Source organism: Equus przewalskii, chromosome 7 (assembly GCF_037783145.1).
Source record: "Equus przewalskii isolate Varuska chromosome 7, EquPr2, whole genome shotgun sequence".
NCBI classification, from domain to species: domain Eukaryota; kingdom Metazoa; phylum Chordata; class Mammalia; order Perissodactyla; family Equidae; genus Equus; species Equus przewalskii.
Window position 1 is genome coordinate 57,887,922 of NC_091837.1, and position 130,041 is coordinate 58,017,962.

General features: G+C 37.6%; 2 protein-coding genes and 1 pseudogene across 6 annotated transcripts; 2 read left to right on the forward strand and 1 right to left on the reverse strand.

Moving 5' to 3' along the window:
• The first annotated feature begins 6,618 nt into the window (after positions 1-6,618).
• C7H18orf21 (chromosome 7 C18orf21 homolog) lies at positions 6,619-15,091 on the forward strand. 3 transcript variants are annotated; one of them, XM_008529383.2, is made up of 5 exons: positions 6,619-7,100; positions 7,184-7,206; positions 9,478-9,677; positions 12,003-12,202; positions 14,148-15,091. In XM_008529383.2, the coding sequence occupies exons 1-5, from the start codon at positions 7,024-7,026 to the stop codon at positions 14,299-14,301; spliced, it is 654 nt and encodes a 217-aa protein (XP_008527605.1). In that variant the 5' UTR covers positions 6,619-7,023; the 3' UTR covers positions 14,302-15,091. The 3 variants fall into 3 exon arrangements, with proteins under 3 accessions (XP_008527605.1, XP_008527606.1, XP_008527607.1); XM_008529384.2 differs by having other exon boundaries at positions 6,885-7,100; positions 9,522-9,677; XM_008529385.2 differs by lacking the exon at positions 12,003-12,202 and having other exon boundaries at positions 6,886-7,100.
• An 11,474-nt stretch (positions 15,092-26,565) lies between these two features.
• RPRD1A (regulation of nuclear pre-mRNA domain containing 1A) lies at positions 26,566-113,339 on the reverse strand. Of its 3 annotated transcripts, XM_070627567.1 has the most exons (8): positions 112,998-113,333; positions 77,505-77,634; positions 74,018-74,124; positions 73,830-73,927; positions 70,766-70,892; positions 70,481-70,656; positions 44,335-44,463; positions 26,566-29,988 (listed from the first exon to the last, which is right to left on the reverse strand). In XM_070627567.1, the coding sequence occupies exons 1-8, from the start codon at positions 113,146-113,148 to the stop codon at positions 29,839-29,841; spliced, it is 1,068 nt and encodes a 355-aa protein (XP_070483668.1). In that variant the 5' UTR covers positions 113,149-113,333; the 3' UTR covers positions 26,566-29,838. The 3 variants fall into 3 exon arrangements, with proteins under 3 accessions (XP_070483668.1, XP_070483670.1, XP_070483669.1); XM_070627569.1 differs by lacking the exon at positions 44,335-44,463 and having other exon boundaries at positions 112,998-113,339; XM_070627568.1 differs by lacking the exons at positions 26,566-29,988; positions 44,335-44,463 and adding an exon at positions 63,572-68,924 and having other exon boundaries at positions 112,998-113,325.
• A 2,116-nt stretch (positions 113,340-115,455) lies between these two features.
• LOC139084965 (U6 spliceosomal RNA) lies at positions 115,456-115,555 on the forward strand (annotated as a pseudogene).
• The last annotated feature ends 14,486 nt before the right edge of the window (positions 115,556-130,041 follow it).

Sequence of the window (130,041 nt, forward strand, 5' to 3'; positions counted from 1 at the left end):
GAAAATAGCCACACTCATTCTATGTATTGTCTATGGCTATCTGTGGCTGCTTTCACAGAACTGAGTAGACGCATCAGAGACCATTTGGCTTGCAAAGCTTAAAATAATTATTATAGGCCCTTCATGGGGAAAGTTTGCTAATTTTCTACTCATCTCAACAGTGTTTGCGATTGCTTGTTGGAGCATTTATATAATAGCTGCTTTAAAGTCTTTGTCAGATAATTCCAACATCTGCACCAATCTTGTTGGTGTTTGTTGATTGTTTTTCCCGTGTGAGTTGAGATTCCCTTGGTTTTTCATATGCCAAGTAATTTTGGATTGTCTCTTGGAAATTTTTAATACTACGTAATGAAACTCTAGGTCTTGTTTAAATCCTTTGGAGAATGTACATATTTTTGTTTTAGGCAATAGACTCGCTAGGTTCAGACTAAAAGTTCACCTGCCTTCCGTGAGTTACGGTTCAAACGTTAGTTCAGTTTTCAAAGCCCTTGCAGTGCCATTTGGATAGATCCTGAATATGTACCACTTGGTGGTCATCTGGGACCTGATCGATGACCACTGACCAGATCAGTCCATTAGTTCAGTTCTCAAAAAAAATTGGTATACTGATCAGATCCGTGAGCCCACAGCTCTGTGGTGAGCCCAGAAGTTCATATATGACTTTATGGGATTTTCCCATAATGTTAAGAAAGAGTTCCTTTCTCTCCACAATTTCCCCAGTACATTCTAGTTCCCCAAATTCCACTTTTTGGTTCTATGGCCAGAAAGCTGGGGCCAGAAAGCTACTCCACTGTTGTGTACTTCTGTGACTGCTCCCATCTTTGGCCAAGTGGTGGAAAACAGAAAGAGAGGGAACAAAAGCAATAGAGATCAGTCAATTGGAGAGGAATGTTTCCTTTTCTCAGAGTTTTGGCTCCTGCTGGCTTAGCAGCTCCCACCATGGGATGGTTTGGGAGCTGGGGCTCAAGAAAATGAAGAGAAGAAAAAAAATGTGTGGAGAATTCCACAGTCTCTCTCTGGTGTCAGGTATCTCCTGCTACTCAGCCAGATAAAGGGCTTCCCCTGGAACTCTACATGCATCCTAGTGCCCACTTCTGAGCTTCAGGCTGCACTGCATTCAGGCTAGCAGATATCAAAGGAAGAAAGATGATAAACTCACCTCTAGGTTCATTGATACGTCGTCTTCTTCTTCATCCAACCTGCTACTATTTACTTTTTATTCTTTCTATGGGTGCTCTACGCATCCTGCCCAGGTTTCATAGTTGCATTCAGTGAGAGAGACAGGATCGAGTGTGTGTCCTCCACCCTCACCCAGAACAAGAACCCCAATGCCAACGATTAAAGAGGGGACATCACTACAGATCTTACAGACATGAAAACGTTAATAAGAGGATATTATACACAAGTTTATGCCAATAAGTTTGACAATTTAGATTTAATAGATAAGTTGCTTAAAAATACAACTTACCAAAACTAACACAACAAGAAATGGAATATCTGAATAGCTTTATATTTATTAAAGAAATTGAATTTGTTATCAAAAACCCTCAGAGAAAACCCCAGCCCAAGACAGTTTCACTAGTGAATTCTATCAAACATTTAAGGAAGAAATAATACCAATCTCACAAAAACTTTCAGAACACAAAGGATAAACACACACTTTTCAACTTGTTTTATGAGACCAGCATAACACTGACACCAAAGACCTCACAAGACATAAATACAAAAATCATTCACACAATATACGTAAATCAAATCCAACAATATACAAATACATCATGAAAAGTGGGGTTTATCCCAGGAACAAAAAGTTGGTTTAACACTCAAAGATTAACCAATGCAACCCACCACACTTAGGAAATAAAGAAAAAAACATATGGATATCTCAAGTGATGCAAAAGAAGCATTTGACAAAATTCAACCCCATTTATGATTTAAAAAAATGTTTTTAACTCTCAGCAAACTAGGAACAAAAGAGAACTCGCTTAATTTGATTGCAGGTATCTATGAAAAACCTACAGCTAATTAATTCTTGATGAAACACTCAACACTTTTTCCCTAAGGTTGGAAAGAAGGCAAGGTTCTTTGCTCTTACTGCTTCTATTGTACTAGAAGTCTTGTCCAGATCAATAAGGCGGGGGGGAAAAGGGTGTATAGATTGAAAAGGAAAAATATACCTCTATTTGCAAATGGCATGATCATTTGTATAGAAAATCCTAAAGAATCAACAACAACAAAACTTCCAGATCTAATACATGAGTTTAACTAGGTCACTCAGGTAAATTAAGATGTGAGTCTAATTGAGTCAATATACAAAAATCAATAGAATGTTTATATACTAGCAGCAAATGTTGGGAAAGTGGAACTTAAAAAATAATCTCATTTACAATATCATCAAAAGCAGAAAATAGTTTGGAATAAATTTAATAAAATACACGTAAGCCCCATACACTGAAAACAACACAACATTGTGAAGATAAATTAAAGAAGATTTAAATAAATGGAGATATATACTACATTCATGGATTTAAAGACTCGAGTTTAAGATGTCGATTCTCCCCCAAACTATCCCTAGGTACAATTCATTGTCGACAGGTTTCTTTTGGAAACTGGCAGGACAATTCTAAAATGCATATGGAAATGCAAAGAATCTAGGATATCCAAAGCAATCTTGGAAAAGTAGAACAAAGCTGGAGAGCTTATACTACCTGACTTCAAAGTTTATTCCAAAATTACAGCAATTAAGACAGCATGGTATACACATAATAAAAAGTTTTTTAAAAATAAAAAGAATAAATATAACAAACTCACTGCCAACGATTGTCAACTCATGGCCAGTCTAGTTTTATTTTCAACTCCTTCAACTTCCTTTCTGTCCAGTACGATTTTGCAGCAAATCCTTATTAAGGCCCTGCTCTGTGGCAGGCCCTGGGGTCCACATACAGGGCAGCAAACACCAAGGCCAGCTGCCGTGGCTTCACATTCCGGAGGGGAACAGGTAAACAGTGGATGAATAATAATTTCGGAGAGTGAGGTTAGTAGGACAACAATAAAAACCAGTTCTGGCCCAGAGTGACTTGGTGGACGGGGGCGAGAGGCGGGTAAGGGTATGTGTTGGGGGGTGGCTCTTTACTGGGGTAGTCAAGGAAGGCCTCTCTGAGGGGGTAATATTTAAGCCAAGATTGGAATAATGAGGAAAAGCAGCCATGGGAAGGATCCTCATTCAAAGCAGGAAAAAGCAAAGGCCCTGGGGTAGGTCTGAGCAGGGCACATTGAGCAACAGAGACAAGGCCAGCATGGCAGGAGTGGTGTGAGGGTGGGCAAGTGAGACTAGGTGAGATGTGAAGTGGGGCAGTGGCCAGCCACACAGGGCCCTGGAGAACACAGCCAGGCATTTGTGTTCCAAATGCAGTGAGGATCCTGGAGAGGACTCTGAGTAGGGACACTCTACGTCCCCAAAAATGATTTACATTTTAAAAAGGCCACTTTATCTGCCCTGTGAAGAATGGACTAGGAAAGAGGAAGCAGGAAAAGAATATAGAAGGCTGTGGTAGGAGTGCAGGCAAAAAAAGAGGGTGACCAAGGCATGACAAGAAGTAGGCAGAGTCATGATTTCCTTCTGGTGGGGAGCCGGTAGGGTAGACCGGCTACAAGGGGTGGAAAGAGGAAGTGGCAATGGCATTTGGTGGGGCTGAGACAGAAGAAGACTGAGCGGCAGGGCAGGTTGGTGGGGGAAATCAAGAGTGCTGTTGGGCCCCACTGCATCTGAGGAGACAAGTTGCCATGCAAGTAGAGTTGCTGAGGAGGCATCTGGATATAGGAGCATGGTGCTCAGAGAGGGGAGAAGAGGAGCAGCTGATGGAAGGTGTGCTGGGAGGCAGCCGGAGTGCGTGTGCATACATGTATAGTGCATTTCTCCTTTTTCCTGCTTTATTGGTTAGTGAAACTTATAGAAAATCTAGAAACCGATGCAACTATGTTTTAAAAAAAAACCTTATATATGAGAAACTGAGATTTCACCTATGCTACAGAGTTGTGAAGATTACATGAATTAATACAAGTAAGATGCTTAGAAAAGTGCCTCGCATATTCGGTGTTCATTGCAAATATTTTTTCTTTTACTTCAATTCCAATGGAAAAAGAGCAGTTTACCTAGTAAGGAATCTTTGCATAACTTGCTATCCATCTGGAAAACATGTCAGTTAGATGCTCTACCTTATACATTTTATATTGATTAAAGATGTGCATGGAAGAAATCAAACTAGAAAAGAATGAGAAAAACATTTGGATGAATAGTTAGTTGCCTAGCTTCAGCATAAACAAGGCCTTTTTAAGCTACACAGAAAGTGCAGACGCAATAATGAAAAGCATTTGACCACATACAAAAAAGAAAATGCAAACCATCAAAAAACATGTGAAAAGAGGCTTTGTCTCACTAGTATTTAGGTGAACCATTGGCCTTTGTCTTTTTGCCCATCAAATTTGACCCAGCTTTCTCAGACTTTGATGCTGGGAGTGTGAATTGCTGCAACATTTTTTGGATGATCTGGCAAATAAAAAATGTGCATATCATTTTGCTCATTAATTTCTCTTTTAGGAATTCAGACAAAAGAAATTAAAAGCACCAGCATATACAAGATTTTTGCTGCCACATCCTTTGAACAAGCAAAGTGCTGAAAAAAATTTGAACGTTCATCACTAGGAAAATCGTTAAATAAATTATGGTTCGTTACACTTTGTACTACTGTCAGCTATTAAAAAGCATGTTTGAGAACTATTTCTATTGACCTGGGAAGATGTCTGTGGCCTGTTGCTAAGGAAAAGGGCAAGGTATGTAGTAAGGGACTAACATTCTATTTTTGGTTTTGGTTTTTTGTGTATGTTTTGTTTTTTTGTTGCGTGTGTGTGTGGTTGTTGTGATTGGGAGTGTTTATACGTTCATACATGTACTTATGTGTATAAGGACATAAAAGGAGAAGAAACGCAACTGCTAAGTTGATCACATCAGAAAAGTAGGATGGAAAGGTGGGAAAATCAGGCGCAATAACTTTTCTTTTGAAAAATTAAAATATGTTAATATAGATTAAATACATACTTTCTCTTTACAAACTTTTGTAGTGTTTGACTCCTTTCTGAAATTAAAAATGAAAGATAAATAAGGGTCTAGTATCCAGAACATACTAAAAAAAAACCTTCCTACAACTCAACAACAGAAGGCAAACAACCCAATTTAAAAGTGGGCAAAGGACTTGAACAGACATTTCTCCAAATTAGATATCCAAATTGCCAGCAAACATGAAAAGATGCTCAACGTAATTAGTCACTAGGGAAATGCAAATCAAAACCACAATGACATGCCAGTTCACACTTGCTAGGATGGTTAGAATTAAAAAAACAAAAAACGGAAAATAAATGTTGATAAGGATGCTGAGAAATTGGAACCCTCGTTAAACACAGAATTACTATATGACCCCAATTTCACTTGTAGTTGTATATCCAAAAGAACAGAGAACAGGTACTCAAATATACATTCCTGTTCGTAGCAGCACTGCTCACAAAAGCCAAAAGATGGAAACAACTCAAGTGTCCATCAGTGGATGAACAGATAAATAATAGATGGTATACACATACAAAGTAATATTATTCACCCATAAAAAGGAATGAAGTTGAAGCTGGGTACCTGAGGGGCACTGTAAATATTCAATAAGAACATGACTACCCTTCCACCTCGGTTCCAACACAGACACAGATGAAAAAAAGTTAATCTTGTTAATGTGCTGTTTTCTTGTTTAACCTGAAGGATGATTCAAGGGTAACAAGGATTTTATGAGTTTGTTTTGCAGAAGAAAAAGAATGCTTTCAAGAAGTTATGATCATCAGCTAACCAGCCCCTAGCTATCATGGATGCCCAAAAGTCTGGTTGTCAAAATGCTTATCTGGAGCAAAAGAAACACAGATTTCTGCTTTGTTCCCTCAAAACTCCTCCTCCCAAGCTCCTTAGCTCTATCAAACCCCCTGCTTTCTTTTCTTGTGGAGGCAGACTTGAGAGAACCTATCTTCCCATCTTCTGGTTTTAGCCAACTGGAGTAAACCTTTCTCCATCTCCAAGCACTGGTTTCTCAGTGATTGGCTTATTGCACACGGGGCACAGGAATTTGAGATTAAGAGGTTTGGTATCACAGTTCTGATGCATGCTACAAGGTGGATGAACCTCAAAAATACATTAAGTGGAAGAAGCCAGACACAGAAGGCCCCATGTATGATCCCATTTATATGAAATGTCCAGAATAGATAAATCCATAAAGACAGAAAGGAAACTAGCGATTACCAGGGGCTGGGTGGAACGGGAGAATGGGGAGCAACCGCTAAACGGGTATGGGGTTTCCTTTAGGGTGAGAGAAATGTTTTGGAATTAGGTTAACAGCAGTGTTTCACGTAACACTGTAAATGTACTAACCGCCACTTAATCATGTTAAAATTGTTATCTTTATGTTGTGTGAATTTCACTTCAATTTAAAACGGAAACAAACACAATAAAGACCAGCTCGCTCGTGCAGGCGCCGAGAGCAGGCGGACTGAAGTCTCTCCTCCCAAGCGCCCAGCGGCCTCGTGCGGAGCGCGCATCCGCCTGCCGCGCGGCCCGAGTCAATACCCGGCTCAAGAAGCCAGAGGGGACGTGGGCTCGGGACTGACAACAGGGGTGTCAGAGAGGAGGCTATCAGGAGAGAAAGACAGACACGCCGGTGGGACAGTCAGCTCCTGATAGTGCCACCCCTGCCGGGTCAAGCAGCCTCAGCCAGGATCCGGGCCGGGGCCGAGGCCAAGCCCGATCCGCGCCGGGACAAGGCGACGGGGCGGGGTTTGGAGGCGGAGCGGCCGCAAAGGATCCCGGAACCCGTCAGCCGCAGGCGCCGGTTTCCGGAGGGAGCTTGGAAACGCACGTCAAAGCCGGCAAGCTAGGAAGCCGGCTTCCGGAGTCAGCTTTTGTCGCCGCATCCTGGTGGCGTGGGGGCGGCGGTGGCCATGAGGCAGAAGCACTACCTTGAGGCCGCGGCGCGGCAACTCCGAGATAGCTGCCCGGGCCAGGCCCGCTATCTCCTGTAAGACAGGGCCAGGCGGGCACGCGGGCGGCGGGCGGCGAGGTGGTTTCCTGGTTCCTCACGGGTCCCTTTCTCTTTTGCAGCTGGGCCTACAGTTCGTCGCACGGTAGGGAGAACAGCCGCCCGCGCGTCCGGCGCGGGTCCGCCGCGTCGCCCCGCTTCCGCACGGCTCTCACACTGGTCCAAAAGAGAAACCCGATCCACCCACTGCCCTGCTAGAACCCCCCGACGCTTCCCAGTTTCTGAAAAACCCAAATTCCTTGCTGTGCCTTACCTTGCCTAACCTACGAGCGGCATTTGACCCCCCCGATCAGTCTTCTCTAAATAGTTTACTTACTTGGTTTCCAGGTCATCACATAGGTCACTCCTACCTCTTTAGCCAGGGCCGCTCGACCTGCGTTGCTGATTCCTCCTAATTTCCCCGATTTCTGTATAAATGTTGGAGTGTCCCAGGACTCGGTCCTTGGACCTCTCTTCTAGCTACACCCACTTCCTTGGTGACAAGTTTTCATCCGATCTGTTGGCTTTTATATTCCGTATACTGGGGACTTCCAAGTTTATGTCCTCAGTCCAGACCTCTCCCCCGAATTCTACACTCAAATCCAGATAACGTTCCTGACAACTTCTTTTGAATGTCCGTTAGGGCAAAATCCGTGCTTCACCCCCACAACACGGTCCTCCTCCATTTTGTCCCATTTCAGGAAATGGTAACTCCATCCTCACAGTTATTCAGCCCCAAAACCTGAGGCCATTCTTGACCCTAACAGGCTTCCTCCCTAAGCCAATATGCCAGCAAATCCTGTGGCTTTAAAATATATCCAAAATCTAACTACTTCTCATCACATTCTTCTTACTACCCTGGTCCAAGCCATCAGTCTCTGCCCTGAGTTACTGCCAGCAGCTCCCAGTGCATTTCTACAGGCGGCTCAATCTAGCAGCCAAAGTGAGCCTAATAGGAACCTAAGCCACATCACGTCATCTCTGCTGCAAACTCACAAATGACTTCCCATCTCAGAGGACAAGTGAAAATCTTTTAAAAGGACTACAAGGCCCTGCATCGTAGGCCCACATGACCTCTCTGACCTGCTTTCCCTTTTGTTCTCTTAACTCCGACCACTGCTAGGCCTCCTTGCTGTTTCAGGGCCTTTGCAGCTGCTCGTCCTTAAGCCTGGAACTCTCACTTCACATATCTGCGTGGATTCCTCCCTTGCTTCTGTCTGGTCTCTGCAAATGTCACTCCACAAAGCCTTCCCTGGCTACCTTATTTAAGATGACAGCAGCTCCATCACCATTCCCTATTCCCCTTTCCTATTTTTTTCTTCCTAGCACTTAACATTTGGTGCTGTTACTTCCTAGCTCTCTCCATGGATTGTCCTTTGTTCCCTGCTGTATCTCCAGCACCCGAAACAGTGCCTGGCACTTAGCAGTCACTCAGTAAATATGAATGAACTTTCCGTTTGGCAGCTCTTTGTGGTGCTGTTGCATCCCTAGCACTTAGCACAGTGCTCACCAGTAAATATTCATTGAATAATGCACGGTGTGCCCACCTTCATTTTCAGCTGCGTTACCTTCACACCCTACCTTTCCCTGAATAGTTATACTTTCGTTTTCACTGTGCTTCAACCTGAAAGCTCTTTATCAGGAATGGCTGCCATCTCCAAATACAGATAGAATTTATAGTCATCTGTGATGACCTTTGTCAAGCCTTCTCTTTGAAGTGTTTCTGGCTGGTCCATGCAGTTTAATAATTTCCAGAACATTTTAATCCTATTCTGTTATAGTTCTTACCAGTCTGACCTTCATTTGCATAGAGCTCCCCTAGAATATGAGTTCTTTAAAGATAGCAACTCTCTCACTTCCACATTTGTGTCTTCATAGCCTAGCATGGTAGATAGTCCGTGAGTGCTTTCTTGATTGTATAAAGGGTCTGGGGCAAGTCTGTTGTCCTGTTACCTTGTATTGAGAGAGCTATCTGCAGACAAAGCCTAACCCACAAACCACAAGATTGTGCTGTTTACAAAAGAAACAAAATCACACTATAATTTATTTTGTGATAAACGTGTTTGTAAAATTGGTTAGACATACAGCCTTTTTAATCTAGTGGCGAGTAATGAGTAGCAGACTGAGGCCTCACAGAGTGGCTAAAAGGAGTGAATCCAGCAGCCAAAGTGAGCCTAATAAGAATTAGAATAACTAGAATTACAGTGTTTTGCAAAATAAATTGCCAGTTCATCTTTTTGTAAATTCTCATATTTTGAGTTTCCTTGAGAATGTAATCTCATATTAAATTATATACTTTTTCACATTTATAATAGTGGTAGTTTGAGTTAAAATATTCTGATTTGCTGAATCATGAGTTTCATTTGTATAATTTTAGATGATAAAAGTGCTTTTGAAGGAACATGTCCATACTGTTTCCAGTTGCTGGTTCTGGATAACTTTCGAGTGCGCCTCAAACCCAAGCCCAAAATGACACCCAGAATACAGAAACTTCTTAATCGAGAAGCAAGAAATTATACACTCAGTTTTAAAGAAGCAAAAATTGTGAAAAAGTACAAAGACTCCAAAAGTGTATTGGTAAGATTTCAATTCTAGTTTGTATAAATAAATTAGAATTTTCTTTCACTTAAAATGAGATTAAGAATTAGCCTGAATATAACTCAGAGATTTGTAGTAGTATATTTAGATTGTCCAAGTATATAGATAAATTTTTTCTAGTGATTACTGTTACATCAAAAGTACAGCTTAGGGGCCAGCTCAGTGGCACAGCGGTTAAGTGTGCACGTTCCACTTTGGTGGCCTGGGGTTCATCTGTTCAGATCCCGGGTGCGGACATGGCCCTCCTTGTCAAACCATGCTGTGGTAGGTGTCCCACATATAAAGTAGAGGAAGAGGGGCACAGATGTTAGCTCAGGGCCAGTCTTCCTCAGCAAAAAGAGGAGGATTGGTGGCAGACGTTAGCTCAGGGCTAATCTTCCTCAAAAAAAAAGTACAGCTTATTTTTTATTTTTCTTTTCTTTTTTTTCTTTGTCTCCCAATTCCCCCCAGTACATAGTTGTATATTTTAGTTGTGGGTCCTTCTAGTTGTGGCATGTGGGATGCTGCCTCAACATGGCTTGATAAGCAGTGCCATGTCAACACCCAGGATCTGAACCGGCGAAACCCTGGGCCGCCAAAGCAGAGTGTGCGAACTTAACCACTTGGCCACGGAGCCGGCTCCTTATTTTTTATTTTTCACAATTACCTAAAACCAAACATCATGAGCTCTCAGTTGTTCCCAGATCTCATTGTTGAGCACAGTTATTTTCACAAATTTCAGGATTTCCTGAGCTGACCAATGTGACTGCACCTGAACTGCAGTTACCACTAAATTATTTTTTCAGTTAATGGTCCTCTTCTTCAAAGAGCAGTACCTTATGTACTAAGTACCAGTGTCACTTCTTCAGTCATCCCCATCCCCCCCTTTTCAGAATATGTATTTAAGTTTATGCCCAACAAAAGCAAGTGCATCTTATGTTCATTCATTAAACATTTACTGAGGGTCTACTTTATGCCACACAACATTAATACAGGTGATATAAAATGGAATAAAACAACCACAATCAAATTACTTGTGGCTGGGGCTGGCCCAGTGGCGCAGCAGTTCAGTGCGCACATTCCACTTTGGTGGCCCAGGGTTTGTTGGTTTGGATCCTGGGTGCAGACATGGCACTGCTTGGCAAGCCATGCTGTGGTAGGCGTCTCACGTATAAAGTAGAGGAAGATGGGCATGGATGTTAGCTCAGGGCCAGTCTTCCTCAGCAAAAAGAGGAGGATTGGCAGCAGTTAGCTCAGGGCTGATCTTCCTCAAAAAACCCAAAACAACAAAAAAACAAATTACTTATGACTAACTATATGGAGACCAGTATCAGATACATTTTGTCTGCATGTTCTATGTTAACATTTGTCAACTATTCAAGTGCCTCCTTACTACCAGGCACCATGCTGGGCACTGGACATTAAGACAGCTTATGTCTGGCCCAAGACTACAATCAATATTAACTTGAATTGAAACTGCCATATTTAGATAGGTAAATATTTACCAGTATTGGACAGTAAGTGTATTTTGCTTTGTCATAAAATTGACTGTTTAATCTATATCCGGCCTCTTCAAAAAGTATGAAGCAACTTACATAGAGCTTTGATATATGCAGATCTTTCATGTGAACTTTCATCTGCTCATGACCATCACAGTACTTCTCAGCTAAGCTAGTTTTTATTAACTTTGTTGAGGCCTGGACTGAATCCTGTGCTTTGTGTCAGATAGGTAGAGGAAAGGCGTTTAACTATAAAATGGACCATTTCTTGAAAAAAAAAGTCAACCTGTGGAGCTAATGAAGTGAAGAGGTGGAAGAATATGAGAGTTCATTTGATTGGTATTGTAAATTACGTTGGATCTATAGTTCTAGAATCACTAAAGGTTTGAAGGAGTCACTTAAATTTTCAGTGATAGTTTGCCATGTTTTATTGGGAAAAGGCTTGGAGTTCATCTGCAAAAAATGTTAAAGGTCTACTGCTATTAGAAAGACATCCTTCCAGATGTTAAAGGACGTCATTCCCAGTTTCCTTCATTGCCCCCAAACATGGTTGTACGCTGAGAAAGTAGAGATTTTGTTACCTTATAAAAGTATTTTAAATTAAATACACGTGTTTAGCCATTAACTTTTTATTGAAGATTTTCTCATTTTAAATTTGTGTCTTGTCTCATTGCTGCTGCTATATTACAAGCTCGCCGAGGGCGGTCTCAGTTACTCACTCTGTAGTACCTGGTGTAGTCCCCTTACGTATAAAAATTTAATGAACATATAGTTTATTGGATTAAATTGTAAGAGAAATCAGGCCCAATATTTCTTTTTATGGTAGTTGATTACTTGTAAAACATGCAACAGAACCGTTAAACATCACGGTAAAAGCAGAAGCGTTCTATCAGCTTTGAAGAGCAATTCTACCACTCCTACAAGTAAACTCAGCCTGAAGACACCAGAGAGAAAGACTCTGAGTTCTACAAACCTGATTCGTGATATGTCTGGTTCCAAAGACAAGAGCCCAGCTTTGATTTTCAGGTATCTTAATTCATTAAACTATTTGAATTGCCACTGTCAACTCTTGAGTATTTCTTCCAATTTCCTCTGTGTAACATACATTCCCTAAATTTGCCATGCAATTCAGGCTTTGGCCCGCATTTTCCTCCATACCCTTTTCTCCTCTAATGTCATATACTCCCCTATCTTCCATTGTTATCTCTGCATATGAGTTCTAGGTATATTCCTCTACTTCCAACCTCTCCCTGGACCTGTTCCCAGCTGCCTTAAATATATCCACTTGACCCCCATACATGACCCCACAGCTAACTACTCAAACCTGCCCATCCTCCCAAGTTCCTTATTCTGTGAATGAACAGGTCCTTTCTAGACATTCTGACCTGAAATGGTGAGTATAATTGACAACTCCTGCTCCCTTGTTCTTGTCCAGTTGGTCACCAGTTTCTAGCCTACTTCCATGGTGCTTGCATCTGTTCCCAGCTTTTTCTCCCTCCTGCTGCCAGCCGTTGAGGCCTTTATTCACCTTTTGTCCAGCCTACTACAGTAATTTCCTGAGTCTTCCTGCTGCTTGTTTCAGACCTTTCTAGTCTGATATTCTCCTAAAGCACAGCTCTGATTAGAAGCCTTTAGTGCCTCACTCTGTAGCATATGGGTCAAATGCTGCAGCATGGCTTTCTAGCCCTCACTGTCCGGCCCCAGTCTGTCTTGCTTTGCCTTAATTCATCCTGTGTGTCAGCAAAACCGAGCCACTCAGTTCACTTTCCTCCTCTCAACCTCTGTTCTTGCTATTTCCGCTATCAGAAATTCCTGCGGAAATCTAACTGAATGGGGATTTGTCAAATGATACTAAGTTAACTGTATGACTGGGCACATGTTTTATTTTTAGTAATCCCCCTCAATACTTTATTCATTATGATAGTCCATAGATTTAATTCCATAGAAACTATAAGGAATTTTTCAACATTGTGTTACAAAAGAGAAACTGAGTCTGGTAGTTTCTTGAACGTAGATAACAAAATTCAGCAAGGACTGGATTATTTTTTCTTACTGAATTGAGTTTTATATTGGGTTTGACGTTTATAGAATTGGGTAAGAATTAAAATTTCAGTTCCAGTTTTCTCTGTATCCTTGATTCAATTATTTTGATGTTTGGTATGCTAGGAATTCATCATAGAAGTTTCCACTCTATTGGATAAATGTAGATAAAAGAAAATTCGGCATATTTCAAATAATTCACTTGCATTTAGACCAGACTGCTTTTTAGATATATGCAGGAATGAGATATTTCACATTTATACAGATGGGGAGTCAGAAGAGGAATCAGACTGACAAACTCCAAATAAGGATTTGGGGGGGTGGAACACAATTGGAGAGAATGAAATAGAATGAGGCATAAATACACACGTACCAGATGGGAATCATGTATTCAGTGGATATTTTTACTGGGCCTCCTCTGTGCCTGGTGCTGTTAAAAAGCACTGGAATATAGAATTAGTAGTATAAAGTGTCTCCCCTCTAGCGCTTATATTCTAGGGAGGCAGATACAGTGGACTGGTATCTACACGTGTAGGTTGCGATCCTTCACTTTTGAGAAAGGAAGTGATCTTGAGCTGTGAGGAAGAACGTGTTTTTAAGTCCTTGCTTAGAATTGTCAGGAATCTTGATGTCAGACTTAAAGGGAACTCAGACCTGAAGATGCTTTACCTTTAGCCTTCTCTTTCAAGTGTGATAGAAGCCTCCAGAACCACCCAGTATACCTCCTAAATGTTGCCTATAGCCTATTTAGTGTGGAGATTTTTAACAAAATGGGAATGACTGTGCTGGATACAGCCACTGCTCGTGTGTGGCCATAGTACAGAAGAGTAGAAAATGACGCCAGTAGTAGTTACCTAGGCTAAGCGGGAAGGACACTTTTTAAACCGTCAGTCGTCAGTGTACCTGAGTGTGGTTTTATGTTTCTTTTCAGAACACCTACATCTGGACAGTCAACACCTACTTGCTCCGCGAAGAATGTGAGCAAAACAAAGAAACACTTCTCTCAACTGAAAATGTTGCTTAGTCAGAGTGAATCCCAGAAGAATCCAAAGGTGGACTTCAGAAGTTTCTTATCTTCTCTGTAAAAGGTGGACTAAGGAAATAAGAAATGTTTAATGCAGTTTCTAAAACTAAAGTTACTCAGAAAAACAGCTTTTTAAAAACTTCTATTCTTTAAATACATGGAAACTGGGGTCCAGGAGCACACTGTTCTTGGCATCCTTCAGTGTTTGTGGGGAAGACACCGCAGAGTGAAGCACTGAGACCTGCGTGCCCACAGGGCAGCTACAAGGGTCAGAATATAGGAAAGGTCCTCGTAAGTAGTACAGATATATATGCATGTTGAGTGGTTATATTATTATTTTCTCCTCTCTTAATTAGCATTTTCCTTATGTCGTTTTATTTCATAAGAAACTGGAGACATTTCTGGGAAAGTCTCCTCAGTCCTTTCTAGGCGTCTATAGCCTTATTGCTAATTCAGAAAAAGGGTCAAGTGTGCGTGTCCTAGTTTTCCCACAATCGTCTGCATAACTGTCTATTAGTAAAATTGGAACATTATTCCTATTTTGCATGCAAAAGTAAATACATGGACCATTCTTGATTGTAGATGATTTAATCAGATACCAAAATTTTCATTTTTACAGCTTTCTAGTCTTCCTATAGTAATATTTCACTGTTAAGTGGCATTTAATTTTCTCTGGTGAAGACTTATTTCTAGGTCTAAAATTTACATCAGAACATAACACAGTAACAGTTTAGCTATCTTAACTCTTTTCTGGAACGTAGATATACTTTTTTTAAATGATAGGCTAGGATTTTATTCAACTTGTTTTTTAAAAACACTTTAAATAAATGATTAGATACTTTAAACTATAACCTGTTTCCAAGCGTCTCTGCTCCTTTAAAGTTTAGAACTTAGATTTTTTTTCATTAGGGCTTGGCAGACTGAAAGGCCAAGGTTATTAACAAGAGTTGGTCTTGTAGTTGTGTGAAGTGCAATTATACTAACGAGTGCCAGCCTCAGAGAGGGATGGCGAGGGTCATCATTCGGAACTTCTTCAGACAGTTAGCCATAGGCTGCGGGAACTGAGCCTTCCCTTTGTGTCCACAGCATCTAGCACAGTACTTTGGTCATGAAAAATACTCTCCCTTTCTGGCTAACTTCTCCCTGGAGCATCTTGAACTCTTCTTGCTCTTCTATTCGCTTACCCCTCTCCCTGATCACCCAGTCATAGAGAGCTCTTTATAGTTCTCAGAACGTACCATTTTCCTGCCAGCTTTGGGCCTTTGCACGTGGTTTTGGAGACTGCCCTCCACTTCAACCCCACGGCATTATGAGGGGCCACTCTTTTACCACAGTGCTGGTGATCCTATAGTTTCCTGTTTCTGCCTGTGAGCTCTTTGCAGGCCTGGGTGATCTCATTTCCTGTGCCCCCAGCACCTAGTTTCTTGCCCAGCACATAGCACAAGCTCTGCAAATAATCCTAAGCTACTACATTTAAATTTGAATTTCTTAGCCCACTTGTTCCACACTAAGTTTAGAACTAAGGTCCTTTCCAGCCACATGACTGAGAAGTGGATAAGAAGTAGTAAAAGTAGGAATTCCTAGGTGGGGAGTTGTTCACCTTATCTCAGTTGCAAATGAAGGACATGGATTCTTGACTTTCTTTTCTGTGAGAGAAGGGTCTTTGGGCATCTCTAGAGAGAATATTAAAATTATCGTGTGGACATAAAACTCTCAGTAGAAAACATAGGACTTTATTACCTTGGAGTAAGCAATGGTTTCTTAGATATAACACCAAAAGCACAAGCAACAAAAGAAAAAATAGATAAATTAGACTTCATCACAGTTAAAAACATATGTGCTTCAAATGAGGACACCGTCAAGAAAGTGAAAAGATAACCCACTGAATGGGAGAAAATATATGCAAATTGTGAATCTGTTAAGGGACCTATATCCATAATTATAAAGAATTCTTAAAATTCAATTCTAAAAAGACAAAACATGGACTAAGAATCTGAGCATACAGTTCTCCAAAGAAAATAAACAAATGGCCAACAAGCACATGAAAAGATGCTCAATATCTAACAGTCTTTAGGGAAATACAAATCAAAACAATGAGATACCACTTCATACCCACTAGCTTGGCTAAAATTACAAGGATAACAAGTGTCGGCAAGACTGTGGTAAAATTGGAACTTTCACACATTGCTCCTGGGATTGTAAAATCCGGCAACCACTTTGTAAGAGTTTGGCAGGTCCTCAAAAAGTTAAACATAGAGTCACCATAAAAATGGAAACAACCCAAATGTCCATCAACTGTTAAATGGATACATAAAACATGATATACCCATAGAGTGGAATATCATTCAGCCATAAAAGTGAATTACTGATACATGCTAGAACATGGGTGAACCTTGAAAACAGGTTAATTAAAAGACGCCAGATACAAAAGGCCACATATCTTATGATTCAGTTTATATGGAATAATAAATAATGGGAAGAATGAGGAGTAACTGCTAAGGAATATAGGGTTTTTTAGAGTGATGAAAATGTTCTGGAATTAGTAGCAGTGGTTCCACGACTCTTGAATATACTGAAAACCACTGAATTCTACACTTTTTTAAAAGGGTGAATTTCATGGGATGTGACTTGTCTCAGTAAAGCTCTTCTTAAAAAAATGAAAATAAACATTACCTAAAAAAACTAAAGTGTTGATACTTAGGTCTGAATGAAAATTATAGTCTTGTAAAGAGGCAGCAAATGTGCAGTGCAGGTCTCCTCTCACACGTGGGCCTGGTGAGGTCTGTGCTGTGTTCCTCCCAGGCTGAGCTCTGTGAGGGCTGTAAGCCCAGACGTAACTCAGCCAGAAAGCGTTCAGTATGCTTCTGTCTGTCCTGGGACTAAACTTACCAGTAAATATAAGTAGGAATTTTTCTGAATAAAAATCAATTTGCATATAATACTAGTTATTTGAAAAGAAAACCCCAATTTTTCTTTTAAAAAATATTATTACGGAGACAATTTTTCACAGACTACTAGTTTTAATTAAGTACAGTTTTTGTTTCCTATTTTGATGTTCAAATTGTTCCATCTTGGCCAATGAGAGCCCCTTTGAAGCTGGCTTCTTTATTCTTTCAACCGCATCAGAACTTTGAAAGCATCCTTGCTTTTTCGCAAAGAAAACTCCAGGACCATCTTCATTCTCTCAGCCCTAAGACATGGAAGAAGCCACTCTCCAAGAAACCCTGCTACTTTTGAACAGAAATTAGTAGTGACACAGAAGCAGAATGTTGGGGATACTTTTACTGGGGATAGTAATGGTATTGCTACACTAGGCCACTCCAGACGCAGAGCTGGAAAAGATAATTTCTTAAAAGTTCTGAGTTCTCATATTTAAAATTTAACTCAACATTACCAAATGCCTACTTGAACGTTTTAACCCTTCAATCAAATAATAGTATCTTTTATAATTTGATAAACCATAAAATTATTCTTTTAATTAAAATTCTTAATTCTGACTAAGAATTACTTGTTTTGGTGGCAGTACAGCCTACTGGGTAAGATTGTGGTCTTTGTGGTCCTGCCCTGCAGAACCTGGCTGTGCCATTTATTAACTGTGTAATCTTTGGCAAATTCTTAATTTCTCAGAGTCTGTTTCCTTATATGTAAAATGAGGATAATAGTACTTACCTGATAAAGATGCTGTGAGGACTCAATGAAATGGTACATGAAAAACACCTAGAAGAGTGAATGGCATATTGAAAGTCCTCAAGCAATTTGTGCTATTATCATAATTAATCAAAAATATGAATATCAACATCAACAATAAAACCACGAGATGAATAACAAGATCTAGCATTACCCTCTGTGGTGGTTGTCCTTTGAATGCATCTCACTAATGATGTAGGCAAATTGTTTTGAAGGTATTGATAAAAATTTTTCGTTGTGATTATATTGACAAAGACTCTTGACCAAGCTTTAGACAGGCTTCTCTGAGCCCTTTTTTCTACCAGGCCTTGTCCTTGGGCCCTGTCTTGGGCCTGCCTAGCCCAATTTTAGCAAGAATCCTGCTAGGGCGGTTTAGTGAGAATTCCCCGACCCTTGATATCTGATCACCCTGGCCTGTCTTCAGCAAGAATCCTGTTAAGTCAGTTTAGCAAGAATCCCCCTGCACTTGATGTCTCCTCTTAGTAATTTTCCATCCACTGACCCCCTTCACTCTGCTCCTTGGCTACAATTCCCCAGCTGTCTTTGACATATTTGGAGTTGAGCCCCGTCTCTCTCCCCTATTGGGATAGTCTTTATACCTATTGCAAAAGTCCTGAATAAAGTTTTCCTTACCCTTTTAACAAGTGTTAGAATAATTTTTTTCTTTAACAATATGAACGCTTGTCTGATATATCTTCAGTTTAGTTATTTAAGTTCATGTTCAGTTCAAGGCGGTATGGAGTTCTAGTAAGTGATAGACTCACTTTGGTGACTGTTTTCTTGAGGTGGTATGTAGGTACTGGAGGTTAAGGGAAGACTGATGTATGAATTCACTTTATGAAATGCAGAAAATCCAAGTGTTTGAGTCTCCAAAGTTACAGAAGGGGTCCTTCCAGCCTCACTTGGGTCTTCCTATATTGGCTCAATCCACAGTTGTAAGTCCAAGATTTATATACACAAGTTTCTCTGGCATAATTCCAAATCATCTTTTACTTTTCTCAAGGACAGAAACTGTAGCAACACTTTTAGAATCAACATATTCTTTTAAAAATTGAGCATCACCCAAGAACATTCTTCACAGAAATTGAACAAACAATCCTAAAATTCATATGGGGCAACAAAAGACCGCGAATTGCTAAAGCAATCCTGAGCAAGAAAAACAAAGCCGGCGGAATCACAATCCCCGATTTCAAAACATACTACAAAGCTACAGTGATCAAAACAGCATGGTACTGGTACAAAAACAGGTCCACAGATCAATGGAACAGAATTGAAAGCCCAGAGATAAAACCACACATCTATGGACAGCTAATCTTCGACAAAGGAGCAGAGGGCCTACAATGGAGAAAAGAAAGTCTCTTCAACAAATGGTGCTGGGAAAACTGGACAGCCACATGCAAAAGATTGAAAATTGACCATTCTTTTTCTCCACACACCAAAATAAACTCAAAATGGATCAAAGACCTAAAGATTAGGCCTGAGACAATAAGTCTTTTGGAAGAGAATATAGGCAGTACACTCTTTGACATCAGTTTCAAAAGAATCTTTTCAGACACTGTAACTCCTCAGTTGAGGGAAACAATAGAAAGAATAAACAAATGGGACTTCATCAGACTAAAGAGCTTCTTCAAGGCAAGGGAAAACAGGATTGAAACAAAAAAACAGCTCACTAATTGGGAAAAAATATTTACAAGCCACTTATCCGACAAAGGGTTAATCTCCATAATATACAAAGAACTCACACTGCTTAACAACAAAAAAACAAACAACCCGATCAAAAAATGGGCAGAGGACATGAACAGACATTTCTCAAAAGAAGATATGAATATGGCCAATAGACACATGAAAAGATGTTCATCATCGCTAATCATCAGGGAAATGCAAATCAAAACTACACTAAGATATCACCTTACCCCCGTTAGATTGGCAAAAACATCCAAAACCAAGAACGACAAATGTTGGAGGGGTTGTGGAGAAAGAGGAACCCTCATACACTGTTGGTGGGAATGCAAACTGGTACAGCCACTATGGAAAACAGTATGGAGATTTCTCAAAAAGTTAAAAATAGAAATACCCTATGACCCAGCCATCCCATTACTGGGTATCTATCCTAAGAACCTGATATCAGATATCTCAAGAGTCCGTTGCACCCCTATGTTCATTGCAGCATTATTTACAATAGCCAAGACGTGGAACCAGCCTACATGCCCAGAAACTAATGATTGGATAAAGAAGATGTGGTATATATACACAATGGAATATTACTCAGCCATAAAAAAAGACGAAATTGGCCCATTCACAACAATGTGGATGGACCTCGAGGGTATTATGTTAAGCGAAATAAGTCAGTCAGAGAAAGACGAACTCTATATGACTCCACTCATAGGTGGAAATTAGTATATTGAGAAGGAGATCTGATTGGTGGTTACCAGGGAAAAGGGGGGGTGGGGGGAGGGTACGGAGGGGGAAGTGGTGTACCCACAACATGACTAACAAAAATGTACAACTGAAATCTCACAAGGTTGTAATCTATCATAACATTAATAAAAAAAAAAAAAAAAAAAAAAAAAAAAAAAAAAAAAATTGAGCATCACAAAATGTTGGTTGTAAGTCTTGGGTACAATGATCAATTGGCATTAAGGTTTATAGTCAAAAGAGACTGTCCCTGAGCTAACATCTGTGTCAATCTTCCTCTATTTTGTATGTAGGATGCCATCTCAGCATGGCTTGATGAGTGGTGCCTAGGTCCGCACTCAGGATCCAAACCTACGAACCCTGGGCCGCCAAAGCAGAATGCGCAAACCACTATGCAACCAGGCTGGCCCCACCTACTTGCTTTTTAAAGAACATTTTCTCTTACTAACTTTAATATGCAATCACACATATGCATCAAATATAATTTACAATATTTAAAATGTCTTTGAGTCCTTGACTTTTAAAAATATAAAATATCCAGACATATCATTAGATCACATTCATTTCAGATTAGTTATTTCATCATTTCATTCTGAACTTTTAGGAAAAGATCACATAAAGCTCATGTAAAGGTTGGGTAGTGGTGTTAAGTACCCATGTTTTGGGTTTCTGTTTCAATGTTTTGGAATTACGTTTACAGTGTACACATCTATCTCCTTGTTAGTATTAGCTAACTATAGTACCAGCTATTTTTTTCCATATACCCTCAGGGAAACACCAGGTAGGATACCTGATATTTAAATATAATTGTATATGATTAATAAAAAGAGACAAATGGAAGTTTTTTGGTTTAAAATTTCCTTTAACTTTTTAATTTTGTGGCCAAAAGCAGGCCGCTTTTTTTTTTTTTTGAGGAAGATTAGCCCTGAACTAACATCTGCCGCTAATCCTCCTCTTTTTGTTGAGGAAGACTGGCCTTGAGCTAACATCCGTGCCCATCTTCCTCTACTTTATGTGTGGGATGCCTGCTACAGCATGGCTTGCCAAGAGGTGCCATGTCCGCACCCGGGATCCGAACCAGCACACCCAGGGCCACCGAAACAGAATGTGCGCACCCAACCGCTGCACCACCGGGCCAGCCCCAGGCCTATTTATTTACTAGTGACAATTTTATCTTTTTTTAAGGCAGTTTTATGTTGAACTCTCAAGTCAATATGAGTAATGCTTCTGAATTTTAAATATCTACTCAAACTTCTGCTGTTGTCTTGATCAAACCCCTGACTTTCTGACAACTGGAACATAAAGGAACAGTAGAGTGGCTGGCTGGCTCCAAACTTCTGTTTAAAAATATAACTGGGACTTTTGGATTTGGGGAGAGCACCCTCCACCAAGATTTCAGTAAGTGCTGTGTTTCCTATCGATTCAGTAAGAATTTCACTCTTCCCCTGAGCTGCAAGCATACGTCTAAGATGTACCATCTTGTCTAGGATGAAAGTCCTCATTAGAAAGAATGATTCACCCACAATATCACTGGCATGCCAATTCTATTCTAAAGAATTTCTAAACTTTTTAATCGTAGTAATATATGTGTATCAAATATGCTAGTATTCTCACTAGGCACTTTCTTGAAAACTACAGTACCTAAATTCACAGGAGAGAAAAACACTTGGACCAGTCACCCTCAGTTTTACATGGGGGAATTTGATAACCTCAGTGAACATGTGAGCCTTCAGGCTCACGTAGGAGGAGTTATTAACTTCAATAAAAGCAGGAAGATATATTCCAACTAGTCAGTACGTAGGTTAAGCTATGAATAGCACCCTCACTCAAGTCTTTTCTTAAAGATCCAGGTCTGAGAGAGACAGCCAAAGCTGGATGAGGGATGTTCCTCCAAGGAGAATTCGGATATTTTACTTCCGCTAGGACCTAGTTCTGGCTGTTGACTCAGACGCTTTACACAGCCAGAAATGGCATTCCTCAGATTGTGTGGTTAGACAAACTAGACAGTGCATTTACCCAACAGTAAATAGTTTTAGCAGCAAGAACAAGTGGCATGGTCCTTGGTCTACAATTAAGACAATCCGTCCCACTCTCCCTCTTCAAAGGCAGTCAATCCCAGTCATGGCAACAATATAGTGAAAAAATCAGACTGCTCATCATGTTTCATTTTTATCTGCTAGCGTCTTTATTTTACTGGTCCATACTCTAACAGTTGTTGCAACTGATTTCAGATATGGAGTCAGGTTTTATGAAACGAAACATGTTCTAGACATCACAGCATTTCCTACATGAACCGAATAAAAAACTACATCACCTTTTTAGCGACAGACAAGAAGAAGAAAAAAATATATGTATAAGTGGCTTGGGGTAGGGGAGAAGGGCAGGCAACAATTCTAAAGACAGCTTGTGGTGTTTGGCTCGAGCAGGACATGCTTGAAATCAGGCAACCACATTGTTCTTTAAAACCTCATCTTTTTTTCCAAGAGACCTACTGTAAACTTAGCCATGTTATTCAACATAAGTAAGATTTAATGCCTTCAGATTTCCATTGAGCAAAAAGTAAGTTTATATATACTATCTCATTTATCAGTATTGTTGAGACACAGGTAAAGAATACATCTTAAAATCTTTTTCATTGTTTATTCAACCCATGGTCAGTGGATCAGCCTTCAGAGCTGAGTTCAAATATCATTCATCTTTTCTATAAAGCTCTAATCAGCTATTCCCCACAGACATCAACCATTCTTTCCTCAATGTTCTATAACATTTTTTCACATGGCTAGTGTAGAACGTATGACATTGTAATATAGTATCTGTCTTCCACGTTAGATTCTGACTTCTATAAGGGCAGAGCTGTATCTTACTCATGTTTGAATTCTCTTGGCTTCTGGTATAGTAGCACCTGCCACATATTAAAGGCTCAACACATTCATTCAGAAACCTTAGAAACTACATGTGCTATATTAAATGGAAAAGAGGCATTTAGTTAGATATTATGTATCACTATTCATTGGGCTTCTGACAACTTAGGTTTATAAAATCTTGAAAAACTGAGGAAGAGTTTTGGCCTGGGTATTCTTGGGAAACTGCGAACTTTGAGAACATTCTCTGCCTACTGGTTACTTAAGTTCAGTTGGCATGATTCTTAAAACTGTAAAGAACTCATCAAACTTTCCACTGAGACAGATGCATGGAATTCAGATGTGAAATGAGTAATCCTAAAATTCATTTCACATTCCACTTTAGTTAGTGATCCATTTATCAAAAAGGCAGTAAAATATAGTTTCCATTTTTTTTTGTCATCCAACAAATTGGAACAGGAATTAAAATGGCTAGACCTGGTGGTATAATTATACCAAGGGCTAATGAGTCTTTTAAGTAAGGCAGATGATGGTCAGACCCCAGATTGCATTCCTGTTTCTCCTCTCTATCATCCTCGGAAGAATTACAAGAGGTGTGCTAGACAGAGAAATGAACTAAGAAAATATGGAGAAATTTGCCAGGGTGAAGAGAGTGGGGTTCATGAGTTGAAATAAGGCAGATGAAAAGCATTTCTTGGCTTGTCAGGAAAGTACATTTTTTTTTTTTTTTTTTTACAATTGCTTTTGTTGGACCAAGTCCTTTTACTCACTCTAAAGGTTTCCCATACGTGAGAAGAAATCTATCTGAGGTAAAGTTTTGGATGCCTAGGACAGGGGTGTGTAAGACAAACCTGCAACTTGAGTGTGCGTGACAATTACCTAGAGAGCTTGGTAAAAAGATATACTGCTGGTCCCCAACCTCAGATTTTCTGATTCAGTAGGTCTAGAGCCCAAGAATTTGCACTTCTAACAAGTTCTTAGCTGAGGCTAATACTGCTGGCCTATGGAACCACTGGCTTAGAAGAAATATGAAAGTAAGCTTTGGTAATTCTCGAAATTGTCAGTGTATTCCATTCCTACTAGATTGTAAACTCTTTGAGAGCAGACATGCAGTTGAATAATCTGTGTATCTCAAAAGATTTAACAACATGCCTTAAACAGTAGGTATTCATTAAATGTTGTCTAGAATATCCTGGTCAATAGTTCATCCTAACTCTATTTTGTTGATGTGAATACAAATAATTGCTTTGAAGAAAAAATGGAAATCAAAGCAAGAACTTGCACAAATATTTGTACACCCACGTTCATAGCAGTAACATTCACAGTAGCCAAAAGCTGGAAGCAATCCACGTCTATTGACAGATAAATGGATAAACAAAATGTGGTACAGCCATCCAAAGGAAAACTATTCAGCCTTAAAAAAGAGAGGAAATTGACACATGCTACAACATGGATGGACCTGGAAAACATTATGTTAAGTGAAATAAGCCAGTCACAAAAGGACACATATTTTATAATTCCACTTAGATGAGGTACCTAGAGAAGTCAAATTCAGAGAGACAGAGTAGAATGGTGGTTTTGAGGGGCTGGAGGAATAGGGAGCTATTGTTTAATGGGTAGAGTTTCAATTGGGGAAGATAAAGTTCTAAAGATGGATGGTGGTGATAGCTGCACAACAATGTTATCAGTGTCCTTAATGCCAGAGTACACTTCAAAATGGTGAATTTTACGTTATTATTTTACCTCTATAAAAGAAAAAGCTGAGTGTTAATATCTTATCGCAAGCCCCCATCCTTCAGTAGTGCTTTTAGCTAAGATGTTGGTTTTTAATTTATTTTTTTAAGGAAGATCAGCCCTGAACTAACATCTGCTGCCAATCCTCCTCTTTTCACTGAGGAAGACTGGCCCTAAGCTAACATGTGTGCCCATCTTCCTCTACTTTATATGTGGCACGCCTACCACAGCATGGCTTGCCAAGCGGTGCCATGTCCACACCTGGCATCCGAACCGGCGAACCCCTGGCCGCCTAAGCGGAACGTATGCACTTAACAGCTGCACCACCGGGCCAGCCTCAAGATGTTGCTTTTTAACTTGAATACTTGCATAATGTTATCATTTCACTGTAACTTGACATGTTACGCAAAATGTGGATTTGGTGATAGTGGAGCTGCTACAGATCGTATCAGTGTAACAGGCAGCATCATGTAGTGGTTAAAAAGCACAGGCTTGGAGCCAAACTTGGAGCTGGGTCTGAATCCTACTTTCACCATTTTTGTTCAGGGTAACACAGAATTTACACTGCCCCATATGTAAAACTGGAATAATCAGAGTATTGCAAAGGATAAGTGAAGTGCTTAGAACAGTTCCTGATGCACAGTAAGTACCATATATGTGCAAGCTACCATTATTTTATATTATAATTTGCATTGTAGGCCTTTGTTTCTCAAAGCGCAGTCCATGAATTACCTGCATCAGAATCACCTGGGTAGTTTGTTTAAAATGTCGATTTCTAGATCTATCCCAAATCTTCTGAAACGATCTCTGGATATAGGTTCCACTGTATACAACCTACTACTGCAAGGGGGGTAAAGTGGAATGGGAATGGGAAGCACCTGAATTCAGACAAAGTGACCAGAGGCCATCCAGGAATGGAGAACCAGGGGCACTGGCCAGAGGATACATCTCCCAAACTTTCTAGATGATAAATCACAGAATTTTCTGATTCAAAACGTGCCCTTTCTGCAAACGTCCCAAGTGAGTTTTATCAAAGAAGTTTGACAAACACTGCCCTAGAGATTCCCACAGATTTCTAGTATTCTCCAATTCTGCTTTAAATTCAAGGTGTGGCAAAAGGGCCTGTGCTCCAGGAAGGAGTTCAAGGTACCAAGTGAATCTGTTCACTCAGAAGCACTTAAGAACTACTGAACCGTAGGCCACAAAAGATGTGGTCTTGTTCTCTACCCATAAAGAACTTGCTATATAATGAACTGTAAAACTGATACTTTATCATCTTATTACCTGGAATTTTAAATTGTGAAGCAAGTCACAGACTTCAAAGTTGGTCTACAGCAGTCCCTAAACCCAGTGGCATCAGCATCACATTGCTGGAAATGTAAACTATCAGGTCTTAGCCCAGAAGCTCTGGGGTTGCGGCTCAGCAATTTGTAATTTAATAAGCCGTCCAGGTGACTGATGTTCTCTCAAGTTTGGAAACCACTGGCCAAATAAATGGAATCTCTTTCGGCACTTTCTCCAACATAACGTTGCTCAATACTTCCAGTACTTTGCTTCCCTCCCAGTCCATTAATCTCTCCCCTCCCCACCGCATAGCCAATTAATCAGTCATGAAAATAATCTACACATTTCAAAAAGAACATAAAACTTTATTAAGAACATCTCATATTGTCATCAGATACAGCCAAAGAAAGAGGGGTAAAGAAACAGGGAAACTTCATCTTCCCATGTGCTATTGCCACCTCAGAACAGACTTCGTGTGTGCATGGCTGGAATTACAGATGGCAACAAATGCTCTGTATAAATAAATTCTCTAAGTAACACAATGCTCCCTTTGTACACAGAGAACCGGGTTTACTCTTTAAAAAGCTTTGATATAGTGCAACAACTACGAAACAAGACTACATCTGTAGGAGCTGTTTCTTAATAGAATACAAAGCAGTTCAGTAGCTTTATGTTATTTCATATAAATTTTTAGAATGGAAAATTCAGAAAGGACCTTCTAACTTTCCCAATTAATTTGAACTTTTGAGTTTTTAGATTTCTCAGAACAAGTTCAAAAACTACAGTATAACAGATGATTTGCTCATCTACAGTGACAATGACAAACTAGTTTTGTTCTTTTAATTCTGCAAATCAAGGTGGCCAGGTCATCCCAGCTTTCACTGATTCTGAAGGAGTTCTTATAGAAAGACGCTGATTCAGAGAGCACGTGAGAAGGGGTACCAAAATAGCTGCATCTGGACTAGTTCTCCTAGAGGGGAGGTGGCCTATCGAGCACAGCCCATCTTCTCAGACTCCCAGGTTCCCCCATGTGGTTCTTTTATTTACTGTAGTGGCAGAAGGAATAGAGGGAACACCAGAGAATCTGTTCAAATTGCCCTGTCAGACAGCTCTCTGCACTGTTTGTGGAGAAACGAGTGATGACATCCATTCAAACTACAGTACCCCTGCTACAAGTGTGGTGACACGCTTTTCTCTGGAGGGGCCAGGCCAAATCTAACCCCATTCTTGAGAAAATGTAGTCTACCTTTTAGAAAGGAAGACTTTACTGCTAAGGCTTACCATGTTAACTATCATAAGGCTGAAAACATAACTTCTAAACCAGACCATAGCATTTGTGTTTACAGTTAGTGAATTAACCAACAAGTGAAGGTTTGTGGAGGATTGGTCAAAAGGTGGCATGGGGGGTAGGATTCAGGTTGAGTACTATCACTTATCACAAATCGCATCAAGCTCTTTTAAAAAAATAATGCACTTTTATCATAAATATTTAGAGCAGATACTGTCATTAAAATCAATATCTAAGTCAGAAGTCTGTCTTAAATGGTGAAAATATTTCAACAAACTTCTAGTAGATTTCAAATCTTCCCAGGAGTACACAGTTATAAATTAGTTTTAAATGGAAAAAAATATATTTTGAATGGATAAATCACCACTTTAACAGATCATAAATAAGGTCAAGATGTTGAAAATAAATATACAAATTTTTGCTTTCACTTTAACAACAAAAACTAATATGGTATACTTTTATAACAGGTATAACCAAGTTTTTATAATTGTGCATTTGTTACCCACCCCCCCCACCCCCCCACCACCATGCTGAATCTTTTCCTTACATATCCTACACCTAGGGACAGAGGTACACAAGACAGACACCCCATGTGTGACTCTGGCTGCTGTACACCATATCCTTAATTAGAGTGACGTTACAAATGCTGGTTAGGATCTACTATTAGTAATTTGTCAACCACTTTACAAGTTAATTACATTCATGATTAAGTGGATTAGGTCCCCACGTGAGCTTTCTGTGGTAGTGTTCACAGGGAACCTAACTGCTATTGTTTCTGTGAGAAAATGTGCCCGAGTCCCAGAAGTTGACTAAAAAATTTTGGCATATAAACCATATACGGATGGGGACTACTTATATGCGTGTCTGTTTTGGAGAAAGGTCAAATTGTTAAAAGAACTGTTTCCAGAACTAGTGACTATTAAAAATAAATATTTGCCTTCTCCTTCACATATAAATTCGTTTTAACTATAATCTCTACTACTGAGAAAGACTGAAGCCATTCAGACTAGTGAGACATAATTGGCTTGTGGAATTTAAAAGGTGTTTTATTGACTATCTAATTTGAATCTGCTTACAATGAAAAGAAAAATGTCTAATATGTAAAGTAATGAATGGAAAAAATGTTTATCCTAAGTCATTATTGAGTACAAATCCACAGCTTAACAATGTGATTGAAAAAGAAAGCAGGAGAGCATGCAACTGCTCTAACACACAGGGTTAGAAATAAAAGGCAAAAGTACATTTGTTTTGGTAATTCTAAATATACAAATATAGTATTTACCAGATCTACCCTGTAGTGTAGCATTGCTTAATTTCCAAATATACAGTCATTCAAAAACCTTAAGGAAACATTAGAAATGTTCCACACTACTTTACTGAACATTAATGAATATTGTGTTCTTGAGATATTAGAGCTAAAAATACTATTGTTTTAAAGTTAAATGGCTAAAGGAATAATAAAAGTATCATTTTATGTTTCTTTTAATCCCATAGATGGCTTTATGTTAAAGGGAACAATTATGTTAAAAGGAGACTGATTTGACAAATGGAAATCAGTTCCAGAATCAGAACTGTCCTCTTGGTAGGATGTCAAAATTTATACTATCTCCAAAAGCATTTTCATATTAATCTACTCAAATAATTCTAAAGTTAATCAAGGGGGCCCCTATTTAACACTCCTTTTATTCTACACTGGCAGTTGGAATGGAACCCATATAGTGCTACTGCGAAAAAAGTTGTCTAGGCTATGATCTGACCCTTAAAATGACATTTATGTTTAGTGTTAAATTACTCACCTCTAGGGAATAAGGAATCAAAGACATTGAGAGGCACAAAACTGATATTTTGGTTGGGGAGAAGGGTGAAGATTAAGTTGAAACATTTAGTCCCTTCTACAATCAAGTCCTAACTATACCATAATAAAGTCTCAAACACCTCCTGATTAGTTCTTACCCTTTAGGAATTACATACTATATGGTGATTAGATACTGAAGAAAATAAAGAAAAACATTTGAAAATACATGAAGAAATAGAAACATGGAATTTCTCACAAGGCCCTGGATCAAAAAAATTTACAAAAAGATCTTTTGAAAATAATCACTATATGTGAGCTTATTAATACAGAGAGATCATCACTTTGTTTAAACTAAGTCAATGTTAACTTACCAATAAAATAGTAAACAAACCAACAATTTAAACAATTTTATAAATTACTTGTTTCCTTTGTTAGTGTCACTCTCAACAATATACAAAAATAACGCTACAGGACTATCCACCTAACGTGTCTCCATCTCTTGCAAAGTCCTGGGCCCCAGAAAGAGACTGGTCATCAATCTTCACTGTAGATGTCCCCCGCAAAGGGCAGGTGCATGTGGCTGCCAGTGACATTGGGCAATCGAGATAAGTCTGGCAGGCTCTGGATCCGGGACCTGAGTTCTTTGCGCACCAGGGAAACTCTGGCTAACTTGCGCTTGTATTCCTGTAACATCAAACCACTTTCATTAGCATTCTGGGAGTGCAGAGAAGAGTGATCTAGCTAATGCTCTGCAGAAAATCTAGTACTATACTCAGTTATTGCTGAATAAAAAAGATGATCACAATGTGAGCTTTAGGATCAAAAGAGAGACTTTGGAAATAGACAACTAGGTAAATTCTATTGTTATGACAAGCCACAATCTTAAGCTGTTGTTTCACACCTGTAAAAAGAAGACTAGTGTATTAATACACTTAACCTCAGCATAGAAGATTTTCAGGTGTCCTTGAGCTTGGATAAGAAAAATTACACATTTATTTTCACAAACCTAAACTGAAATTTAGCATTTATCCTATTGTAAATGTTGGCAACAAACCACAGGAGTATTATCAAGACCTGGGCGTTTGTCTCTAATAGAAACCAGTTGCTTTAATATTACATTATAGTTTTTTACAGCTATCTTGAAATATTGTTTACATTTATCGCTACTTTGAAATTATGGTAGTTATTAGACCAACCACTAAATGTTATTTAAAGTGTCAATAAAGAATAATACTTTACTGCACAAATTTTATTATTTTATTTTATTATTTCAATAACTGTACTTTAATATAACTTGTTTCCTTTGTAATGCTATGTATTTTATTTCCTACATTTAAAATATTTAAAATATTTAACTTGAGAAGGGGTGCAAGGCTTCAGCAGACCACCGAAGGATTCCAATGGCACAAAAAGATTAGGACACCTGCCACAGCAGCCCGAGAAGTCAGAGACCAGTCAGGATCAAGTTTGGCTTAGAGGGAAACAGCCCATTCTCTCTAGTGGAAACATCTTCTTTTAACTGGTTTCCAGACTTCCACACGGGAAGAGAAGATCCTTCCATACTCAACTACCAAATTGAGGTGCGATGTAAAGGGGGGGAACCTAGAAAATGGGTGTTCTTCCTTCTAGAAAGAATAGAACATTTTCCCTCCCTCTGCCCAAGGCTGATCTCACAAAGAAAGCAGAGCCGGTGAGTGAAGCTTTCATTTTGAATAGAAGGCCTGTCCACAAACAGCCCTTTTTTAGTGTTTCTCAACTCTGACTACACATTAGAATCACCTAGGAAATTTTTGAAAAAACTCAGATTTTTCAAGAGAACTCCAGCCCCACTACATATCAATTAAATGTGAAGCTCTGGAAGTGGGTCCAGAGCTTGTGAATTCTGTAAAAGCTGCCAAAAGCATGTTAATACACAGCCAGAATTGTGAGTCACTTCTCTCCAGTTTTTCTGCCTAAAGTGAAATCAACCAGTGAGATTTCTTTGTATTACTGAGTCTCTTCTTTTAAGGAATAACTACACCTGGGGCAAGGGATTTGTCAGAATTACTATATCCCAACACCTGGGGCAAGGGATTTGTCAGAATTACTATATCCCAATTACTAAGGGAATGGGGGAGAAGAGGATTCTGAAGCGCGGAGAACTGGGAACACCGGCAAGGAAAGCAGGCAAAGCTGAAAGCTGAGGAAGCTCAAGGGAGGCTCTGGTCACATGAGAGACATTCATTCTTGCCATGTCTATATGTCCCTGCATTTCTAATCTATCAGGAAGATCAAGGTGGAGTAAAATAGAGTTTAACAGGGATCTATAATCTCAAGGTGTGATTTTTCCTTTTCCCTTTTCCCCTTCACCAGTGACACAGAATGGAACATCAGGTAGGTTTCAGCAGAGTAGCTCAGAGTGGTATATAAAGGAGAAGCACCAGGGTATTTCACATGCTAGATGCATACTTCTCGGTGGGATCTCGTTAGACGTCTCCACATTTAGCATGTTTCTTCGTCAGAACACTGGTATGGAGGCAAACACGGATCTCCATCTGTCCCACTGTTCTTCGCTGAATAATTCTTGAATAAGTAATACCTAAAGCACTCTGGGGTCAGCCTGCTATGTTTAGATGCTGTTCAAAAATGCTCAGAAGTAACTGCTCTCTGTTCCTCTTGAGGTCAGCGGTTTTGAGAAATGTCATATGCGCATGTAGTGGTCATTACTGCCCACCCTATTTTCTAGAATCCAGATAAGCTGTTCTTCAATTATTAAGATTTATCTTAATACTTTGATTCAAATGATATGTGGCAATTAAAAGCCTTCAGCCAAATGGTATACACTGCAAACAAAAAATTGGTAAACAAAGAAAAAAGCTGCCATTTACTGAATGCCCATCACATGCCAGGCGTTAAAACATGAACTCATTTAATCCTCTCATTAACCCTATGAGAAGAGTGATTATCTTTCAAAAGCATGTGAAATCATACTTTCCCAAAGTAGGAACAAAAGTAGTCATCAAAAGCTTTCTGTGACTGTCACAGGCAGACTTTCATCCTAAAGACAGAGGATTTGAGTAGCTGTGGTAAACTGACTGATGTTAGCCTGAAGAAATGGATGAAACCTGATTAACTACCCAATTGTATGATCCAGGCATTGTGCTACAAGTTTTAAATTGCCTCACTGGTGGTCTACATAGGTTGATTTCTTACAGCAACAGTGCTTATAAGATTCTGATGTACAATGATAGTACTTTTCTTCCATCAGAATCATCACAGTACCATGAATGTACTGTCCTTTTTCACAGCACTTTTAAAAAAGCGTTTACCTATTTACAATCCTCTCTGCCCCACAAGACCGTGAGTGTTGTGGCGGCAGTGCCCTGTATGTGGTAAGTATATATTTACTAAGCACTGGAGATAGTGATAACAAAACAGATGAGGTCTCCCGCCTTTCACAAAGCTAACATTTCAGGGGGAAGGAGGCATAAACATATAAATATTATGTCAGGTATAAATACAATGAAGAAAATAAAGTTGGGCAACAGGAGAATAAAATGGAGCAATGTGTGAGGGCCACTTTACAAGTAAACAAGAAAAGACAGGATGAAGAGTTCAAAACTTTTAAGTTTCAGAACCACTGACCTAAAGGAAACTGACTTCCAGCATGACAGCATGAGGAGCTGACTGACCCACTCCCCAGTGAAACTGGTGAAAATTTTTTTAGAAACCACAACAATCACTTAAAACCTCCAGAAATTACACTAAGGGCAAAGAACATATGAAGAAACATCTATTCAAACAAGAAAATCTAAGAAAATTCAGTAAGAAAGACAAGAGGCTCTGGTATGTAAACAAAGATGCTCCTTCCCTGCCCACACCCAGCTCAGCAAGGCTCCACTCCAGACTGCTGCAGACAAGGTCACAGGGATCACTCTCCCTGCAGCTCCCAGTCAGAGGGCTTTATTCCTGGAAAGGGCAGGACATCAGCATTTCTCATCCTACCCCCAGCTACCTGTTGCTAAGGCTAACTCTCAAGAGAATGTGTAGTTGAGAGTCTCACTTATGAAACAAAGGCTCCACCTTGCATATGACAAGCTGAGAGTAGTGGGGCACTGGTAACCCTTGCACCAACTGAGGAGGTGGTTGGTGCTCTCCACCAGAAGAGGCAAGCTGAGAGGAACATAAGTGGCTGCACTCCTCGCCTTCACCAAGAGCTCAGCCCCTATGGCAGGGGTATCACTCAAAGAAATGCTTGCTATTGTCGCCACCCCCAGTTCCGGAGCCCTGACTCAAAGATTTTGATGAGGGAAGAAGCAGGCAGTAAAACAGATAGATCCTAATCTCTTCACAAAGGAGCTATTTACAAAACAGAGCAAGGAGAAGTTCAAGCCTAAGGGTGCTGTCAAGAAAAGTGGAAGCTATGGTGAAAGGCAATTAGGAGGAGATTCATGATAGAAGCTAAACCATAGGCCACTAGTTTGCAGGAGAGAAACAGGGAATAAGAAAGCCGGGAGGAGCCGTCCTTGCGTCAGAACAAATATCTAACACTGACCTCAGAAACAAAATCAGTATCTTGGAGAAATATCTGCACTTCCATGTTCCCTGAGCAGAACTCCCAACAGCCAAGATGTGGAAACAACCTAAGTCTCTGTAGACAGACGAATGGATAAAGAAGATGTAGTATATAATCACACAATGGAATGTTATTCAGCCATGAGAAAGAAGGAAATCGTGCTATTTGCAACAACATGGACAAACCCAGAGGACATTATGCTAAGTAAAATTAGCCAGACAAAGAAAGACAAATACTATATAATCTCACTTATATGTGGAATCTAAAAGAAAAGGTGAACCCAGAGAAATAGAGTAGAATGGTGATTACCAGGGGTTGGGGTGACGGGGGAGAGATGGTGAGATGCTGGTCAAAGGGTACAACCTGTAAGTTATGAGATGAGAAAATTCTGCAGATCTATGTACAGCATGGTGACTAAAGTTAATAATACTGTGTTGTGTACTTGAAATCTGCTAAGAGAGTAGACCTTAAGTGTTCTCACCACACACACACACAAGTTAACTATGTAAGGTGATGGATATGTTAATTAACCTGATTGTGGTAATCATTTCACAAAGTACAAATATGTCAAATCACCATGTTGTACATTTTCAATTTATACAATTTTATCTGTCAATTTTACCTGACTGAAACTGGAGGAGAAAAGAAAAGAAATAGCTCTCTTTTTTCTACTAGTAAACCAAAAAAATTACCCTAAGCATGAGAGAGAAAACACAAACATGGACCCAGTGGAACATATGTATGAGAGAAAGTAGAGGTGTGGCAGCCTAATCTGATAAGCCAATCAATAGGAAAAGCCACTACAGGTTTTATAAAACCCTTTCACAATCTTCTCATTCTTTTCTAACTAAACCAGCATTTTGGAAACAGCTTTCGAAATACTTATTTTTGTTTTAACTTAAACAACTTAAAGAGAAAGACCTGAATTTTAAAATTGAAATAAAAAACTGCCCAACAGCCAAACTATTAAAAAATTAAGCCTCCCCTCTTAACAATAAATACTAAACTGACATATACTGCTTTTACTGCAAGTGTATAATATTCTGGCTATTCTGTGGGTTTAAAAGGCTTTTGATGCAAATCAAAACCACAATGAGATACTACTTCATGCCTGCCAAGATGGCTTTAATCAAAAAGACAATAGAGAGGCCCCATGGCCGAGTGGTTAAGTTTGCACACTCCCTTCAGCAGTGCAGGGTTTTGCCGGTTCAGATCCTGGGCGGGATCAGGACATCACTCATCAAGTCATGCTGAGGCAGTGTCCCATGTGCCACAACTAGAAGGACCCACAACTAAAGAAAATATACAACTATGTACCAGGCGGCTTTGGGGAGAAAAAGGAAAAGATAAAATCTTAAAAAAAAAAAAAGCCAATAATTAAAAGAAAAAAAAAAGACAATAGAGCCACAGAGTAACATCAGCATCAGGGCAGAGTGGGCTCCTCCCTGACTCTCCCTGCTAAGATATAATGAAAAAGATATTCATAAACCAACAGAGGACATTCACACAACACAAAAGACGTGTAAGAGATGCACACAGCCAGATGTCTAAAGGTGGAGGTGCTGGACCACCAGGGGAAGAAGTAGAAAGAGGTAAGGCGATTTCCTTTCCCTCCCCCAAGGTGACCCAGGGTGCAGGACCTTGCAAGGCTTTGAGAAAAGATGGGGGAGGGGCAACTCTGCAGAAACACCTTCGCTGTCCAAGTTCCCTCAGAGCCCATGGGAAAGCCCCACATAGAGGTGGCTAAGCTATTGTGGGGGTGTCTCCATCAAGCCAGCATCCCAGGAGAGCAGATAGCAAGAGCAGAGTGAGAAAGTCCCTGGGATTGCACAGGCAAAAGCAAGTGCCATCCACCTCACCAGCTCAGCCTACTGGCCAGAGCACCCAAGCATATGATAGGAAAGCAGCAGCTGTGAGCGAGAGAGCCAAAAATCACAGATGGGCCCTGTCAGGATAGATTCTAAGGAAAGGCAGAGACATCTGGGATCACAGAATACACAGATCCTGACCTCCTCCCCAGTGGCGGCAGGTGGACTCTGTGACCAGATACTATCACTACGTGAAGGCATAAATCCACACCATCAAACAGTATGAAGAAATACAGTAATACTCCAGACCAGAAGGAAGATGACAGGCACGGAGAAATCAACCCTGAAAACACAGAAATTTCCAATCTAAGTGACAGAGAATTCAAAATAGCTATCATAAAAACATCAACAAGTTAGACGAAAACACAGATAGTTCAATGAAATCTGAAACAAAATTAACGAACAGAGGGAATTCTTAACAAAAGACATTGAAACTATAAGGAAATACCAATCAGAAATGGAGATGAAAAACACAAAGGATGCGATAAAGAAAAATCTGGACTCCCTGAATAACAGAGCTTATATTATGGAGGACAGATTTAGCAGTCTGGAGGACAGAAATATAGAAATGCTTCAGATGGAAGAGGAGAGAGAACTAAGACTAAAAAGAAATGAAGAAACTCTCCAAGAAATATCTGACTAAATTAAGAAATGCCACATAAGGATCATAGGTATTCCAGAGGGAGAAGAGGGGGAGAATGGAGCAGAAAGCTTGTTAAAATAAATAATAGCTGAGAACTTCCCAAACCTGGGGAAGAAGCTGGAAATACAAATGGAAAAAGCTAACAGAACTCCTAATTATATCAATGTAAAAAGACCTTCTCCAAGACATACAGTAGTAAAACTGGCAAAAGTCAATGACAAAGAAAAAATATTAAGGGCAGTAAGGCAGAAGAAAATAACTTACAAAGGAACCCCTATCAGGCTTTCAGTGGGTTTCTCCGCAGAAACCTTACAGGCTAGGAGAGAATGGAATGATATATTCAAAATTCTGAAAATAGACTATCTCATTTATGAGATTTTTTTATGCAAAGCTCATAGTAACCACTAAACAAACAATCAGAACAGACACACAAATGATAAATAAAGAGAAACCTGAGAAAACCATCACAGAGAACTACCAAACTGGACTGGAAGTCCAAAATACATGGGACAAGAAACAAGGGAAATACAGAACAAATGGATAATGAGAGATAAAATGACAGCATTAAGCCCTCATATATGAATAATCACTCTAAATACAATGGACTGAATTTTCCAGTTAAAAAACACAGAGTGGTGGGATGGACTTAAAAACAAGACCCAACAATATGCTGTCTCCAGGAAACAAATCTTGGCTCTAAAGACAAACACAGGCTCAGAGTGAAGGGATGGAAGACAATACTCCAAGCTAAGGGCAAACAAAAGAAAGCAGGTGCTGCCATACTTATATCAGACAAAGCAGATTTCAAGATAAGAAACACAACGAGAATCAAAGGGAGGCAGTATAAAATGATAAAAGGAACATTTCACCAAAAGGACATAACACTTATGAATGTATATGCACCTAACACAGGAGCACCAAACTATATAAAGCAAATACTAATGGACCTAACGAGATTATTTAGATTTTTTTCAATCAAATATACCATTCTCTTTTATTTGATACTGAATTCAAAAGTCTCAACTGATAGGGGGCTGGCCCCGTGGCCGAGTGGTTAAGTTTGTGTGCTCCACTGCAGGCGGCCCAGGGTTTCACTGGTTCAAATCCTGGGTGTGGACATGACACCGCTCATCAAACCCCGCTGAGGCGGCGTCCCACATGCTACAACCAGAAGGACCCACAACGAAGAATATACAACTATGTACCGGGGGGCTTTGGGGAGAAAACGGAAAAAAATAAAATCTTAAAAAAAAAAAAGTCTCAACTGATATACTTCATACTTCATGTTCAGCAAACATTTCTTGAGCATCTACTACAGAATGTACCAGTCACTGTGCTGGGAACACAAAGATGAAACATTATCTTTACCTGCAAGAGCATACAATTTAATGGTCAAGCAAACAAATAAATAATAATGATAAAATATGATGTGTTCCATCAGAAGCAAAAACTACTTTCTATGATCTACAAGAACTGGAGGGTGGAGGTCTCTGCCACACTGAGCAGTTTAGGGAAGTGTTAATTCAGAAGGGAGGGGAGGTAAGGAGAACACAACAGGCCAAAGGAACAGTAAGACAACAGGGCAGAGAGGACAAAGGGCATGATATGTGCCCAAAAATTCACTATTACCACAGTGCATGGTGCAAAATGAAGAAATTAATTGCCTTACCAAATATGGTTACTTTTAAGTTGTGAGAGGATTAGTCTGGATATAGTATAGAAGAGGATGAATCTGAGGAATAAACCCAGCTTGAGTTAACTACAACTGTCAAGGAAAGAAAGGACTAGACCCTGAACCAAGCCAGTAGTAGTAGTACAGCACTTCACAAGCTACACTGTATATAAAGTAGCAATGCACTTTACAAACTACCCTGTATGTATGTAACAGCTTAATTCAAAAGACAAAACAATGTCTAGTAAGAAAAATCAGCAAGACCTGAATGTAGTTCTGATGTGAAGAATGATGAGGGTTCAGGCTTGACGAAGGAAGGGATGGAAGTGCTATTATCTGAGATAGCAAAAACGGGTAGAAACTCGTTTGCAGAAGATAAACAGTTCAGTTTCAACATGTTAAATGTGAGTTATCCTAGGGACTTCTAGTAGGAGGCACTTGGAAATGTGGTTCTAGCATTCTGGGCTAGAAATAAAGATTTGGGCTTTATCATCAGAAAACAAAGTCTATCTAAAACCATGAGATGCGTATAAGCTGACCAGGCTTATATGAGTGCATACATGGCAGTGTTTCTCAAGCATTTTAAACTATTTTGCCTCATTCTCTTTCCACTCTATCTCCAGCACATCCACCACTGGCAATGATTTTGTCAAACTTTGCTTTTTGTGATTTGTTTCAGAAAAAATATGTATGTTGGATGTAATTTTCTGAATTACCCATCATAACACACCACATCCCATGATCCTAATGTGCACCTAGAGGATGCTACGGCCCCTCCCTCCCCTGGTTGGGAACCATATAGGAAAGAAGAGAAGTAAGCTGATGGCAGAATGCAGAAATATTCCCAGTGTTAATTAAGAAGGAATGCAAAAAGTGGTAAAAGTGAATCAGGAAAGAGTAGTAAGCATATATTTGGAAAGTTTTGAACTTTTTCTCTTAGGAAAATACTAGCTTTCCCAACACATGCTTTGGGTGCTGTGACTATAATCCAACTCTTTGAGAACACCACCATTTACATCCATTGTCTGAAGAACTCAGTAATTATCTTTAACCAACTCAGAATATCTGTTCTTTAAGTTCTTATAAGAGAATTCAATAACAAATTAGTTTTATATTGATAATTGAAAAAGGTTCACTTAAAGCATTTTATATTTCAAAGTTTAATGGATTCCCATTCCTCAAGTGAGGCTGCACACAGTGACTTACTTCCAGAGTAGAGTATGAAAAGGGGAAAAAAACACTAACTTCTCAATGGAGAAGGCTGACAAACACTACCTTAGCCAGGTGATCAAGGGCACATCAACACTGGTAAGTCATGCTGATAATACGAACCCTGGATAACATGTCATGAAAATGGCACTTTACCTCTGTGGTCTTCCTCCCCAAAATACGTAACTCCAGTGTAATTGTGAGAAAAACATCAGACAAATCTCAATTGCTACATGCTACAAAATCCCTGAGCAATAGTCCTCCAAACTATCAAGGTCATCCAACACAAGGAAAGTCTAAAAAAGTGTCACAGCCAAGAAAAGTCTAAGGAGACATGACAAATAAATGTAACGTGATATCCTAGATGGGATCTTGGAATAGAAAACAGACATTAGGTAAAAACTAAAAAAATTTAAGTGAAGTATGGAATTTAGTTAATAATGTATTAAAATTGGTTCACTAATTGTGACAAACGTACCATAGTAATGTAAGATATTAACAATACAGGAAATTGAATGTGGGGTATATGAGAACTCTCGGTACTATCTTCATGGTTTTCCTGTAAACCTAAAATAAAAAGTTTATTAAAAAAAAGTCTAACGGACAAATTTATCCTCCCAAATTATCCAAACCACTTTGCATACATTATTATCTTAATCTTCACAAAAATCCTGCAACACAAGTATCACTATCCTTGTCTTATACATGAAAAAACTGAGATCTAGAAAACTAAGCATAAACTGCTCAAGATTCATAAATGCCAGATTTTAAGACCATTCATCAAAATTAATGAATAACAGGATGTCAGCAACATGGTGGCGTGAGATCACCTGGTACTCTCTCCCGCCAAAGTACAACCAAAAAGAGCAACTGCTTTCCAACCAAAAAGACAATCCTAATAACAGAAATCATCAGAGACCCACAGCAGCCAAATGACGGAAGGCGGAGAGGCTGCAGCCAGCCTCGGAGGAGCTGGAACGGGGTAGGAGAGAACTTCACTCCCTCCCCTAGAGACTGGGATCGCTGCCACGGGTGAGGGAGGAGTCGGGGAGGAGCCGCATCGGGGATTGTCCAGGACTCCCACCGCTGGAGCAGCGCAAACCCTCTAACAGGGGAAAACTTTCGTGTGGGGGAGCCCTAGCAAGCCAGGGCCCTGGGAGACCAGAAAGAGAGAGCTGATCCAATACAGGTCGGCATGAGTGAAAGTGCCCCTCCTCCCCCAACCCACACTGTGCGCCGCCATCTTGGCTGAAGGCGCAGGGCTCAGAAAACAAGCCTCTCACCCCATCTAGAGGCAACAGGGTGTAATTGCAGCCGAATAGCATCATGCGCAAAAACCACTCTACCATCCAGCAACTTATAAAAGCTCCCAGTCCAAAAGGAAAACAATAAAAATACAGTAGGTCCTGAGGGCTTAATATCCATAATATATAAAGAACTCACACAACTCAACAACAAAAAATTAAACAACCCAATCAAAAAATGGGCAGGAGACATGAACAGACATTTCTCCAAAGAAGATATACTGATGGCCAATAGGCACATGAAAAGATGCTTCATCATAGCTGATCATCAGGGAAATGCAAATCAAAACTACACTAAGATATCACCTTACACCCATTAGAATGACAAAAATAACTAAAACAAATAGTAACAAATGTTGGAGAGGTTGTGGAGAAAAAGGAACCCTCATACACTGCTGGTAGGAATGCAAACTGGTGCAGCCACTATGGAAAACAGTATGGAGATTCCTCAAAAAATTAAAAATAGAACTACCATATGATACAGCTATTCCATTACTGGGTATCTATCCAGAGAGCTTGAAGTCAGCAATTCCAAAAGCCCTATGCACTCCAATGTTTATTGCAGCATTATTTACAATTGCCAAGATGTGGAAGCAACCTAAGTGCCCACCAACAGATGACTGGATAAAGAAGATGTGGTATATATATATACACACACAATGGAATACTACTCAGCCGTAAAAAAGAACAAAATCGTCCCATTTGCAAGAACATGGATGGACCTTGAGGGAATTATGTTAAGTGAAATAAGCCAGATAGAAAAGGACAACCTCTGTATGACTCCACTCATATGAGGAATTTAAACATGTGGACAAAGAGAACAGGTTAGCGGCTACCAGGGGAAAGGGGGGCTAGGGGGTGGGCACAAAGGGTGAAGGGTTGCACCTACAACACGATTGATAGACAATAATACACAACTGAAATTTCACAAGATTGTAACCTACCATTAACTCAATAAAAAATTTAAAAGAAAAATTAATGACTTATAAACTAATAGATCTTAGTTATTCTTGGTTGAATGATACAACATTCACCATTCAAAAAGATGATACAATCAAAAACTATTCGACATGTTTTGTAGAATATCATTTGTATTAAGTTATCCACATTCCCAGGCAGACATAAGAATATTGCAGAACTTTCTGCAATTTAAGATTCCAAATAATATATGGCCATTAAAACAATATATGAAAATTACTTTAAAAAATAATATGGGGAATCCTGTGGTATTAAGCCTAATCTGAACACAAAATTTTCTTGAATCCAAAAATGATACAAATTCCTTTTGTTCAAACTATTCCTCTGTTACTTGTCCAGAATCCTCATCCAATTTCTGTCCATCCTTCAAGCGCCAGCTTAAATCTCAAGCCCTCCCTTGAACCTCCCGATTACTTCTCGCACACCTGAACTTTCACTACTACTTGTTGACCAATCAACAATGTACTGCTTTGACATACTATTGACTATCCACATACTACACATATAGAATACACTTTAAAAAAAGGTTGATAATCAAAATGCCAAAAAATAATGGAAAAAAATTCTAATCATGCAAATGGTTGAAGTCCTTTCACACACATATATACACATATATATTTCTTAAGAAAACTAAGTTCATAATCAAGAAGACAGATCTTTTTTTCATATAATGGTTTAGTCACATCCTTTTAAAAATTATTTTTGGCAAGAGGAGGATGTAAATAAAATGAAGAAGTTACCTGAGGGCCTTTCCTACTATGCAACAAATAAAATATTTAAACTTAACCAAAGAACCAACTTTGCATCTTTTTCCTCTACATATTCTGCTCTCCTTTCCATCTTACCCACCTTTGTTTGGCCAACAGCTATTTAAAAATTTTTGAATGAAACACAACTTAAGTCCATAACTATTAAGTATATCCTTCAATTAGTGTGTGTCTGCGTATCCATGTGTGTAATCAACAGCTAGATCAAAATATAGGCTTTTTCAGAACCCCAGGCCTCCTCATCCCACCTCTCCCAACTTTTAATCACTATTTTCCAAACTTCATTTAGCTAACTGCCATCCTTCATAATGTCTTTATCACGAGTCACATATTTACTTAATATTTTTATTTAAATGAACTCATTTTATAATAGAGCTTCCTCCTAAGAAAGAACATCCGTACAATCACAGCTTTGTTGTGCTACTTTCTGTGCTGGCTTTGGATTTGATTCGCATACTACAGTAAACATAACTATGAGAATAAAGGTTCTTAGGCAGCACCATGGCATGGGTGCCACTTTGGGAACCAATGCTTTATCTCATTTCTCAACTCTGTTTACATGAGTCAATTTACTTCTCCCTTACTATTCCCCTCATTCAACCAGACCCATTATTTCTGTCCTTAATTTACTGATTATCCTTTACGTGCCAGTGTCATCCACCACTACCCTAAAGCCTGAAACCCTCAAGTCTGACTAGTTTTTTTTCAGTCTCAGCTTTACACCAAAGCTCACTTCCACTGGTCGTATCCAAGCCTCTCCTCTCTTCAAAATTTTACCCACATGTTATAGTCCAGGTGAACCTTCCCTTCGTCTAGAAACCCTTTCAGAGTTCCTGCCTGCCATCCTCATTCCTGGCCACGAGCTGAAATCATCTCTGTACTGTTTTATTTACACACACACACGAATCTGTCTCCATCCCAATGGCAGGAACCTTCTTTATACTGCCACATTTTCTTTATACTTCTTTATACTTCAACATTAACGAATTAGGAAGAGTGATGACTTGTGCGCACTGAAAGTAAGTTAGAGCTAGCCTGAAATCTGAACCACTGTTAGAAAAGCTTTTCTTCACAGTTAGTAATGAGTATACATCAAGTGTCCAAATCTCCATTCTACAAGACCTACTTCAAGACCACACTCCACCACAGAAACTTTCCCTACTCTAGCCTCACACTAACTTCATATGATCTGCTATTATTCGAGCTACTTATGAACTTAAATATTACTATACTGTTTTCTAGTCTTCATATCCATAATTAGGAGGAAACACACTTTGTATCTATCTTACTTACAGTGTCCAGCAGAGCACTGGGTATGACTAGGCCCCCAGTCAATACTCCTGGGCATGAAGTCAGAAGATCTGGATACAAGCATTGCCTCTTCAATATACTACCTATGTGATCTTAGGCAAAGACTCCCTGAGATTATCCAAGCCTCAGCTGCTTCCTTTATAAAATAGAGGTATCTATTTTACATGGCTGTGAGCATTAAATAAGTTAACGTGGGTGTTTTCAAATTATGAAGTGCTAAATAATCGCAGTTATCATTCTGGGATGGCACCAGAACCAGCTTGCAGTAAGACCAGCTAAGAGAATCAATTCCCTGAAATTTGGAGTTATTCATTTTAGGGCTGACCCAGATACAGTTGCTTTAAATATAGTCATGCACGCATGATGATGTTCACTCAACAATGGACCACATACACAATAGTGGTCCCATAAGATAAGAATGGAGCTGAAAAATGCCTATCGCCTAGTGATGTGGTAGCCATCATAAAGTCACAGAGCAATGATTATTCATGTTTGCGGTGATGGTGGTGTAAATAAACCTACATGCTGCCATTCATATTAAAGTAAAGCACATACAATTATGTACAGTATATATTTGATAATGATAATAAATGACTGTTACTGGTTTATGTATTTACTATACTATACTTTTAATCGTTTAGATTGTACTCTACTTATAAAAAGTTTACTGTAAAACAGTAGTACTGTAAAACACAGTAGCAGCCTTATACATCTCATGTTTACCGCGTCTCTTGATTGCATCATTTTCTCTTGTGCTTGATTTAATTTCATGCTGTTTTGTTCATCACGGCCCCTAAGCGTACAAAATCCACTGCTAATGTTGCCAGTAAGAGGCCACGTTGAGTGATTGACCTGGAAATGAAATTAAATGTGATTAAGGACTACAAAGGTGGAAAATCAGTGATGGTTATTGCTCGCCAGTCAGGCATGTCCCACTCCCCATAGTTACGATCTTGAAGAACAAAGTGACGGAAGCTGTTAAAGGATCTGCTTCATTGAAGGCAACAAGACTAACAAACATTCCAGAAGAGCCTATATCAGACATGGTGAAACTTCTAATGTCTCAGATTGAAGACCAGGTAGAGAAGTGTATCCCTCTCAGCACTCTAACGATCACAGCCAAAGCAAGAAGTTTGTCTGTAACGCTGAAAGAAAAGGACCCAACTATGATGTTGAATCTACTGCTAGCTCTGGGTGGTTTAAATGATTCAAGAACCGTCATTCGTTACATAATATGAAAGTGAGTGGTGAGTCTGTGAGTGCTGATGTGAAGGCAGCTGAAGAATTTTTGAAAACTAGATAAGCTGATTGTGGAGGAAAATTACTTGCCAGAGGAAATATTCAATATAGGTGGAAGCTCCCTATTCTGGAAACAGACGCCTGAAAGGACTTTCATCCATAAAGAGGCCAAGTCAATGTCAGCTTTCAAGGCTTTTAAGGACAGGATAACAGTCTTGCTTGGAGGCAATGTTGCAGGCTACAAATTGAAACCCTTTGTGATCTGGCACAGTAAGAACCGCAGGGTCTTCCAGTACATTAATAAGTACACACTACCAGTGTACTACAGGAGCAGTAAAAAGTCATGGATGACTCAGCTCCTCTTCCAAGATGCCCTCCTGAATTACTATGCCAGTGAAATGGAGAAGTACTATTTCCAGAATAACATACCTTTCAAGATTGTGCTTATTCTTGATAATGCTCCTGGACATCCTCCTTTTACTGGTGATTTTCATCCCAATATCAAAGTGGCGTTTCTTCCTCCAAACTCTATTTCTTTGATCAAATCCATGGATCAAAGAGTTATAGCAGCTTCTAAGGCCTACTACCTGAGAACCTTTGCCCAAGCTTTTGCTGCAACTGAGGAAGACGCTGATACAATTCTGGAAGGATTACAACATCTATCACTGCATCAAGAACCTTGCTTGGGCTTGAGGTGATGTCGCCAAGGGACATATGAACGGCACCTGGAAGAAGGCACTCAAGCGGCTCATCCATGGCCTTAAAGGACTTACCAAGGATGAAGAGGGTGCAAAAATCAACAAGGCTGTGGCGGAAACGGCAAACAACTTTAACCTGGGCACAGATGAGGATGATATTGAGGAGCTCCTAGAAGTTCCTGAATAAATGACTAACGACGAGCTGTTGGAACTGGAACAGGAATGCATAGCTCAAGAGGCAAGAGAAAAGGAAACAGCCGAAAAAGAAGAATCTCCAAGAAAAGTCAGTGCAGAGTTTAGCAGCAGCTTTTCCAGACCTCAACAAGTTTGAAAACATGGACCCCAACACTGAAAGGTTTTCCCTAATAGAGAGGAATGTTCACAGTGCATTATTTTCTTACAAGGAAATTTATGATGAACAAAAAAGAAACCAACCAAGCAAACCACCATGGACATATTTCTGAAAAGAGTGACACCTCCTCAAGAAGAGCCTCAGGCAGGTCCTTCAGGAGTCATTCCAGAAGGCGGCGTTGTTATCACAGGAGATGACAGCTCCATGTATGCTACTGCCCTTGAAGACCTTCCAGTGGGACAAGATGTGGAAGTGGAAGACAGTGACATTAATGATCCCGAACTGTGTAGGCCTAGAATAATGTGTCTGTTTGTGTCTTAGTTTTCAACAAAGAAGTTTAAAAAGTAAAAAAGAACCAATTTTAAATAGAAAAAATCTTACAGAATAAGGATATAAAGAAATAAAACATTTTTGTACAGCTGTACAGCGTTTCTGCTTGAAGCTGTCTTATTACAAAAGAATAAAAAAAATCAAAGTTTATAACGTAAAAATGTTACAGTAAGCTAAGGTTAATTTATTATGGAAGAAAAACATTTTTAAAAATAAACTTAGTGTAGCCTAAGTGTACAGTGTTTATAAAGCCTACAGTAGTGGAGAGTAACATCCTGGACCCTCGCATTCACTCACCACTCACTCACTGACTCACCCAGAACAACTCCACTCCTGCAAGCTCCATTCATGCTATGCGCCATATACAGGTGTACCCTTTTTTATCTTTTATGCCATGTTTTTACTGTACCTTTTCTATGTTTAATTATGTTTACATACACAAATACCATTGTGTTACAACTGCCTACAGTATTCAGTACAAGAATACACTGTACAGGTTTGTAGCCCTGTACATAGCCCAGTGTGTAGTAGGTTATACCATCTAGGCTTGTGTAAGTACACTCTATGATGTTCATACCACACTGTGATGTTCACACAATGACGAAATCGCTTAACGACACATTTCTCAGACCGTATCCCGTCATTAAGCAATGCATGACTGTAAAAGCCTTAACTATTTCTGAATTTAAGTATTTATATGGCTGTCTTTTTCCTGCAGATGCTGCTAATAATTATGCTCCCCTCGCTCATACATGACTGTGCCCTTAAAAAAAAAAAACACTTGGAGAAGTCCAACTGCATCCACACGTGGATCTTTAGTGGCCATTAAATGCTGTGGTCAACAACTGCAAGCATCATGCCTACCATGTTACAGCCCCTTGCTCCCTACCCACTTGCTGAGAGACAGCTGCTATAGCAGAAAGAGGAAAGCAACAAGTCAGGAAGCCCAATCCTGATTCTAATGAGCAAGCCGTGTGGCTTGTGCATGAAGCAAGTTTAAGCACAGTCCAGATTTCAAAATGCTCTGAAAACAAGGCTTATCAAAGTCATTCTCTCGCACTTTTCACTTACGAAATCCATCTTTAGGGTGTATTTCCAGCATAATATGATTGGGCTGGACAACACCCAGTTAAAAAAGACACTAGGATTTTTTTCCAGCAAAAAAAGCAGGGACATCCTAGCATGATGATTAAAGACTTTCCACTCAATAGTATTTCTTTTTTTTAAAGACTGGCACCTGAGGTAACATCTGTTGCCAATCTTTTTTATACACACCCACACACACACACACACACACCCACACCCACACACACATATTCTTCTCCCCAAAGTGCCCCCAGTACATAGTTGTACATTCTAGTTGTAGGCCTTTCTGGCTGTGCTATATGGGACACTGCCTCAGCATGGCTTGATGAGCGGTGCCATGTCTGCATCCAGGATCTGAACCAGCAAAACCCTGGGCCGCTTAAGCAGAGCGCGCGAACTTAACCACTTGGCCACAGGGCTGGCCCCTCAATAGTATTTCTCAAAGATGGAGGTAGAGGTGCACTATTTCCATGTGACATCTTACCTCCACAGTATTCCAGAAGGTATCTATGCAAATATCGAAGCACCTTAATTTCTTTCTCAATATATGCATCCTTAGCTGAAATCTGATTCAGTTCTGGCCACTTAAAATTTATCTATTTTATCATTCTTAACAATTTTCACTGTAATTAAATATTCGAGAATTAAATATTCTTGGATCACAAAAAACTAATGTGGAAGGTAAAGCTGGTTATATTCATTCAAAATCCTATCAAGACCATCTTCAGAACAGATTATAGAACACTTTAGGCTGATGGTAACTTTCACACTTCTGGTTCCTTTTATTTGTTCTCCTGAAGATTCCTAAATGGTTTCATTCTTTGATGTCTATTTCATTATATCTTTTGCCTCTCTTAAGATGTTAACATACAAGTCTTTCTTAGATGACTTTCTTCAATAATTTTTTTCAGGATCCACCATAATTTACTCCAGTTTGCTTACCCTGGAAATGGGACTCTTTGCTAGATTAGATAGGAAAAGTTAATTGAAGTACTGATCAAGATTTTAAAAACTACAATTTTTTTTAAACAAGGCCAAGAAATTCCCTGATGTCAGGGACTTTCTGAGATCGTAGAGATTAGCCAAGTCTATCGCCATCTCCAGGAGAAAAAGTGCAAAGCAAGTAAAGATTTCAGTGCTCTGCCCTAACTTGTCTTCCAGAAAACAAATACCCAAACTTAGCTTGGGTTTGATATTTTTTTAAAATACGAAATCCAACTATCGAATTCTTTGTTTTTTCTCCCCAAAGCCCCAGTACATAGTTGTATATCCTAGTTGTTAAGTCCTTCTAGTTCTTCCATGTAGGATGCCACCACAGCCGGGCTTGATTTGTAGGTATGTAGGTCTGTAGGTCCACGCCCAGGACCAAGCCAGTGAACCCTGGCCACTGAAGCGGAATGCATGAATTTAACCGCTACACCACCAGGCCAGCCCATTTCTTGTTTCTTTTCATATTATCCTATACCTCTTAAATGGAGCCATTTTCTTTGACTGTCTACAGGAAAGTTTTACCTTTTAGTGGGAAATACTTTAGTGTAAACGAATGTCATCTAACACATCTTACACCTTTTAGTTCCTCTGATGGCTTACTATCATTCCCTTGAGTAGATATCCTAAAAGCGGATTTTGCTTTAAAAATATCCTTGAAATAACTAATTTCTCACCTGTGAAAAGTTGCAATTCTACTACTGCAAAGGTTCACTAACCTTTCAGGTTGTTAATAAACAAGTGGAAAAAAGAACATTTTCTCAGGGACTAAGTTTTCTGCAAGGAACTCAATGCCTACCTGGCTATCAACTGAGTTTTGAAAAGTCAATAAGGCTCAATTGTAATGAGGGTAGATACTGTTATAAATAAGCTTCATACATTTCTAGATTTTACGTAGCATACTATGACCCTAAAGAAAATTTCGACGCGCTTACTAAATGCCAACCATTCTTCTAAGTGGTTCACTATATAAAGATAAGAATCTTTATAGGTAGAGACTACCATTATCAATGCATTACAGATAATGAAGCTAAAGCACAATTAACCACCAATTAAGAAACTTCCCCCACTCAACAGATGGGGGCAAAAAGGGCTTCAAACCTAGACAGTCTGGCTTCAGAGTCCTCATGCTTAACCATTATGCTATCCTGCCTCTCATGTCTTGGAATTATTATTGGGATGGGTATTCTGAAGAAGTATGTTATCCAATTGAAAGTTACCTTACATCAAATACAGGATCACCACAGTGTCAGGACTAACAGTCACGTTCCTAAAACTCAAACTCCAATAAGTTAAGGAAACAAACTGTGACTTGTATTAGGTGGTCTAATTCTGCCATTAAAACGTCTTTGAAACAAACAGTAGTGGAGAGGAGTTGTTCTCTCATGAATAACAGAATATTGACCTCACTAGATTAAGTTTTTAAACAAAGAGGGACCAATAATAGTAATAGTAGCAACATCATAGAGATGACACAAGGGTAAAAACAAGGCAAGGAACTAGCCAAATCAGGAATGATGATCAATATTCCAGGAAAGCTGAACCTACTAATAATTACCAGCTTTGACCTTGGGGAGAGTGAGTAAGCCAGGAACTGATAGGCAGCATGTAACTCAGGCTATTTCTCTATTTATTAAGCAACTTCAAAATCAAGCAAGGAGAAGGAATTTAAGGAAATCAGCTATAACAATCAAGTTAACTTTTCCACTTGTACTGATATTTAAACGAAGTAGACAATTAATTATGCTATTTTTAAATTACTTCCATTTTCTGTGTGACCTTTTAGCCTCACTCCCTTAGCACGTGTTATCCACTTACTGAAGAATCACACTACCTTGGGGTCATAAAGGTCAGCTAAACTGGTGTTTCCCAAATTGGGTGTTCAGTGGAACACTGCTACACAAGGTTTTAATAGGCAGGCCATAACTAAGATTCTGGGCTGTCTGGGAGCAGAAAAAAAGGTTTCTTTGCTACATACCTGCTCTAATCCTCAATATGCCCATGTCCAGAGTGAAGCTCCAAGAATGGAATCTGGTTTTGTAACCTTCCTCAAAATCACTCAAACAAATTTTTGCTGAATACGTACTACCATCTCCCAGAGAATACATTGTACAGAATACAACTAAGCAAACATCAGACCTAGCATTTCTCTTGTCCTTGTCATTCAAGCTTTTCTTGACCACCTCCAACAAAAGTAAACTCATTATTTTATTTATCCTTGACTTTTGAAGAACAGCTTCACTGGATATAGAATTCTAGGTTGGAGGTGTTTTTCTTTCAAAACTTTTCACCCCACTCCTCCTTGCTCATGTGGTTCTGCTGAGAAGTCATTGTAATTCTTATTCTGTAGGTAAGATTTTTTTCCCTCTGGCTTCTTTCAAGGTTTTCTCTTTGTCTTTAGTTTTCTGCAGTCTGAATATGATATGCCTAAGTGTAAACTGTAGATTTTTTGGTATCCTGACTTGAGTTTGTTCTGTTTCCTGGATCAGTGGTTTGATGTCTGTCATTAATTTTGGAAATTCTTGGCCATTATTACTTTAAAATATTTCTTCTGCTTCATTCATTTTCCTTTTGGTATTCCAAGCACATGTGTGTTACATCTTTCAAAATTGTCCTACAATTCTTTAATGTTCTGTGGGTTTTGTTATTCTTTCTTTTTGCATTTCAGTTTGGGAAGTTTCTACTGACCAATGATCAAGCTCACTGATATTTTCCTCAGCCAAGTCCAGTCTATTGAGGTGACCTCCAAAGGTACTATTCATTTATCAGGTTTTTTTTTTTTTCTTTTTTTTGTAGCATTTGCTTTTGATTCTTAAGCATTTCCATCTCTCTACTTGAATCTGTTCTTGCAATGGTGTCTATTTTCCATCAGAGTTAACTCATGAATCATTTATTTTAAATTCCTGGTCTGATAATTCCAAAATTTGGGCCATACACGAATCTGTTTCCGGCCTTTTGGCATGCCTTGTAATTTTTATGAAAGCTGAACATGATTATTAGGTAATAGGAATGGAGATAAATAGGTCTTCGGTGTGAGGTTTTACATTCATCTGGCCAGGAGTTGGGCTGTGTTTAAGGTTTGTCAAAGATGTAGATGGCAGAGGCTGCAACTCATTACTAAACAGTCCTGTCACATTAGGCAGTTCGGACAGAATGGTCTTGCTTGTCATCTGTAATACATCCACTGGTCCCAGTTCTGCCCTCTTAACTAAACCCAATTCCTCTCTTCTGATAGCTTTCAAAGTATCTGAGGACAGGTAGCACATAAATTATGCCTGTCTCCAAGTCTGATCTCTGATATAACCATTTCCTTCAACTGTTCTACCGGGTATTTTTGTTTCCATTTCTTTTGCCAAACTGGCCCCTGCCTCTGGATACATCATAGTAAATTAATTCCTTTTGCTAATGTGGAATCCAGAAATCCAGTTGTGGTTTAACCAGCATCCAATGAAACAGAACTTACTTTCCATATTCTGTACAGTTAATTAGTGGTTTAACACTGTTTAATACCAGCTATGTCACCAGGTTGATTAACAGCTACATGACCAGTGCTTTCTGCCATGAGTGATGCCAAATCAGGTCCTGAACATATTGATGCAAAGAGCTGATGGGAATCTAAATGCAGGATCGACAGTGGAAATGTTTAAGCAGAGAAAGGGGATAATGAAAGCATTGCAAGATCCACATGGATTCCCATTCAATTTGCACTGGTATGGATCAATGGTCAGCACACTGTGAGTCTTGGGTGAGTATCAGAGGCAGCCCTAATTCAACTGAAGTTGTAAGCAAATTCACGTAGATATATGCATTTTTCAAGGGTGTGGCAACTCAAGAAAGGATAACATCTACGTTCTCATGTTCTACAATCTTTCCTTCTGAAGTTTCATACACACCCACACTTTTTTTAATTAAAGAAAACTAAATACACTTAGCTATTCCCAAAAGTCAAATGGTAACTAAAATCTCATTAGGAATTAGAATTAATATAAGACATATTACTATAGCATAATGTGTCTAGCACATATTAAGTTGCCAAAATTTATCAAGTTTACTGATAATGAGCTGTCTACTTAATATTTGTGCATTTCATTGTACGTAAATTCTCAATTTTGTAAATGTATTAACAGTTTATTGATCCTAAAAAACTCCCAAGAGTATTATTTTACATTGGAATAAGATGACTGGATATTAGAAAGGTTCCAAGAATGAAACAGGCTTTGCTCTGAAGCAGTGACTTTCTCCATAACTTGATCTAAACATGACCAGACTTGGGAGGTGCTTTACAAAGAATTCTTGCTTGAGGAGCCAGCCTGGTGGCACAGTGGTTAAGTGCACATGTTCTGCTTCGGTGGCCCAGGGTTTGCCAGTTCGGATCCCAGGTGAGGACATGGCACCGCTTGGCACACCATGCTGTGGTAGGCGTCCCACAGAGAAAGTAGAGGAAGATGGGCAGGGATGTTAGCTCAGGGCCAGTCTTCCTCAGCAAAAAGAGGAAGATTGGCAGCAGATGTTAGGTCAGGGCTAATCTTCCTCAAATAAACAAACGAAAAAAAAAATTCTTGCTTGAGGAAGTTAGGCCTGACAGAATTCTTTCTACGAGAATATGTTAGTCTGAATGACATAAGGCTCTCCTTAAAATTTCCACTGATTTAACTACGTAAGAGGGACACATTTTACTTTAACAAATCTGATGTGTGCAATGATATCAAAATTATCAAGACTGGGGCCAGGGGGCCAGCCTGGTGGCACAGTGGTTAAATGTGCACATTCTGCTTCGGTGGTCCAGGGTTCACCAGTTTGGATCCAACGTGCAGACCTACACACTGCTTGTCAAGTCATGCTGTGGCAGGCATCCCACATATAAAGTAGAGGAAGATGGGCATGGGTGTTAGCTCAGGGCCACTCTTCCTCAGCAAAAAGAGGAGGCTTGATGCCAGATGTTAGCTCAAGGCTAATCTTCCTCAAAAAAAAAAAAAAAAAGACTGGGGCCAGCCCGGTGGCACAGCTGTTAAGTTCACACACTCCACTTTGGCAGCCCAGGTTTCACCAGTTCAGATTCCAGGTACGGACCTATGCACTGCTTATCAAGCCATGCTGTGGCAGGTATCCCACATACAGATGGGCACTGATGTTAGCTCAGGGCCAATCCTCCTCAGCAAAAAAAAGAGGAAGATTGGCAGCAGATGTTAGCTCAGGGCTAATCTTCCTAAAAAAATAATAATAATAAAGTAAAAAAAAAATTATCAAGATTTAAATTCTAGTTCTAACACAAATCTTACTTCAAAAGCAAGGAGCAGATAAATTAGATGGTATAGTTACCAATAATAGCACTCCCCCATTAATTACAATGGTGTACTGAAGGAACTGGACTTAGAAAGGCAATGAGGACTTCTATTAAACAAATAACTTTCAATACTCTTGAAAGTAAACATCCCCCTGCTAAATCTGTGACATATACCTAATTTTTCAATAGGTCCAACAAATATAACTTATTTACCCTAACGGAGATAAGTTCCACTCCTTCCTGAAATGAAGGAAGCAAGATACAATAAACGCTTGCCAGCTATACTTTTAAGTTAAAAAAATCACTTTCACAAACATTTTTTAAAAGATGAAACTGAAGATACGCAACTGTTTAAAAGAACAAAACAGAGTGGAATACATCAAAACATTAATGATTGTTTCAGTGTTAGTACAAACTTGTGAGTGCTTTTTTGTTCTTTCTCAATATTTTCCAAATTTATACATGTATTGTTTTTATGATGGGGAAGTGTTTTATGAAAAAAGGGCAAGGAAAGAAAAATTTTAACTCTGCATATGCTCTTACAAGTTGAATTAAACTACTCGGAAGTTCCCTACTATGAGATAAGGAATAGGGAAAAAGTCAAAAGCTTGAATAGATTTTACAAATCATTAGGTTTGATACATACATTTTGAAGATGAGAAAAGAATGTGCTTAATAGTACACAATTTCTTCAAGTTCACAGAGTAAGCTGTAGAACCCATAACTCCAAAGTCTCAGTTCATTACTGTAATCTACAGTCCATACTCACTGAAGACTAATCAAGATACAGACCCAAGTAGGATGCAAATCTGTACATACAGTATGGTTCTAACTGTTTAAATCTTTTATAACTATGTTTATTTACAATGATGTTTCCAACCTGATTTTTATAAGACTAAAGGAAATATATCAAAATATTATCAGGAGCTGTCTAAGCAGTTCTAAGGTATTCATTTTAATGTAATTTATTTCATGATAAAAATTTAAATTTTAAATCATAATCTCCCCTACAACAGAGTTTAAGTGCAATAGCAGGGTTGCAAGTTAGGCACAGAGATGCTGGTAATTTTTTACCCATATTAACATATGGAAATGTTTCTTTTATACAGTATTGGGAGATTTCATTCAAGAGGCTGAAGAGTTCTGAGAATGTAAAAATAAGCTATTAGAGACTTCAGGAGCAGTTTCTTGATGAATATGAGATTGGTTTGGGTTTTTTTTTTCCATTATTGAGTATAGAAATTCAAATGAAGGGTAACAGTGCTTATTAGTCAGAAAGGGGCAGAGATAATCAAATCTAGCCAGCAGATGACATGCCAGAATTCAAACTCTCTCACTAGCACTAGTCATCTAGATGCTGCACTCCTCCCTGTGGATGATAAACTGTAAGACAGGTCTAGGTAAGAAGTTGAGAAAAAAGGGTCACCTGGTACACATGACACCAGCTTCTGGGTGGAGATACAACACTAAATTCTTGCAGGCATTTAGAAAGCTGTACTGTTTGTTCCTGTATCTTCTTTCCTTTTCCCAATTTTCCTTCTGTCCTTCATCTTTTTTCTCTTTTACTTTGTTTCCATTCCCTTGCCTCATCCTGTGTTTCAATGTCAAAGGAAACTTTTAATATTGTCATCTTTTACAACTGTGAAATTTTCAGTTCTGCATTATCTACAGGGCATCTCCAACTTTCACACAGAGCTCCTTTTGTGTGAAATGTATACAAACTATATACTGATATACCTTATATACACTATTTATAATATATACACCATATACAAATAATCTTAAACAGCTTTTTTGACATCAAATTCCCTTTCACCCATTAGTTAGCAAACAGGTCAAAGCTGCCCCATGATGATGCTGCAGTTAGCATTTCAGTTTTATATAGCAGTCTGTGATTTTATGTGGGTACTGATACTTGTGATAAGAAAGAAGGATAGAAATCAGACATGCAAAGAGTGGCAAATATTTAGGTCCACTCAGATACTCTCTGGACTTCAGCTGGTCAACCATATATTCTGGACTAAAGGAAAGTGAGAACAGAATTTAATAATTCTGAATTGGGATTCGTCAAAAAATCCCAGGATCCAAATGCAAAGGGAATTTCACAAATCCAAAGAGGAAGATATAGCTTCTTTATATTTCACGAAAAGGCAAGATGGCAAATTGTTACACATCTTTTGCTTGACAGATTGAAGGAAGGTTGATGGGACTGCCATCAAAATCAGCATCACAACCTCCAGCTCAATCCAATAAAAACTAAATCCTTCTTCCCAACTTGAAGATCAGTTCTTCCTGACTAGTAAATGTTATTCCTATTTAACCATGAGAATGACATATTCTTTTAAAATTACATTGTCTATATTTAAAAATTAATCTATGTCCTTCCTAATTCTACATCTCAAATACTACACAGGGGCTTAAAAAACATCAATAAATATAGTAAAGAATTTTGCTCTCTGGAGAAAAAGAAATGTCCCTCATAGCATATGATTTTGTTGCTAAAATTCAGTATAATTTATTTCTATTCACATTTTTTAGGAATGCATTATGTGCAAAGGTGAACGCTGACTTACTACATTAAGTTTAAGTTTCATCAGCACAATCTCCTTCTCCCAAAATCTCACAAAGGATCTCACTTGGTCCACTGTTCCATTCTCATTTCACAGCCATTATGACTTTAACGGCATTACTTATATTGTTTCCGGCTTACTGGCCTAGACCTCCCAAACATTCTTTTGTTGATCAGAACAAAAAAGTAGAGAGATTCTCATAAAATGGGTGTGAGGACACCCTGTTTTCTGATGGATACTAACTAGGGGGGGAGGGATGTCCAGGTAATTAGGCATTTTCAGTAGTTTACACCACTGAGCTGGCTTTTCTATTAACTATTTCCTAGGGGAAAGCTCTCCCCTTTGAGCCTACTGTCTTACATACTATCTTTCTGAAAACGCTGGGTGATTCCAGTGATGTTATCATCTTTAGGTAACTACAGAGAGTATGTACAACCTGCTTGGGTTGTCAGTAAGGTCAACAAGATCCAACATGGATTATACCAATGACTGGTTTTCCAGACAAATGACCTTCATCACTCCAGGGCCTCACCAGCCTGGAGGGAACACTGCCCTTTTCCTCTGCTCCAAGCTCCACTCAGACACACACTCCTCACCACTGCTACCTGGCCCAAGAAGGGGGGATGCACAGGAGTTGACTCTCCTGATTGTTTCCACTGCAGTACCTAGTCACTGTGTGTTATTCCAACCTCCTGCTTCCAGGTGTTCCACTTCCAGACAAAGAGAATTTGTGTAAATGCTCCCACCTCTAGGAGGGCACATGCCAGAGTGTGGTTGATTTATTCAATTCCTGTTAGTAATCCACCTTCTAAGAATACTGCCATTTGGGGGGGGCACCCATAGCATTCCTTCTCTTACAAGAGCAGAACCATTACATACATCATATAGAGCATATTAACTTCTTCATTTCCTATATATCTATGTCTCCATTTTATCTATACCTATCTTTTAAGCAATCTTCCCAATCATTATGAATAGAACGTGCTCTGACAATGGAAATGTTCTATATCTGCACTACCCAACACAGTAGCCAAGAGCCATATGCAGCTACTGAGCTTTCAAAATACATCTAGTGCTGAGGAATTAAATTTTAAATTTTACTTAATTTCCAATTTAAAAGCACACGTGCCTAGTAGCTACCTACTGAATAGTACAACTCTCTCTTTCTCTACATTTCACCTCAAACCCTCCATTTCAAGCGTCTCTCCCTCCGTTTCATTTCTCCCTCCTCACTTCATCTCCCTCTCCATTTATTCCTCTTTTCATTATATCTCTCTTCATATTTCATATTTATATAATAGATATGTAACACAATATGTATCTTTATTATACAGTTAAATGATAAAGACAGATTATACTAGATTTTATATTTCTTTATATTTTAACATACATTATCTTTTCTACAAGTTCTAGAAGGGAAAAGGTGCAACTCAGTATAACATCTTAGAAAGTCAAGGGAAGAATGCCTAAGCACCTATTCTGCCTTTGTTTTCTCTAGAGAATAGAGTGAAAATCTAATTCAGGCAAGGAAATAATGTGAACACTACACTTTAATTAAATCCAAGTCTCTTAACATAATTAATTACATTCCAGAACACTGGGATAAAAGGTAGAAAACACTTTAGACCAACTGGATTTCTGAGACAATTACTTCCAAGAAATCACAAAGAAGTACCAAAAGGGTGAACACAGGCAAATACTGTACCTAATTTGAAAAGAGGTAGATTCCATAAACAACAGACTAGTAGGCCTGAGGCAGGTAAGTCAGAATCTCAAAAAATGATTGAACATATTGTTTATAAAAGAACTCAGGAATCCAGATGCAATCACTGAGATGCTAAGACTATAAGTAGCAATATATACACTTCCTTTTTGAGAGAATTATAGATATAAAAATATTGCAGACATCTTACACCCTTTTACAGTATCTGAATAAATAAGACATAATTTCACTGGTTAAGTGATAAGGTAATGATAAATGATAAGCTAGCTAGAAAATCTCCAAGTTTTTTCTTGTTTGGGGCTGGAACTTCTGAGGTACTGACTATATGCTGGGCAGTTTCAAGTACTCAACTCAATTAAATCCCATAATAACCATATAAAGCAGGAACAGTTACTACCCCTTTTGTGCAGACAAGGAAACTGAGGTCAAATGCTTTGCCCAATGTCACTGAGCTGGTAAGTGGTGAAGCCAAAATTTAAACTCAGGCAATCCAATTCCAGTCCCCACTCTTCAGCACAAACCTAAAGTGCCTCTTGAAGTGTTCACTGATCTAAGACCAAAGTCAACCAAGAAAAACTTCTAACCATAGGCTTATGTTTCTGGACTTATATCTTCAACACATAAGAATATTTTTACTTATAACTTAGAACATATCTTTAAGAAATCTGCAGAAGAAACAAAACCAAGAGAGCCAAAATAAGAAATAACAAAAGTCACATTTAAAAAAAAAACTCTACATGCTAAAATATTGACTCAGATAATAAAGACACATATATTTTAAAAACGAATTATAGAGCCAGCCCTGATGGCTTAGTGGTTAAAGTTCAGCATGCTCTGCTTCAGTGGCCCAGGTTTGGTTCTTGGGTGCAAAACCACACCACTCGTCTGTCAGTAGCTGTGCTGTGGCAACAGATCACATAGAAGAACTAGAAGACTTATGACTAGAATATACAACTATGCACTGGGGCTCTGGGGGGCGGAAAGAGAGAGACAGGAAGACTGGCAGCAGATGGTAGCTCAGGGTGAAACCTTTCCCCACAGGAAAAAGAAAAAGACCCAACTACATGAGAATTTGATGAACAACTCCAAAATTAAGAATGGGTCACATTAAAACAAAAAAGAGGTTTAAAGTAGTCCCAAAATTAGTATGGGCAAAAAAAGATGCCAATGTTACACTGTCAAAATATACACACTCCACACACATAAAACCACCCCTCAGAGCCTAGGAGTAAAAAACAGTTTATACACAGGAAAAACAAATGCCACAAGTTATTTATGCTATAGTAAAGATTTTATTTACTATAACTTACTTAAATACTCCTTGAAGAATAGAAAATATAAAGACTCACCACACATTTTACTATAATTATTTACTTTGCTTACTGAAATGATCTTAGATCCTTTCTCAGAACCTATTACTTTCATCAAACATATACTTTCAAATATTTACTTGCATAATTCCTAAACACTTGGGTTAGGAAAAGTAATCTAAAAGTGGAGAAAGAAAAATGCTTTAAGCATTCATTGCCAGCAATAAAAAAGCAGCTAACCAACCAAGAGACACATACTAAGGTTTATAAGAAGTAGACAACAGCTAATTAAACAATATTTTACATTTACATTAAATAGGGCCAAACATTCCCATACACTTGGCCAAGCTCTGGAGGTATGTTATGGACATTTATACTACTGATTCTCCTATGAGCCACTTTAAGAAAGAATGCAACCAGTGCCTTTTGGGACTCCCAGCAGCACGGAGAGGATCCAGGTAACACAATAACCAAAGCAGTACTAGATGCTGTGGCTGATGTGCTGGTCTAGTAGATGCAAGGTTCCAGTCAGGTCTCCACTGACTAGGCAAACTCACAAAACTGGCACTAACTAATCTCTGACTCTGATCCCCTTTCGACTTGCCCTGGAGGTGTAGAATCTGTGAACTGGCCAAGTAAGAGCTCTAAGACATCCCTTTTGCCAACAGAGACCCATAAAAATCTGACTAAACAATCTCCATCCCCAACATTAGACAAGCGTGCTGTAAGGAAGAATAAATACAACAAAAACAACAGCAACAATTAAAAACATCCATGGAAAATACTGAAGGAAAATGATAGAAAGGAGGAAAAGTGATGAGAAAAGATGAGCAATGAAGTAAAGATTTGGAAGATTCGATATATATAAAATAGGAATTTAAGGAGAAACTACAAAAAATTGAGAAACAAAAATAAAAGGCAACTTAAGTTTTCCAATAAAAGGGCACATCAAACATCAAGCAAAATTAATGAAAGATCAATATCTTACGTATATGCTAATCAAAGTGTTAAATGTGTAGGAGAAAAGAAAAAAAAATACAGTAACTAGGCCAAAAGCGAAAAAGGAAAAAAAGTGGGGGCCAGCCCCATGGCCGAGTGGTTAAGTTTGCATGTGCTGCTTCGGCAGCCTAGGGTTTCAGGGTTTCGGATCCTGGGTGTGGACCTAGCACCGCTCGTAAAGCCATGCTGAGGTGGCGTCCCACACACCACAACTAGAAGAACCCACAACTAAAATATACAACTATGTACTGGGGGGCTTTGGGGAGAAGGAAGAAAAATTTTAAAAAAGTAAAATAAAACACTACTAAAAAAAAAAAGAAAAAAGTGGCCCAAGAATTCTATATTTCATTTGAGCCTAGCTGTAATGGGTGAAGAGAAAGGAAAGCCACCCTCAGACATGCAAGAACTTGCACTACTTTTGTTACTCTTCATGACTTCTATATCTGTCTTCTATTCTGCTGTAGTTGACTAGAACAGTTTTTCAAGTGAAATTTTTAATGACAAGTAATACAAGAATGATGGTAATAAAACAAAAAAAAATAAGAAAAATTACTATTTACAGACCAATAAAAGGATCTAAGATTCTATAAACAAAACTGGTCTGGAAGGAGGAAAGGGAAGAAACAAACTAAAAGAGGGTTATTATTTCGAATTATGCATTTTCACTATCAACAGTAGGTTGTAGTTTTTATCCTCCATTCAATATTTGTGCTTATCTCCCACATGTTCCTCAATGCATGAATGTACATGTGCACACACATATAAAAGTATATATTCGAACAAATACTTTTGTGAAATTTCTTAAATAAAAAGGTATATAATAAATTTCTAGCAACTGTTCAGAAAATGGAAAAGACTACTCTCAAAACAGTGTGCTTTGTTCACATCAGAAATATTCAAGGAGAAACTAACTCATCTGTCTCATCTTTTGGGAAATGTTCTAGAATCACTTCCAGTACTAGGGGGATCAAATGATCTCCAAACTCTGTCTAGTAACAAGTATCATCAACCTTAAACTATACTATGACATTACAACAAAAGACTAATAATCCAATTAAAAAATGGACGAAACACTTGAATAGACATTTCTCCAAAGATAAACAAATGGCCAATAAGCACAGGAAAAGATGCTCAACACCACCAATTATTAGGGCAATGCCAATCAAAACCACAAAGGGAGACTGCCCCACACCTATTAGGATGGCTACTATCAACAAAAACAGAAATGATAAGCGTTGGTGAGGATGTGGAGAAACTGGAACTCTGTGCACTGTTGGTGGGAATGTAAAATGGTGTAGCCACTATGGATGGTATAGTATGGTATGGTGATTTCTCAAAAAATTGAAAAGAGAATTATCATAAGGCCCAGCAATCCCACTTCTGGGTATATACCCAAATGATTTGAAAGCAAAGACTCAAAGAGATATTTGCTATGAACCCATGTTCATAACAGCATTATTCACAATAGCCAAAAGGTGGAAGAAACACAAGCATCCATCAACAGATGAATGGGAAAACAAAATGTGGCACATACATATCATGGAATACTATTCAGTCTTAAAAAGGAAGGAAATTCTGGCACATGTAACATAGGTGAACCTAGAGGACATTACGCTAAGTGAAATAAGCCAGTCACAAAAAGACAACTACTGTATAATTCCACTTATATAAGGTATCTAGAGTAATCAAATTCATAGAGACAGAAAGAAGAATGGTGGTTGTCATGGTTGGGGGCGGTGGAGAATGGGGAGTTGTTTAATGAGTTTCAGTATTGCGAGATGAAAAGAGTTTTGGAGATGGGCTGCACAACAATGTGAACAGACTTAACACTACTAAACTGTACACTTAAAAATGGTTAAGATGGTCAAATTTATGTTATTGTGTTTTACCACGATTTTTTTAATGAAAAAAACTATACTATCACTTTAATTCTCCTAGAATTTCTCCTACGAACCAGTTACTTTTAGAGAATAATGCAATTTAAATGATCTAGTAAAATGCCAAGAACAGAAAAAATCATTATGTAAAATAAGGAATTCTGATACTTACTGTTAACTGTTATTCACACAGATTGGGTCACATGAATTTACATCAATAATATGTAAGAGTCTCACTTCTACCTCCCCTTGTCATCACAAAGGATGCCATTTTGTTTTCTTAAATCATAGCTGAACTGAGCATAAAAATCGTATCACCTTATTGCTTTAGCTTTCTTTTTTCCCCCTACTTCTAAGAATTTACAAGAAAATTACCACAGATAAGCAAAGATTTAGGTAAAAGGTGATTCAAAACAGTATTTTTCAATACCAAGAAACTGGAAAAAACAATTGCTAAACCATATGTAGCTGGTTAAAGAAATACGTCTTTACAAAAATGACAACTATTAAAATAAGAATATTTATAATTATGGTAAAGTGTTTACAATAAATGTGCAAAAAAGACAATGTATAAAATACCATGTACTGTATGACTTCATCTTCCAAATCTTGTCAAAGGTTACTCAAGGGATGATGAAATTTTAGGTGGTATCTGTGTGTACTTATCACTAGTTTCTAAACTGAGGAGCATGTACTACTTTTACAACTAAAAATAAAAAAGAAAACTTTCATTTATTGACCTACCTAAAACCAAAATCATCCTTTCCCCGCCCAAATTAGTCCCCTAGTTTAATATCCTTCCGGTTAATGCCAGAATCATTTGCGCCCCATGGTTTTCGAAATCTCATTTATCACTCATTCCCCCTCCTCCCCTACCCTCAGATCGAATTAACAAATTATGGTGATTCAACTGTTTCCCCATCTGCATGTTCATTTTCTCACTGCTATCATCAACTATAGTTCAGGCCTTTATGACCCACGACATAAAATTTTCTAATCAAGTCCTATCTGGTCTCCCTATTGCAAATCTTTCACCATTCTAACCCACTCAGCAACTACAATCAGGTTTTCAAACAGTGCCAATGCCACCACTCCTCTCTACCCTTTGGACTTATAGCCATCTCCTCAGCCTGACATTCAGTGCCCTTCACAATTTGGCTCCAATCTACTTTTCAATCTCATCTCACTCCTAAGAACTCTAAGCTGGTACAGTAACAACAAATGATAGCAGTGGATATCAGTTATTGAGCACTTACTTTGCCTCAGGGAGGATGCTAAATGCTTTATATGCATAAATCTTTAATCACAATGCCTCTACTGAAGGGTGTTACTATTATCACTTCAGTCCATGAATGAGTGAACAGGCAGAAGGCAATTACAGCTTAAACTCTTCTCTTTCCGTAAAAGAAAGAACACTGGCTTAAGGACTGATTTTATTCATGGCACCGGTTCTCCCAGGAGCTATCACTGCCGACTTACAAACTTAGTACTGAAGCACTGCTGAGGACTGTTCATTTGTTTTTCATGTTTTCTAACACATTGTTCATGTTTTATTCTGAAGGAAAAAAAGGGCAAATTTACAAAATTTTACAATTTTAAAATAGCCATTCATTCCTTTGTTCAAAATGCTCAGCTGCAGTCCTAGAAACTGAGGTCTGTGAACACACAAACCACTTTTTTTTTTTTAAGTATTGGACTATACTAATATGACTTAAAAATTAGTTAACCTATTGTGCTGGATACAATTTTCTTCAAAAGTCTCAAGTATCTTTAATCATTTTTATTTATTAAAGTATCATTCTTTTCTGATTTAATCACAAGATAAATCACCAGTTTAAAATATTATAGACTTCTTGCAAATTACATTTGTATTCCATACATGCATTCATCATTTAGTGGCCTACTAGCATTTATTTGCTCAACAGAAACACCCGTGTGTGTACCAGGAGAAAGGTTTTGCTCCAAGTATATTGAGGATATGGCAATAAACATGAAAACAAAACAAAGTTCTTCCTCTCATGGAGTTCATGTTCTAGAGGCAGGTACAGAGGATAACCAACTATACAAAGTTTTAAATTTTCAAATAGTGATAAGTACTATGAAGGAAAAACAAAAAACAAAATGACAATGTAACACAGTGGGAGGGAGGGGACAGGAGGAAGGGGGGCAGGACAAAGGGTCAGTGGAACCAAATGAATGGAAAAGAGGTGACACAGCAACATAAACCTGAATGAAAAAAGGAACCGAGAAAAGCTCAGGAAAGAGCATCCCAGCCACTCTGTCAGCAATTAGCAAAACAAAAACCCTGATGTGAGAACATGCTTCACTGCTTTAAGAACAAAATGCAGGCCTGTGAGATGGTACAAGATGAGGTTAAATGGAGACTCATGACTAGTGAGCTCAAAGCCATATATGGAGTTTAAAATAAGATCCAAAAGTGTACAGGGAAGCACTGGAGAATCTTTTTTTTTTTTAAACAAAGTATGATGACACCTGATTTCTTCTTAAAAGAACAATCTGGCTGCAGTGATGTAGGGGGTTAAGAGAGGGAAAAGGAAGATCAGTTGTTAACAATCCAGGCCATGAATGACATCCACTTAGATAAGCGTGATTTGGCAGGAGTTATGAAACATATATATTATAGTTCTATTTATTTAGACACAAAAGGCCTTTCATTTATATGACAAATTGAACTCACGTTTATCTCCACTCTCTCCCAAAAAGCCACTAAAATAATAAAGCAATTTATAAAGGCATAAACCCACGAAAATGGAGATGAGGCAACCACAGTACACAGATGTCAGGAAACTTTTGGAAGATGGAAAAAACTGAAAGAAGGGATAATGATCAAAAGTAATGCAATTCATCTGAGGAAGTCTGGACAGGCTCAGGACTTTGAGATAACCAAGCTCCTTGAAATGTAATGCTGAGTCTTAAGGCTGACAATAAGGATCAATTAAAAATCTTTACATCAATCTCTTAAAACACTTATCCCACAGAGCCAAAAGATGAGGGATAAGAAACTAAGCCAAATATCTGCATTTGGAGATCCAAATCACACAGATTAGAGGTAAGGCACAGTTCTGAAAACAGAGGCCCTATGTTATCTACCCAGCAAATGTGATGCATTTTCTCTGGAGAGAATGGCTGAGAAGACATATAGATAATATTTAGGAATCATCAAAGACAATGATTTAGTACAATCTTACTGAAAGTCAGATTGGTAACATGTATCAAGTCTTTAACATGAATCAGCAATTTCATCTTTAGGAACTTATCACAAGAGATGATATATGTGAGTAAAAGAGTTAACTAGAGATGTCACTGCAATACTGTTTATAAGAGCAAAGCAACGGAAACAAATAGTCATAAGAACATACAGTAGTTAAATTATGATACATCCATACATTAAAAAGGAAAATAGTGACATGATAAAACACACATAATATATTACATGAAAAGGACAATATACAAAATAATACACGGAGCCAGTACATAGGCCTAGCCTTTTGCTTATGTAGCTTTTTTGCTACAATGAAAATAGATTACTTGCATAATCAATCAAAATAATTAAAAGATTTACATGGTTCTTGGAAAATGGCTAAATTAACCATAAAAAATTTTAGACTTAATAATATTTAGATCTCAAAAAATAATGTTAGAAACCATTAAGAAACTAGTAACATTTGCTTCTTTGAAAAATCCACATAGCTCCATCTTATCAAATTACCTCTAAATTTAAACAATATGGTTTCAATGGAAAACAGAGTAAAATGTAAAGAAATAACTGAATCACAGATGAAAGATTCCATAGTCAGTTCCATATACTTCTTACATACGCCCTTGAATAATATTTATAATTTGATGATAATCATCAAAAAGCTACATGCAGATAACACCTTCAGTAACAGATTTTTAAATCTGCATTTTCAGTGCTATATATTTAAAACATTATTTCCTACATTAATAGAGTGTGACACAGGAATTTCATTAAATGTCTTAGGCAAAACAAATTTATCTTAAGCATTTAAAAAAACGGAAATTAAACTTTTTGGAAAACAAAAAGTTTTATAAAAGTAAGCTCTCCTGAAAAACCTGGAAAATACTGTCTAGCAGATAAAGGACAGACAACAAAAGCAAACAGTATGTCCAAAAACAGGGAAAAGGCCAAGAAAATTAAGAAATGTCTACTTAGCAAAATGTTGTCATTTAAAATATTACATATGAAGGCAAATGTGTATAAATAATAATTGAGAAGTAAAAAATTTATACACGGTAATCATGATTAGTTAAAATTACAGACATGAACAACACCAAAAAGTAACACAAACAAAAACCTAATGCATAATTAACAGTGGGTAAAACAAATGGGCCAGTGGAATAAATAACTGCATTCCCACTAATTATTAATCAATAAATGAGATGGGGACATTTCCTATCACTTTCAAACAATTAGTGAGATGCCTACATCATACATACCACGAACAAAAAGTTCTAATGAATAAAATTATTGGGGAAAAATAGCCTACAAAAAAATAGCATAGTACTTTTATAGTTAGGAATTGAGAAGGCCATCTTAACTATGTCCAGAAAGCCCAGAATCTAAAAAGGCAAAGACAAATATTAATACACAAACAAAACCAAATAGAAAAGCAGTCAACTACATAGGGAATTCGCAGCAGAAATAAAAAGTCTAATAAATATTTTTTGAAGATGACCAATCTGAGTGGGAAAAAGAATAATTTTTAGCCTATTAGATATGCAAAAACTTAAAGATCACTGACATTCAATGTGGGCAATGCTGCATAGGAAAAGATGCACTCACACTGCAAGGTGCTTAAAAACACAGGGCTTGAGTACACTCTCAACACTTAAACATACATTTCCTTTGACCCCGCTATTCTATTTCACTTCTAAGAACCAATCCTGCAGATGTACTTGCACAACTATACAAACCTGGATCACCAGGATATTTTCTGTAGTACTACCTATAATGCACAAAACTAATAAAAGTAACTCAATGGATGCAATCTGACATCATGAGAAGACAGACAGACTTAAATAAATATTCATACAATGAATAATACGTCCTCATTTTTTAAATAAAGTAAACCTAAATAGACTGACGTAAAAAAAGTAAACCTAAATAGACTGACGTAAGTCTGCAAAAGATAAACACTTTCCTCTCTGACAGCTTTCCTATCCTGACTTCTAGAACTTGGAACTATGATTTGATTTCTCCCTTTAAGAGCCCTCAAATTGTGATTTTCAATTTTCCATGGAAATCTATTCCATAGACTAGAAAATCAATTTTCTATGGAAGTCTAGCAATTTAAAATAGATGAATGTACTACAAGATAAACGGATTTTATAAAAGCATGTTTCCCTATACCAACTGTACCATGAAAAAGAAGTATTCAAAATAGAGCAACAAAGGTAAGACATAATCTCATTGAATATGGAACAATTCTGATCTCTATTTTGCCCTCTCTCCAAAAACATAAAAATCAAAATGTCATTTTAATTCCCCTATCCATAAATGCCCTCCAAGATAATAAGCTGGGTGAACAATAGTTTATGCAATAATTTCGACTTCTGAATAAATGATTCCTACAGCAATCTATAAAATAGATTTTATAAATATAAATTAGACATTGTCTGTTTTAAGTTATCTGTTTAATAACCAGCTAGTCACAAGTTTAAAAAATGATGATTCATAATTTCCGAAGTTTTTTTAAACCTTCATGTTTTCATTTATCGCAAATGCTTTAATAGCGGCCTCTTTAAGAAATATGAAATAGCCAATTCCTGAACTGATACTTTAACTTCAAGTCCCATTTTCAACAACAACAAAGAGAGCAATTAATGACACCTTACTACATGGCAATCACAGTTCATGTTCAAAGGTGCACAGTAACTGAAAACTATTTGATGATATCACAGCTGATATGGTAAGTAAAAATCTTGACATCTCGGCCTCAACTTCAAAGTCACGCCACCTACTTGGTACAAAAAAAAATGTCTAAATATCTCAAAGCATTTTCATATCTTCTGACAAAGGAATTGCTTAATTATAAATGATAATTTACAAAGAGTTCTGTGGAATAACTTCCTGGTTTATTAGAAATCTTAAGTATTTCTTTATATGTAAAAAACATTTAACATAATTTAAGTGGTTTCTTCCTATGATAAAATCTAGTCATGCTAAAACAATGAAGAAAGTTCCTAGAACACTTTACTTCAAAACAGTGACTGTGAGGAGGGGGTAAGTAGAAAGAGTTGGAGAGAGAGTGCTTTAGCTTTTGCTGTCACCTTACATTGCCTTAAGTAAAACTTGGAAGCAAATTACGCACTTTCGGTGGCAGATTCCCTGGGTTCTAAACAATTTACTACCTCTTTGTGACCCTGGGCGAGTTACTTAATCTGCCTGTGCCTCGGTTTCCTTATGTGTAAAATGGGGATAATAATATTTCCTGCCATACATGATTAAATGAGCTGATGTATGTGAAGTGCTCAGAACAGTACCTAACACATGGTAAATATTATTATTGTCAGTCTCACCACCTGTAACTATCAACTATGAAATCTGGCTGGAAAGCACTGGGAAAAGAGGGGGTTGGGAGTAGTATCTGATTTTTTTTCTACACTTACATTTCAAACACAAAACTCTATTTTTGTAATCAGTGATAACCAACTTAAGTGAGAAAGCAGTATAAAGTAGAATAACAAAGTTCCGGTCTTCTTTACAATTTTCAAAAACATGAGACAATACAGGCTTTGGAGTTTGATATTTATTTTTAGCAGGAAGAATATGCTAATGATGATGACATCGTTAGAAGATACGCCCATGTCCAACACCTGCAACAGAAGCTCAATAGAAGTTAAAGAAACCATACCAAAAACTAAAGACAAAAATCATATGACATTACTTACCCTTAATTCCACTAACAATGAAATAAGTAACAACATGTTTAAGGTTGAAGTTTCATCACAAGATCAAGAACTGGCAAGTTAACTATCAAATGTATCCTTTAAAAAAAGTCTATCTTTTCCTTTCTATGTAGAATTGGGCAACTTCTCTAAAGGTAGAGGCTGGTGCCAACAAACTACACTCTGAGAGTGTATATGTGAGCAGAGGAGGAGCAAACTGAAAAGAGGTAATGCTAAATTAAGAGCTGAGAATTTGGGGTGGGAGAGCCCTGCTGCTGATCCTTAATCAAGTGGTTGTTCTCAGAGGTAGAAACAGCAATCACCTTTGGCACAATTAGAGACTGCTGAAACAAGAACTAAACACTAATAAATAAAAGTAAATAAAGACAGGCAGTATTATAACATACCTAAAAATTTACAGAGAACTGTCTCTAAATACAGTCATGCGCTGCAGAGTGATGTTTCGGTAAACAACAGACCACATATACCACGGAGGTCCCCTAAGATTGGTACCATATAGCCTAGATGTGTAGGAGGCTATACCACCTAGGTTTTTGTAAGTACACTCTGTGATGTTTGCATAATAATGAAATGGCCTAAAGATGCATTTCTCAGATCATATTCCTGTCATTAAGCGACGCATGACTGCAAATAGATCCAGACAAATTAGAAATTCTCCTACATATTATTAGAATAAGAAACTGCTATAGAAGTAAACAATTTAAACAAGAACTAGTCAAGTGAAAGATTCTATTAAATAAAATCAAATCTGGCCCATCCATCCCTGACAATGGCTACTCTGCTCAAAGAAAATATGGGAGTGTTTCTTTTTTTTATCCCTGCACCTCCAGACTTCTCATCAACAGTACTGATCATCGCTCAATTTAAAGGAACAATGACTTCCTCCCTAAGGGTGTATGAGCCAAGAGTGGGGTGGGACTATGTCAAGCATCAGAATCAGGGATGGAATGGGGAGTAACTTGAAACTACCTTCCAAAGCAAAACTGATGAACTGTTCAGGGACAGGTAGACTAGCAGACTCAAACAAATTCTATGCCCAAAGAAGTCCTTTTATTTTTCAATTGTACACGCAAAAGACTGCGTGTACTCAGAACAGGAATTAAATAAATACAACCATAATTTAGTGTAGTTGACACCAGATTTTATACCAACTGCTATTTTCCTATTATTTTTGTTCTTGAAGATAAGAGTTTTTACTCATGAGATGAATCACTACTACCGGAATTTCACATGAATAATTTTAAAATGCAACCAATTCTGCTAATTCCAAATTTCTAAATTTACTTACGCAGGTTAATTTGGGTCAAGTAGAAAGAAACCAGTTAATGCAAGGAGTAGCTTACCTGGGCCACTGTCTAAAAAGGTCTATGTCAAAAAAATGCAAAATGTGCAGGAACATTAAAATATTTTAAAATCCCTACTGAAAAAGTAAATAAACACTAAAAAAGGAAAAGGTTACGCACTTCCAATTTATGCTCTTTCTCTGCAAGGGCTTCCTTTTGACAACGAAGAAAATCTGCTAACATTCGAGTGAGTTGCTTCCTATCATCTATTTCAGCCGCCAATCTGCCATTGTAATCTGCCAGCAACATACACGCATCCTCTACCATTTTAGAAAGCCTTTCTCCAGATTCTTTATCTAAGAAAAGCACAGAATAATAAAATTATTACACAACAAAAACAACACCATATGCCGTTCCCTCACTCTGACTCCCAAAACAGTGCCAGACCACATCTTCTTTTCTCACCTGTTATTTTGTCTAGTAGGGACACTTCCTGAACTTCAACAGGCAAGGAAGCTATCCTCTGACGAACTGCTGCGTCACCTGAAGCCGCATTTTCCAGATCTTGTAGTGCTCTAACGAGATCCAGAGTCTAAAAAGTCACACAGCTTTAGAATCAAAATAAACGAGGCTTAAACAAAGACGAAAGACCTGAAATTTATTTCATATTCCTTAATCCTTACGGGTTATTTACTAGTTCAAAGTTTCAAATATAAACTGCTTTCAAAGACAGTCCATTTCGTATATATATTAAGAAAAAGAAGCTACACTTTGTTAGGTACTGGAAACATATAAATTGGAAAATATAAATGAGACATGGCCCCTGGCCTTGAGGAGCTCATATTCCAGCAGTGGAGACAGATAGCGTAAAACTAATTATCTGACTATTAAAATGATGAGATTACTTTATATGCCATATACATACAGTAGGAAAAGGGAAGGCAGGCTGTAATTTTAACCTGGAGGATACAAGTTTTAGGTATGATATATTCATTATATTATTATACATGAGAAGAATTTTCAATACTAAATTAGATATTGGGGGAAGGAGGATACACATCATCTTCTACCACAACATAGAAGAGTCTCCCAGATTCCATTTCTAACTGATGTAATTAAAGCACAAGAGAAATGTAGTTTTGGAATACGTTCAAATATGGTGTCTTCAACGATTCTATGGTTTGTTAATAAGATCATTAAAATATTACAAAGTTCCACATATTTGAGGACTAATATTTATATAATGCTTACATATAAAAATTATTTTATCATTAGGATATTTTAATTGCACCCTTTTCTTACCAGCTATAATTAAGAGGGAAGGGTAAGTCTTTGCCTTTGAAATTGGGGATTTCACAATTCATGTCTATAAAGTTATTCCAAAACAAAATGAGTAAACTTTCTTTTTACTAGCCACCATCCCCTCCTACCTCCTTTTTTCCTTTTTTTAATCTCTAAGACTTGATCTTAGAACACTAGGAAATTACACACACAAATTATCAATTCTGTGTACATATTAAGATGATACTGATAGTCAGTTACCGATTTTTCTTTAAGCTATTCCCTTATAAAAAATGCTATCACTAGAGTCTACAACATAGCAAATGATTGAACATGACAAGAATGAACGGAATCTAATAAGAAATACACTATCCCAAGTGTGCTTTTAAATCCGTTACTATGTGTTTAAAATCTCAATATTTAAAAAAATAATTTCATTATAAGATGTAGCCCCTCCACAATGAAAGTGAGCTTAAAAGCAATGACAATTACCAGGAAGCTTATTTCTCATGGTGCCCCAATTAACTTATATATTATTATTTTTAATCAGTCTTAAAAATTTCTAAAATTTTCTAGAGTTCTTAGAAGAAACCTGGCTTGATGGTCTTGACAATGCATGAATGCTTTAACTACAACCTACTTTCACCAAACCTTTGCATCCCTACCAAGTTCATTCTAAGTTCCCAATGCTGGGTCAAGGATCAAATAAGAATGCAAAGTTGTCTGAAACAACACTAACAGAGGAGAATAAAATGAGTTCAAAATGAATCCTACAAAGAGAAAATTTAGTCATTCTTATAAAGAATGACATAAATAAAATGGTCACTACAAAACTAAACCATGGAGAATTCAGCAGTACAGCTAATCCAAAATGGTCATTATAAAATGAAAAGCAATAGCACTTTATACAAGTACTAGAGAAGTCAGACAGTTACTCAAAGATACTCCTAAGTACAACTGAGGTTACTTTTTCATCAGGGAGAATAGGAGTGGGTCAGACCCTGTATCTAGAACTCAGATAAACTACTATTCATGGAATCATAATGGGGCTCTTGGCACAAAGTGCTTCTCTGTTGTGAATTATTACCAAACTGGAAAGAGATACAAACCTAGAGTTCTTCCAAATCTTATGTTCTTATTACTTTTCTATTCAAGCTCTTGTCCATAGCGACCACGTAGGCTTCAGCATTCCTGTCACTGAGCCAAGAGATAGCTTGGTTCAGATCCTAGCTGACCTCCTTGGTCGGATTCTTTCTGTCTCCTTAGTACTAACACCGATATAGATCCACAGTTCTAGGCAGTAATCAGTTGTATCTTTCTTTCAAACTCCTTTCATGGGGGAAAGAACTCCATCCAGGCCCTGGTTCCATGCAGTGAGTTCGGGTCCAGTCCTCCAACTCCCAGAGAGCACTGTGAGCTTGTTACCCCATAACATACTAATTTCCGGCAACCTGTGTCTGCTTCCAGACCAAAGCTCAGTAGGAACCACTCCCTGGCTCATATATTGAGTTGTGTTTCTGTATCATTTCTAGCCCACGAAGATATTTACCTTGTTTTAAGGGTATGGCTATGTCTTCATTTTCTCCTTTTAAATTTTATCTGTCCCTCCTATATGTTTGAAACATAGAAGGAGGAAGCTTTAAGACTCAATGCCACATAATTAAAAATTAAAAATGTCTTTCTGGAATTATCTGATGGCTAAGGAATGCTATACTTACTGTACCAACCTGAGAGGACAAAGGGTACTAAGATAATGATTCTAATTCAAGTTATTTTACCATGGAACTACATGGTTCTATATAGTTACTAAAACCATATGAATACATACTTGTTGCTCTAACACTCATTTTTACATGTTTAAAAGCAAAAAGACTAAAAAGGGCAGTGTTTATCTCTAGGACTGGAATTTTTAGTGTACTTAAATCATAGAACAAAATAGCCTTAACACACAGTGTCTTATTTATTTAAAAGGAAATTGTTTAAATGGTGGATATGTCACCAGACCTAATTATACTTAGCAATCAGAAATACTCTTTCCATGCAAAATACAACTGCCTAATATACAATACACAACATACTGCATTAAACATAAACAATTTGTTGATCAGAAAATAAGAGATATTCACACAGTTTCTTTCTTGTAAGAATTATAATAAAAATCAATTTACAGAAATAAAACATTGAAATTAATAAATCTTGGTGGCCACATGAAGTAATAGTAACGTAACTCCCCTAAGAGAAAAACTACCTGTGGTGGTTCACTTGGAGATCCCAGAGAGGAACAGTTTTCATTTTCATCCACCTTTATCTGTTCATAAGTTCGCTTCCTAGGCTTCTTATCACCATCTGAATTGAAGTAACATTTAAGTTTTAATGAAAGAATACATTTTAACGAAGAGATCACGATAAAAGATTATCATAAAAGATTGTACTTACACAGAGCTTGCTTAAGTTGTTCTAATACATCATTTTCATAAACAGATCTTTCTTCCCAAATAGATAACACTCTTCCAAGGTGCTTCTTACAACTTTCATCAGTTTCACTAAAGAAAAAATAAAAATATTAACAGTAAAACTGCATAGTGCTACGGAAAAGGTAATGATGATTTTAAATACAATTAGTCACTCATTCCCTGAAAAAAGTTACTGAGTACCACTATGTGACCAGTAGTAGTTCAGGGTTGAAGTGATCAAGACAGACATAATCCCCCGCTTCCCTTAAAGAGCTTATAGACATATTATTAAACAAATAATTACAAAAAATGTAAAAGTGTTAGTACCAGCTAATAGGAGTTTACAAAGATGCCCCTAACCTAATGGGGGCTGAACATGAAGCTAGGAAGATTTCTAATAGGTGATTTTTTAAATTTATTTAACAAACATTTATTGATCAATCCACTATCTTTGACACTGAAGATACAAATGGAGCTTTATGGCAGCTGTTATCTATAAGTGCCACAAAAGAGAACAAGGTGTTAAAGATACGTGTAACAGATTTCGCTCAGTTCCAGAAAGATCAGGAAGGGTATGTGAGGAAGTGATATTTAATCTGAGATCTGAAGATTGTGGATATACAGGACATTGGGAAACAGACTACTCTCAGCCACTTCCTACCACCTACATCACTATCACTGTAGACTAAGCCGCTATTATCTCTTGCCTGGATTTTTGTTAAGAGTCTTCTCATTGGTATCCCAGGCTCTACTCTTTCACTCTCTTCTCTACTAACGTAAATCAGATCATATTGCTCTCAATCCTCTTTGAGCTACCAATCATACCAAGAATAAAACCACAATTCTTATCCTGGGCCACAAGGTGGACATGTTCTTCTTCCTGGCTCCGTCTCAGTCCACATTCCCTAAATACATTCTCCCTACCTAGAATCCTTTCCTTCTAGAGTCAAATGGCTCATCCTTTCCTTTAGTCTCTGTTCAAATGCTATCTCCCCCAAAGAGTCATTCTTTACTTCGTGATATAACTGAGCAGCCAGCCCTAATGGTCTAGTGGTTAAGATTGGTGCATTTGGGGATGGCCCAGGGATTGCCGGTTCGGATCCCAGGTACGGACATGGCACCACTTGGTAAGCCATGCTGTGGCGGGCACCCCACATATAAAGTAGAGGAAGATGGGCACGGATGTTATCTCAGGGCCAGCCTTCCTCAGCAAAAAGAGGAGAATTGGCAGCATGAGGAGAAGGAGGATGTTAGCTCAGGGCTAATCTTCCTAAAAAAAAAAAAAAAAAAAAAAAAAATGATTGGTGCATTAGCCACCATGGCCTGGATATTCGTTCCTGGTCAGAGAACCACATCACCTGTGTCCATCGGTTGTTACACTGTGGCAGCTGTGTATTGCTGTGATGCTGAAAGCTTTGCCACTGGTATTTCAAATACCAGTAGGGTCACCCGTGGTGGACAAGTTACAGCAGAGCTTCCAGGCTAGACCAGACTAGGAAGAAAGACCTGGCCACCCACTTGCAAAAAAAACTGGCCATGAAAACCCTATGAATAGCAGCAAAGCATTGTCTGATAAAGCATGAAAGGTGAAAGGATGGCACAAAAAGACCAGGCAGAGTTCTGCTGTGGTATACACAGGGTCACTAGGAGTTGGAATAGACTCGTGGGTACTAACAACAATAAATGACCACCGCCACACTCTCTCGTTCCTTCCCTGCTTCATGTTTCTTAATAGTACTTATCTTTTGACATTATAATATATATTCACTTATCTATCTAGTTATTAACTTTGTCATTCACTGAAATGTAAATTTCACTAGAAATTTTGTTCACTACTGTATGCTCCGGGTCTAGCACAGAGTAGGCAGTCAATAAATATTTTAATAAATTCTAGGGAGACATAACATACATAAAATCTTAGGCAGAAAGAACTAAAAGAGGTTGACTTAGCTTAAACTGTAGACTACAGGGTGTATGTATGGAAGAAATGTGACACAGGAATGGGATGAGGGAGACAGGGCCATGCAGACAGGAACATCTTAAGTCTTGCTCCGGACTTTAGACTTGATCTCTAGGACAAATGAGAACCACTCAAAGGCAAGGGAGAGTGTTATGATCAGCTCTGCAACTCTGACTAGAGTTTCCTAAATGGAGTAAACACTACCGGAGGCTACTTCTGCAATTATATAGAAATGACATTGTGGTAACTGGAATGGAAACAAATTTAAAGAACTGAAGGAACTATAAGTATTATATGGAATAAGGGGAGTGAACAAGAAAGAAGAGTGGTATATATTATAAATCTCAATATTACAGAGAGTTAAAGATGACACATAATTTCTTGTGTGGGCATCTGGATAGATGAAGTTGCCATTCACGAAGAGAGTGAAGCCTAGAGGAGCAAGCTTGACAGGGAGCAAGGACATAAGGAGTTCGATATCAGACAGTGAGTCTGAGATGTTTGGAGGCATACAACTAGAAATTCGATTAAGTAAAACAAAGGAAAAAAAAATCCAGACTGCAGTGAGTTATTAGGGTGTGGATAACAAGAAAATACATGCAGCATATAAAATTGCCCAGAGGGCAAGTGAAGAATATAACTCCAGAAGGGGCTCTAGGACTGAACTCTAAGAAACACTAACGTCTGAAAAGTTGGTTGAAGACAGTACCTAAACTGAAGGATAAATAATATTTATTTAAGAAAACAACATTCAGCAGTATTTCATACTCTTATAATTTTTAAAAAATGCACCCAGTGTGACTAAAATTGCAGGGCATTTGATGAGTATATTTTCATCCTTAAATCATTCAACACAGATCATCATTCACCACTGAATTCTATAATTTAGACTAATTTAACAGTCTACCCCAATAATGCTTACCAAGTAATCTAACAAATATTTGCATATAATGTTCGGAAATAAGCATTTAAAAAGGGCATAAGCCAAAGACTTCTACTCTCAGAATTTTTCCGTAGCAAAATTTTTCAACGAGTTTATGATTATTTTAAATATTCTCTATTTCCAAAGCATTTAAAAATGTTATGACATACACCCACACACTAGAAACCCTTAAAATCATTATAAGCAACATGAGGGGAAAGGGTACTAAGTTTATCCAGAAATATTAGTTGGAACACTGATAGCTTTATAAACACACGAATTTTCAATTCAACACCTTCATTCATTCTTAATGAAGTTCACTTCAATATGGCAGTTGCTTTTGGTCTCTTAAAGGAAAGCTGTAATTCAAGTACTCCAAATGCCCACCTTAGCAACAGTTCAAAAAAAATTTTCCTTCACAGAAAGTATTTAACACATTTACAAATGCCATTGACAGGTAATTTCAAATGAAAACTTCAAAGAAATACATTCCCTGTTTTTTATTTTAATGGCTTCTGGAAAATTTTAGCAAAAGGACATATGATACATTTAAAACAGATTACCTAGTATCCAGAACAATTATCATACCTTGAAACATGCTTAAAAGCCTCCACTATAACTGGTGCAAAATCTTTTGTAAACTCCGGCCCCTTCCTTTTGCTGTTCTGAATGACATCATTGGCTAGGTAGAGAAAAGTAAGCTTCCTGTTTGGTTTGGCTGAAAAATAAAAAAATTTAAAAATCTACTTAAAATATCCTCACTTAACTTGACATAACTTTCTCAATTCCTGAATTAAGCAGTTGAAAACTACGACAAACCTACTAACCTTTATGTACCATGTTCAACCCTAGTTTGTCATTGTACTACCAAACTTATCAAGTCACTATTCTTTAAGTCACCAAGATAACTACTCTCTGCTTTCTGAAGATCAATCATGTGAGGAAAAAAGAGAACTCAAGAGGCAGAGGTAGTCAATGAAACATCTTTTTATTTCCTTGGAGTTTTACTAAGTCACCCAAACTACTTATCCTTGACTGCTAGTCTTATCACTATTCCCAAACTAATAGTTTTATACACTGAAATCCTCATGCCTGTATAAAATTGCATCTCTGTGACTCCATCCTTGCTAAATTTTATTAAAACTATTACACAGTATATGAAATGTAGACATTTAAAATAAAATGGCGATTGGTCATGTTATTAAGATGGTACCCTAAATCTTGAATTTATGATTGTTAATACCCATGCTGATTTAAAAATCAATTATTAAGTTATTGTGAAACAAAAGAGTACAAAATGTAAAACAGGCTGAAAGAGACATCATTTCAATCAACTACATATTTTTTTGTTTATGAAATAAGTATTTGCCAAGCTAATACAATAAACGTTAGGGAGATGGGCGAAGTTTAGACTCTGTTTCCCCCTTTGGATTACATGGCCTTAAATAACTGAATTCATCTCGACAAAAATATGACCCTACTCACTACGTTCCGTGGGCGTAGTCATCCTTCTAAAATCTTGTTGAACAAGATGTCAACCACTGTGGGCCAGAATACATTTTTACTGGTTACAATGTTAAGTGGCATATTACTATTGAATATGACTCAAACAAGATTCATATACAAAAGGAATATTTAGTTGAAAATAACCTTTTATACTGACTTTCCTTAATATAATTTTACTAGAATTAAACCTGAAACATTCAAAGTTGTACATTTATACTCAGAAGCATCATACTTTGTGGCATGCACATTACAATGGTGTAGGGACTTACATGCAGGACTGATAATCCACTGCACTGCTCGTGTGGGCCAGTTTACTGGATTTAAGACAAAAACTTGGGCAGGCTTCATTTGGTACTGTAGATTTGAGCATTCAATTTAAAATTTAAGCGTTCAACATATTAAAAACCACTTCTGAGTTCACATCTTTCTTGAGGGGGAAACTAGCGGCCCAATCTTCTCACAAAAAACGGTAAAATATTGAGTCACAACCGATCAGACTTTACAAACCTGTGCCGTTCATTGCATAACTTCGTCTGCCTGTCTAAAGTTGTGGCTCATCACTTTTCATGCTTTTGAAAGTCACTGGCACAGAATAAAGATAAGGAAGAGGCGGCAATAACAGAGACCAACTTCTGATTCTTCTGGCTCGTCTCATTAGATAAACCACAGTACAACTGGTTAAGATACCAGGACCCTTTCCCATGAAGATGATAACAATGGCAACTTTCCCAATATTCAACCCTGTCCCTTTTTTACCTACTCCTGCCCAAAGAAAAGGCTGGTATTATTTAATTCAAGTATTTGCCTTCTCAGCATCAAAGTGAGTTTAAAAACTCAAATTTTTATTACTACCTAATTGGGAGAGTGCCTGCAGTACTTTTGAGTGAGCACCTGATCTAATGGGCTCTTTTTCCTAAACAACAGTAACAATTATCAACTTTTACTATGTGTTACACAATACTCTAAGCACTTAACATATATTACCTAATTTAATCAAAAAATGTAAGGTACCATTATTTATCTGAAGTTAGCAGTTGAATAGACATCAAAAAGGTTATGTGCCCACACTGAAATAACCAGCAAGCTATCAGCCAGGATTTGAATCCAAAAAGTCCAATTCCAAAGCACTCCCTCTTATCAACTAGACTATGCCTCCTGTAATAAACAAAAGAGGATGTTACCTTTTGAGAATATTAAGTAGCAACTCAATCAAAATATTTTAGAATGTTAGCAGCATTATTCACAACAGCCAAAAGGTAGAAGCAACCAAGAGTCCACTGACAGATGAATGGATAAACGAAATGTAGTATATACATACAAAAGGAATATTATTCAGCCTTAAAAAGAAAGGACATTTTGGGGCTAGGCCAGTTGAATAGTGGTTAAGTTTGCGTGCTCCACTTCAGTGGCCCAGGGTTTGCAGGTTCTGATCCCAGGTGCAGACCTACATACCGTTCATTAAGTTATGCTGTGGTGGCATCCCACATACAAAGTGGAAGAAGACTGGCACAAATGTTAGCTCAGCAACAATCTTCTTCAAGCAAAAGGAGGAAGACTGGCAACAGATGTTAGCTCAGAGCCAATCTTCCTTACCAAAAAAAAGAGGACATTCTTACACATCCTACAAAATGGATTAACCCAAAGGACATTATACTAAGTGAAACAAGTCAGTCACAAAAAGACAAATACTGTTTGACTCCACTTATATAAGGTGCCTAGAATAGTCAAATTCATAGAGACAGAAAGTAGAATGGAAGTTGCCAGGGGCTGGGGAGAGGGAGATATGGAAAGTTACTGCTTAATGGGTAAAGAGTTCTAGTTTTGTACGATGAAAAGAGTTCTGGAGATGGATGGTTGTACAAAAGTGTGAATGATATCACTAAACTGTACACTTAAAAATTGTTAAAATGGTAAATTTTATGTTATGCGAATATTTTACCACAAAAATGAAAAAGTATATATTTTACAATGTTTTTTAAATTCATGGGCTATTAATCTCTTATAAATAACTCAGAATGGTTTCCACAATGTACACTAAACAAAAATTTACCAGATTTCAAAATATATTTCCCAATATATTCCAAAGGACAAACTGTACCAGAAGCATGGATTTGGTATGGGATGCAAATACCGGGACATTATTTTCATTTTTTTCCCTTGTAAAACCTAGGCTAAAATATGAGAAATACCTAGAAATTTCCATAATTTATACCCCTTTCTAAATTTTGTGAGAAAAAAAAATTTACTTCCATTTAAAACTATGTATACATTTATGTAGGGCAAGTTAATAAACTAATGGAACTAATCACAACAAGAAATTGCAGGAGAAAATCACAAAAATGATTTTCAAATGAATTGATAATTTGTAAATTAACAGAGCCATAAATTGTTATTAAACCATACAAAGTTAACAGAAAGGGCAAAGAAGTCATTTCATAATTCTTTAAAGAAAAAAACCATTGGCAACAGAATATAAGGCGAAATCATGGGTCTGACCTAGTCATTTCCTATGTTTCTATCGTTCACAGTGTTCGTTATAAAGACACCCATTTTCCAAATCTTCCATTCCGTCAATTAGCACTGACTTAATGTCTGCTGTGCGCCAGGGACCACGCTGGGCACACGTCAAAAATAACCTTTCCTGTTCACGAGGAGTCTGCAAGCTCCATACAAACTGGCACGTGATAGGTCACATCACTGAAAAGGTTAGCTCTCTTTTTTTCTTTATTCCTTCTCCCTTTAATGCATCACACCAACACTGGAAGCAATCATAAATATAATATTATATCACAGTGTGTCTGCATGTGTGTATACTGCTATATTTGTACTAATAAAGTAGAAACCAAACAAGAAACAGTCAATATTTATACTGCAAGGAATCATTGTCTTATATCTTGCCACTCTGAATTAAACTCCGGTGGGTACTAACTATAGCCCCTTGTCCTGGGGCCTTAAATAAACAGGTACATCAAAACACACAAATAACAATAAAAACAAAATTTGACTAACATATGAGAACATAATATTATCTAAAAAGCTGACCATATCCCCCAAAAAGGCAATACAAATTCAGTTCATCACACAAGTAAGAAACAGTTACATAATTATTCACAAACAACTCAAATAAAAGAAAGATCAGTTACAAGGCTTCAAAAAAGAAGAGTCCGGGCTATTAGATAAACAATATGAAACGAACTTAGCCACTCAAAAGATTACAGAAATGTCCTCCAATATCACTAATTCATGATCAGTTCATATCTAGTTTTACTTATTCATAATCAGAAAGTGATAGGATCATTACTTATTTTCTTACACTGTACAGACCATATGCCTACTCATTCTGATATGATGCAGCAAATCGTAATCTAACTCAATCATCAATGTTTTTATGGAGAGTGAAATTTAAAACCAGAGTAGATGACAATGCTAATAAATACAACAAACAGCTAAAATTTTAATGTATCTATAAACATAAGAACACTTTTTCCAGGGGAAGCTTTCTACTTGGAGAGAAGAAGCAAAAAGCTGAATAAACAAATATATATATCCATGCATGTATACACACACATGCATGCACAAACGAGCACCACTGTAGGTCTTATAGGAAAAAATCAGAAGAAAAGCCATTATCCTGAAACAAAAAAGATTTATTAACAACTGTTGGACAGCCTCATTTAATTTCCTAGTAACTGAATCACTACAGACTAGAAGACACGCTCATATGGATGGACAGGTGACTGTAGGACAGAAACTACTTTAACTTAGTAATACTCTCTGCCACATAAAGTATATAATCAACAGACAATTCCTGAATGTATTCTATCTGTCCCAGACAGAACAAAGAGTTCAGTCAGACACAGCTGGCTGCTTCTTAATAGCTGAGGTGGGTGAAAAATGGACAGAGCTGGTGTATTCCTGTACCACTGCCAGGAGGTCTCAGATGTTTGGCAGCCCATAAGTTACGCAAAATCCTTCAAAGATTTTCAATTGTTCTCCAGATAACACTGTTTCCTTAATATGAACTAAAAGCCCAAAAAGGTCTCTCTGCCATCTACACTATTCTCTCTTCATGCCTAATACTACTACTACTCCAACTTCTCCAACTCCTACCCATCCTTAAGACTTCAGTTAAATGGGTTCCTCTAGTTTTCCCTGATCATCCAGTACACATACATCAGGCATAAAGACACCCATTCGTTATAAAGACACCCATTTTCCAAATCTTCCATTCCGTCAATTAGCACTGACTTAATGTCTGCTGTGCATTCACAGGGCAGGCAGCCCTGATATGCTCTCATGGCACCCCATGCTTTTTCTATGGAGCACTTAGCCCAACTATAATTGTTTTTATTTAATCTAGTGCTTCCCAACTAAACTAAGTTCCATCAAAAGCAATAACTGTCAGTTTCATCTACCAATCTATGGAATCAAGCCCAGTAGCTGATTTACGAAATCAATCAATTTTGGCCTAGACATGTGCCTTTAATTATTTGTTCCACTAACTTGACTTCTAGTCTTAACCTCACCCAGCATAGCTAAAAGAGGAACATATGTAAAATTACACTGCTCCCAGAAACTTCAACTTCAAATTCAGATTATGAAAAACAAACCTACTTAAGAGATTTAGCTACTCTTGCGTATCTTCAATGTATTGAGTTCAAATATCTTCATTTTCCCCCTCCATTCTACGCTTCTCACGAATCAATAACCTACAGAAAAATGGTCAAGTAGTGTAAATGGGAAGGTCAAAGAAACACAAATGTTAAGCAATTAAAACCGACTATCATTTTCTATCCATTAGATTGATCAAGACGAAAGTCTGACACTAACTAAAGTTGGCAGAGTATGGGTAAGATTATCACCTTTAGACATCTTCAGACATTGATGATTAAAATATAAATGAGCACAATCTCAGAAAAATAACTGGGAATATCTATGAAAAATGTACATGCACAAATCCCTTGACCCTGTGAATTTCACCTCTAGGATTTTATCCTATGAATATATTCTCACAAATGCACAAAAAATCCCTAAGGATATTCACGATAATATCAAGAAAGAGATGACTAAATAAATCGTGGTACATCTATACAATCCAATACTCTACAGTTCTTCATAAATGAGACAGAGATGGAACAACAAAAGACTCCAAACAGCCAAAGGATCCTAAGAAAAAAGAAAAAAGCTGGAGGTATCACACTCCCTGATTTTAAAATATAGTACAAAGTTATAGGAATCAAAACAGCATGGTACTGGCACAAAAACAGACACACAGATCAATGGAACAGAATCGAGAGCCCAGAAATAAACCCACAAATCTGTGGACAGCTAATTTTTGACAAGGGAGCCAAGAACATACAATGGAGAAAGGAAAGTCTCTTTAATGAAGGGTGTTGGGAAAACTGGACAGCCACATGCAGAAGAATGAAAGTAGACCATTATCTCACACCTTACACAAAAATAAATTCAAAATGGATTAAACACTTGAATGTAAGACATGAAACCATAGGACTCCTAGAAGAAAACACAGGTAGCACATTCTTTGACACTGATCTTAGCAGCATCTTTTCAAACACCACGTCTCAACAGGCAAAGGAAACAAAAGAAAAAAAATAAATGGGACTACATCAAACTAAAAAGCTTCTTCACAGCAAAGGAAACCACCAACAAAACAAAAAGACAACCTAACAATTAAGAGAAGATACTTGCAAACCATATATCTGATAAGGGTTTAATATCTAAAATATATAAAGAACTCATACATCTCAACAACAACAAAACCCAATTAAAAAATGGTCAAAAAAACTGAAAATTTTTCCAAAGAAGATACACAGGTGGCCAACAGGCACATGAAAAGATGTTCAATATCATTAATTATTAGGGAAATGCAAATCAAAACTACGATGAGATATCACCTCACACCCATCAGAATGGCTATAATAAACAAGACAAGGAATAACAAGTGTTGGAGAGGATGTGGAGAAAAGGGAATTCTCATACACTGCTGGTGAGAATGAAAACTGGCACAGCCACTATGGAAAACAGTATGGAGAATCCTCAAAAAATTAAGAATAGAACTACTACACGATCCAGCTAGTCCACTGCTGGGTATTTATCTAAAGAACACAAAAACACAAATGCATAAAGATACATGCATCCCTATGTTCATCACAGCATTATTCACAATAGCCAAGACTTGGAAGCAACCTACAGACTCAACAAGGGACAAATGGATAAAGATGTGGTATATATCTATACAATGCAATACTACTCGGCCATAAAAAAGGATGAAATCTTGCCATCTGTGACAACATGGATGGATCTTGATGGTATTATGCTAAGCAAAATAAGTCAGAGGGAGAAAGTCAAATACCATATGATCTCACTCATAAATAGAAGATAAAAACAACAACAAACAAACACATAGAGACAGAGATTGGACTGTGGTTACCAGAGGGGGAGAGGGGAGGGAGGAGAGTGAAAGGGGTGATTAGGCACATGCGTATGGTGATGGATTATAATTAGTCTTTGGGTGGCGAACAAGATGTAAACTACACAGAAATCAAAACATAATGATGTACACCTGAAATGTATGCAATGTTATAAACCAATGTTACCACAATAAAAAATAATAGGATTTAAGTTGTGACATAGAAGCAAAGAATTCAGTCTAAAAATTAATTCCTGTGGTTAAAAATAATGTAAAGATTAAACATTATTCTTAATAGGAAGTCAAATAATTTAAAGTACTATTAATATTACGTACATGTACATCTCAGATAAAATCAAATATATGCAGAAAGTAAAACCAAAAAAAAAAAAGAAAAAGAATTTGACAGAGGGGTCAAGAGTTACCAAAAATTAAGTCATAAAGGGGAAACACATGAGTTATATATTAAATGATTAACTTGAGCCTACAAGTTGAAAAGGGCTTCTGGGTAGTGCTGACTTGGTGCTCCACCAGTTGACTTTGTCCTGCAAGTGCGATTATCCATGATCACTCCTGTTTCAATGTTCGGTAACAGACACACACACACACACACAAAAGAAAATTCACCTAGGCCAGGCAAATAAACACCTTTCCCATTCTAAAGGACCAAAGGCAATTCAAGTTCCTAAAATAATTTTTAAAACTTTGATTTTGGTATATGCAACAAATAAATTTTAAAAATCTTGAAAAGAACAAACTTCATCCTAACCATTAGACCACTATACAAGACCCTGTCAACTGGAAGAGTTCTAGAAGAACACACATCACACTGTTTACTTATGTTATGCTTCTAGAGTGGAACTGAGATTAAAACTTTCTTAATCTTTTAAGAATAATATTGACTAGTTTCTTAAGACTTAGGCATTGTTCTAAAAGTTTTTTATGTATTTCATTTAATCTTCAAACAATCCTACAAAGTAAACTGTTATCCCCATTTACCAACGAAACAAAAACTGTCAAAGTAATTAAATGCCCTCAAAAAATGCACTGAAATCAGCAATCCCAGGACCCATACTGTAATCCCTAAGTAAGATTTTGCCAATAAAAGCAGGAAACACCTAAGATGAACCTGGAACATCCTGTCATGATAGCAAGCAAGAAAGCTATTAAAAACTACTGGGGTTGTATCCAAAAGACATAAGCAAGTCTCCAAGAGGTGCCACTGGCTAAGAGCATCAAAAAGAATGACTACAACAATCTGAAACACAAACATATAAAAATCCTTAAGTTCATTAAAAAACAAGGTGCTGAAGAACTAATTCAGTTGACAAAGGGGAAAAAAAATCAAACCATTTATCCTGCTTTTCCTATATGAACTGTATTTCAGAGTCACCAATGATTGGTGAAGGAAAGTTCTTATACAACAAATGCTCAAACTTCAGTGTGCCTCAGAATTACCTAGAGGGTTTGTTAAAACACAGATTACTCCTTCCTACCCATACGGCTTCTGATGGAGGTCTGGGGTAGGGCCCAAGAATTTGCACTTCCAACAAACTCTCAGGTGATACTGACGCTGGAGTCTAGGGACCACACTTTTGAGAACCACTATTGTAGAATTCTGGATAACAAACCCAGAAAGAAAGAATTAGATACTCATAGTTTTGCAACCCCTGATAAAATGAAGAGTCTAACCTGAGAAAGACAAACACCATATGATTTCACTCATATGTGGAATATAAACAAACCCATGGACAAAGAAAACAGTTCAGTGGTTACCAGGGATAGGGAACGGGGAGTGGGCACAGGGGGTGAAGGCAGCACTTATGTGGTGACAGACAAGAAATAATGTCTAACTGAAATTTCACAATGATGTAAACTATTATGAACTCAATAAAAAAAAAAATGTACAGTCTAACCAACCATCATCAGTGCCTACTAAAATCACTGTGTGAAAGGTGATGGGGAACTTTATGATGGATTTATAATGATGACAACTGAACCCATTCATCAATCTTACCCTTAAATATAAAACAACTCGACATTCTGTGTCTCTTAATATGATGCAACAAAAGTACCTAACAGCCAATGAGCTATTCCCTGGGAATGACATCGTAAGAATGGAATCAGCCAAGTGCATAAGGAGGGCAATTCTACAGTCCAGTCCATGTGACACAGTCTCAACAAATAAACTGCACGAAGAAAATGGGGGAGGGGGCATGAATATAAGAGACCTGTTAACCAAATGTCATGAATCAATCTTGCTGGATTCTATTTTGAACATAAACTATAAAGAGACATTTTTGAGGGAATCTGGGATACTGAACACCAACTGGGTTTAAAATAGTCAAGAATCAAAGTTAAGGGGGCTGGCCCAGTGGTGCAGCAGTTAAGTTCACACGTTCCGCTTCAGCAGCCCAGGGTTTGCCAGTTCGGATCCTGGGTGCAGACCTACGCACTGCTTGTAAATCCATGCTGTGGCAGGCGTCCCACATATAAAGTAGAGGAAGATTGGCATTAGATGCTACCTCAGGGCTAATCTTCCCTCCCTGCCCCAGCCCTCAAAAAAGAAAGAAAGTTAACTTTGTTAGGTGTGCTACAATTCCTACAAATATATTAAATTTTAATTAATTAATTAATTTTTTTGGTGAGGAAGATTGTCCCTGAGCTAACATCTGTGCCAAGCTTCCCCCATTTTGCATGTGGCTCCCTGGCACAGCATGGATTGACAAGCAGTGCGTAGGTCTGCGCCTGGGATTCAAACCTGCAAAGCCCAGGCCACCAAAACTGAGCATGCAAACTTAACCACTACACTGCTGGGATGGCCCCTAAAATTTTAATATAGCCCTTAATTTATCTATTATAAATATACACTGATATATATGGTTAAAATGCTTTGAAGCTGGGATTTGCTTTAAATAACCAGGAAAAAAGGAGGTGTCACAGTGGGAAGATTTAGGCAGATGAAACCAGAAAGACAGAACATTAATAATGTTGAAGCTGGGTAATGGGTTCATGGAAGTTCAGTATCTTGTTATCTTTACTTTTGTGTATAATTTTTAAAGTCTATCGTAAGAAGTTAAAGACTTAAAAGTTGAGCATAAATAGTGAAATCTCCTTTCATCTCCACCCTCTCATCATAAATATGACTTAATTATTTAGCGTATCTTTTTTGAACAATTTTATGTTCCTTTGGAAACATTATATACCTATTCACATATACACAGATATACACATACATAGAATATTTTCATGAATGAGATCATGCTACACGTTTTACAAACGCTTTCTTCACAATTCATATATCCAAGACATTTTTGTATTCATGAACAGATCTGTTACCAAACTCTTTTTAACAGCTTCATTCCTTTTATAATACCTACTCAGTCACATGATATGTAAGTTGTTTCAAATCTTTAATACTTTTCATCTTTGTAAACCTGAGCAAGTATGTCTATAGGATACATTCTGAGAGGCAGAGTATATAGATGGGAAGATACGCAACTTAAATTTTGACAGACACTGTCAAGTTGCCAGCCAAAAAGGCTGGTCTGAACTCTTCTCACATGAAAATGCTCATTTCTCACATCACCACCAACACAATACTATTAATGTTTAGAATTCTTGCCAACCTCTGGGGAGTAAAACGGTCATGATTTTATTTGCAATTCCCTAAGTACTACTGAAGCTGATTTCTTAGTCATTTACATTCCTTCTTTTGTGAATTGCCTTTTCATATACTGCTACTCATTTTTCTACTGAACTTTTTCTTATCAATTTATAGGACCATTTTACATGTTATGAGTATTTCTTGTTTTAGATATTACAAATATTTTCTCCAGATCTGTTGCTTAAAATTGAGATTTGATATTTTCTGCATCTAGGAATTTTATAATTTTATGTAGCCAAATCTATTTCCTACATGACTCCTGGCCTATATCTTATTTAGAAAGTCCTTTCACAATCTAAGACTAGAAACAATTATAAATGCATAATATATCTTTTTCTTACACGACTCTAGTTGATTTTTTTCAATGTTATATCTTTAATTCAACTTGGTTAACTTTATATATGGAACTAGGTAGGAATCAAAGAATCATTTGTTAATATTCCCTCCCTTCTCTCAAGAATTTCAAGTTCCTAATTTACCAAATGCCCATATAAAATGGGTCTCCTCCTAAACCGCTACTCTGTTCCTTTCATACATATTCTTATTCCTGTACTGACATCCTACTCTTCTAATTTCAATGCGTTTACAGTCTGTGTGGATATGTAAAAGGGCACATTACCTCCATTATTGTTTTCCCTTCAAAATTTTCAAAATTCACAGGACAAAAACTGCCTTGGCTCTTCTTCCACATTTACTTTTCCCAATGATCTTTAGAACTAGCTTTAAATTTCTTGTAAAAAAGAAAAATAAAATTCTTTATAGATCGCCCTGAATTTACAAATTAATTTGAGGATAACGGACCTCTTTACAATGAAGTTTTATTTAGAAATTTTATAAACTACTGTACTGTTTTAAATTTTACAACAAAGGTATATGCTAAAGTAAAAGTAACTGTTTAGCACAAAGTTATATTAAAATAAACTTGGTAAAATACTAATGCAACATGCAAACCAAAGTTGTGACAAATAAAAATGGCAAGCAATAGCATATATTGGAGTATATGAGGAAGCCTTTTGGTGTAAACCTAATTCGGCCTTGACCTTGTCTTTCCAAAAGGGCCTGACAGTGGCCATTGAGCATGCATTGTATATCTGCTTTATATATTCCCTATGGCAAGAACAAAGGCCCTCGAGATAAAGGTGCAACTTCCCTCCCCCTCCCAACATTGGCATCCCCTTAAGGATTAAGTATCTTTCCTTAGGCTAGAAACTGATTGCTGAGCTCACCTGTGATCACCCAGCTCGAGATAAGAGACTTGCCTCCTGCTACACCCACTGAGATAGCAGACCCACTACCTGCTGTGTCCATCAAGCGCTGTGCCAACAGGGCAATCTTGTGACTATTGTGGGAGTGACATTTCAATCATGTGTGAAACAGCCTGTTTGGGGGTATATAACCACTCTGTATACCTCACTTCCTTGGTGCCCTTTCTTCCCTCGGGAAGAAAGGCCCTGGGCCATGGTCCTCAGATTTCAGCTCAGAATAAACTCTCCTAAATTTTCATTTATAGATTGGTTATGGATTATTTTCCTTGACAGTATCCTATAATGTCAAAGACAAAAAAATACTAGTAGAAGGTAGTAGTCTCAGAGTTCCAAATGATGTGTTCCAATTCCAATATAATAACCAATTTGTAGGGGACTTCTGCTTCTGGGAAGACAGAGCAGATGTACTTTTGGCTATTCCTTCTGCAAAGTACAAACTACAAATCCTGGTAATTATAAATAAAACAAATATAAGAAGAGAAAAGAATGCAGACTGGCTAGGGACCTCGGGACCCAAGGAACAACACAAAGTGAGCTCCCTGTGTTTTCTTTTTGCCTCATTTATCTCAGATTGGGAGTTGAAGAAGTCAGCAACCCAGAAACCTAACAGACACAGACATAAAAAACTCCAACAAAAGCATTCTCACTCCAGCCAAAGAGTAAGGAAAAGGGCAGCCTAGCAAGACAGAAAACTTTTAGGCAATAACCAATCTACTCCAGCCAAAAACCACAGAAAAAAAAACTATGGCCCCACCCACATCCACACCAGCAAAGGCTAAAAGAGACGCAAGGCTGTAACGTGAAGCCCAACACCTCTCCAGAGTGGCGCCAGAGAAGGCAAAGTAAGAAGCCTGGATTTCTACCTCCACCCACCAGTAAGGAAGCCGTCCCCACTGGGGTGGTGTCACAGAAGACCTAGTGGAGAGTCAGGATTTTCACCATGGTCCAAGAGTATTCAGGCCACACATTCCTTTGCCCCGACTCTGTGGTGTCAGTAGAGGTCCAGTGGGGAGCCTGAACTCCCACTCACAGCCAACAGTAACAAAGAGCACCTTCCTCCTGACAGGGTAGTGTCAGAGAAATCTAGCTAAAACAGGATTAAATAAGGTCCAGAGTCTCATAACATATTACCAGGAAAAAATGAAAATCTATAGATCAATCAAAAATCATTCATAATACCAAGAACCAGGAGGATCTCAGACTAAATGAAAAAGACAATCAACAGTTGTCAACACTAAGACAGAGATGTTAGAATTATCTGATAAAGACTTTCAAGCAGCCATCATAAAAACACTTCAACTAGCATATGCAGATGTGCTGCAAATACAATACATCAAAATTTGTGGAATAAAGCTGAAGCAGTGCTGAGAGAGAAACTTGTAACAGTAAATGCACACATAAGAAAAGATGAGCAAGACTGAAACCAATAATCTATACTCCTACCTCAAGAACCTAGAATAAGAGCAAAATAAACCCAAGCAAACAGGAGGAAATAACAAAAATAAAAGCAGAAATCAATGAAATTGAAAACATAAAAACAGGAAAAGAGGGGGCCGGCCCCATGTCCAAGTGGTTAAGTTTGCGCGCTCCACTTCGGCAGCCCAGGGTTTCGCCAGTTTGGATCCTTGGTGCGGACATGGCACCACGCATTAGGCCATGTTGAGGCGGCATCCCATGTACCACAACTAGAAGGCCCACAACTAAAATATACAACTATGTACTAGGGGAGTTGGGGGAGAAAAAACAGGAAAAAAAAAAAAAAACAGGAAAAGAACCAATGAAACGAAGAGCTGTTTTTCCTCCCAGTTTTCTTGAGATATAATTGACATACATCACTGTGTGAGTTTAAGGTATACAGCATAATGGTTTGACTTACATATATTGTAAAATGATTACCACATAAGTTTAGTTAACATTCATCATCTCACATGGATGCAAAAAAAGATTTTTTTTCTTCTCCTTGTGATGAAAATTTTTAGGGCTTAACAACTTTCCTATATATCATAAAGCAGTGTTAACTACAGCTGTACATTACCTCCCTGGTACTTATTTATCTTATAACTGCAAGTTTGTACCTTTTGACCACCTTCTTTCAATGCCCCCTCCTCTCATCCCTCACCTCTTATAACCACGAATCTGATCTCTTTTTCCATGAGTTGGTGTTTGTGTGGGGTTTCTTTTAGATTTCACATATAAGTGACATCACATGGTATTTGCCTTTCTCCGACATTTCACTTGGCAGAACGCCCTTGAAGTCTATCCATGTTCTAGCAAATGGCAGCATTTCCTCACTGTTTTTATAGCTAAATACTATTCCATTGTATATGTACAACACAACTTCTTTATCCATTCACCCACTTAGGTTGTTTCCATGTCTTGCCTACTGGAAATAATGCTGCTATCAACATGGGGGTGCAGGTTATCTTTCTGAGTTAGTGTTTCTGTTTCCTTTGGATATATTCCCAGAAATGGAATTGCTGGATCACAAGGTAGTTATATTTTTAGTTTTTTGAGGATCCTCCATAGCGTTTTTCCATAGTGGCTATATCAGTTTACAATCCCATCAATAGTGCACAAAGCTTCCCTTTTCTCCACATCCTTGCCAGCATTTCTCTCTTGTCTTTTTGATGATGGCCATCCTAACAGACAAGGTGCTATCTCCTTGTGGTTTTGATTTGCATTTCCCTAATGACTAGTGATGTGGCGCATGAAAAGAGCTGCTGCTTTGAAAACATGGATACAAGTCACAAACCTCTAAGAAGAATGACAAAGAAAAAAAAGGGAACACACAAATTATCCGTATCAGGACTACCACTATAAACTACACAGATATCAAAGGGATAATGAGGGGATACAATGAATAACTCTAGATACATAAATTTGACAACTCAGATGAAAAGGACTACTTCCTCAAAAAACACAAACTACCACAACTCACTCAAAATGACAAAGAAAATCTGAATAGCCCTATAGCTCTATAACAATTAAGGAAATTGAATTTGCAATTTTAAAATTCCCAAAAAAGAAACTTCCAGATCCAGAGGGTTCCCACCAAAGAAACCTACCAAAGATTTAAACAAGAGTTTTAAAAATTCTACACAATCTCTTCCAGGAAATAAGAAAGAAGGGAATACATTCCAATTCATTTTATGAAGTCAGTACTACTCTGATCTCAAAATGACACAATACAGAAAAAAGAAAGAAGAGAAAACCATAGATGAACAGCCCTTATGAAAACAGATGCAAATATCCTTAACAAAATATTAGTAAACAGAATTCAGCAATATATAAAAAGAATTAACAATAACAAACAAGTAGAATTTATTTTAGAGATGCAAAGGTGGTTCAAGATTTGAAAATTGATAAACATAATACACTATATTAACAGGCTAAAGAAGAAAAACCACATGATTATGTCAATTAATGCAGAAAAGGCTTTTGACAAAATTTAGCAACCTTTCATGATTAAAAACTCTGAGAAACCAGGAATAGAGGGAAACTTCCTCAACTTGACACAGCATCTAAAAATAAAACCTATAGCTAACATTGTATCTAATGCTGAAAGACTGACTGCTTTCTCCCTAAGATAAGGAACAAGGCAAGAATGTCCATTCCCATCATTCTTATTCAACATTGTGCTTTGAAATTCCAGCAAGTTCAAACAGCAAGAACAAGAAATAAAAGAAGTCAGAAATGAAAAACCAAAACTGTCCCGATTTGCAGGTGACATGATTGTCTACATAGAAAATCTCAAGGAATCTACCAAAAAAACTTCTACAACTAATAAGTGTGTTCTGTAAAGTCACACGAAACAAAAAATCACTTGTAAATATACTCAATATATTAGCAACATGTGGACAGCAAAATTAAAATCAGAATACCATTTTAAATTGCTCAAAATAATTTACATTAAGTGTAAATACAGCAAAACATGTACAGGACTTCTTTGCTCAAAGCTACATAATGTTGATAAAAACATCAAAGAAGATCTAAATAAATGGAGAGAGATACTACGTTCATGGTTTAGAAGACTCAACCTAATAAAGATATTGTCAATTCTCCCTAAACTGATATAAGATTAATGCAACTCATCAAAATCCCAGAAAAATATTTTTTATTGATATGGACAAGATTATTCTAAGGTCTGTCTAGAAAGGCAAAGGAACTAGAATAGCTAAAACAATTTTGAAAAAGAATATGGTGGGATGAATCAGTCTACTTGATTTCAAGACTTACTAAATAGCTATAGTAATCAAGACTACTTGATTACTATGTATGGTATTGGTGGAGAGAGAGACATATGGATCAATGGAATGGAATAGAAAACCCAGACACAGACTTACACAAATATGCTCAAGTCAATCATGACAACGGTACAAAAGTAATTCAATAAGGAAAAGAGCCTTTTCAACAAAAGGTGCTGAAACATTTGAATATCTACATGCAAAAAGTGAAACGACTTAAATTTCATACCTTATACAAAAATTAACTCAAAAAACAGATCATAGATTTAAATGTAAAACTATAAACACTTTAGAACAAACACAGAAAAAAGTCTTCAGAATACATGGCTAAGCCAAGTCCTTAAACTGGACACTAAAAGGATAATTTATAAAAGAAAAATTTGATAAACTGGGGTTAAGTAGCAGGTTTGCTGGGAGTGAAGTGGATGTGGCTATGGAAGGGCAACATGAGGGTTCCTTGTGGTGATGGGAATGTTCTGTAACTTGACTATATCAATGTCAATATCACAGCTGTGGTGGTGTTTTGCAATATCTACAGTTTTAGAAATTACAGAAAGCTAGTTTTGAACAATGTTACTATTGGGCAAAGCTGGCAAAGGGTAAACAGGATCTTTCTGTGTTATTTTTTACAACTGAATGGGAATCTAGAATTATCTAAAAATAAACTGTATTTTAAAAAATTTCACATTAAGACTTCTAGTTTCAGGGCTACAGAATCACTATACAAGCACTCCCAGAAGAGGGTGGCTGGAAGAAACTCCAGACACTATTTATTCTACATATCTATTTACAGACATTGATAGCAATATCATCGACTTAACTGCAAAAGGATCTGAAAGCTAAAGCTCTAAAAACTAAAACAATTACTACATTAAATTAGGCAAGATTCAGATTAAATAAGACAAAATTAATGTAAAGCATTCATGGTGTCTATCCATCTAAGAACAGTTCTCAAATGGTCTCAGGACCCCTTCATACTCTTACAAATTATAAAGAACTCCAAAGAGCTTTTGCCACGCAGATTATTATCTACCAATAATTACCTTACTAGAAATTAAAACAGGAATTTTTAAAATATGTATTCGTTCATTTAAAAACAGTAATAAAAAATCATTACATGTTAAAATATAATATTTGTTTAAAAAATATATTTCCAAATTTAAAAAAAAAGTGAGAAGAATCATACTGTTTTATACTTTTGCATTTCTCCGGCTCAAGAGACTACAGCTGGATTCTCGTGTCTGCTTCCCTATTAAATATATCATGATATGTTGTTTTGGTGGAAGTAATGAGAAAAAGCAGGCCTCACCCATATGGTTGGTAAAAGTATTTTAATAGCCTTTACAGATAATTTGGATACTCTTCTTTGAAACTACACAAAACCAACAAGTTGTAGTTCTTCAAAGATTCTAGATTGTAATAAGAAATCTGAAAACATATCAATAAACTTTTTAAAACTGTTACATTAAAATCCTTTAGTCTATCACGCTCTTTGAATGTATCTTTCACTCATGCATAATTTTGTAACATCATGCATTGGTCTTTTGAAAATACTGGTTTGCTGAGTTTCGCAGACATTCTAACTGTTTTAAGTAACATTTCATTAGGCAGTATCAAAAATCACATTTGTAAATATTACTCATTTCATGGGAAAAGTGTTTAAAGTATTGGGAAGTCATCAGGCTCATGGTAGCACATGCAAGTTTTCCAATATTCTAATTTTTCCTTGAAAACTTGAATTTTGTAATAGGCAACAAACTGTTGGTTGTCTTCCTTGACAAAACAGGCTCTCTAAATTCATTTTAGAAAAAGCATCTGCTGAATACCCACGTCTGAACAACCAGTTTCTCTGTCAGTTGTTTTTTCAAATAAAAATAGTTTAGCTCACAACTCAGTCACACAGGCATATTTACTCCAGAATGTTCAGTACATAGTACTTTATGTATACTTCCCATTTTGTCACAGATTAATAAAAAGCTGTGCACTTACATCTAACATTATACTCAATAACAAAAGACTAAAAGCTTTTCCCCTGAGATCAGGAACAAGAGAAGAATGTCTTCTTTCACCGCTTTTATTCAACACAGTATTAGAAGTTCTAGCCATGGCAACTGGGCAAGAAAAAGAAATAAAAGGCACCCAAATCAGAAAGGAAATGGTAAAATTATCTTTTCACAGACATCATCATCTTACTTGCAGCAAACCCTAAAGATTTCACCAAAAAAGTGGTTAGAGCTAATAAATGAATTCAGCAAAGTTGCAGGATACAAAATCAACTAAAAAATCAGTTACATGTCTATAAGTTAACAATGAACAATCCAAAAAGGAAACTAAGAAAACAATTTCATTTACAATTATATCAAAAAGAATAAAATACTTAGGAATAAATTTAACCAAGGAGGTGTTAAGACCTGTACACTGAAAACTACAGAACACTGTTGAAAGAAGACATATACTGAAACACATCCCATGTTCATGGATTGGAAGACTTAACAATGTTAAGATAACACTACTCAAAGTGACCTACACAAGAAATGCAATCCCTATCAAACTCCTAACAGCATTTTTGCAGAAACAGAAAAACTCATCCTAAAAGTCATATAGATTCTCAGGTGATCCCATATAGCCAAAACAATCTTAAAAAAGAAAATTAAAAGTTGGAAGACTTAATACTTCCTGATCTCAAAACTTACTAGAAAACTACAGTAATCAGAATAGTATGGTACAGGTATAAGGACAGACTTATAGACCAATGGAATAGAGACCCCAGAAATAAACCCTTGCATATACAGTCATCACTAATCATTATGGAAATGGAAATTACAACCACAAGCAGATCCCACTCCACACCACTATGATGGTTTTCAAAACAAAACAAAAATAACAGGCACTGGAGGATGTGCAGAAATTGCAACCCTGGTGCACTGCACATGGGAATGTAAAATGGTGCAACCACTGTGGAAAACAGTACAGCGGTTCCTCAAAAAACTAAACATAGAATTACCACATGATTCAGCAATTCCACTTCTGGGTATGTCTCAAAAGAACTGAAGAAGGGACTCAAGCCAATACTTGTACACCCACGTTCGCAGCAGCATTATTCATAACAGTCAAAAGGTAGAAGCAACCCTAGTGTCATTAACAAATCAATAAATAAAATGTGGTGCAGGCATACCTAATTTTATTGCAATTCACTTTATTGCACTTCACAGATACTGGTTTTTTTTAAACAAATGGAAGGTGACAACCCTGTGAGCAAGTCTATTGGTGCCATTTTTCTAACAGTATTTGCCCACTTTGTGTCTGTGTCACATTTTGGTAATTCTCAAAATATTTCAAAAGTTTTCATTACAAGCATGTGCTGCATTAACAATGTTTCTGTCAATGACAGACTGCATAGACGATGGTGCCTAAGATGAGTACCATGTAGCCCAGGTATGTAGTAGGCTATACCTCCACATTTGTGTAAATGCACTCTATGATGTTTCCATAATGACAAACTCGCCTAACAATACATTTCTCAGAATGTATCCCCATCGTTAAGTGACATACGATGTATTATTATATTTGATATTGTCATCTGTAATCAGTGATCTTTGATATTACTACACTAATTGTCTTGGGGAACCATGAACTGTGCCCATATAAGACTGTGAACTTAATCGATAAATGGCATGTGTTCTGACTGCTCCACCGACGGGCTGTTCCCCTGTGTGTGTGTCTCTCTCTCCTCAGGCCTCTCTATTCCCTGAGACACAACAATACTGAAATTAGGCCAATTAATAACCTTACAATGGCCTCTACGTGTTCAAGTGAAAGGAATAGCCATATGTCTCTCACCTTAAATCAAAAGCAAGAAATGATTAAGCTTAGTGAGCAAGGCAAGCAGAAAGCCAAGATAGGCCAAAAGTTAGGCCTCTTGAGCCAAAAAATTAGCCAAGTCATGAATGCAAAGGAAAAGTTCTTGAAGGAAAGAAAAAGTGCTACTCCAGTGAATACACAAATGGTAAGAAAGTGAAATAGTCTTACTGCTGATATGGAGAAAGTTTTAGTAGTGTGGATAGAACATCAAACCAGTCACAACATTCTCTTTAGTCAAAGCCTAATTCAGAACAAGGCCCTAACTCTCTTCAGTTTCATGAAGGCTGAGAGAGGTGAGGAAGCTGCAGAAGAAAAGTTTGAAGCTAGCAGAGGTTGGTTCATGAGGTTTGAGAAGCTCTCTCTGTAATATAAAAGTACAAGGAGAAGTAGCAAGTGCTGAGTAGAAGCCACAGCAAGTTATCCAGAAGCTCTAGCTAAGATAGTTAATGAAGGTAGTTACACTAAACAAGAGATTTTCAATGTAGATGAAACATATATTGGAAGAAGATGCCATCTAGGACTTCCACAGCTAGAGAGAAGTCAAGGACTGGCTTCAAAGCTTCAAAGGACAGGCTGACTCACCTGATAGGGGCTAACGCAACTGGTGACCTTAAGTTGAAACCAATACTCATTTATCATTCTGAAAATCCTGGGGCTCTGAAGAATTACGTTAAATCTACTCTGCCGGTGCTCTACAAATGAAACAACAAAGCCTGGACAACAGCATATCTGTTTACAACACGGTTGACAGAATACCTTAAGCCCACTGTTGAGACCTGCTGCTCAGAAAAAGAGATTGCTTTCCAAATATTACTGCACACTGGCAATGCACCTGGTCACCCAAGAACTCTGATGGAGATGTACAACAAGATATTGTTTTCATGCCTGCTAACACATCTGTTCTGCAGCCCATGGACCAAAGAGTATTTTTAACTTTCAAGTCTCATTACTAAAGAAACACATTTCATAAGGCTATAGTTGCCACAGACAGTGATTCCTCTGATGGGTCTGGGCAAAGTAAACTGAAAATCTGGAAAGGATTCACCATTCTAGATGCCATTAAGAACATTTGTGATTTGTGGGAAAAGGTCAAAACATCAACATTAACAAGAGTTTGGAACAAGTTGATTCCAACCCTCATGGATGACTTTGAAGGATTCAAGACTTCAATGGAGGAAGTAACTGCAGATGTGGTGGAAACAGCAAAAGAAATAGAATTAGAAGCGGAGTCTGAAGATGTAATTGAATTGCTGCAATCTGATGGTAAAACATTAATGGATGAAGAGCTGTTTCTTATGAGATGGAATCTACTCCTGGGGAAGATACTATGAAGATTGTGGAAATGACAACAAAGGACTTAGAATATTACACAAACTTAGTTGATAAAGCAGTGGTGGCATTTGAGAGGACTGACTCCAATTTTGAAAGAAGTTCTACTGTGGGTACAATGTTATCAAACACCACCAAATGCTACAGAGAAATCATTCGTGAAAGGAAGAGTCAGCAGATTCCACAAACTTCACTGTCGTACTTTTAACAAACTGCCATGTCCACCCCAACATTTGGCAACCACCACCTGGATCAATGAGCAGCCATCAACATCAAGGCAAGACCCCCCACCAGCAAAAAGATTATGACTCACTGAAGGCTCATGTGATGGTTTGCATTTTTTAGCAATAAAGTATTTTTTAATCAAGGACTGTACATTTTCTTTTTAGACATAATGCTATTGCACACTTAATAGTCTACAGTATATTGTAAACGTAATTTTTATATGCGCCGGGAAACCAAAAAATTCGTGTGACTCACTTTATTGTGATATCCACTTTACTGTGGGGGTTTGGAACATAACCCACAATCTCCCTGAGGCAATGCCTGTATACACATACAATGGAGTATTATTCAGCCTTAAAAAGGAAAGAAGTTCTGACACATGCTACAACATGGATGAACTTTGAAGACTTTATGCTAAGTCAAATAAGCCAGTCATAGAAAAGCAAACTTTATGATTTTACTTATATGAGTTACACAGAGTAGTCAAATTCACAGACAGAAAGCAGAAGAGTGGTTGCCACGGGCTAGGAGAGGAGAGAATGAGGAGTTACTGTTTAATGGGTATACAGAGGTTCAGTTTAGGAAAATGAAAAAAGTTCTGGAGATAAGAGGTGATGATGGTTGTAAAACAATGTGAAATAGACTTAATGTCACTGAACTGTATACTTAAAAAGTGATTAAAATTGTAAATTTATATTATATATAGTTTACCACAAAAAAGAAAAAAAAGACTTTATGTACATCTTACCACAATGAAAAAATACACACCCACACACAAAAAAAGACACGCACTCAAGGGTCAAGATTTAAAAAAATTAGTGATCCAAACTGCTCTGATGAGCACAGTGAGGAAAGTGATATATTTTTAGCTGTGAGTGTGTGGTGTGAAAAATACAAAGACGACTGGGACAGTGCGGTGCCTCTGCTTGGAGTAATGATTAGGCACTACTAGTTTTCACTCACCTTTGCATTCACACCATCAAAGCTCATGTCAACACAGTGAAAAGGAGGAAAAATGTCTTAGTAGAATTATGAAAATAATTTTTACCTTGTGGACCCATACATACCCTAAAATAGTCTTGGTCATCCACTCAGGGGAATGTGCTGACCACACTTTAAGAACTACTTTTCTAAGAATGGATAAATATGAGAGGAGCAGAAAAATATGACAGACTAAATAAGCTGGAAATTTTTCAAGTCTTTCTCAATCAGGGAAATGTTTATAACTAGAGTTCATTCTTTGCCTTAAGATGTCAGAAGTTCCTAAATCAGGCCCTATCTTTAAAAGGTCCTATCTTTAAAAGAAATAGCAAAACATCCTGCAATACTCCTTCCAACTCTTAAAAGTCTCAGATTCTACATAATTTCCAATATTCATTCAATAACTCACTGAGTATCTACTGAATGCTAGGTTGTGAGGGAACAAAGAAATAGGCTCACTCCTCCAGTAGTAAGAAACTCAATACCATTAAAATACAGTATGACAAATGCTATAATAATAGCAGTAAAAAGTACTCAGGAGGTGATACCACAGAACATGTCAGAGTAGGGAGAACAAGCATATTTGAAGAAAGAAAAAGAATGAAGAAAACTGAACAAAGCATAGGGACCTGTGGAACACCACCAAGATGACGGACACACACATTATAGGAGTCCCAGAAGGAGAAGAAAAGGGTGCATAGAGAGTATCTGAAGAAATATGGCCAAAACTCCCCAAATTTTGGTGAAAACATGAATTTACAAATCCAAGAAGGTCAAGTAGGATAAACCCAGAGATCCACCCCAAGACACATAATCAAACTGTCAAAAGTGGAAGAGAGCAGTTTACACCAGAGCTTGGAGGCTTGGGGAACAGAGTAGAAATATGAAAACAGAAGAGTATATAAAAGCACATAGACACATAAAAGTGCAAGGTATTTATATCATTTTTCTATTGAGAGAAAATTCACAGAACATAAAATCAACCATGTTAAAGTGTATATTTCAGGGGTATTTAGTACATTCATAAGGTTGTGCGACCATCATTTGTATTTAGTTCCAAAACATTTCTGTCACCCCCAAACCTGACCTTATACCCATTAAGCAGTCATTCACTCCTCATTCCTCCTTTCCCCTAGTCCCTGACAACCACTTTCTGTCTTTGTGGATTTACCTATTCTAGATATTTCATATAAATGGATTCAAAGAATATGTGACATTTGTGCCTGGCTTCTTTCACTTCACATGTTTCTGAGGTTCATCTACCTTGTAGCAAGCATCAGTACTTCATTCCTTTTTATGGGTGAATTAATATTCCACTGCATTGATATACCACATAAATCCATTCATCCACTGAGAGACACTCAAGTGGTTTCCACCTTTTTGGTATTGGGCATAGCACTGCTATGGGCATTCCTGTAAAGTATTTGTTTGCATAATTGCTTTCAATTCTTTTGAATATATACGTAAGAGTGGAATTACTGGGTCATATAGTAATTCTATGTTAACATTAGTAAGGAGGACAACTGGTTGTTGAATGAGACTAGACACAACTGGGAGGCTACTGCAAGAGTGCTAGTGAAAGATGAGAACCTGAGCAGTGGGATGGGAAAGGAGATATTGCTAAAATTGCAATAAAAAAGCTGAAGGTGAGGCATGTACAGAGGGGTCAAGACAACCTTGAACTTCTGAGCTTAGGCAACTGGTAGACAGTAATGCCTTTCACTTAAATAGGAAAGACAGGAAGAGCTACAGTTTGGGACAGGAGTGGGGAAAGATGACATAAAGGGTTACTTTATGCTAGTTGCATTTGAGGTTCTCAAGAAATACCATTCAGTAACATTGAGACTGGGGCTAAAAAAGAGGATTATTGAATCCTCAGCATATGGCAGAAAGTAGAAATAACATCTAAAGCATCAAATTATAAATACATAAAATGAAATTACTTTTTAACCATTAAGGGTTTTCTGCCACAAGCTAGTTATAGCATATCAACTGCATTTTAAAAATTCTAAAACCATAACTTATTTGGATTAAATCCACAATAAATATTAGTTGATTTACTAATTAAACTGTAGTAAACCCAGATGAAGTGCTATAATACTCAGGGTTCTCCTGAGAAACAGAACCAATAAGGTAGGTATGTGTGTGTGTAAACATATAAAAAGATTACAGTATTATAAGGAACTGGCTCATGTGGTTATAGAGGCCGACAAGTCTCAAGATCTGCAGTCAGCAAGCTGGAGACCAAGCAGAGCTGATGGTGTAGTTTCACTCCAAAATCCAGCAGGGTCAAGACCCAGGAAGAGCTCATGTTTCAGTTTGAGGCCAAAGGCAGAGAAGAAGGCAGTCCAGCAGCAAGATCATTCCGTCTTACTCACAAGAGGGTCAGCCTTTTTGTTCTATTCAGCCCTTCAACTGAGTGGATGAGCCCCACCCACATTAGGGAGGGCAAGCAATCTGCTTTACTCAGTCTACAGATTCAAATGATAAATTTCAGCCAGAAACACCTTCACAGACATACCCAGAATACTGTGTGACCAAATACCTAGCCACCTCATGACCCAGTCAAGTTGCAACATAAAATTAACCATCACAAGTGCTGTTCAAGATGATAACTCATGATACTCTACTATGAAAACTGAATTTTTTGATAGTTCAAAGAAAACATGGATCTTGATTACCCAAATTTCACTTGTTTTAAAGAATAGTCTATAAAATAGAACAGTACACATTATGATTTGTGCAAATACTAAAGAGACAACGACAGTGTGTTGAATTAAATAAGGTTTTTTAAACAGAATTCGTTTTCTTGAAGCAGAACGATAGTCCCTGAGATAGACCAAAGTGCGCCATCACAAAAATCAACCAATGCAAACCATTTTCCCAATTTACAAAAAAAATTTGATGCAAACCTTTTCAGTTTTAAATCTTTCTGCATAATGTAACTTAATCCTTTGACACTTCCTTCTATTAGCCTGTACTAGAATTATGTAAGATGCATTAAAATTAGACAGTCATTTTGAACTTAAATATGCATTTCATGGCAGTCTTTATGGAGCTTTACAAAGCATCATGAACACCCGGAAAGTTTGAGAATCACTTATTTAAACAATTACAATAAATACATTTAGAATAAAATTGTCCAGTTCTCAGCCTAAGAAGATTCACCATTATAAAAATGTGAGTTCTTTTTAAGCTAATGAACAAATTGAAGTAATAACTCCAAAAATACCAAAATGTTTTCTTCCTATAAATGACAAGCTGATTTTAGCACTTATAAGGGGAAAAAAGAAGAATGTGCAAAAAAAGAAGAGTAATTTGCAGTGGGCAAGGTAGGAACTGGGGGTAGATGTCCTACCAAATATGAAAACATAAGAGTGACAGTGGTACATGAGTAGACAGACAGACCAATGGAAGAGAATGACAGTCTAGAAATACGCTAAACACATAAGAAAACTTAATATACGATGAAAGAGACATTTCAAACGGGTGGGGGTAAAAATGAACTTAAAAAAAACAGTGTGCTACACTAAGGTTTATCACTTCTATCAGGGTCTTTTAAATCATCAGCTGAAACCATTAAGAAAATATCTAGAATATTTAGTAACACAAATTAATATTCATAAATTGTAAAAGAAAAAGCTGACACATCCTAAAGTTCATAAATAGAGTGACGGTTATATAAATTTTGGTGCATCCATAAAACGGAATATAATGCAGCCCTTTTTTAAAAGGATACAAACATCTAATATACAAATACTTTTGACATGAAAGGTTGAAATGAAAAAAAGCAGAGCACAGAGAAGTCTATATAATACTCTACCATTTGTCTAAACAAGAAAGAGAGAAACTATAACATGAGTATATGACTGTATATGCATAGAAAATTCTAGAAGAATCCATACACTGGTAACAGATTGATTCTGGGTAGGGAAAATGAATGGGTAGGGAAAGGAATGGGAAAGAGCCTTACTCCTCTCTTTATAATCTTTTTTGCCTTTTGAATTTTGTACCTATGTGCATGTTATTACCTACTGAAATATGTATTTACTAAATATACTTGGAAACGTAAGTTCAAGCATTTAACATAAGCATGGCAAACTTTTTTCTTAACTTCTCCATTATTATAGATACAAGGGACTAAGGAAAAGCCATAAAAAGAGATATAAAAAGAAGAATCCCTGACAGCAGCCAAGAGTTATGCCAGAGAACCAAAAACACAGATGACAGCAAGGTGACTAAATAAATAATTCATCATTATAATCTTCTCAATGCATTTTTACAAAGATTAAAAACACCTTAAATCACTTAAAGTTCTTTGCAGACATAAAACATTAAAAGTTTAGGGGCCAGCCACGTGGCCAAGTGGTTAAGCTTCGCACACTCCGCTTCGGTGGCCCAGAGTTTTGCTGGTTCGGATCCTGGGCGCCACATGGCACTGCTCGTCAGGCCACGCTGAGGCAGCGTCCCACATGCCACAACTAGAAGGACCCACAACTAAAAAATATACAACTATGTACTGGGGGCATTTGGGGAGAAAAAGCAGGAAAAAAAAAGTTTATCTAAAATGTTTATTATCCTGCCCAGTTCCAAAAAGGAGTTATGAACTGAAATGTTTTACTTAAAATGTCAAATAACATTTGTTCTACATAAGATCACATCCAAATTGACTAAAGCTTTGTACAGCTCCTAGTAAATTCTACTCATACTTCGAATCTCAAATCAAAAAAGTCTTCCTTGATTGCTTATACTAGGCTAGTTTCCCAGTTATATTTCTCCTTTGTATCACTGTGCAGTTACTGGTTTAGTAGAAACCATTTCCCTGACTGATATGCAAGCTCCATGAAGACAGCCAAGTGTCTCTTATGTGCTGAATCATCCTTGATCCAGCAAGAAAAGGAGCTCAATAGGTATTTGCTGAATAAAGGAAACCAATAGGAGAAAGTTTTACTTATACATTTTCAATGAAAAATTCATTTTATTCAGGGGGGCTGTCCCAGGCCAAGTAGTTAAGTTTGCCCACTCTGCTTCAGCGGCCCAGGGTTTCACCGGTTGGATCCTGGGCATGGACCAGTCATCAGGCCACGCTGAGGTGGCATCCCACACAGCACACCCAGAAGGATCACAACTACAACATACAACTATGTACTGGGGGGGCTTCAGGGAGAAGAAGGGAAAAAAAAAAAAAGATTGGCAACACATGTTAGCTCAGGTGCCAATCTTTTAAAAAAAAAAAGTTATTCAAAAATACACCTATAAAATTATGGATTATCGTATTATGTTTATGTAGGAGCACACCTTTATTTTTATTAGAAATTTAAGAGTAATTTTCTTAAATTAAGTTTTGCAGCAGCAAAAACAGTATCAAATCAATAGTTTTTTTGTTTTTTTTTTTTAAAGATTTTATTTTTTCCTTTTTCTCCCCAAAGCCCCCCAGTACATAGTTGTAGATTCTTCATTGTGGGTCCTTCTAGTTGTGGCATGTGGGACGCTGCCTCAGCGTGGCTTGACGAGCAGTGCCATGTCCGAACCCAGGATTCGAACCAACGAAACACTGGGCCGCCTGCAGCGGAGCACGCGAACTTAACCACTCGGCCACGGGGCCAGCCCCAAATCAATAGTTTTTTTAAAACGCTTTATGCGTCACAGGAAAGAGAATCTAAAGAAAATTACATTATAGGCCAAAGGGAAATTTCATAAATTCAGTTTAAATTCACATTGAGTAGGAATTAATATTTTGGAGGGAAGATGTCTGCTTAAGGCAAAGCAATGTGCCCTAGCCTCTTGCTCTAATTACCAATTTATAGGAAATGATCTAGTTCTCAATATACGGTCTGTGGATCCCAGAGGGTCCTCAAGAACCTTTCACATGGTTCATGAAGAACTATTTTCACATAATACTAAGACATTATTTGCCTTTTTCACACTCGTTCTCTTAGACGTGTACAGTGGTATATTCCAGAAGTCATGTGTTATATAATACAGCAAGACTAAATGCAGAGGCAGACACAAGAATCCAGCTGTCTTCAATTAAGACAGATATAAACATGTAAAACAATCACTTTTTTCTCTAACATTTTTAGAAAAGTTATTTTTCATTAAAAATGTTATTTTATGTTAACATGAAACTGATTTAGTATTATTTTAAAATAAATAATTACTAAATATTTTTAAATGTTTTAATTTCTAATATAACTACCAATAGATCTAACCCACATAAATGAAAGATCTGGGGTCCTTAACAATTTTTAAGAGAGTAAAGGAATCCTTAAATCATACAGTGAGAATCCATGGTCTACCCTGTGAGAATTTCCATGGTACAATCAATTTGGCTTTTCCAAAGAATAAATTTAAAATAAAAGACAGAGAGAATCTATAGATGTAATGGACTTAAGGAATATAATAATCAAATGCAATGAATGAACTTTACTCAGATCCTGATTCAAACAAACGGTTAAAAAAAAAAAATGCAAGGGGCCTGCCCAGTGGCCAAGTGGTTAAGTTCTCACGCTCTGCTTTGGTAGCCCAGGGTTTCACTGGTTCAGATGCCGGGCGTGGACATGGCACCACTCACCAGGCCATGCTGAGGCAGCGTCCCACACAGCACAAGCAGAAGGATGTACAACTAGAAACACAACTATGTACTGGGGGGCTTTGGGGAGAAAAAGAAGAAAAAAAATAATAAATAAAAAGACTGGCAACAGATGTTAGCTTAGGTGCCAATCTCAAAAAAAAAAAAAAAGTGAGACAGTCAAGGAAACAAATACTGGCTGGATATTTGATGATATTTTAAGAAATTAACTTTTTTTATATTGTTGACAAAGAATGTAACTGTGGAAGCTGGCTGATGACTACATGGGAGTTCATAAAACTCATGCAGTTTGAGAACATCAAATCCTTTTAAGTGTAAGAACTTACAAAATATAAACACTAACTTACTCATTCAATTCTAACTCTAAAACAGAAACAAATAACAGTATCAGACAATATAAAAGCCACTGAATTGTCAATTCAAAATAGGATCTCTTCATTTTCAGGATTTATATTGCTACATCTTTTTAAAGCAAACGAAAAATGTTCTTTGCCTTTTCTATTTTCTAAAGCCAAATAAATTAGAGCCTCTAAGAATACACAGTACTTATTTTAGCACCTCTTAGAAATCTAAAGCCGTATTCATGAACTTAAATATTAATTCAACATATTTAAGAACTTTCATGAAAGGCAATTTGCTGGGGTTATGGAGGCTAAAAATTGAAAAAAGAAAACAATCACGTAAAGGAACCCATTATCTACTTCATAACCAACCCATAACCCCCCAATCCATAATACAATATAAAGTGATAATTGGTTCCTGAAAGATTTCTAATACAGTTTATTGATAACAAAGTACTGATTTTAACAAATGATTACATATAGAAGGAAAAGCTAAACTTTAAATAATCTAATATTTTAATTGTTGCCAATTTTGGGAAAAACAGTAACAAGCATTCAAGGGCTGAACATTCCCAGGTTTGGTTCTTCACATCCCAAGCTATTTCTCGCCTCAGCACCTTCACATATTCCCAGTGGCTGAATGCCCCCTCCTTGCTTATGGAATAGCTAGCTCAGAGAGGACTTTTACCAAAGGCCACCTTACAGAGATGATTTCCCTCAACATCTTAACTACCTAATGGGCTTAATACAGAATTTACATTTACAATTTTCTTGTTTATTGTTTGCCCTCCCCATGAGACTACAAGTTCTATGAGGACAGGGACAAACTTTCTTTTTTTCTTTTTTTTTTAATTGAAATATATTTGACATACAAAAGTTCTGTTTTCTCTATCACTGGAATATCCAATGCCTGACACATGGAAGATAATAAATACAGGGTGAATTAATACACTCTAAAGGGCTGAGGCAATTAAGATTTTTTTAAGACTCAAGTATGAATAACATACAAAAGGTTGATGTAAAGAAGTCAATTAACTAGACTAGTGAAGGCAATGACTCTAATCAACTGCAAAGAACTTCTTCCTCTCTTGTTTTCTACAACTCTTGCAGAGATGTTTTTGCTGTTGTGTTTGTGTGTAGAAAAGAGCCAAAATGTGGGTTTTTTTGTAAATTCTGGTACATTCATGGTCAGTATTTCTACAGCAATGAATGTAACATATAATTTAACTAAGAGTGTATATTAATAGTTCTATAATTTAGTCCAGTACTGAGTCATTTAGAGTTTAAAACAATCACCTTCAAAAGACACTATTGGGGCCAGCCCTATGGCCAAGTGGTTAAGTTCTTGTGCTCCACTGCAGTGGCCCAGGGTTTTGCCAGTTCGGATCCTGGGCGCAGACATGGCACTGCTCATGAAGCCACGCTGGGGCAGCATCCCACATGCCACAACTAGAAGAACCCACAACTAAAAATACACAACTATGTACCGGGGGGCTTTGGGGAGAAAAAGGAAGAATAAAATCTTAAAAAAAAAAAAAGACACTATTAAGAAAATGAAAAGACAACTTACTGAATGGGACAAAATATTTGCAAATCATGGTTCTGATAAGGGACTCACATCTACAATACATAAAGAACACTTACAATCTGATAATAAAAAGATAACCCAATTTAAAAATGGGCAAGGATTTGAATAGACATTTCTCCAAAGATGACATACAAATGGTCAAGCAGCATATGAGAATATGCTAAACATCATTAGTCATCAAGGACATGCAAATCAAAACCACCATGAGATACCATTTTACACCCAATTAGGTGGCTATACTCAAAAAGATAATAACAAGTGTTGACACAGATGTAGATACACTGGATCCTCACACATTGCTGTTAGGAACGTCTAATGATGTAACTGTGGAGAAGTATATCAGTTCCTCAAAAGGTTAAATGCAGAGTTCTTATATGACCTAGCAATTCCACTCTTAGATATATAGCCAAGGAAAATGAAAACACATCCACACAAAAACTTGTACACAAATGTTCACAGCAGCATTATTCATAATAGTCAAAAAATGGAAACAACCTAAATGTCTATCAACTGATGAACAGATAAATTCATACAATGGACTATTTGGCCACACAAAAGAATGAAGTACTGATAGATGCTACAACATGGATAAGCCTGGAAAACATTATGCTAACGAAAGGAAGCCCATCACAAAAGACCACATATCACATGATTCCATTTAACAAAATACTAAGAATAGGCAAATCTATAGAGATAAAGTAAATTATCTTTAATTTATGGGTTGATGCCAGGGGTGGGGGATTGGGGAATGGTGGCTAACAGGCTTGGAGTTACTTTTCGGGTGATGACGACATTCTAAAGTTGTTTATGGTGATGGTTTTACAACTATATGATATACCTAAAACCACTGAACTGTACACTTTAAATGGGTGAACTGTATGGTATGTTAATTATTTCTCAATAAAGCCGTTAGAAAACAAAAATAAAATGGTCACTTATGTTTTTGGTTATACTCTATTGCATTTATTAAGGAAATTATAGCTACTTTGGTCTTCACAAAGGCCTTGGGGTATATCCCTCCAAATAGAAGTTCTCCGTCTTTAAAGGAGACAAAGGTAGAAAAAGAGAGGAAATCTTCAGAACTGAATGATAAACAAGTCTGACACATCATTTTACCTACACCTACATCCTTATATTTTGAACAGTTATTTTTCCTACTGTCACATTTTCATCTTCTTTAAACTCTTCAAGAAAGTAAAGAATGCCTCACAATAGAGAACGTTCAATCAATTTTCCTTAGTTTATTTCTTGATTTCTCTATTTCAAATTTGATCAATTCTTTTCATAAATACTTATTTTGCAGAGGTAATGTGAAGATTCAAGATCTCAGAGGAAGACGGCTAACACAATGCCTGGTGCTCAGTAAATTACTATCATTATCATTATGATACATAAGACAGAAGATTCTCAAGTTGATGAGCAAAACTGCAGAGAGGGGGGACACAAAGGCTATGCCTTACAAACGCACAGTCATGTGTCAAGAAAAGGGAAACCCCTGGCAGAATTTAATCCCAGACCAAAGTGACAATTGGAGCAGGAGCATGATCATCACTACCATTATTACTACCATTACTATCATCACCCAACACCACCCTCCTCCTAATTTATGTATATGCCTTTAATTTCTTCTAATTATGAAGCACTTAAACATATGGAAACCCCAAACCCATCGAATAGCACATCTCATCATTTTCTCACATTTGTATCAATTTTTTAAAAAAAATATATGAAATATAAGATAACACAGATCCACTTTCATTTCCTCTCTCCCTCAGAATATGGTGTTAATCATTACTATGGACATTTCAACTGTAATCACAGGTTATCTGTAAACAATATTATTGTTTCGCGTGTTTTAAAACTTTACCAAATAGTATATTGGTCTGTACCTTGCTTTCTTAGCTCAGCATTTTGCTTGCTGCTTTTTAATTCAGTTGTGTTGTTTCATGTAGCTCTAGTTCACTCGTGAAAGCTGCTGGACATTATTATATTGTATGAATAGTCATGCCTACCTTAACCACAGGGATATGTTCTGAGAAACATGTCGTTAGATGACTTGATCATTCTGTGAACATCACAGTGTACTTACAGAAAACCTAGATGGTATAGTCTACTACACACCTAGACTATATGGTACTAATCTTAGGGACCATCGTCATATACGGAGTCCATTACTGACTGAAATATCATTATGCAGCACATGACTGTATCACAATATATTTTATGCAGCACAACTGTATCACAATATATTTGTCCAAATTCTAACCAATGAGATGTTCAAACTGTTTCTAATTTTGTCATTAAGAGGCTGCAATAAACATAATTCCTTGAGCAAAGGTACTAGTTTCTAGAAATATTCCTGGAAGAACTGCTGGGTCAACGGATATATACCTTCAACTCCATTAGAGGTTGCTAAGTCGATCTTCTTACACTCCAACCAGCAGTGTAAGAGAGCGCCTGTTTCTCTTCATCTTCACCAATTCTTAGTATTGTCATACTTTTCAATTTTGCAGACTAAAAGGTATAAAGTGGTACCTCATTGGTTTTTTTTTCCTAATTAGTAAGATTAAGTATAATTTATTAGCCTTTCAAGTTTCCTCTCATGTGAAATACGTTTAACAGTATTGCCATTTTTCTATTCATTTGTGGAGGTTCTTAAGATAGTCCGGGTATCAATCCTTTATTGATTATATGTGTTTCTAAATGCTCTTTCCAAAAAAAAGTATAAATCTGTTGCTGATTTTGAAATCTAGTGAGGTCTACAAGCAAAGATAATTCCTGCCTTCTCAAAGTTCACAGCTATTTTGCAGACGTTTATATCTCTTTCTCAAACCTTTTTGGCTACTCACAGAAGACGAATTCCTCTTTGAGAGCCAATACATATACACTTACATATGAACTGAAAAAGGAGGCTCTAAATCCATTTCTTCTAAGTGATCAACCACAAGCAAATACATAAGAAAAGGACAGTTTGTCTCCATTCTACATAGCCAATGCTACATTTTGGCTCTCATATTAATACGTTATATAGCTTTTACATGGGTCAGTAAACAAGCACCTACTTTGAATAATAACAGTTTGTTAAAGCCCCTAATTAGTAAATAACCATTATATCGATACATCAGGATGTCTAAAACAACAATGAAGAGTGCCCACTCTCTCTATCCAATGAATTAAGGTACAAACCCAGACTAAGCAAATGAAATTTCTTTATTTTCAGTCTCACTAACATACAATCAGTTCTTACAGATAAAGCTGATTTGCAGAAGTGAAATGATTCTGGATATTTTAGTGACAGCAGATTACTGCTCAAAAAAGTTAACATCATTTACAGGAGCACAATCGAATGTTTTGCAAAATAAAGACGCTGCCCTAGAGGCATATAATCACACAGCAAGAAAGGACCTTAAATCACTTACTCGAACTCCCTCACTTTCAGGTGAGGAAAATGCAATCCGGAAATTAAGCAATTTGCCCAATCCAGGTCTTCTAAAATCTACAAATTCAGGGTTCTTTCCATTGCATCACGCAGCTTCTTCTTTTAGACTCCCCAGTTTTAAAGCTCTGATTCCTCTATTAATCTTACAATTACAAGATCGAGTTGATGTGTTATAGAAATGATGGAGGTAAACTCACACCAATCTTTTCCTTTCCACGTCTCTACCCTTTCCCTCTCCATCCTCCATTATAATCTACGGAATGAAAAAAAAATTGCCTGAATTTCTGGCTCTAATTAGGTGCAGAGTCCTGAGCCCCTGGCTACTGTTTCTGTGTTAAATCAATAGAAGTGTTTTTTTTAAATCTTCCATTCCTTTATTCTACATTATCTACTAAGCGCCGACTTTGCAGGAAGCGCAGTGCACACGGCTCCTCCTAGCCCGCGGACCACCAACGCCAGGAGGCCGGGGGCGCCAGGTAGAAGGATACCAGGCAGCGGGGAGCTGGGATCGCAGGGGAGTGAGGCTCCCGAGGCGCGTGGTGGGGGTGGGTCTTAGGGGCGCTAGGGAACAGGCCGGGTGGCGGGGAGCAGCCGAGAGGCGCGGGCGACTCACCTTTACGCAGCTCCCGCTCCCACACTGTGACGATGGGCCGCGAGTGCTTGCGGTGGTGGATGAGCCACAGGGACAAGGTCTGCACGCTCTGCTGCGAGTTGCTCAACTCCGACAGCTTCTTCTCCAGCGCCGCCTCAGAGAAGGCGGACATCCCTCCGACACCGCGTTCACGCCGTTCCACGCGGTGGGGCCAAGGGGAGGAGAGTTTCGCCGCCCTCGCCGCGGCCTCGCCCCCTCACCCCACCCTTCCCCACTGCTGCTGCTACATCCAAGACTGGCCGCAAACCAGCAAGATGGCGTCCGGCCTGCAGTGACGTCACGGCCGGCCAACGCCCCGCCCCCGGAAGAAGCGGGGCCGGGAGGCGGGTCCCCCGAGCGGAAGGGGCGGTGCCGAAACTAACGCAAGGGAGGCGGACGCGGGTGTGTCTGGGCCGGGCTCTGGCGCCCGGCGGGAAACGGTTGTTGGGCCTAGAACCCAACTGGGGGCAAACTCTCTGGCAAGAGAGGAGTGATTCAAAACGTCGACATAGGCGTGAAAATTGGTACAGCCACTTTGAAAGACTATTACATTTTAAAATACACCTTCCCCGTGACTCTGCAGTTTCACTAATTGCTGTCAATGATAGTGAAACACCAGCATGTTTGCGTAAGGAACTGTATGCTGGTTGTTCTGTGCAGGGCAGTAACATTGAGAAGTTAGGACGTTCACAGCAGGTAAATGGCTAAATTAATTGTGATACATCCATATTGCAGAATACATGCAGCAGTTTAAAAGATGAACAAATCCAAGATATTGTGGATTTGGGGTTTTTTTAAGTTGCAGAAGGAGAAGTACAGTATAGCATTTAAGTGTATATTTTATATGAATTCATAACTTGGTAAATGCATGACAAAAGCTCTGGAAGAATACACACTATATTAAGACTGGTGTCAGGGAGAGGATCAGAATTGGAGCCCTTAAGCTGTGTCTGTATTGTTTTCATTTTTACAAGAACATATTAATGTATTATTACATGATTAAAAATTAACTTCAGAAATCTCATAATTAATCTAGCACATTTTAACATTATACGTTTCTTAATTATGAGAGTTCACAAAGGAAATAAAAATATGTACACCGTCAGTCTAAATATCAGTACAAGAAATTTCAAAAAAGATACATAAGAAATCACAGGAATTCCTAAGCCATCTTTTAAGAAGCACTGTTCAAGAACTTTGCACCAGGCAGGCATTAAATATATTTATTTGTTTGATTATAAGTATAGTTTATATTTCCCATTTTTAATGTCACTACAGCTTGAGGGTCAGACACCTCAGAGGTGAGGTAACTCTCCTTTCTCTTCCTCTCACTCCAATATCTATTCCTGTCTTTATGTTCCTTTCTTTTTCCATTGCACATTCTTTTGTTTATCCAATCCTCTTAGTCTAGTTTTTAACCTTAACTTAGTCTGCCTTTAACCTGTCTTCCAAGACCTAAGTGTATCTTCAGCACTATTCCCTTCCTTGAACCCTGCAGCCACAAAAAATTGCTACATATCATCTACCAAATGATGTCTTCACCTGAGGTTCCAACTCTTCCCACTCCCTTCTTCTGTTTCTCAGTTCTACCCGAACTTAAAAACCACCTTAAATTCCGCTTTCTTTTCTTTCCCAACTGGTCCAATGCATGCAAGAAGTTCCTTCCTGTGTCATTTACTGACTTGGATGCCTTATTTAGCACTTACTACTAGTCTACGCTATTTATAATTTTATATATATATTCTGTCTCCAACTAGATTTTACTCTCAGTGACTCAGCCAAAGTAACAATTCTCCTGTTTTTCTTGGTACTCAGTCTTATTTGGCTGCTCTTGCTCTGGACTCCCACAGTATTCTGTACATGAGTGTACCATGGTTTTCCATATCAGGCTGTTAGATCTATATTTATTGACATTGTTACTTATTTCTGTGTTTTCAAAATAGTGATTGTAGCTGTTTATGCCCTTAGATAATTATGAATTATTTTCATATCTGTGTCCTCTGACTATGCTTCTTGATTTTGTCTTCCCAAATTCAGAGTTCAAATTCAGAATTATGCATTTTTCCCATAAACTGTCTTTGGCTTTCCCAAAATGGCCACCAAGTAACAAAAACACGTGCTCCTTCAACTTAAAAAGGAAGGCTACCACAAGAAAAGACTATAGACCAATATTGCTTATGAATATGGATGTAAAAATTCTTTACAAAATTCTAGCAAACTAAACCCAGCATCTTATTAAGAGGATTATACATCATGACCAAGTGGGATTTATCCCAGGAATGCAAGGGTGGTTCAAATACAAAAATCAATCCATATAATACGCTATATTAATAGAACAAAGAAAAAACACACACAACTGTCTCAGTTGATGCAAAAAAAAATTTTGACAAAATCCAGCACCCTTTCATGATTAAAAAAAAAACGTTGTGCTCACTTCATCAGTACATATACTAAAAAAAAAAATTGGAACGATACAGAGAAGATTAGCATGGTCCCTATGCAAGGATGACATGCAAATTCGTGAAGGATTCCATATTTACAAACAAACAAACAAACAAACAAACAAACATCAAAGTAGGAATAGAAGGGCACTTTTTTTTTTTAAGATTGGCACCTGAGCTAACAACTGTGGCTAATCTTTTTTTTTTTTTTTTCTGCTTTGTCTCCCCAAATCCCCCCAGTACATAGTTGTATATCTTAGTTGCAGGTCCTTCTAGTTGTGGCATGTGGGTCACCACCTCAACGTGGCCTGACGAGCGGTGCCATGTCCACACCCGGGATCAGAATGGGCAAAACCCTGGGCCACTGCAGCGTAACGTGAACTTAATCACTCAGCCACAGGGACGGCCCCAGAAGGGCACTTTCTTAATTTAATAAAAGACATGTATGGAAAACCGCACAGCTAACATCACACTCAATTATAAAGACTGAAAGCTTTCCTCCTAAGATTAGGAACAAGACAAGGATATGTACTTTTGCCACTTCTCTTCAGCATTATCCTGGAAGTTCTAGTCATAACAATTAATCAAGAAAAAGAAATATAAGTTATCCAAATTGGAAAGGAGGCAGTAAAATTATGTGTATTTGCAGGAGACATGATCTTATATAGAGAAAATCCTAAGGAATCCACAAAGAAGCTATTAGAGCTAATAAAATAATTTGGCAAAATTACAAGATACCAGATTGAATACAAAAGTCACTTGTATTTTGATACACTAGCAATGAATAATTTGAAAATGAAATTAGGAAAATAATCCATAATATCAAAAAAATAAAATACTTAGGAATAAATTTAACCAATGAGATTTTTAAAAATACGCTGAAAACTACAAAGTATTGTTGAAAGAAATCAAACAAGCCCTAAATAAATGAAAAGATATACCTTGTTCACGGGTTGGAAGACTTAATATCATTAATATGGCAATACTACCCAAAGCAATCTTCAGATGCAATGCAATCCATATTAAGATCCCAATGGCCTTTTGTGCAGAAATGGAAAAGCTGATCCTAAAATTCATGTGGAATTGCAAGGGACACTGAACAACCAAAGTAATCTTGAAAAAGAAAAGCAAAGTTGGAGAACTCACAGTTCCTGATTTCAAAACCTACTACAAAGCTACAGTAATCAAAACAGTGTGACATACTATTCATCCATAAAAAGGAATAAAACAGTAATACATGCTAGAAGATAGAGGAACCTTAAAAGCATTATGCTAAGTGAAAGATGCCAGATACAAAAGATCACATATGTTATGATTCTATTTATAAGAAATATCCAGAATAGGTAAATCCAGAGACAGAAAGTGATTGCTTGGGGAGATGGGGAGGGAGGGTTGGGGAGTGACTATTTAATTGGAATTTTCTTCCGAGGTGCTGAAAATGTTTTGGAACTAGATAGATATGATGCTTGCAACACATCATAGATGTACAAATGCCACTAAATTGTACACTTTAAAATGCTTAATTCTATGTTATGTGCATTTTACCTCAGTACAAAAATGGAAGCCTAATAAGAATAATTAGGTTTATTTCACATTCTTCAAATTTTAATTGACTCAAATTTGCTGTGAGGGCTCTTATGTTTACCAAACTTAGGATAAAAGAAAATTTACAAGCTAAAAGGTTTCAGTCTTTCTAAGTTAAATTATGTATAGGTAAACTATTAAGATGCATATGTTTCGATGATGTTGTACTTCTCAGGTTAAAAGAAGCATACTAATGTTCATGTACAAAGACTGTACGATAATAAGCCACAAAAGATTTTACTTATAGGTTTCCAGGTTTCAAAATTCTTGTCAACTGATGGCATGTATAATATATTTTATGAACTAAATTAAAGGTCCTGGAGATTTTTTTTAATACTCTCAGGATAATCCTAAATTAATCATCAACAGAGTATTCTACTCTTCTCTCTTCTGATAATGGTACCAAATATAATAAATCAGGGAAAGCTGTTTGGTCTTGTCACCAGTAGGTATGAACTGCTACTGTACTCACCAGCCGTCTAATCGGCTTGTACATGAAGAATCACCTGGGCTCAGCTAGGCAGTTCTCTTTCAGAGTCTCACATGAGGTTCCAGCCAGGCAGTAGCTAGAGTCATCTCAAAGTCTTCACTAATATGTTTAATGCCTGGGCTTGGAAGACTCTGTTTGAATTGTTTACTAGGAGATAAAACAGCTGGGGTCGCTCAAACCAATCTCTCCTTCTCTCCCTCTCTCTATTCAGTCTCCTGTAGAGAGTGTCCTTGGGTAATTGGAAGTCACATAACACTCTTCTAGCTTATTGTATTAGACAAGACAGTCAAAGCTCATTTAAGTTCATGGGGGTAGGGACATAACCGCCACCCCTTGATGGAAGGAGTGCAAACAACTTGCAGACATGTTTTGTGACCGCCACAGACTGGAAGACTGTCCCAGCCATAGACTTTCATCTGAGGAGTCTTAAGAATCTTCCAGAGGTAAAAAACTGCAAATAGGAAAGGCATCCACTGAAGACCTTCAGATTAAGTTAACAACTGCATGAAGTACACAGCTTCCACTCAGGACCTGCAGAACCAGATCCAAATACCTAGAACCAGAGATTATCATTCTTTAATATGCATGCTCTTGTTCTTTATTTTCTAATTATTTTTCTTACTCTTATCGGGTTTAAGACACTTGTTACCTCTTGACACCGTACCCATAAGGCCTTATTCTTTTTTTTTCTCCCCAAAGCCCCACTACATAGTTGTATATCCTAATTGTAAGTCATTCTAGTTCTTCTATGTGGGAAGCCACCACAGTGTGGCTTGATAAGCAGTGTGTAGGTCTGCGCCCAGGATCCGAACTGGTGAACCCCGGGCCGCCAAAGCAGAGCACATGAACTTAACCACTCGAAGGCCTCATTCTTAATATTGCTCTTTTTATCTTTAGTTAGTCCTTGCTATGAGCCCAATACCTAGTGTGATTTTCTTGTGACTTAACTAAGATATATAATTAAGCCAACTGTTGGGTTTGTATCCACCTTCCTTTGAGTGCCACCCAGTTCTCTCTAGTATCTTCCCTTTGTAAAAAAAAATCAGTTGATTTCCTTGTTAATTAGATTCAATTACTAATAACTTTTTGTATGGTTTACACCATAACAGGCAAGACATTAAAAAGTCTAAAATCCATGTTATGCCACACCTAAGAAGAGACATTTCTGTCTCCACCAAAAAGAGGGGAGGGGATCCTACGTGTTAAAGTAAGGAAGGAACAGGAAAGGTAAATGAATGCCACCAACGTCTTAGAACCCCTTTCTCAAAAGTTCATAAACTTGGATAGGCCATGATCAAAATAGAGCAGCTCTAGATATAATATTGGCCTCTCAAGGTGGAATATGTACTATCTCAAAAGAAAAATGTACTTATATTCCTAAAGACTTCTCTGGAATCTTTAATATTACTAACATTTTCCAGGGGAAAAAAAGAAATTAGGAGATCAGGTACTTTGGCTGATTTTCCTGTACATGTAAATATTGCCATACAGACATTGTCACATCAGATGACACAACAGCACATCTTCCAACAAAAGAAATATGAAGTACTGCCTTTAGTTCAGCAACAGATGATGATCTCTAACAACCTCTGGTCAATGGAATCTTGACAATGGGTCTGAATTTCACAGAATAATATATACTGCAGGCTGAATTCATCTGCACTCAGTTAAAATGCGGAACTGAGAAAGTAAAAAGCTAACCCTGGAAACTGAAAGCTAGGCTGTAATGTTCCTAACAAAACATCAACTACCCTCACAGGATATAAACAATAAGCAGACAAGGCCATTCTGTGACGGTAGTGGGACAAGACAGGGTCAAGGTCACTTTGACACCATGAAAATTGCTAATACATTTCTCTCATAACAAACATAAATGATTACAGCTTCCTTCACCAATGATATCTCTAGCCCCACCTTAATCTTTTAGCATTCTAGATAGAAGTTACCAAGATCTACCCAATCACCAAATTGCCGCCGCTTCCTGACTGCACGCCATCCAGAACAGACCTCTGCAAAACCTCCTTAGGCTCACCAACACAAGCTCAAGTCTCATAATAAGCCCTTCCCAATTCCTTCTTAATGACACACAGTTGCTCTGTTCTGTGCTAAATAACCTACCTGGTTCTTGTGGTCTTCAGCTGGTGAGCTTTGATATAGGTTATGTGTCAAACTTTTAATAGTGGTCAATTCTATGGATAAGAAAACAGGTAATTTCTTCTTTCCAATGTACATATTTCACTATGGTTTGAATTTTTTACCACAAGCATGTGTTAGCTATACAATGACAAAAATAATAAGTATATTATGATTGGGGCAGGGGAAGGACCTCCACTGGCTCCCCTTTGCCCATAGAAAAAGATTATATCCTTATTATGGCATACAAGGCTCATATTAATTCAGTTCTACCATTCTCAGCAGCCCCATCTGCCACAGCTCCCCTCACTATGTTCTTGAGCCTCCAACAGCACCAAACATCTGAATTATTTCCCAAATCCTATACAATACCATTTTCCACTACCTTCTATCCACTTAAACCTGCAAACGCCTGCCCCCTCCCCCAAATAAATAACTTCTTTTAAAAATTGGTTTGAATCAACAAATGAATGAACAAACAAAATGCAGTATATGTATACAACGGAATATTGTTCAGCCATAAAAAGGAACGAAATTCTGATACATGTTAAACATGGGTAAACTTTGAAAACGTTATGCTAAGTGAAACAAAACAGACACAAAAGGACGAGTATGGTATGATTCCACTTATGCGAGGTACCTAGAATAGGCAAATCCATAGAGGTTACCAGGGGTTGGGGGGAGGAGGGAATGAGTAGTCATTTTTTAATGGGTACAGCATTTTGGTTTGGGATGATGAAAAAGTTCTGGAAATAGAAAGTGGTGATGGTTACACAACATTGTGAATGTACTTAATGTCACTGAATTTACACCAAAAAATAGTTAAAATGGTAAATTTTATGTTATGTGTATTTTATCACAATAAAAAAGGAAAAAACTTGATTTGAATTTTTATGGAAAATTTCAAGACTATACAAAAATTAAGAGAAGAATATAACGAATCTCCATGTATCCATCAACAGTTTCAACAATTATCAACTCCTGGCCAAACTTCTACCCCTTCTCACCCACCATCCCCCACACTGAATTATTCTGCAGTGAATTCCAGACATTATATCATTTCATCAATAAATCTTTCAGACTTTCTCTAAAATAGCTTAAGCATTTCTTTACCAAGGAATTCCTATTCCTCCTTCAAAACCCAGCTCAGATGTCACCTCCTTCTGTAAAACCTTTTCCCATGTCCCCTAGAACCAGCAGGACCCATTTGTCCCTCTGTGTATCTATGACTCTTTGCCCCTCCCTCTAGAACAGGGTTTCTCAACACTGGCACTATTGACATTTTGAGACAGATAACCCTTTGATGGGGGGGCTGTCCTGTGGATTGCAGGATGCTTAGCGACATCCACGGCTTCCACCAACTAGATGCAAGCAGCACCTTCCTTTCCTTTGTGACAAACAAAAATGTCTCCAGACATTGCCAAATGTCCCATGGGGGGCAAAATTGCCCCCGGTGAGAACTGCTTTTTCAGAACTGCCCTTAAGGACTGCACTGCAGATATTTGCTTCCATATCTGTCTCCACTGCTAGACTGAAATCCTCGAGGACATAGCTTCTTCTTTATCTTAGCATAGCCAGCATCTGATTCTTAACTAGGAATTCCATGAGAAGAAAGCTGGAAGGCCGAGAGAGCTTGGGCAGATCTTCACAGAACTTCACGAAAATCTGAGGCCATTAGGTCCAGCCTTCCATTCAGCGCCTTAGTCACTTCCATAATATCCCAATCTGTTGTCTCTCTAGCCTATGTTGGGGAGTCAAGTCATGGGATTCATCTTCCTGCTGAGGGGCTCATTTTGTGCAAGTTCTTATGGTGAGTGGAAGCTTGCTCACTCTGACTTTACCCGTTGTCCCAAATCTGTCCTCTGAATTCTTATAAAATGAGCCTAATTTCACTTTCAGGTGACAGCTCTTCAGGTATACGAAGACCACGACCATTCTGTTCATTCATTAAATCACTTAAAATATACACTTGAACAAGAGAAAAGCAACCACTGACCTCAGGAACTGGCCCTATCAGGTAGGTCTAGGTGGCATAAGAGCTGGCCTGCATTCACAGATAGGCATGGCATTCTCCTGATGAACAGAATCTCACAGAACAACTACATCAGAGAAGGCCACTCTGTGACCTTGATAATGTAAGACAAGAATGAAAGAAGACGAAAACAAGACCATATCAAAAATTTTATCTAAGCAGAGAAAAAAACACAGTCACTGTGTAAACCACAAAAACACCAAATATCCCCCTCACCCTGCTAATGTCACTGACTGCTGCCTCTTTACCAATTACAGACAGTTTTAGCCTGTGCTCAACCCTCCATCTAGAAAAAATTCACTAAGATACTCAGAGAATTATTCCTGTTTCCTGGCAGCATCCAATCCAGAGCAAAGCCCTACTCCCTTGAAACCTCCCCCAAAACACCTAACATAAGCCTAAATGCCAAAGTCCTTGCCCACATACCCTTACCTGGCAGCTCCGGGGTTCCCCCTGGTGAACATTCTGCTTCATTGCAACAAGCCAAAACCCTCCTTTATTCAACTACAGGTAGGTTTCTGGTGGTGGTTGTCAGGAGGAGATTGATATACGGACCACTCAATGTGGGCCAGACCCTTGGGATTCAGCAATGAATACAACAGACAAAAATTCATGTCCCTCACAGAATTTACATGGAAGTGAAGAATGAACCACGTGTGTAAGTGTCAGAGACAATGCGTTAGATTAAGTACCATGGGGAAAAGTAAACAGGCATAATGTGTATCGGAATTTAACTGATTGACTAAGGAAAGCCTTCTGAGATGACATTTTAAAATCTAAGGAGAGGAAGCATGAGCCAAGCAGCTGTTTCAGAGTGTTCCAAGCAAAGGGAACAGCAAATGAAAAGGCCCTGGGACATGAGTGTGCCTGGTGAGGCTCAAGAAACAGCAAGGAGAACTCATGTGGCTGGAGGGAGGTGATCAGAGAGGAGAGTTAATAGGAGGAAGAGAGTAAGACAAGGTCAGGGAGTGAAGAATGATCATATAGTGCCTTCTGGACTACTGCAAGGACTTTGGCTTTTACTCTGAGAAGGAAAGTTGTTGGAAAGTGTTGAACAGAAAAATGACATGATCTTACTTACATTTAAATTTTAAAAAACAAACATTCTGGCTGCTGTGTTGAGATGAGAATGGGGGAGAGGGGATGAAGATGGAAGCAGGGAGACCAGGCACTTGTAATAATCCAATGAGAGAGGATGGTGATTTGGACCAGGCTGGAAACACAGGAGGCGAAAAGCTGGCAGATTCTGGATATATTTGGAAAGTAGAACAGGCCAGATTTACTAGTGTGGGGGCAGGGGCGAAGGAGAAAAGTCAAGGAAGACATTAATGTTTTCAGCACGAGCTAAAGCTGTAAGGCTGACGGTTGCCATTAACTAAGACAGGGAAGACAGTCGCAGGGTAGGTTTTTTAGGAGAAAAGAACAGGAATTCATATTATATGTGCAATTACAAGTGGAGATGTTGGGTAAGCAATTGAATAGCCTACAATTCAGAGAGGTCTGGGTTGGAGTTAATCACTTTTGGAGTTTGACAATAGACAGTATTTAAAGTCATGAGACTGGATGAGATCACTAAGCAAGGGAGTGCAGACTGACAGAGACTGTCAAAGACTGAGCTCAGGATACTCCAATGTTTAGAGCCTGGGGAAATGAGAAGAAATAGGGTAAACGCATCCAAGGGAAGAGCCATTGAGACAGGAGGAAACCAGTAGTGTGCATTCTTTATGCATTTGAAGTGGGAAATGATCAACTATGTCAAATGCTGAAAAATGACTAAGATGAGGATGAGAATTGACTACTAGATTTAGCAACATCTTCCTTGGGCCTTTTCTTTTCAGGAGAAATATCTGATTCTGTAATTTTGTTTAGTTTTGTTTGTAAAATATCACTTCCTAATGCACTATATAATTTACCTATTTATCTTATTGTCTGCCTATTCTTACTAGAATGAAAGCTCTATTAGGGCATGGATTTTGTCTATTTTGCTAATTAATAAAATATTGCATAGAACAGTGTCTGGTCATAGTAGGAGCTCAATAAGTATTTGGTGAATCAGTGGTTTGTGGATCCATCTCTGTGTTGATCTGACATCTATGAACATGCTCATTTGGCAATGTTTCTCTAAAACTATTACAGTGCCCTAGCCAAGTCATGGAAGACTAGGATGGTTCTCCTTTGCTCAAAGCCTGGCATTTTACAGTGCAGCCCAGCAAGCCCAGCCTGTTTGGCAGACAATCACCCTGCTACTCCATGCCCCCCTTATCCAGCACTGTGTCTTCCCCATGAACTGAAGAAAAAAGTCCACAACCAGCCAGCCTTGCAGAGCTCAGGATATGTGCCATACCTCTAATGATGGGATCACATGTTTCAAAGGAAATGGAGAAAAAGGACATCAGACATTACATTGGGAAATCTCTTTTAAGATAGGGGTGCCCAACCTGAACTCCCAAATTTTTCAGGTTTGGAGACCAACAGACAAGAATTTAAGCCTCTTCTCTGGGATCAAGTTGCTCTGGGACTTTTGTCAAACCAATGAATTTGAGCTTCATTTTCCTCATCTGTAATATGTAACTAAATCAGGTCTGCATTGCAGAGTTGCCCTAAGAATTGAGAGAATTTTGTACAGGCCTATAATAAACCTTCATAAATTCTCTTATTCTTATTTCATAACTGCTTCCCATTTGACAAATGTTTTCAGCTAAGATAAAGTGGAAGTAAAGAGTTTATTTTTTTATTTTTTATTGAGTTAATGATAGGTTACAATCTTGTGAAATTTCAGTTGTACATTATTGTCTGTCAGTCGTGTTGTAGGTGCACCCCTTCACCCTTTGTGCCCACCTCCCACCCCACCTTTCCCCTGGTAGCCGCTAATCTGTTCTCTTTGTCCACATGTTTAAATTCCTCATATGAGTGGAGTCATACAGAGATTGTCCTTCTCTATCTGGCTTATTTCACTTAACATAATTCCCTCAAGGTCCATCCATGTTGTTGCAAATGGGATGATTTTGTTCTTTTTTATGGCTGAGTAGTATTCCATTGTATATTATACCACATCTTCTTTATCCAGTCATCTGTTGGTGGGCACTTAGGTTGCTTCCACATCTTGGCTATTGTAAATAATGCTGTAATGAACATTGGGGTGCATGGGACTTTTCGAATTGCTGACTTCAAGCTCTTGGGATAGATATGCAGTAGTAGGATAGCTGGGTCGTATGGTAGTTCTATTTTTAATTTTTTGAGGAATCTCCATACTGTTTTCCATAGTGGCTGCACCAGTTTGCATTCCCACCAGCAGTGTATGAGGGTTCCTTTTTCTCCACAACCTCTCCAACATTTGTTACCATTAGTTTTAGTTATTTTTGTCATTCTAATGGGTGTAAGGTGATATTTTATTGTAGTTTTGATTTGCATTTCCCTGATGTACAGCGATGATGAACATCTTTTCATGTGCCTATTGGCCATCCGTATATCTTTGGAGAAATGTCTGTTCATGTCCCCTGCCCATTTTTTGAAGGAGTTTGTTTCTTTACAGTAACACAGTACAATATAAAAGTCCAGATAGGGGCTGGCCCCATGGCACAGAGGTTAAGTTCGTGCCCTCTGCTTCGGCAGCCCAGGGTTTTGCTGGTTCAGATCCTGGGCACAGACATGGCACCACTCATCAAGCCATGCTGAGGTGGCATCCCACATAACAAAGCCAGAAGGACCTACAATTAGAGCATACAGCTGTACAGTGGGGCACTTTGGTGAGAAGAAGAGGAAAAAGAAAAGATTGGCAACAGATGTTAGCTCAGGTGTCAATCTTTAAAAAGAAATAAAGGACAAATACAATATGTGTCCTTTTGTGTCTGGCTTATTTCATTTAGCACAATGTCTTCAAGGTTCATCCATATTGTAGATAATTATATTTTTAAATTTTCTTTTTTCTCATGAGTGAGAAATTCTGTGATACATCATCTTTAATATGATGAAAAGTAATTTGAATCTTTTCCTGTGACTGCTCAATTCATGTCTCTTGTACATTCCTCCTAGCTAAGAACAGGAAATACCTCTACATTTATTCAAGTATTTGTGTCCATTAGCAGCATTTTAAGTTATGTTCATATATATCTTGCAGAGATACGTTAAATAAAACTGGATCCTTAAATTGACACTAAAAAAAAAAAAACTTAATAGTTGAACTCAAGTGGTATCATTTCTAAATTACAGTTGTCCTTAAGTTTGGAAGTTGCATTAAAATTCCACAAGGCGGCAGACCGGTTCCATTAAATCAGGCTTGCTGCACTGATATAAATACATTCCAGGTATTCTCAGCATTGGCCTAAGCATAGCAAAACTTTCTAAGCCAACACAAGGAAACCGTGAAGATATTTTCTCCCAAAAAGAACTTTACAATTGTTGGTTAATTTTTTAAATAAGTTTACAAATCTTACTTACCATTAAATTAGTTGTAATAGAATCATAGAATTTTATATTTAAACCAAACTTAATAATTTATTTAATTACATAATTCTTGCCCAAATGCAAATAACTTTATTCTTGGCTTAAAAACAACAAAAAAAAATGTAGCAGTGGGAATATAAAATGGTGCGCTTGCTGTGGAAGATGGTATGACAGCTACTCAAAATATTCAACATAAAATTATGATTCAGCAATTTTTCTTCTGGGTACATACTCCCAAAGAACTGAAGCAGAGACTCAAAGAGGTACTTCGTCAAATTAATAAACAGAAACCTCATTAAACTGAAGTCAGGAGGCCAAAAGAAGGAGCAATCACATCCTATGTCCATAGCACCTCCAAACAGGAAGAAGAAAGACTTCCTTTTCCTGATGGCAAGAAGCTCACCCAATGAGAGACTGTCACAATTCAGCCAATGAAAAGCCACTACACATGGAACTCTCAATTCCTCCAAAGGATTCTATGTTTAAAATACCCTTCCCAACTTCCTCTTCTCCTCTGTAAGAGTTTCTCCTCCCTCACTTCTGGGGGGCCTTGCATGTGGCTGGCCATGGTTGCAGACTCCAAATTGCAATTCTTTTCTGATCCCGAATAAACTCATTTTTGCTGGAGAAATAACTGGCTATCTATTTGTTTAAGGTCAACAGTTTTTACACCCATGTTCACAGTAGGATTATTCACAATAGCCAAAATGTGGAAGCAATTCCTCTACATCAGTGAATGAATGGATAAATGGAATATGGTATGTACATACAATGGAATATTTTTCAGCCTTAAAAAGGGATGAGACTCTGACACATACTACAACATGGATGAGCCTTAAAGTTATAGTAACTTTATATATGTAAAGTTTTTAATATATATAGATCTTTATATATATAAAGTTATAATAAAGTTGTTGCCTTTATCAATTGTTCATTCTTTTTAATACTGAGTAGTATTGCATTGAACAAACATACTACAGTATTGTATATCCATTTAACTGTTGAAGGACATTTAGATGGTTTCCAGTTTCTGGCAATTATGAATAGAACTGCTATACAAGTTTTTTGTGTAAATGCATGTTTTAATTACTCTAGGGCAATTACACAGAAGAGGGACTGCTGGATCATAATGAAGGTGGATGTTTATTTTTATAAGAAATTGTCCAATGGTTTTCCATAGTGTCAGTACCATTTTGCATACCTACCAGCAACGTATGAAAGCTTCAGTTGCTCTTCGTCCTTGCCAGTAATTGGTATTGTCAGTATTTTTTATTTTAGCCATTCTAGTAGGTGAGTAGTGATATCTCATGGCTTTTTTGGTTGTGTGTGTGTGTGTGTGTGTGTGTGCACGTGTATGTGTCCGGGTTCTTCAAAGGGAATATATTGATAAGGAATCATTTTTCTTTCTTTCAGTGTATTTCTTTCTTTTTGTCAATTTTCTTTCTTTTAAATTAAATTAGTATACAACGTTCATGGTTGTATTTCTAGGTTTTTCTGGATATAAGGACCTGGAATTTCCTAATCTCTGCCACTGGAAATAAGCTACTATTTTCAAAGCTCAGTAATACCTTCTTCCAAAACAACCAACAACATTGCAAAAGTTGGTCCTACCCTTGACGTGATTTACTAATTTGTACATGATACTTCTATAGTTCAGAGATTTTCAAACATTTTTCTGTTACCAGCCATGACAAAAGGATGTCCATGTGTGGGATACTCTCCCATGCATAGTACCAGAGACACGAGCAACATCCTTAAGACAGACTATGGATTCTCATGCTTCCCATGCTATATGTTCATAAATTACTACATGTAATTTCACACTATATTAGGATTGACTGTGAATCCACTCCAATATATTTTTTAAAATTACTCACAGATTGTATTATTTTTAACCATTATTAGAAACACATTACTTGATCAAAACTTCTTAACTAATAGTAACATATATGACACAACATCACTATTTGACTATGAAAGAACCACTATTCTATACTATTTCCTCATTTCATGTAAATTGTATAATTTATTGCTATAATGTTGCTCATAACATTCTCTTATTCTTTTAATGTCCGTAGATCTATCCTTCCTTTCATTCCTAGCATTGGAAATTTTTGTCGTCTCTTTTTTTCCTTGATCAGTCTGGCCAGAGAGCTTATCAATTTTATTGATCTTTTCAAAGAAACAGCTTTTGATTTCATTGATTTTTATCTATGTCTACTTTCTCTTTCATTTATTTTTACTCATTATGGTTTTAATTTGTATTTCCCTAATGACTAATGATGTTGAACATCTTTTCAGGTCCTGATTGGCCACTCTATGTCCTCTTTGGTGACATATCTGTTCAAATCTTCTGCCTGTTTTAAAAAATTGGGTTGTCTTTTCAGGGTTGTGTTATGGGAGTTCTTTATATATTCTAAATGAAAGTCCTTTGTTGAATATGTGATTTGCAAATATTTTTCTCCCAGTCTGTAGCTTATCTTTTGTATTATAATTTTTGGGGGCAGGCCTAGTAGCATAGTGGTTAAGTTCACACGCTCCACTTTGGCAGCCCAGGGCTCATAGGTTTGGATCCGGGGTACAGACCTGGTACCACTTGTCAAGCCGTGCTCTGGCAGCGTCCCACATAAAATAGAGGAGGATGGACACAGATGTTAGCTCAGTGACAATCTTTCTCAAGCAAAAAGAGGAAGATTGGCAACAGATGTTAGCTCAGGGCCAATCTTCCTAAAAAAAAAAAATTCAATTTTGATGAAGTTCAAATTATCAATTTATTATTTTATATATTATGCTTTTGATGTCTTGTCTAAGAACTCTGCCTAACCCCAGGTCATATTTTCTTTTACGTTTTCTTCTAAAAGTTTTATGGTTTTATCTTCATATCTATGGTACATTTGGGGTATATTTTTGTACAAATTGTGAGGTTTAGGTAGATTTTTTCCCCCATAATGTTCAACTGTTCCTAAACCATTTGTTGGAAAGACTATTGAATTCCCCATTCAATTGCCTTTTCACCTTTGTAAAAAAATAAGTTGGCCATCTTCGTCTATTTCTGGACTCTCTATTCTATTTATATATATATATTTTTGTTGTTGTTGTTGTTGTTGTTGTTGAGGAAGTTTGGCCCTGAGCTAACATCTGTTGGCAATCTTCCTCCTTTTGCTTGAGGAAGATTGTCACTGAGCTAACATCTGTGCCAATCTTCCTCTATTTTGTATATGGGACACTACCACAGCATGGCTTGATGAGTGGTGCATAGGTCTGTGACTGGGATCTGAACCTGCAAACCCTGGGCTGCCAAAGTGGAGTGCATGAACTTAACCACTATGCCACGGGACCAGCCCTATTCTATTCTATTGATTTATGCGTTTATCCCTTGGCCAGTACCACAGAGTCTTGATTGCACTAGGTTTATAGTAAGTCTTAAAGTCAGATAGTATGATTCCATCGATTTTACTCTTCTTCAAAATTTTTGGTTATTCCAGTTCCTTTGTCTTTCTATGAAATTTTAGAATCAGTTTGTATACCTAAAAAGATCCTGCTGAGGATTTTGATTGAAATGGACATATTAACTATGTTGGGCTTTGCAATCCATGAGCATGGCATTAGGTTTTTTTCCTCTTTTATCATCATTTGTAGTTTTCAGCATGGTTTGTTAGATTTATACGTAAGTGTTGCATTTTGAGGGGAGCTATTGTAAATGGAATTTTATTTTTAAGTTTGTTTCCAAGTGTTCATCGCTCAAAAATAAAAATGTGATTGACTTTTGTGTGTTGACATTGTATACTGTAACCTTGCTAAAATTGCTTATTAGTTCCAGGTAGGTTTTTTGTAGATTCATTGGGGTTTTGTAAGTAGACAATTATGCCATCTGTGATTAGGAACGATTTTATTTCTTCTTTT

Excerpts from the sequence above, each read along its gene's own strand:
- RPRD1A (XM_070627567.1), bottom strand. The coding sequence starts at position 113,148 with ATGTCCGCCTTCTCTGAGGCGGCGCTGGAGAAGAAGCTGTCGGAGTTG. Across the intron at positions 70,657-70,765 it reads CCTACTAGACAAAATAACAG|ATAAAGAATCTGGAGAAAGG; the intron begins GTGAGAAAAGAA and ends TGCTTTTCTTAG. Across the intron at positions 29,989-44,334 it reads TGATGCAATCAAGAGACGCG|GAATACAAGCGCAAGTTAGC; the intron begins GTAAACATGAGA and ends TTGATGTTACAG.
- C7H18orf21 (XM_008529383.2), top strand. The coding sequence starts at position 7,024 with ATGAGGCAGAAGCACTACCTTGAGGCCGCGGCGCGGCAACTCCGAGAT. Across the intron at positions 7,101-7,183 it reads GGCCAGGCCCGCTATCTCCT|CTGGGCCTACAGTTCGTCGC; the intron begins GTAAGACAGGGC and ends TCTCTTTTGCAG. Across the intron at positions 7,207-9,477 it reads GGCCTACAGTTCGTCGCACG|ATGATAAAAGTGCTTTTGAA; the intron begins GTAGGGAGAACA and ends GTATAATTTTAG.